Raw genomic sequence first — 144,179 nt, forward strand, 5'->3', positions numbered from 1 at the left:
CTCTAGCGACGGCCAACTTAATTGTTCACGCTGTTCCCCCGCACACCACGTGAGATCATGCACACGCCCCTACATCCATCCCCCCCCACATAGCAACACAGCGCATCACTATACAGCTGACTTGCGACTGTGCAGCCTGGCACGGAAATCTCATTCAATCGGAGATCGAGTTCTGATCCTCGACAGACAACATCCATCAAAGGCGTGTGCGCACCTTAAGACAGATAATTCATAATATAAAACAGATAAGGTAGAATAATTCATGAGATGTGGAGAGATAATTAATTTGTAAACTAATCTCAATGTTCTATTATTTTATGGTTTGGAATTGGCTTTTATGTTAATAAACATTTGACTTCTTATAGTGACATAATGTTTTGGTGTAAAATAGAGGAACATTTGTGTTTTGGCTGTAACTACAGGTTCCAGGATCCCATCAAATGATGGGAATATTAGGAATCCTACATAGCAACTATCAGCCAACCATGCTGGAGAGATGATATATTTAATTGAAAAGGTTTTAGACAGTCCATTTCCAGGTCATGCATTATGTATGAGCAGAGGGAGGAAAGGATGGAACATCCACAGCTAGCTACAAACCAGTTACATCAGTTGATCATCTGCAGCGTGCGGAATTTCAACTTTAACCCTTTCGTTGTCAGAGATACATCCAAAACCCTCCATTGACATTATATTGCCTCGAATTCTCGAATGCAGTGAAAATGTCTATTTTAGTTGTGGATACAGTGGAAAGGGGTCAAGTTTCCTAAGGTCTGTCAATATATATATTTTTTTACATTTCTGGGTTTAGAGGACCTCTGTGACCACCTCAAAAAAAAAAAAGACTGTTGTAATTAATAGTACTATACATCTTTTTTTTTTCAGATCAGATACAGGGAAAAAAATCTGGATTCACCCGGTAATTAGCTTTTCTAAAACAAAATGGGTTATACAAGGGCACTCTGCACTGTGAAACAGGGCCGTTTCTAGCCATTTTGCTGCCCTAGGCAGGACAGCCCACAGCAGTGGCGTAGCAATAGCGGGTGGAGAGGTTGCGACCGTACAGGGGTCCTTGGGCCAGAGGGGCCCCTAGAGGCCCTACCTCAACCACAGTGTTTGCTCTTATCGGTCCTGTGCTGATAATAATCACTTCTATAGATGCTTTGAATAGCGGTAATCATTAACAAGCTGTTCCCCATCCCCTTCTTGCACTTCTGATACTGCGGTTGTCCTTGGCAGGTTTTGGTGTGTCGTATCACTTGTCATGTATAGAGTGCTTGGGGGCCCCAATGTAAAACTTGCACTGTGGGCCATGGCAGCTTAGCTACACCACTAGCCCACACTTCTGTCACTCCACAGAGCTATGTGCAATGCAGTAAGAGTAAACAACGAAGCATGGTGTGTCGCAGCGTGCATTCGCGGACCGACGGGAATCCTGGTGACATACTACCTACCCCGCATGGAGTAGGTCACTGAAGTGTGGCTGGATAGAGTACTGGTTAAGGGCTCTGCCTTTGACATGGGAGACCAGGGTTCGAATCCTGGCTAGGTCAAGTACCTATTCAGTAAGGAGTTCAAGGCAAGACTCCCTAACATTGCAGGGTGGCCTCTTGAGGGCGTCCCAGTGGCTGCAGCTCTTGAGCGCTTTGAGTCCGACAGGAGAAAAGCGCTATACAAATGTTTAGATTATTATTATTAAATGGGGGGCACTATGCATATGACCCTATCGGTGCACTCTGCTGCAGGGTCATATGATGGACATTTTTTGCGCTGTGATGCCAGCCTCAATGTTAAGTATAAGATCACTGCAAAATCGCTTTTTAATTGCTATACAAAGTGAAATCAATTATGCAGCTCTTTTACTACCCAGAAACCACCCAACTTACCCAAAATCCCTTGCAGAACTTCAAAACCGCAAATCGCAATTGCTTATGTAGTCGCTAGCGCTAAAATGCAATCGCTACAAAAAAGCTAGGAATCGCTGTTGAAATCGATTTACAAAATGGTAGCAAAAACATTGATAGATTGCGATTGTGATCAGAGTTCTATAGTGGGTCCCAGGGCTTAATGACAAGACTATATGTATAAATGTAAAGTAATGCAGAAGATGCCAGTGCGATATAAACCTATCATCCACACAGATACTTGTAGAGACAAAAGCAGGGACACCGAGAGCCCAATATGGTGTAGTACGTATTAGTGATGGGGGGAAAATTAGAGTAAGTAGAGTAATACTCACCAACCAGGGTTACCCCTTAGCCAACCATTGTATAGGCAGGTGGGGAGAACAAGCCTTTCCCCACTCAGGATTAAGAAGTCGCTCTCTGTAGGTAGGAAGAATTATGAGAATTTCTGCCCTTCCGCTAAGGGTGGACTGGTACCGTAACAAGGTGAACAGAGGCACCACAAGGATAAAATTAGAGTGACCAGACGTCCCGGATTGCTCGGGACGCGTCCCGGATTCGGGGTCCGCTGTCCCAGGCAGCATGAGGTCCCGGGAAACGTCCCGCTTTTAGCAGCGGGACGTCCCGGCCTCGGGACTCTGGCCACTCTATCCTCATGAACTGGCAGCGGCGTCTATAGACGCCGTGCCAGTTCATTGCCCGCAGCCCCGCTCCAGCCTCCTTATTGTCTTCCGGTGTTCCGACACCGGCAGGCAGAGCAGGGCTACGGCAAGATGGCTGCCGAAGCCCTGTACTGGAGACTATTTGTGTCTCCAGTACAGGGCTTCGGGCGCCATCTTGCCGTAGCCTTGTCAGCGCGGAACTCTGCAGGAGGAGGAAGGTGGTCCCGGGAGCAGCGCGCCAGAGGCCGGAGACTTCTGCCAGGTGAGCAAATGCTTTTTCCAGGTGAAATGTGCTCCCATTACGTTTTTTTTTCTGGTGAAATGTTTGCCTGCATTGCGTTTTATTTCTGGTGAAATGTTTGCCCGCATTGCGTTTTTTTTCTGGTGAAATGTTTGCCCGCATTGTTTTTTTTTCTGGTGAAATGTTTGCCCGCATTGCGTTTTTTTTTTGGTGAAATGTTTGCCCGCATTGCGTTTTTTTTCTGGTGAAATGTTTGCCCACATTTCGTTTTTTTTCTGGTGAAATGTTTGCCCGCATTGTGCTTATTTTCTGGTGAAATATTTGCCCGCATTGCGCATATTTTCTGGTGAAATGTTTGCCCGCATTGCGGTTTTTTTCTGGTGAAATGTTTGCCCGCATTGGGTTCTTTTTCTGATGAAATGTTTGCCCGCATTGCGTTTTTTTTCTGGTGAAATGTTTGCCTGCATTGCATTTATTTTATACTGACATGTTTCCCGCATTGCGTTTATTTCGTACTGACATGTCTGCCCACATTTCGTTTATTTTGTACTGACATGTTTACCCGCATTGTGTTTATTTTGTACTGACATGTTGCCCATTGCGTTTATTTTCTGGTGTCCGGGGTAACTGTTACTGCATTTATTATATAATGGTCATAGATGGCTATGTTTGCTGCTTTGTGGTTACGGTATACTATTAGCATCAAACAGTTTCTGCACACCCATGATGCAAAGTCTCGTTTGACCACATCATGGCGTAAACACTGCTTTCTTATGCCTCGCTCTTACATCATTACTTTAGCTCCGCCCATACAATGTCATGGCCACGCCCATTTTTCGCCGCGGCGCGCAGCCTCCCCCCCCCAGTCTTCGTCACTGTGCTCTCCTCAGTCCCCCCCTCCTTAACCCCCCCGCCCCGTCCCAGGTTGGACCCACAAAAATTTGGTCACTCTAATAAAATGCAATAAAATTTTTAAAACCTGGAAGTGGTGGAGGTGAATCCTCACTGACTCCAATGGACACGACAATAGGAACGTGTTAAGGTATATTAAAACATTTATGTATACACTCCACAAAGGTTGCAACGCGTTTCGCGGGCGTGACCCCGCTTCATCAGGCAGTAAAAAGGAGTATACAGCTAAGGCCGTCCAAGTCTGAGAAGAGCGCCTCTAATCCACACAGATACAGTTATCATTGATGATTGTAATTATCAGTTGTGAACATGGCAGGGGGGGGGGGCAGCAGTGCCAGAGATATTAAATCAAACTTCATGTAATATCGAGGGGAGCAGCAAAGTGGCCAACTAAGGCTATCCAGTTGTTAATGATCATTTACTGCATCTAATGATGAAAGTCCAACTTACAAACTGTAAACTGAACAATCTGTTCCTGATGCCCGAGCAGTTTCTGTGACCCACCTTGTAAGAAGGATGCCAAGCATAGAATCACCCCATCCTATGCAGACACCTGCTCCTGAGCACACACGCTTTATCCAGTGACTGTGTCATTCTGCGTGGTTACTGCACCCTTCAGGGAACGGCTGTAAATATTTCATGCCTTGCACTCACTGTGGTCTGCTGACCGTGTAACTGTACATGTGAATGTTAATGCTCGGTACAGCAATAAAGGGAGCAGCACATACTAATAGCGTAAGAGGCTGCCATGCATTTCCTTGTCTGTCATCCAGGAAGAGGTTTTTTTTTTCTGCTGGACGACAGCACTAAAGATCCCTGCAGTGATTGTGCACTACACATGACATCACCGGCCATAAATATATGATGAAAGATACAACAACCTATTTACTGCTGTACAAGAAAGAAGAATAACTGACCTGCTGGCACTAAACTAGCACAGAAGAGGCCTTGTAGCTATGACAGGCCTCTGTTAAAGAACAACTCCAGGCAATGGTTTTGAATTTTTATTGCTGTTCTGTGCCCTACTTTGTTAGTATTGGAGATACCTCTCAGGCAGGGAACACACTTGTCTTTCAGTTTTCTGTGCCCGTTTTTGGTGCACACATAGCAGAAAACGGAAAACGCTACATTTATGCCACTAATGAAAGTCTATGCGCTGCAGGAAAAAATGCATATAAAAACGCATATGCGTTTTCAAAGCTGCGTTTTTAAAAACGCTGGTTTTGTTGCATATTATGCAGGAATGCTGACAAAACGCACATAATGAAAGTCAATGGGAAAGCAATGGTATGCGGTTTTTATGCGGTTTTTTTATAAGCATTTTATCCCCCCTATATTTTTTTTTTTTACTAAATTTTCGCTTCCTGCTGTCTTCCAAGTGATTTGCATAAATGGAAATATAGAAACACATGGAAATCGCATACAAAACGCATCGCAAACGTGCCAAAAACGCAGTAAAAATGCACACAACATTAACATAAAACATGACATAAAACGCAGCCTTTCATGCTATGTCACATATGATCCCAGCCTTTCTGCATGCGTTTTCTGCACACCAACTGTGTTTCTATGCAGAAAAATTCACGCATTTTTTCACAGCAGCTAATGTAATTGATAGAGAAATCTGACAAAATGCACAGAATCATGATGCAAAATGTCCGGTTTTTGCTGTGTGCGGAAAATGCATTAAAGAGACACTGAAGCGAATACATTTTGCCCTTTTTACATTATTATTCACTTCAGTAGTCTTAGCACAAGTAAACCGTCGCATCCCCGCCGCAAAACGAGGGCTGCAGAGCTCCCAAATCCCTGTGCAAACATCCACGACCAACTTGGTTGTGGATTTTGCTGCGCTGAGAGGCAGAGCTTTCTGCTGTAGCTCTGCCTCTCCTGCCGTCAATCGCCGCACAGATCTCCACCTCTCCCGGCCCCTCTCTGTGAAGGAAGAGTGAGAGGGGTGGGGAGAGGCGGCAATCTGCTGCGATTGACATCAGGAGAGGTAGAGCTGAAGCTCTGCCTCTTTGTGGAAATGCCGGACAGATTGCCCCCCGGGGATGTGGGGGCTCTGCATCCGTCGTTTTGCTGCGGGGATGCAGCGGTTTACTTGTGCTGAGAGCACTGAAGCAAATTATAAGGTAAAAAGGGCAAAATTATTTCGCTTCAGTGTCTCTTTAAATGTGCACTAGCCCATTGATTAACATGAGTTCTCAGTTTTTCTGCTCAGAAAATGCGCATGAAAACAGTCAAGTGTGTTTCCTGCCTAAGGCCTCTTTTACACTAGACTAGGCTGTTTTTGTTGCGTTGTGTTACCTTTTCTGCACGAAGTGTAATGCAACAGCAATTAAAGTCTATGGGTCTAGCACACTTACCCCATTGCGTTGCAACGGAAGAGCACGATTTGCCACTGAGCTGTTGCAGAGTCAACAGCACGTTATAGTCATACTTCCATGGCGACAGAAGTAATGTAAGTCAATGGGTGACGCATACATTTTAAACACGTTGGCAGCAGCATGCACGGAACAACGCAAATACAACAGGGAACCCAGGAATCTGAGTGATGTACTTCCTGTCGAGCAGGGAGTACATCACTGGGCAAGGGGCGGCCATGGGCAGCGAGGGGCAGGTGGGGTGTGTGCAGGGGAGCTGCGCTATACATATGACCCAGTCAGCGCACTCTGCTGCAGGGTCATATGAATAGCAATTTGTGCATTGCAGTGCAAAGCGATGGGGGCGGAGCAGCAAACTGCAAATGCACTGGCCAGGTATAAGACCGGCCTCAAGATAAAACAATTGTAGCATATAATGGGAAAGAGTTGGAATTCCAAATAAGTATTTTTGCTTAACTCGCTTAAGACTTTAGCTTAAAAAGGAACTCCAGTGAAAATAATGTAATAAAAAAGTGCTTACATTTCACAATAATTATATATAAATGATTTAGTCAGTGTTTGCCATTATAAATTCTTTCCTTTCCCTGATTTACATTCTGACATTTATCACATGGTGACATTTTTACTGCTGGCAGGTGATGTCACTGGAAGGAAATGCTGCTTGCTTTTTTGGCATTTGAACACAGCTGTTATTTCCCACAATGCAACAAGGCTCCCACAGTGTGATGTCAGGACCGCAGTGCTGTGAGGCGAGTGACATCACACTATGGGAGGGGTTTCACCACAAAATCAGCCACACGGAGTCACCTAATGATCCGTTTGAGAAAAGGAAAGTATTTCTCATGGGAAAGGGGGTATCAGCTACTGATCGGGATGAAATTCAATTCTTGGTTACAGTTTCTCTTTAATCCACAAAATGTAATATATAGGCATTATCAAACTAATGGCGCCTATACATGGTACATTTTTTTTAGATTAGATATTTTGTTAGACCATTAGACCGAATATAAAGATTTTTCCAACATGTCCGATCGGATTTTTATTGAAAAGACAAGATAATTGTTAGTTTTTCTTCATAGGGAAAAAAAAGGATTATGTTCAACTATCTTTCGATTCACGAAGACGAAAATGGTCCGCACAATGCTCCTAAGATCCTATATTTTATTTGTGGACGTATCCAAAGGTCAACACATATCACCAGCTGACATGTTTCGGACCTACTGGTCCTTATTCATTAGCTATGAATAAGGACCAGTAGGTCCGAAACATGTCAGCTGGTGATATGTGTTGACCTTTGGATACGTCCACAAATAAAATATAGGATCTTAGGAGCATTGTGCGGACCATTTTCGTCTTCAAGTATTTTCTAGGATCAGCTATCCTGGTCTGGCACTGCTCTTTCTGGGGTGAGCGGTCTTCACCACTCTCTTTGATATCTTTCGATTCAATCATTTTGTTCGAATAAATGGGAAAATGGAAAGTTTTTATTGTACCGTGTATGGGCACCATAAGGACTTCCGAGGCCAAATAGACAAAAAAATTTTACCTGTATCATTTTTAAATCCAAGGCGGAGACCCTCCGCTCCGTTCTGCCGCCAATGTTTCTATTTCAATGCCCCCAGGTCGGGTGCCGACCCCACCGCACGGGTCGTGCGCTATTCCACCTCTAAGATGGACGCCGACAGGAGCCGCGGCTGCGCAGTACGCATGGATGCTAGTGCGGCTGCACAGCCTTTAGCCCACCTCCAGCTGCGTACTGGGTGCCGGCATCCTCCTGAGCGTACGTCGGGTGCAGTGATGTGAGCGTGCCCGACGTACGCTCAGGAGGATGCCGGGACCCAGTACACGGCTGGAGGAGGGCTAAAGGCTGCGCAGCCACACTAGCATCAATGCGTACTGCGCAGCCGCGGCTCCTCTCGACGGCCATCTTAGAGGTGGAATAGCGCACGACCCGTGCGGTGGGGTCGGCACCCGACCTGGGGGCATTGAAATAGATACATTGGCGGTGGAACAGAGCAGAGGGCACGCAGGGTCTCCACCTTGGATTTAAAAATGATACAGGTAAAAAAAATGTTTTGTGTATTTGGATTCGGAAGTCCTTTAAGGTGTTGATCTGATGGAATGGTCCCCTTTGGAAGCAGTCCAACATGGGTGTTTCACTTGATCCTGTTTATACAAAAAAAAAAAAAAAAGGATTCATGTATACTCAAGTAAACCTGTAAAGAAAATAAGTGCCCCTGGGGGTACCTTTTTTGGGAGGGGGAAGCCTCTGGATCCTAATGAGGCTTCCCCCATCTGCCTAACTTGTCTTGTTGTGCTTGTTGCAAATAATGTTAGTCATTAGGACAAGATTCTTCAAGCAAGTTGACTGGAGACATCTAATAACTTCAAAGAGATGTTGCTATGCATTCAACATACTACAAAGAGGAAGCAGATGAAGATGAGGGTCCCAGAAAAAGCCCCCAAAACGTCTATCAACATAAAGAAGTACTGTATATTCCGGCGTATAAGGCGACTGGGCGTATAAGACGACCCCCAACTTTGCCAGTTAAAATATAGAGTTTGAAGTATACCCGCCGTATAAGACTACCCCTCTTTTACACCCTGTAAACACCCTCTGCACTTAACATGATACATCCCTGTAAACACCCTCAGCACTTCAAAATGACACATACTGGCCACGGTGTCATCCTTACACATTAGCTATTACACATACCGGTACTGTAGCCATAAGGGAAAGAAAAATCCGTCAAAGTTTCCTGCACAAGCATTAGCATTATGCTAGCAGCTGCTCGCGTGAGAAGCAGAGCAGCTTCCTGATTTTGTGACACATCACTGGTGCGCTCCAACGCAGTTACCGATGACTGGTGCTCTCCAGCGCAATTACGCTAAGTGAGTGCCTCCTCCGGCAATCTACATTGTGAATGCATACGTCACCAGCGTGCGCGTCATCGGTCATGTGATCCCCGAACCAGGAAGCTGCTTTGTTACCCGTGCGAGCAGCTGTTTGCCTTAATGTTAATGGTGCAGGAAGCTTTGGCTAAAGGATTTTTCATTCGCAACCTCCCCCCACTGCTGCAATAGGTAGGCGATCGGTATGTCAATTCCGTATTCCAGCATCCATCAGTTTGGAGTGACACCCGGCATATAAAACAACCTCCAACTTTTCAGAAGATTTTAAGGGGTCAAAAAGTCGTCTTATATGCCAGAATATACGGTACCTTATATACTCGCATATAAGCCTAATTTTTTAGCACAAAAAATGTGCTGAACAGTTACCCCCTCGTCTTATATGTGAGTCAGTGGAACAGAAAGGATGGTGGAGCAGGTTTTGTTACTGGCAGAGGAGCGTAAAGGATTGTGCACTAGTGATCCTGCTCTTGACAGCTGGCTTCCTGCTGTGTCCGGTCGCCCCATCCCCTGCAACATGGTGTGCAGAGTGTGCTGCTCAATACAATCTATGTCCCCAGGCTTGTGGACCGGAGCATGCAAGCAACATGTCAGCAGTGGAATGACCTGTTGCAGGAAGATCGGGGATTCTTCCTGTGTCGCAATTTCTGTGTCTCATATCTATGACACCATCTAATGGTGTCTTGAAACACAGCTATATCATCCTTGGGGCACATCTGGGTATGGGGAGGTGGACTGACTTGTACTGGGGGCATATCTTACTACTGTGGAGGGGGCTATACTTGGGAGGGGGCTTATACGCCAGTCAATCACTTTTTCCTGGTTTCTGAGGGAAAAGTGGGTATCTCGGCTTATACCCGGATCGGCTTATACGTGAATATATACGGCAATTAAACATTTCCACCTCAAACGTTGACTAGGGATGAGCTCCGAGTGCTTGATCCAAGTTTGGTACACAAAATTATTTAGACCTGCATCCCTGGCAGGGTGGTTAACTTGCCCTTGTCACCACCTCTTGCGATCAGAGTAATGGAACACGATTTGGAATGCAATGACCAGAGGTGGCAACAAGGTTAACGCCACCCAGCCGTGGCCAGCACTTGGAAGCTGGCTGTCAGGGAGGCAGGGTTAACACACCCCTTATTAACAACGATTTATCGTCTGCCATTGCATGGGCACTAGAAAGCCATCAATGGACTTGAGTCCAAGAAATTTATAGAATTGTTGCAACATTCTCATAAATTCTGCGTGGGAACTCAGGTCAATTTTCTGTCGGAATACTGTCTGTAGCCCTTGGCAGGTGCTAGTGTTTATAAATGTCTGCTGTCTTTCTGCAATCGATTGAAGCAGTTCTCAGGTTGCACTGTACAGCTGTACCTCCCCCCACCTTCTAGTATAGATGTCAGGACAGCTGTGCTCTTACTGTGAGCGGAGTAAGGAGCTGTCCACATTGCATTTATTTAAGCCGTCACTCCTCGGTCCAGATGTAGCCATTGATCTGGTTGCCATAGAAACTCCGTTTTACAACACATTTCATCTACACTGAAACCATTCAATCTTACAATTTAAGAGGTAAGGAGATGCAGAATCACCATCATTCTGCAAGATGAAAAGGTTGTATAATATAAAGGGCAGGTCACCCAAAATGGAAAATATAAATTTGTTTTACTAGCAGCTCTAGAAACAAACGCTACCTCCTGGAGTTTCAACACAAAACCTCTACAACACACTCAATATTAACACTCAATCTCTCTTCACCTTCTTAAAGTGTACCCGTAGGGAAAAAAGTTCCTCTATAGGATACTCATCTCAGGAGAGGATCCAGAATCCTGTAGAGCCTTCCCGTGCCCTCCTACACCGGTCCCTTCCAGTGCTGGGACCCCCGAAAAATCATTTGTTGATAGCTCATGCATGCGCACTAGCAGACCTGCTCGGCCTTCTTCAGTTAAAAACCAAGCCCGATCGGGTCCTTGCTACTGCAAAAGTAGTAGTGAGCCTGTGAGCTGAATGTGACCCCCCCTTGTCATTTTATGTGGCCTTCAAGAGCTTCCAATGTCCATCATTGTAAGCAGCTAGAGAAAGACAACGCATGGCCTCCCGGGGGAGCACAGTTTGTCAGTTTGAGCCGAGGTGCAGAGCCGGGATAAGGTCCTCCAGCACCCAAGGCTGAGACACCAAAGTGCGCCCCTCCATCCCTCCCACCCCAGCCGTCACACACTGATTGCTGTTAGACTAAGAGGCACCGCAGGGCCCCCAACACCTTAATCTATAGTTAATTGGCTTGGAGTCACTGCCATGTATCCCCTTTTCTTATTTTCCCTTACTTCAAATACAATAGGGGAATGATAGCTGAGTGAGTTGTGCATCCCCTCCTACTCTGCGCCCTGAGGCTGGAGCCTCTCTCGCCTCTGCCTCGGCCCTGCCAGGGTGCAGCAATAACTCATGGGACACCCGCCCTTGGCCGTCAACAAAATTAACATTTGGCTCCCTCCTTGGATCCAAACCCTGCCCGACTTCCCTGATGACTGGTAAGACACACACAACTAAACACCTTCCCCCCTCATCTTCCCACATAGCAGGGTAGCACAGCTGAGCAGTATAATATTTACTTCTTCCTGGCAGTCGCATGCTCTGCATCTCCATACCTCCAGCTCCCGGTCATGCGACATACATCAGAAACCAGAGGTATGCTGCAGTCCCGGAGCAGCGAAATATTAATCCCACTGTTCTACTCTGCAGAGCGGGGAGGAACTAGCCACTCACAGTCACTAAAGTTATGTCACTTTGTTTCTGACTGTTGAATAAATGTTAAATCTTGATTAAAAAAATTGGGCCCACGGCTTAGACTACGTTTTTAGATTTTGGCCCCTTGTGTGAGTTTGATGCCCCTGCTCTACAGGATCCAGAGGTTTTCTCTTCCATTTGGGGGCACTTCAAACCTCACAGATTTGCTTTAAAGAAACACTGAAGCGAATTTTTTTTTAATAATATAATAAACTGGTTGTGCAGTACGGATAATTACTAGAAGATTAATAGCAAAGAAAATATTCTCACATTTTTTTATAACATTGCATCATTCTCTAATATTTGCAGTTTACACACTACTCAACACTCTTTTTACAGAGCCGTCTTGTGAAATATTGACCTGTCCTCTGGAGAGAAAAAGAACATACAATGACTAACAGTTGAGATAACATGTTTCAGAAGCCAGAGCTCTCTGTGACTTTGAAAGTCGTGGAGCTCAATGGCTTTTTTGCATAGAAAACTGGAGTTTCTTAACTCTTCCTGTATTGGAAGCAATATTAGACGTATGTCTCTGCTCCTGATGTTTTATTTCTTAGCTGTACTACACATACAAATCATTTTATCATTTTTTTCGCTTCAGTGTCTCTTTAAGTCTACATTAAACAGAGCATGCCGTATTTACAATAATGAGGCTTCCTCATAATTTGTGTTGGTTCTAACAGAATTTCATAAGAACAGGTTGGAAAATATGGTCATGGATCAGATAAAGTCAAGGCTCAAGCAATGCACTATATTCTATTGGATTTGGTTAAGCACCTAGCACTCTATCTTGTAGGTACTAGAGTTCCAGCCTGGATCTATTCTGCCAGTAAGGTGTGGGTTTTCCCTGGACAGTCCAGTTTTCTCCCACACTCCCCTCCAATAATTCACTAGGTTAATTGGATAACAGCTAAATTGACTCTTGATGTCACAGAAAATGCAGAGGAGAACATTTTGGAATGAATACCTTTAGAACACCTGAGGGATAGCACGCCTGGTACACACATCCAATCTTGATTGGCTAATTTGACCACCTCCATGTAATATGAGGGCCAACAGATTTTAAATACTTTGAACAGAGGTAAGCTCTCATACAACATGGAAGTGGTAAAATTGGGCAATCAAGATTGGATGTGTGTACGCACCTTAATTTGCTAGCGTCCACTCCATGCCGATTGGCGTGAGCGGAGTGGGAGCCCCAGGACCACTCCATGCCAATTGGTGTGAAGTCCTGGGGTGGGGTTTTACAGGAGATGGCGCGCTAATGCGCGCGCATCATCAGTCTCCCGGCGGCGATCTCCGCTAGGAGACTGTTAGACGGCGAAACCGCAATCTATTTACTGTGTACAGCTTGCGATCTACGGCATTGCTGTACTGGGGACAGCCGTGTGACATGGCTGTCCTCCTGGGCGGCAGGGAAGTTATCTGCTGTCATAGGCTGAAGCCTTTGACAGCCGATCGCGCTGATTGGCTGGTGGGGGGAGGGAGAGCTAAATAAATAATAGAAAAAACTAAATGTATTATAAAAACTAACATAAAATATTTGTAAAAAAATAAACAAACATTGTAGCAGCTTTCTGTTGGTGGGCAGAAAAGGGGGGGATCACTTGTGTGCTGATTTGTATGGCGCTGCAGCGAGCCTTTAACGCTGCAGTGGTCTAATTTATAAAAAATGGCCTGGTCACCTGGTCACAAGGGGGGTTTAATACCGTGGTCCTTAAGAGGTTGCTAATGTTGCAATGTACACTTCTTGCAGCATGAATTCCAGATTCCATGCAAATTCCCATTGACTTTCATTGCATACAAACACGAATTTGAATGCAAAAAAAAAAAATCTTAAAAACCGTTCAGTTTTCCACAATAATAAGTGCAAACCCTGCCTAACTCATCATCACCTGCAGGGAGTAGTCAGGGAGGAGATGGGAGGTGCCCCTGCCAGTCACTTCCTGTGAACTGACCCTGACCCTCTCAGCTCCTCCCTGAGTTCCACAGGAGTGTAGTGAGAGGGGTGGGAGGAGTTAGATGGTGACTGGGCAGAGGAAGCAAAAACCAGTCAAATGACAATAGTAGACTTTGTGCACATTATTTATTTATTTTTATTTATTTATTTATTGTATTTATAAAGCACCAACACATTACGCAGCGCTGATTACAGGAAATATATTGGAGTCTAGTACATGGCACAGAAGGATGGAAGGTCACCTTTAAAAAGAAACGTTAGTCAAAGATGACACATTTAAAGTGTATCTGTCGGGCATAAAATCCATTTCTTTATTTTTATCTGGTAAACAAGTAATAAGGATGCTAACCAGGCAATCCAAAAGTTCAAACCACTATTACGTTTCTTGTTGATAAATGATTATTCCCCAGTTTACCTGACTCTTATTTGGTACACACAAAATTTGGTACTCACAAAGGAAGTTGCAGGGCATGCTGGGTTGTCCTTTTTTGCTTCACCACTTTCCCCTCAGACTTAAGTAATGCAGCCTGATTGGCTGAAGCCTCTTTCCCTCCTGTTTTCCCCTCCCACATCTCTGTTCCTCTCTGATTGGCCAATATTTCTCATGCTGAGACAATGTACTTACAAACACTCTATAGTGAAGGGCAAGCAATGCATACACAATCAGGCAGAGGAGAGTAAGGGAGGAGATGACATTAGGATTGGCTTCAAAATAGCCACAGTTAAAATGGGAAATGCCAAGAAGGATTTTCTTTTTTTTTTACTGTAGAAAAATCACTAAAATCAAAGCATGGACAGTGCAATACATATGTTATGTAAGTAGAGCAAGTATTTATCTACTTATATAAGTGTTTTTATTTTCTGAGATAGTATGGCTGACAGCTCCTCTTTAACCTGATAAAAAAATGACTAGAGACAGTCTAATTGGCATGTTTAAATATATACAAGGGCAATATCAAATCTTGGCAAATTAGCTTTTTATCCAGTAGTGTCAGCTGACAACATGTTCTGTTGCTATGCAGGGGGGCAGAGGTATGACTGAGTGACGCATGTATGACATCATGTGATAGGCGGAGGAGCAGCATTTTCAAAGAAGCGTAAGTTGATCCGTTGGGCTGATCGCTTGCGGGTTGGGGGATGCCATGCACACGCTTTATAATGTACTGAGGCAGTTGTTATTGGCTGCCTCACCTAACTTTAATTAAGCAGGTGTATGAGCCTTTAATCCATACCGAGGACAAGAGACATCAACTACATACAGGTAAATGAGATGTTACCATCTATTTAAAAGGGCTTAAAGAGGGACTCCAGTGAAAATAATGTAATAAAAAAGTGCTTCATTTTTACAATAATTATGTATAAATGATTTAGTGTTTGCCCATTGTAAAAGCTTTCCTTTCCCTGATTTACATTCTGACATTTATCACATGGTGACATTTTTACTGCTGGCAGGTGATGTCACTGGAAGTAGCTGCTGCTTGCTTTTTTGGCAGTTGGAAACAGCTGTAAACAGCTGTTTCCGACAATGCAACAAGGTTTACAGACAGGAAACTGCCAGGACCATGGTCCTCTCAGTTTCCTGTGGGTGGGGTCTCACCACAATATCAGCCATACAGAGCCATCTGATGATCCGTTTGAGAAAAGGAATAGATTTCTCATGGGAAAGGGGGTATCAGCTACTGATTGGGATGAAGTTCAATTCTTGGTTACGGTTTCTCTTTAACTTATGGTGAAAGGGAATAAGATATTGTATATCTTATGAAAGCAAGTAGTAGTGGTAAATTAAATTCCATATCTGCATGCAAAATGAACTTGAGTGTTGATTCACAAAGCTTTTCTCTTGAATTATCCCACCTTACTTATGTTTCATTTAAAGTATAGGGAGAGTTAAATCACAGGATAAACAGGTAAGGAGAGCTGATTCATGAGATAAATGGATAAGAGATGAATAACAAGATTAGTCAGATAAGAAGAGATAACTGACGAGTTAAGGCAGATAACGAGAGAAAAATCATCAGGGCCAGTGAACACCAAAAAGCGCTAGTGTAAAGCAAACGCTCAACGAGTGATTCTAGGCATGTGCCTAGCGATTTTCTGATCATGCCTAGCGATTTTTGTAGAGCTTTGGTGTAGCATTTTTTATTTTTTTGTTACAGTAGAACTGTAACTGAACAACTTCTGTAGCAAAAATGCTTAAAAAATCACACTGCTCTAGCGCTTTTCAGAGCGATTTTTCACTTTCTTATACTTAACATTGAGACTGAATTGCCTCAGAAATCAGCAAAAATGAGTGCAGGACCCACACTTGCATTTGGGAAAAAAGCTCATTGCTCTGGTGTGCTCCATCCCACTCTAATACATTAGCCAAGCACTTTTCAAAGCGCAAACATTTTAAAAAGCGCTCAGAGGTGCTCTTGGTGTGCACCAGCCCTTAACGCAGGTGAGGAGAGATTTACATGTTACCGCTTGGAAAACGAATCTAAAAACATAGCCTGACATACCACTGCTGTGCAGACAACACCCAACTATATCTTTCCTTCAAGCCTGGTGTGACAGACCCAACTCTAACTATAAACGCCTGCTTACGTGAACTACAGCAAAGGATGAATGACAACTGGCTGAAACTAAACGCAGACAAAACTGAAGTCCTTCTGATCGGAGGGCAGCACATGACAACCAAACAACTTAACTTGCAGTCTTCACCACTGGGAATAGGAGGCACGGATCTACGCAGCTCTGATCATGTGCGTAGCCTGGGAGTTCTAATTGATGGGGATTTAAACTTCAGAACTCACATCTCTGCTGTGGTGAAATCATCCTATTTTCACCTTAAGAACATCGCAAAAATCAAGCACCTCATCCCCCCAGAAGATCTGCCAACCTTAGTCCATGCCTTCATCACATCGCGACTGGACTACTGTAATGCTCTCTACACTGGCCTTCCAAAAAAGGTCTTGTACCGCGTACAGCTGATACAGAACACTGCTGACAGACTGCTAACCAACCAACCCCGTCACTGCCACATATCGCCAGTCCTGCACTCCCTTCACTGGCTACCTATAGAATGGAGGGTCCTATTCAAGATCGGCCTACTGACATTTAAATCCCTGAATAATCTAGACCCTGGATACATGAAAGATATGTTGCAGCTGCGTAGCATTCCCCGCATTCTCAGATCCACAGGTTCTAATAATCTAGTCATACCCAGAGTCCACTTGGAAACTTTTGGTCCCAGAGCCTCCTGTCATGCTGCCCCTACGTTTTGGAACTCCTTACCTCAACAGATCAGGACAGCTCCATCCCTGGACGTGTTTAAATCCAGACTGAAAACCCACCTGTTCAGTTTGGCATTTGCGAAATATAACTTTTGTTGTGTGAATACTTCATCCTACTACCAATTACTGAATCTGAGAGAGCCTAAGCGCTTTGAGTCCTATGGGAGAAAAGCGCTATAGAAATGTTATTGTATTGTATATTGTATATAAATCTAGAGTTAATAAGTAATATGAGATAAGGCATAAGGTAAGTTTTGTGAATCAAATCCATGGATGCTTTGATTACACTGAAGGGCTTCCACAGCTATAATTACCAGGCACAGGAAGCTGATACCTTCATGCAGTCAGGGAGAAATGTTGACCTTGTGGCTTTTTCTATATTTGGATCGAGGAGCTGTGAAGCTCAAGAGACTCACCTTGACTGACAAATCTTTTTTTCTTCCAAGTCAACCATTTCACTGTGCAACCCTATCAATCTATGGTAAGTATGCTTGATGTGGACCTGCACTCTTGTACAGGACAGAAGTGAAGCAGAGAGAAATGCACCCTGTATGTATTTAGAGAGTTTAGCCTGTCTAATCCCCCTCATCTGTGACTAATCACCACTTTAATTTGCTCTCTCAGCTATGTCAGTTGGCTGCCTCAGCAGAGCAGCTAATTTGTAAAAGCAAGATCTTAACCCTATGTCTGCTTCCATGAAAGCATAAAGTAGACACACTGCAGATGTATTGCAGGATGTGTATCAGCTGTAACAAAGAAATATGTATTCTTCTTTAAAGGTTATTATGCTGTTGCTTCTCTTTTAGAACAGAGAGGACGTTCTGAGTTCAGGTCTGCTTTAAAAGTCTTTTAGTGACACCCGAACTCTCTTCCAAATCTTCTTCTAACATGTATTGCATGTGGCTTTCGGGCTGTGACTGTGCTGGTGCACACATCTCCACAAGCTGAGTGATACACACCAACAGATGAATACACACTGGGTTGCACCACCTCTGGTCTTCATGTAGTTCCAGCTCTGCCCAATTACATACTTTGGGGGACCAGGGGCGTTGCTAGGATCCGCAGAGATCCGGGGCACTTTTGGGCACTCCAGCCTAAAAATGGGTTTGGCCATGCACAGGAATAAAAAAATGCAGCATATCACATAAATAGGCAGTGTTGCTTAAAGAGACTCTGTAACAACAAAAACCTCCCCTGGGGGGTACTCACCTCGGGTGGGGGAAGCCTCCGGATCCTAATGAGGCTTCCCACGCCGTCCTCTGTCCCACAGGGGTCTCGCCGCAGCCCTCCGAACAGCCGGCGACTGTGCCGACTGTCAGTTCAATATTTACCTTTGCTGGCTCCAGCGGGGGCGCTGTGGCGGCTTTCGGCACGGAAATAGACGGAAATACCCGATCTCCGTCGGGTCCGCTCTACTGCGCAGGCGCCGGAAACTTGCGCCTGCGCAGTAGAGCAGACCCGACGGCGATCGGGTATTTCCGCCTACTTCGGCGCCGAGAGGCATCAGAGCGCCTGCGCAGGAGCCAGGAAGGTAAATATTGCGTCACCGCTGCACGGAGGGCTACAGCGAGACCCCTGAGGGACGCAGGACGGCGTGGGAAGCCTCATTAGGATCCTGAGGCTTCCCCCACCCGAGGTGAGTACCCCCCAGGGGCCGTTTTGTCGTTACAGTTCCTCTTTAAACGTAACTAGGCAGAGTTACCTGGCTTCTGTGCTGGCTGGCCTGGCTTGCTGCTGGACATGCTGGCCTGATGCCCGGTTATATGGCAGTCCCTCCCATAGCATTCCCTGACCTTCTAGTGGACCCCCTCCCATGCTCCCACCCCACCACAACTCCCAGTATGCCCCCATAGAAAAACTACAGCTCCCTGCATGCCCATAAAGGCATCCCAGCACCCGATATCTCCACCTAGAGGCACCATAACACCCAGCATACCCCCCATTGATGTGTATTGTGGTGCCATGCTGGGTGCTATGGTGCCTCTATGGGGCATGCTAGGTGCTGTGGTGCCTCTACTCTGCCCGGGGGACATCCGGGGCACCCCAGGATAGATTCAGGGCATGTGCCACTAATCTTTGGGGCTAGTAACGCCCCTGTGGGGGACTCCACCTAATTATGCTGTTTAAGGCATTCTGCCTAATCATGGTGTGAATATTGAGAACCTCAGAGAGTTCGATGCCATGAGGTGCCCTAGTGAACTTCAAGTGACCAATATGAGAGTGTGAGAGCGATAACACCAAATTAAAGAAACCTGTTCCTCATTATTACTTGAAACCTTGTAACACTAACGAGTAACACGACCCCAGGGAGGGAAAAAGTCTAATTGGGCAGAATTTTGACATTCTTCACTTAGGAATGTACCCACTTTTTGTTTGCCAGCGGATTAGACATTAATGGCTGTGTGTTAAGTTATTTAAATGGGACAGCAACTTTACACTGTTATACAATCTGTAGGCTGACACTTTACATTATATCCAAGTATCATATCTTCAGTGTAATAATAAAATACTGTTCAAAAATGCAAATGGTGTAATTTTTGTGTAAGATACTGTAGCTGACAAAGGTATTATCAACTTTTATGCAGAGTTCTGCTGAAATGATTGAAAAGCCTCCTACACACTTGCAGTAAATGTCACCCTTAAAGGAAATGTCCAACCTCCCCTAAAAAATGATATCTACTTACCCGGGGCTTCCTCCGGCCCCTGGCAGCTGATATGTCCTTTGCCACAGCTCCTCTTCCAGCCGGTGGCCCGGCAATCCTTCCAGTCGCGATGGTGACCTCGCCAGACAGGATCTTCTGTGCCTGTATGTGAGCTGCTCCACGTCACGTCCACATGGTCTGGAGAGTACTGCGCAGGTACAGTAGTCCTGCGCAGTACACACCACGTGAGGGGGGTTCAAAAACGGTGCTCGCGCAGGAGATGCCAACCTGGCACGGTCAGCATCTGACCCTGGGCCACCGGCTGGGAGCATAGCTGCAGCATAGGAAATATCGGCTGCCAGGGGCTGGAGGAAGCCCCGGGTAGGTAGATGTCATTATTTTGGGACATTTCCTTTAATGATCCTGGAACTATTGTTAGCAGCACATTTCAGGTAAGAAGTCCACACACACTATTCAGCTAAAGCCGAGTGACATGTACATGTAGTCCCCGGTTAACGAACGAGATAGAGACTGTAAGTCCGTTCTTAATCTGTATATGTTCCAGTGCTGGTCGTAATGGAAAAATCTACGCTTACGGATCATTACGCGTAATTTTACGCTATTACGCATTATGCAATTACGGTTACGGCGTAGGAAATAATCTATGGTTCATCGCTGTAATTACGCGTTAACTTACGCAGTTACGCGTAAGGATACCGTAATGTAGGCGCTTACGCTACGATGTTACGCGTAGTGCCGTAATACCCATTAATGCATACTTTTTTTACGCATACAGACGATATGTACGCAATAGCCATCAATGTGACAGCTATTGCGTACACATAATTCGTATGCGTCAAAACGTACGCTATATACCGAAGGGCGGGAGAAGATACTATTGGTTGCTTAGGATGTTGACTGATTGGCTACTCTTAGAAAAGGGGAGTTTTTACGTTAGTAATTACGCGTAAAATTACGCGTAAGTCTTCGTAAAATTACGCATACCTAGCAATTACGGTAGACAGCGTAATTACGATACCACTTTACTGCTTACGCGTAAATAATTACGCGTAAGACCGTAAGTTACGCGTAGCGCTTACGCGTAAATTTGCATTGAATTACGATGCGTAATTACGCTCATACTTTTTTTCATTGTGGACATTAATAGGTGGTGCACCCATACACCATATAATTTACACTTTATGCCCCCTTGAGGCCGCTCGTCCTTCGTCGTCTCCCCGGTAGCTCCTGTCCCTCGCAATTCGGCCCAAAAGCTCGCCCGTGAACCTAAACCCATGGCCGGGAGTGTTCTGCACCTGCGCAGAATTACTGCTCAAGCGCAAAACACTCCCGGACGCAGAAGCACAACAGGGGAGCATGCGCGGCCGAGCCACGCATGCGCAGTGAAGCATGACTCAGACAAGCTTTCCGGGCCATGCAGCGGAGGACAGGAGCCACGCCCAGGAAGACGCTTTTAAGGAAGCCCGAGGTAAGTATGGAACCTGAGACACTTCTCGTCTCACATTATCATTAACCTGCTCGCCTTAAAGGACAACTGAAGTGAATGGAATATGGAGGCTGTCATATTTAATTCCTTTTAAGCAATACCAATTGCCTGGCAATTTGTCAGGCTGTGCAATATTTACCTCTCCCTGTTCCAACAGGGGGTACTTTTGCTGCTCTCGGCTCGGAAATAGCCGATCTCAGAATCGTCCGCTCTACTGCGCAGGTGCAGGAGACTTCCAAGCTGAGAACCGCTACTGTGTCTACGCTGGAGCCGGGAAGGTAAATATTTACATGCCCGCTGTTCGGACAGGCACAACGAGACCGCCGTGGGACACAGGAGGACGGGGGAAGCCTCAACAGGATCCAGAGGCTTCCCCTCCTGAGGTGAGTACCCCCCAGGGGAATTTTTTAATGATACAGATCCCCTTTAAGAATAAAAACAGGAGGAGGAAGATATGTCACGCTTCCGTGTGGAAGCTGAGAAAGATGAAGTGCTCTGTGTTAAATAGTCAACCACGTCCTGACAATATTGGGGGCTGATAGCACGTGCCTTCTTCTTAACACTGTACTTTGGCCAAGGGCCGCACGAAATCACGACAGCACGACCTCGAACAGACCTGCCAGGTGGCCTGCCTCTGCCTTTTGTTTTGTCCATATTGGGGGGGGGGGGGGGGGAAGAAGTGAAAGGTATGCACTGACTTGACTAATACAATGTGCAGTTACACAGGTGCAGTTAACAGGTATGCACGGAGTGGTATATCACACTGCGGGCACTCATGTAGTTAGGTGGGTGCACTGAACACAACAGGTATGTATATGCAGTGATGGGTATTACAAATGTGCACCTGTCATACACACGTACCGTGAACAGGTACAGTGACTGGTGGTATTACATATCACACTGCGTGCACTCACGTAGGTAGGTGGGTGCACTGAACACAGCAGGTAGGTATATGCAGTGATGGGTATTACAATGTGCACCTGTCACACACAGACAGGTACCGGACAGGCACAGTGACACTGCGTACGCTCACGTAGGTAGGTGGGTGCACTGTGAACAACAGGTAGGTATATGCAGTGATGGGTATTACAATGTGCACCTGGCACGGGGCCAAAGGCCAGCTGCGACTGACTGACAGGGCTGTATATAATGCAAGTGCGCCCCACACACACACACACACACACAAAAAAAATAGATCACAAGATTAGCTCTCAAAAGAGCTGTTGAGGGGTGCTATTTTAGCAATAAGAATCAGCAAGGAGCAAGCTAACAAGCCTCCAAGAGCCTAACTAAGCTTTCCCTATAGGTCTCTGCACAACAGCTCTCCCTTCTCTAATTACTGCAGGCACACGAGTGAGTCCAATGCCTGACGCTGCCTGCCTTTTATATGGGAGGTGGGGCTCCTAAATACATTATATTAGTCAATGAGTTCACTAACGTCAGGAAGTGAAAAAACGAATCGCTCTGCAAAAGCGCTTTACAAAAAAATCACTAACGCACAGGTAAGCGCCAGGAGGCTCACAAAATAGTAAAATACTGGTGTCAGCGATTTATGTGAACAAGGACTAAATACATACAGGGTGCATTTCTGTTTTACTCATTTGCAAGAGTTCTGGTCCACTTTAACTGCTCCTTACTCCTGTGCTTACAATTATGCCTTCTCTGTTAAAATGCACCTTCCTGCAGCCCAAGAGACTGAAATGAGAGGTTTAATATGTATCTATATTTAGTATGTATCTACAGAGAAAACTTGGAATAGGTGAAATGGAGAAGCAGGACGGGGAGGAGGACCAGTATACTGACTCCAGGACAGAAATTGCTCCCCCTCATCTTATAAGACATCAGATGCTCTCTATACAGTATGTATGGGTGAATGTATGGATATGTGTGATAGATACTCTGTTGCAAATCCAGGCCATCCAGCAGTGCTGCAGCCATGCACAGTACATGGTAGTGCCCGGACCCTGCAGACTGTTGGCATGCAGGCTGCCCCCCTGGGACCCCCGTGTCTGATCCTCAATGCAGTGATTCAGCTGATCACATCCCATCTACACACTACAGCAGCAGCATCAGCACCATCAGCAGCAGGGCAACCCACCCGGCAGCCCGCCACCCCCCTCCCCAGATTCCTCCACACTCCGGCAGCCCCTCCCGGACCGGGGAGAGTCAGAGATGGAGATCCCACGAGGTTTCGGGATGCTGACTCGGTGCCAGAAACCCAGCCCGTGTTATCTGCAAGAGGGCGGGGTAACCTAATGCAGCACTGGCAGCCTCTCTCTATCCAGCCCGGCATCCCGCAGCACTGCGCATCTCCCGCTCTGCTGCAGCCATGCACTGGCCAGCAGCGCCATCTAGCGGCCGCCGCTACTACTGCGCTGAAAAGGTGTGACTGGAGAACAAATGGGAGAGGGAAAAAAAAAGTTTATTATACTTCGGTGTGGGGCTGGGTGCTTGTTGCCATGGAAGCCAGAGCCAATCAGCAAGGACGCTGTTATGGTACAGACAACTAAGATGAGAACGAAGTTGTACTGGAATTTTTTTCACATTAGGATTCCAGTGAAATGAGTCATGCTGTTGCTGTTTTTTTTGTTTTGTTTTTTAACTATTTCATGTAAAGTTTACCTGAGACCCTGAAAAAAAAATGATACATACCCATAGCTCCCAACTGTCCCTCTTTTGGAGAGACAGTCCCTCTTTGGGAGCCCTGTACCCGTCCATCTTTCCTCCTCATTTGTCCCTATTTCAGGTCTTTGTCGCTCTTTCTATGTAACTATATATATTTATCTACTAAAAATGTGGTTTGATTGGCTCTAAACTTTATTCCCATCCTTTAAATTGATATATCACTAATTTAAAAATGTTAATGTGAAGGAAAATGAACCAGGATAGAAACAACATATTTTTCTTATGAAATCTTTATGGTATGTGTAACGGAGCGTGAACAACAGTGTGGCAGGGGCGTGGCTTAAAGAGACACTGAAGCGAGAATAAATCTCGCTTCAGTGCTTATATTCAGCAGGGGCATGTGTACCCCTGCTAAAACGCCACTATCCCGCGGCTAAACGGGGGTCCCTTACCTCCCAAATCCCCTCCGTGCAGCGGGGGATCACTACCGCATTGAGGCATGGCCAATGGCCGCAGCCCTGCCTCACGCGCGTCTGTCAGCGCGTATCTCCGCCTCTCCCCCGCCCCTCTCAGTCTTCCTTCGCTGAGAGGGGCGGGGGAGAGGCGGCGATGCGCCGCTGATAGATGGCGCTGAGAGGCAGGGCTGCAACCGTTAGCCCTGCATCAACAGCAGCAAAATCTACGACCAAGTTGGTCATAGATTTTGCAGGGGTGGGTTTGGGGGGTAAGGGACCCCCGTTTAGCAGCGGGATAGCGGCGTTTTAGCAGCAGCACACATGCCCCTGCTGAATATAAGCACTGAAGCGAGATTTATTCTCGCTTCACTGTCTCTTTAAGTGTCCCTCTTTCTCATCTCAAAAAGTTGGGAGGTATGCTTACCTGTGATTTCCTCCAGCCCCCTTCAGGCCCATCTGTCCCTCGCCATCCTCCTTGGCCACCTGGATCCTCCACTAGGCAACCCGGTAATTCATCCAGTCGTGTCCATTCAGCGCTGGCACAATTCGAATGTGCGCGCTCCCCGTCGCGTTCCCGTTGCAGGCACTGTACAATCCCGGCAACGGGAGGGCGAAGGCTCCCAACGTCAGGAGGGTGATGAGGCGTGCAAGCATGACTGAGCTCAACCGAGCATGTGCAGTTAGAGGAGGAAGCCCTAGGTATATATATATATATATATATATATATATATATATATATATTATTTTTTTATATGTCAGACTTTTTTATCTGATGCCTGGTGCACACCATGCAATTTCCCGGCAGATAGACGGGTCAAATTGTTTATTTCCAATCATTTTTCTGATCGATTTTGTATAGAAGGGATTGAAAAATCAATAAAAAAAAATAAAAAAACATAGGAGATCAGATGGGACCTGTCAAAAATAATTGATTGGACCCGTCTATCTGAGGGGAAACTGCATGGTGGGTACCAGGCATTATACATGTTACACGGTATCCATTCACAGCATAGATATGTTTTAAAATCAGGCTTGCCAGTGTAGGTTGCTCTTCATGAATTGCCAGGCAGAGCTGATAAGATTTGGAAGGGGAATGGTTAATCAGGTCATTATTAACCTCTTCAGGACCACAGGTTTACCCCCCCCCCCCCCCCCTTTTCTCCCCACCAACTGAGCTCTCTGCTGGTGGGGTCTGATCGCTCCCCCAGTGTTTATTTTTTTTTTATAAATATTGATTTGTTTTATTTTTGATATTTTATATTTTATGTACTCCCCCCTCCCTCCCCCCGCCAGACAATCCCCGTGATCAGCTGTCATAGGCTTCAGCCTATGACAGCCGATCACTGCCGAGACTCAGGAGGGGACAGCCGTGTCACACGGCTGTCCCCAGTACAGCGCTGCTGTAGATCGCAGCACTGTACATGGTATTTAAACGGCGGTTTCACAGTCTAACAGTCTCCCAGTGGCGATCGCTTCTGGGAGACCGAAGGCAGAGCTCGGCAAGCAGGAGATGCGCGCGCAGCCTGTGAGCGATCCTCTGCAAACTGAAGCGCCAGGACTTTACGCCAATCGGCGTTAGGCGGTCCTGGGGCTGCCACTGCGGCCACGCCCATCGGCGTGACGCGGTCGTAGAAAGGTTAATCATTAGCTTTCTGAATCTGATCAGCCCCCACCAAACAGTGCCCTGTCCCTAAGCAGCAGGTTAGCCACTTTGGGGCTCCCAACTACACACAGAGACTTCATCTATGAGTCTATTTAAACAATACCAGTTGCCTGGCAGTCCTGCTGATCTTCTAGGAGAAGTAGTGTCTGAGACAAAACCCTGGAACAAGCATATGGCTAATCCAGTAAAACTTGAGCCAGGTGAGTCAGAATACCTGATCTGCTGCATGCTTGTTCAGGGTCTTTGGCTACACGTATTAGAGACACTGGATCAGGAGCGCTGACAGGCAACTGGTGTGTTTACAAGGAAATAATTATGGAAGCCTCCATATCCCTCTCACCTCGGGTTTCTTTTAATTACTGCTGGATTTAACATCATTATTACTTAAACTGCACTATAGTAAAGCAACCACAAGATGTCACTGTCTGCAATGTGGGGTGATGATCTCTATGGTATTGTGATTTCCTTTATTCATTCTGTGTTCCCCTCTGTTCTAAGTAATCTGCATTACCTGATGGTTGTGTATGATTTATATCTGCACGATTTCTTCAGTTAAGAGTTCTAACTTGTTATACTGGGCGCCTATCTGCGTGTACCTACCACTCTGCTCTATCAATTACCTTATGTACGATCTGACTGGCCCTGTACAAACTTTTCATTCAGTTTTGTTAAAGAACAAATATGCAGCCAATACAGTGAGAACACCTGGGGGGCGCAATTTTAGTATTTGCCATGGTGCGCTGTCTTGCCTACATACGCCACTGGTAGCCATCAAACCTGAATGAACGAGAGGTTTTGTAAAGAGGAATGGTCCAAAACACCTTCAACCAGAATCCAGACTTTCATTAGAACGTACAGGGAGCGTTTAGAGGCTGTAATTTCTGCAAAAGGAGGATCTACTAAACATTGATTTCATTTATTTTTATGCACCTGCCTAATTTTGTTTAAACAATTATTGCACACTTTCTGTAAATCCAATAAACTTCATTTCACTTCTCAAATATCACTGTGTGTGTCTCCTATCCTATACAATAAAATGCAAGCGTCCATGCATCATCATCTGAATGGTTATGTCACTGGCTTTTTTGTACTGAGCATGTGCGCAGCCAGGGCAGTTAGAACACAGGGCCCAACCTGACAGTTTGCTGTCTGTGGTTCACAGAGGTTCTCATTGCATTGTGGGAAATAACAGCTTTTTCCAACTGCCAAGCAAGCAGCTCCCTGTGTGCATATACTTCAGACAGTGGTGGGGAACGAGCAAGCAGGACGCGTATGTGCGCACAATGCGGGGGGTAGCGGCTAGCGCCCCATTTTTTAACGGGCGGGCCTTTTTACTAGTCTTATATAATAAAATCCCTGTGTCTCTGCGTCGTGCCCCTGTGTGTGTGTGTGTGTGTGTGTGTGTGTGTGTGTGTGTCCCTGCTTCCAGACTTGACAGTTTGCTGTCTGTGAACCTCAATGCATTGTGGGAAATAACATCTTTTTCCAACTGCCACGCAAGCAACATCTCCCTGTGTGCATATACTTTGGACAGTGGTGAGAGACCGGTGAACAGGACGCATCGGTATGCGCGTTGCCGGGGTTTAGCGGCTTTGGCCTAGCGCCCGTTTTTTAATGGACAGGCCTTCTTACTAGTATCATATATTTAACTGACATTTTTTTATCATAACAACCAACGATTTATACAGGAAAATCATGGCAATTAACAAGGTTGCCCAAACTTTTGCATCCCACTGTATACACTTTATATAAAAAATTTACTGCATGCAGGACATTAAAATAATGGGACTCCTTACAACCCATAACGTACACATTACCTCGCCCTGCACAGCTTGGCTTGCATTAGGTCAACAGAACTCAGTTCAAAATAAAGTTTTGTTAAAAGCTTTATACTTTTTATAAAATAGAAAAATGTAAATTGTAATCCCCCCCCCCCCCCCCCCCCCCGCCCGGCACTAGACAGTGAATAGCTCCACAGTCATGTACAGCCAGTAATTACAGAGAAATGACTCTCCTCTCACATGACCAAAGAATGAGTGGTTTAGACCTACTCAGAGGGAGCAATCAACTGTAGGTCAAAAATGGAATCTATGTATGCAGAGCCGGGTTTTCCGTTAGGCACGGTAGGCACGTGCCTACAGGCACCTTATGGGGGACAGGTGCCCCTCCCCCCTCAGGTCACATGTAAGCAGCCCAGGAACTTACAGTCTAATCCCTGCCTCATATCACCGACCTCAGGCACTTACACCCTAATGCTTGTCTCATGTCACTAAGGATGATGTGAGACAGTAAATAGAGTGTAATATTCTAAAGACAGTTAGTGACATAAGGCAGGGATTAGAGTATTTTTACTTGGGGGTGTGGCCTGTGTTTAGGGGTGGAGTTTAGGGCACCAGAACGCCTGTGCCTACAGGTCTCTTAGTTGTAAACCCAGCCCTATTGTACCGTAGGTATATTTTCTTTTTTATTTCTCAAAAGCTCCACTTGGGTTTAAACTTCCTATTAGGGCTGGTGCACACCAAGAGCAATTCTGAGCGCTTTTAAAAACGCCATTGCTTTGAACACCAGCACACCAGAGCGATGTGATTTTCTCCCAAACGCAAATACAGGTCCTGCAGCAATTCTGCTGATTTCTGAGGCGATTCAGCCTCAATGTGAATCGCCTCAGAAATCAGGAAAAGTGGAAAACCGCTCTGAAAAGTGCTAGATCAGAGCGATTGTCCAAGCGCTTTTGTTACAGAAGCTGTTCAGTTACAGCTCGCCTATAACAAAAAATAAAAAACGCTACACCAAAACGCTCCGGAAATCACTAGGCATGATCAAAAAAATCGCAAGGCACATTCCTAGAATCGCCTAGAAAAATCACTTAAAAAGCGCCGAGCGTTTGCGTTTACGCTAGCGCTTTTTGGTGTGCACTGGCCCTTAAATGTATGTAGAAATATCTGTCCGAATCAGGCAGTGTATGTTCCTTCTAAAATGTTAATGCTAAGTGGTGGAGACTAAACTACTGATTATTAGTTCACTACTCTGCGCTAACACTCTTCCACAAATATGTGCAGAGCTAATGGAGAGTATTGATTAAACAACACACTGCCTGTAATCATAAGTCACTTGCTCAGTGAATAATGGATAGAATGATATCTTCATTGCATAGTTTCAGTAAAATCTCTCATGTATAGCCATTAGTAACCCCCCAATTCCCAACTGAGGAAGTAAGTGGAGATACAGCCGAGAAACTCCTGGGACTAGTAAGATTTAGCCTTGTGAAGATAGACTTATGCTATTACTCTTTAAAGAGAATCTGTAAGAGAAAAAAGTGCCCCTATGGGGTACTTACCTCAGGAGGGTAAAGCCTCTGCATCCTTATGAGGCTTCCCCGTCCCTTTTCAGATTTGGGGATCCAGCTCTGTCAGCCCCCGAAAAGAATGGGCTTCAGCGTGCCGCAATATTTACCAAGCCTCGCTCCTGCACAGCCGCAGTACAGGCTTCTTCTAGGGCTCCGACGGAAATAGCTGAGTCCGATCGCATCCACCGATTGTGCAGTAGAGCGGACCTGGTAAATATTGCTGCTTGCTGTTCTGTGGCTGCCAGTGCTGGATCCCGAGTCTGAAGAGGATGGGGAGGCCTTATTAGGATCCTCATTAGGCTTCCCCCTCCCAAGGTAAGTACCTCATAGGGTCACTTTTTTTCCTTATAGAATCTTGAAAGAGAGTATGAAGCCTTAAAAAATATCTCTTTTTACTTGCCAGTCCTCTTCAGCAATAAGATCATAGCTGAAATGCCGCATTCCTGCGGCAGAACAATGTATTTATACCCCGGGGCAAAATTCTACGACTTTCCAGGTTGTGGATTTTGCTGCCCAGGGGAGGCAGAGCTTAGCACTGAAGCTCTTCCACTGCTGGAGTCAATCTCTGCGGATTTCTGCCTCCTCTCCCCCCCCTTCTCAGTGAAAGAAGACCGAGAGGCTTCGGTAGAGGCGGAGATCGGCGGAGATGGACTCTAGCAGAGGCAGAGCTACTACACAAAGCTCTGCCTCTACCAGGAAGCTATCCCTGAAATAAATACATCATTCTGCCACGGATTGCAGCGATTCAGCTCTGACCTTATTGCTGAAGAGGACTGGCAAGTAAAAAGAGATTTTTTTAAGGCTTCAGACTCTCTTTAACCTATTTTGGTTCCTGGACGTAGAAACAACGTCCAGGAACCATGCGCGCTACCGTGGCCGATCGCGCGCGTGCACGCGCGCTCCCGGCCCGCGGTTTGTTAGCCAGACAATCAGTGAATCGGGCTACCGTGCCCGATCACTGATTCCTCTCCCCCGCTGAAAAAGCGACAGCTCCTCTCGGAAGCTGTGCCTTTTCTGGCTGTTCCCTCCCCGATGCGTCACTCTAAGCGTGCGTTACGCTTAGAGTGACGTCATATAAACAAACTCATGGCCGCCATCTTGTGGCCAAAAAGTAATACTACAACTGAAAATAAAAAAAAATGAAGATCAACACACATTTACATTACAAACCTATTGTTTACCTCCCACCCTCCCAAAACTACCCAAATAAAATGTTTACTATAAAAAAAAAAAAAAAAACATTGCAATAAAAAAAAAAATGTAAATATTTACCTAAGGGTCTAAACTTTTTAAATATCAATGTAAAGATGAAATATTTCTATATTTTTTTTATTTTAAACTTGTAAATAGTGATAGATGCAAAACGGAAAAAATGCACCTTTATTTCCAAATAAAATATTGTCGCCATACATTGTGATAGGGACATCATTTTAACGGTGTAATAACCGGGACATATGGGCAAATACAATACGTGAGTTTTAATTATGGAGGCATGTATTGTTTTAAAACTATAATGGCTGAAAACTGAGAAATAATGAATTTTTCCATTTTTTTCTTATTCTTCCTGTTAAAATGCATTTACAGTAAAGTGGCTCTTAGCAAAATGTACCCCCCAAAGAAAGCCTAATTGGTAGCGGAACAAACAAGATATAGATCAGTTCATTGTGATAAGTAGTGATAAAGTTATAGGCTAATGAATGGGAGGTGAACATTTCTCACGTGAAAACGACGGAACCTGAATGGGTTAAAGAACCACTGTTGTAAAAATCTTAAAATTTCAAATATATGTAAACACCTACAAATAAGTGTGTTTCTTCCTGAGTAAAATGAGCCATAAATTACTTCTCTCCTATGTTGCTGTCACTTACAGTAAGTAGTAGAAATCTGATATTAACCACAGGTTTTGGGCTAGTCCATCTCTCCATGAGGATGCTCAGCATGGCCTTTATTCTTTTGTAAAGACACTCCCTGAAAAAGATTTATACCAAGATGCTGGCCAGTCTCCCTGCTCACCGTACACCTTTTTTTGGCAGTTGGACAGAGCAACTGCTATTCACTAAGTTCTTTTGAAAATAAAGAAAACCCTGAGAACCACCCATGAGAAGATGGGCTAGTCCAGAGCCGGGACAAGGTCCTCCAGCACCCAAGGCTGAGATACCAAAGTGTGCCCCTCCATCCCTCCCACCCCAGCCGTCACACACTGATTGCTATTAGACTAAGAGGAGCCCCAGGGCCCCAAACCCCCCAACAACTTAATCTCTAGCTATCTGGCTTGCAGTAAATGGCATGTATCCCATTTTCTTATTTCTCTCTGCTTCAAAGACAATAGAGGAATAATAGCTGTGTGAGTCGTGCACCCCCTCCTACACTGCGCCCTGAGGCTGGAGCCTCTCTCGCCCCGGCCCGGCCCTGGGCTAGTCCAATACCTGTCGGTTCTGTCAGATTTCTTCTACTTACTGTAAGTGACAGCAACATAGGAGAAAAGTAATTTATGGCTCATTGTACTCCAGAAGAAATGTACTTCTTATTTGTATATGTTTACATATATTTTAAATTTTAAGATTTTCGCGATCATGGTCATTTAAAGCAGGATTGTCACCATAAAAATGAAATTTCAACAGCAACTGGTCTGAGTGTATTAAGTGATAAAGATGCATTCAAAACTTTCAAATCTTTTTCTGCTTTTATGGTTTGAAGTTATCTCATACCTTAGGAGCACTGGCCCTTTAATAGCCATTGCCATTCAGCTGCATGCTGGGGGTTCTTTTTATCTATAATATATTCCTCCTCTTCCCTTTATTACCCTGCCTAGCTGCCTTGCTGAAACATGATCCTCTGTTCACTTGTGCTTACAAGCAAGGCTGAGGTGACTCAGCATTGGAGGAGAAAAGAAAAAAAAAGTTAAAGGAAGAAATGACATCAGTATTTAGCCTCAAACTGTGGGCAAAAGACATGGTTCCCACCAGGAACAGAATTCTCTTCATTTACTTTATAAGATTCACTGAAATCAACACGTGGACAGTACAATACATGTGTTATGTAAGTAGATTAAGTATTTATCTACTTATATGTGTGTGTTTTTTTCCTGGAATAGTATGGCTAATCCTACTGCTTTAACTGCTGCAGAACTACAAGATCCAGCATACCTTTTCAGTTTGTATTGAGCACTTGAAATTTCAGAGCAGCTTAAATGCTGTAGTCTCCGCCACACTGTGCCTACGTAGTAGCACAGACCCGCTTGGGCTTCAGTGGAAAAAGCCGAGCCTGATCTGGTCCATGCTACTGTGCATTATCCAGAGGCTTCCCTCTATTGAGTTGAGTACCCTTTTGGGGCATTTTTTCCCCAACAGGTACACTTTAAGGCCCCTTTTATGCATTCCTACTTGCAAGCATGCATTGCGTGACCCTGTTTTGCTGCAGGGTAACACAGCAACAATGCAAGGCAATAGGGCCCAGCACACTTACCGCATCGCGTTGTGCTGTAAGTTCACAATCGGCCAACAGCCTGCCACAAAGTCAACAGTGCATTACCGTGGCAACGCGGCGGAGGCAGAATGCATGTAATGTGCAACGCAGGGATTTTAAATTTGATGGCAGCGGAGCGGTGTGCATGCCCGGAACGACGTGATTACGACAGGGAAACCCAGGAATCCCAGTGATGTGCTTCCTGTTCAGCAGGGAGTACGTCACTGGGCGATTGAAAGTGAAGGGCATGCAGGGGCGGCGCTATGCATATGACCCTGTCGGCGCACTCTGCCACAGGGTTATATAAATGAAGTTTTTTGCGTTGCAATGCAATGGAGGTGGAGCATCGCAACACTATGGCCAGGTGTAAAACCATCATATGTATTTATACTTTGTATATGTTTTTATTCTAATTATAGTGATTGGGGCATTCCCCAATTTTTTATGATACACTTCTTTGTGAGGGTGGAGTCTCGAGCATGTGTTACCAGGTGTGGTGCCACTTTACTTAAAGACCACCCTTGTTCACTTGCACCTATGTTATGATTAAGGACGTGAAACGTCCAAAACATGTCAGCGTGTGGTGTTGGATTTTAGTCTCTATGTGATTGATTCAATAAAGCCGGTTTGATCCTACCGGCATTGTGCGGACCTCACTTTCTACAGCCTTGGATTTTGGGTCGGGGCAGCCCGGTTTCCTGCACTGTCGGCGGTTGGAGGTTGTGAGCGGAGTTCCACATTTACTAGGTGGAAAACCAGCCCAAAGAGCAACTTTGGCCAAAGCATACAAAGAAAAATCTGTTGTACCCATCGGGGTGCTCATTACGAGCTCGAGATCACGGCTAACCCATGATCATGAGTTGATTTTTGCGATCACGAGGTTGAAATCGTCATCCATGATCAGCGATCACGAATGCCGGTTTCGAATGCCCTGTGACTGCATCCGAATTCAACTTGTGATTCCAGACTCCAGCCATAATCATGAGTCGGTTACCCATTAAAAACCTGACGACTTTAATGGTTAATAGTAACCACTTACATGCTAGAAACGCCAAATTTGCAGGATATGCTAAGAAGAACGGTGGGAACGAGAGAAATTGTTTTTCAAAAAGACCTTACAGTTTTTGAAAAAATCGATATTCAAGTTAGAGGGAAAAAGGCGCGATTTAAATGCGGTAAAATGACAGTTACTGTGTTAACATGTATATAAATGTAATTTTTTTTTTTTTTAAATGATGTGGTGTCCCCCCTCCCGAGCCTTTTTAACCCCTTGTTTGCAATGCAGGCTAGGATAGCCAGAATGCAGAGCCCTGGCCATGTGGGGCTTCGCACCCTGACTATACCAGCCCACATGGTCCATGGTATGGGGGGGAGAGGGGCGGCAAAGCCTTCCCCTCCCCCCAGAGCCCTTGTCCAATCCATGGACAAGGGGCTCTTCCCCACCTCTGGTGACCCAGAAGGAGGTGGGGGTCGCCAACTGCCCGGGGGTTCATGATGGCATCTGGGAGTCCCCTTTAGGAAGGGGACCCCCAGATGACCACCCCCCTCCCAGGAGAAATGAGTATACAAAGTACCCCTTACTCATTTCCACAAAGGGTTAAACAAAATAAAAGCATGACAACGGAAAAAGTCCTTTAATAATCTTAATTAACCAGAAATATTTACATGTACCTTTAAAAAAATGTAAATATTTACATGTACCTTTAAAAAATGTTCCCACGTCAATTTCCTCGGAAAAGTCCCATGACAATATCCTCTAATCTTGCGACCTTCTGTGATGTTGATTGAAGATCTCCGCGTAAAACCACCGGCAGGTCCGGCACACACCGCTGCCCCCCGCCGCCAACTCTAGCTATATTCTGTATAGCTAGAGCAAAAGCATCTTTGAATTTTGGCTCCAAGGCTCCCTATTGGTCTGTTAATGACCAATTAATTTTTTTCCTCTAGTTCACACTGTTCTTCTTAACATATTATGCAAATTTGGTGACCGTCTCCCAAGAGGACTTCAGGATAGCAAGGAACTCCCTCTACAAGGAGCTGAGAGCTGCAATAAGGGAGTATGCAGGAAAGATAAGGGAGAACCTCAGCTCAAGGGACCCGCGGGCTGTTTGGAAGGGGCTCAAGACGGTCACAAATTACAGGCCTGCACCTCACAATGTAACGCCAAACTCAGAGCTAGCTGAGGAACTCAGCAGCTTTTACTGCAGGTTCGAAAACCCAACTGACTCGCGGGGGCCCCATGCAACATCTATCCTCCTTCCTGCAAACACAAGCCTTCCCCCTCCAGCAGTGAGTGAGGATGAGGTGTTGCACCACCTGTCCATGCTAAACACCAGAAAAACCTCGGGTCCAGATGGTGTGTCTCCAGCCTGTCTGAAAGCCTGCGCACAGCAGCTGACCTCCATCCTTACTTCTATATACTCCAAGTCCCTAAGGGAAGGCAAGGTCCCGTCATGTTTTAAAAAGTCCACCATTATCCCTGTTCCAAAAAAACAGGGAGCTCGAGACCTAAACAACTTCAGACCAGTGGCCCTTACTTCTGTTGTCATGAAAACTTTTGAGAAAGCGGTCCTAGCCCTTCTTAAGCACTCCACTCTGCACCGCCTGGATCCACTCCAATTTGCGTATAGAGCAAATAGGTCCACGGATGACGCTATCAACATATGCTTGGAGTTTGTTACAGACCACCTGGACAGACCGGACTCGTATGCCAGAGTGCTCCTCTTGGACTTCAGCTCGGCATTCAAAACCATATGCCCACGGATACTGCACGATAACCTTGTGGAGCTTGGTGTCCACCCCACCCTCTGCTGCTGGATCACGGATTTCCTTACGAACAGGTCCCAAACTGTGAAGCTTGGAAACATATCATCCAGCCCAAGAACAACCAACACGGGAGCCCCACAGGGATGTGTTCTGTCACCTTTTCTGTTTTCACTTTATGCCAACAACTGCACATCCAAAGAGAACTCCGTCAAAGTCATCAAATTCACAGATGATACCACAATTGTTGGCCTTGTTAGGAAGAACGATGAACGGGCCTACCTCCAGGAGGTGGAAAGAATCAGCCACTGGTGCAAGGAAAACAAGCTAGTGCTCAACAGCACCAAAACTGTGGAAATGGTCATTGACTTCAGAAGGCGGAGCACTACCTGGGGCCACAGCCAGCGACAGATACAAAATCCAGAGGGTCATCAGAACTGCAGAAAAAATAATTTGGAAGTCCCTTCCCCCTCTGGAGCTCATTCATGAGGCCAGGATGTGTTCCAGAGCAACAAGGATTGCCAACAATCCGTCGCACCCAGGCCATCGCTTCTTCCAACGGCTCCCGTTGGGGCGTAGATTCCGAGCTATCTCCACCAAGACATCAAGGCACAGGAACACTTTTTTCCCCCCACAGCAGTGAGACTCCTGAACTCTGTACGAGCCCCTCGGGGTCCCCCGCCACTCAGGGAAGCACCTACGTAGTCTGACACACCCAATGTTAACATTAGTGTTCTACTTCTCTCTGTGCTGCTCCTCTTGAAATGTCTCTGTATCTGCTGATGAGTTGCTTTACTGTCTTGTTTTTTATGATTACTTTGATTACCCTTTTTCTTTTTTTGCTGTATTACTGCTCTCTTCTACTGCCAGTGTGTCTGTGTAAACAAAGTTCTAAGGTATTCTGTGCTGCTAAAACCAATTCCGGGCAGGACCCAAATCATGCTTGGCGAAATAAATGGATTCTGATTCTGATTCTAACATGTAAGGGGACTTTGCTATTAACCGCTAAAGTCGTTGGGAAATCACAAATTTCGACTCGAAACCGCATTCGAATTGCTATTCCACTTCTATTCATAATCACTACCAATTCGGAAGTGGGAGGAGTCGTGATCGTAATCACTCGAATCCGTGATCAAAGGTATCTAAGCACCACCGCTACCCATGTATAGCCCCACTTCCTGTGTTGTGATGACAATGACAGTTAGCTACTGTGGCATCAGTTGACTTTTGGTGTTATTCATGGCTTGCTTTCCTCTAATGAACACTATCTGATTCAGTGCAATAATCGCTGATAAAATATGACAATTTTGATTGCCAATGCTTTGGCATCTATTTTAGTATTTAATAATAATATAGGCCTGAAGCTATTAGGTTCACTTAAAAGGGCACAATAATGAAAAAAATTAAAAATTAACATACGGTACATGCAGGTAAAGTACGAAAAAGTGCAAAAGTTCATTTCAGTGATTCAACGTAAAAGATGAAACTAATACATGTATATGAAATAGACTCATTACATGCACAGAGAGAGATTTCTGTTTCTAAATGTTTATTGAAAATTTTAAACGAAAGCCACAGACAGCTCTGGCACCCTTTGCACTGATACCGTATAAAGTGCTGCCTGCATGACATCACACTGGATGGCGCTAGATGTGCTGTACAGGTGAAACTCGAAATCCGGCAAATGTTCATTTATTTCAGCAATTCAACTTGACAGGTGAAACTAATATATGAAATTGACTCATTACATACAAAGCGAGATATTTCAAGCCTTTGTTATAATTATGATGATTATATGGCTTACAGCTTATAAAAAAAAAAAATCTAAGACAATTGTGAAATGTTCAATATTCTAGGCTCAAAGTGTCTGATTCTAATCAGCTAAGAATAACAAAAGTTTGCTGTCTTAAAACAGAAAGAATTTGCGATAATTCAGGTTGGAGTGAGCTTGAGATGTCTCCCAGGCATCACTGCTGAATATATGCAAATTAACCATTGTTATCCTTAGAAGCTAAACACACCTCCAGAACCGCTGGAATGCAATGATGTGTCAGCTTGTTAATGTGTACAGAGCCATATTAATCCAACATGCATACAGACTGTTTCGGATTTTTTGATCCTCATCAGTGCATGGCATGGATTAATTTGGCTTTATGCAGTAGGGCTTGTAACACCGAGAGGTACAGACTAACCAGCACGCTCATGGTGAACCAGAACTCATTGGAGTGTATGAGGGGCTACAATGGTCCTAAAAGCCCCCTTACTAAGATGTTAAGAAAAACAAAAGTTTGCTTTCTTAAAACAGAAAGAATTTGTGATAATTCAGGTTGGAGTGAGCTTGAGATGTCTCCCAGGGCATCACTGCTGAAAATATGCAAATTAACCATTGTTATCCTTAGAAGCTAAACACACCTCCAGAACCGCTGGAATGCAATGATGTGTCAGCTTGTTAATTTGTACAGAGCCATATTAATCCAACATGCATACAGACTGTTTCGGATTTTTTGATCCTCATCAGTGCATGGCATGGATTAATTTGGCTTTATGCAGTAGGGCTTGTAACACCGAGAGGTACAGACTAACCAGCACGCTCATGGTGAACCAGAACTCATTGGAGTGTATGAGGGGCTACAATGGTCCTAAAAGCCCCCTTACTAAGATGTTAAGAAAAACAAAAGTTTGCTTTCTTAAAACAGAAAGAATTTGTGATAATTCAGGTTGGAGTGAGCTTGAGATGTCTCCCAGGGCATCACTGCTGAATATATGCAAATTAGCCATTGTTACCCTTAGCAGCTAAACACACCTCCAGCTAATTAATCCAAAACACCTGCAAAGGGTTCCTATTTAATATATATTTCAGCAAACGCAATCAACTGGATTACAGCATTGTGGAAATATCACTTTCTATTTGGAGCTATTGAGCTTGGTTCACACTTTGCTGTGTTTGCTGGTTGTCCAGTGGAGGACTTTTGCTACAATCCAAATAGCTGCATTGCAGCATTGGAGAAGTACTTTGATTGGTTGCAACCTATAATAATACTCTAGCCTGGATATCCAGATTTCTAGACAAGTCATGTGACCTGTAGTACATGTCCAAGATTTAGTGGGTACTCTCCAGGGAGTTCGGGGATTTGGGGTTGTGTGCGGAGGGGTGATCTTATGTACAATTTTATGTGCTACTTAGTGCTATTTTGATTTATGGATAAAGTTTATGATATGTTTGCAACAATTCTAATTGAGTTTGTGATCAATCAGGTCATACTCTTCCACATTTATATCTCACCATTTTTGTTCGTATTTCATATATTAGTTTCCCCTTTTGAGTTGTATCAATGAAATAAATGGACTTTTGCACAATATTGTAGGACCGTTGAAGGACCTAGTTGCGGCCATGTGCCTCGGTCACAGAGAGCAGACGCCAAGATGGAGATGGCTCGGAGCACACCAGATGGAGAGGTGAGGTCTTCCGCTGTGCTTATACTCTGCAGTTGGTGTGGGGATTGCCTAAGATGGGGGGTCGTGGGGATTACCTTAGCTGGGGAAGGGGCCCTTGGATTATGTGGTGGCATGTGGGTTTGACACCTGAGCTGGGTTGAATATGTAATTATTAATTGGCACCTAAGCCATACAGACCACACACACACACACGCACGCACGCACGCACGCACGCACACACACACACACACACACACACACACACTTTTGTATGGTAAATGTACAGATATTCTAATATTAAAGAGAATCTGTACTCTAAAATTCTTACAATAAAAAGCATACCATTCTATTCATTATGTTCTCCTGGGCCCCTCTGCACTGTTTCTGCCACACCCTGCTGCAATCCTGGCTTGTAATTGCCAGTTTTAGGCAGTGTTTACAAACAAAAGACATGGCTGCTAACCAGAGTGTGATGCTGAGGCTGAGAGGAGAGCTTTGAGAGGGTATTTTGAGCTTCTGCCTATCACAAGCAGTGCTGCACATTCCACACATTCCAGCCTCAGCCCCGACAGAGGAAAGAAGATTTATTACAGAGATTGTGCAACTAGAAAAGGCTGCAGTATGCCAGAGCACATTAGAACAGGTATAGGAACTTATAGGATAGAAGAAATAAGGCTCAAAATTTTGTTACAGAGTCTCTTTAAAGTGTAAAGGAGGAATGTAAAATATTGGTATTAAATATCAATATTTTTCTATAGCTAAACTAAACCCTACTCTCACACAGAACCCTCCCCTCCTGATGCCCTGACTCCAAACCCTCATCCTCCACTTTCCCCGCCAGGCAGACACACGCTTCCTGACGACTAACCCTAACATATCCCCCGCCTAACCCTAATGGTCACCCCTGCATAGACACCCTACCTGACACCTAACCCTAACCACCCTCCCGCCTAACCCTAACCTCCCCAGCCCCTGCCCCTGCCACAAGAAAAAAAAATCAAAAACATCATTTTTCAGGAGCTGCCATAGGCACCCATTGAAATAGCAGCATTGAGAGGAAATTTGGGGGCCCGATAAATAGCGGGTGTTCCATTATGTTCACCAGACTGATATTGACAGGGCCGGATTTGTACTTTCCTGCGCCCAAGGCCTGATGTCACCCCCCACCCACACACACACCCAACACCATTCTGTCCAACAGCCCGACTAGCGAGCACTGGTTTGAATGGTCCATTTAAACATTGACATCTTGATTTAAGACAGGGCAAGGAAGGGCAGTAGGGCACATCTTAAAATAACTGAGGAAAGAGTTAAACTGGAGCAGAGACTGCTGCTGATGCTCCTGACAGGTAGAGCCATGCAGCTGATGCCATGTGGAAATAGCATGGCGTGAATGTGACATCGGAGGATGATGTGAAGAAAAAACAGGGCAACCCAAGCCAGCCCAGTGGCCCACCCATGGGGTAGAGCATGCTAAAACTCTGTGTGATTTTACTCATTGTTTAATTGTAAGTGTGCACTCGTACTCATATTACATTTCCCATTCAGTTTTACGCTATGGTAGCCTAAATGTTTTTTGTATCTGAGGTAAGTGAATACATGAGACGTGAGCAAGAGGAAGCGGAGTGAGTTTTGAGAGGCGGGGTAGCCTAGGTGACCCCATTGCGATGTGGACTCATCTAGAAGTCTGTCAGATATAATGAAACAAACCAAAACTGCTCTGGAAATTTGACTGCACCATGCTCCGCCATAGGCAGTACTGTGAGTTACGACTATAGCGGCGCTCAGACAGCAGTTCGGGTGCCATCAAAAGACGGAGCCCAAATTACTTTAAGAACAGTGTAGCCGACAGCCGAATTACGTCTTCCATGGCGGCCTGGAGGGTTGGCTTCACCCTACACCACATTTACCGGTGCCATTTTTGCATATATGCCAAATATAAAGGGTGAGCGCCCACAACTGAAGTGAGAGGAATATGAAGGCTGCCATATTTATTCCCTTTTAAACAATACCAGTTGCCTGGCAGCCCTTCTGAACTATTTGGCTGCAGTCATATCTGAATGACACCAGAAACCAGCATGCAGCTAATCTTGTCAGATCTGACAATAATGTCAGGAACACCTGATCATCTGCAGGCTTGTTCAGGGTCTATGGCTAAAAGTAATAGAGGAAGAGGATCCACAAGGCTGCCAGGTAACTGGTATTGTTTAAAAGAAAATAAATATAGAAGCCTCCACATCACTCTCCCTTCAGTTGTCCTATAAGGTTGCATTTTCAGATGTGGCTCTTGAATCTGCTGTAATGTTATTTGGCGGAAGAATACTGTGTACTATAAGGACTTATGTTATCTATGTGTATACTATTATATATTCTACTTTATTCTGAATTATATAAATCCATTACTATGAATGCTGCGGTATAGGCAGAAGTAACCACTGAATCTGATCGAGGCAGAATTACCCTATGATATGTTTCTGAAGATACTGTTATAGAAACGGATGTGAAATGCTGCCCTCTAGTGTGCATTTAGTACATTTCTACCATTGTTCTGCAGGCTCTTCTGTAAGAAACTGACTTTTAAAGGACAACTGTAGAGAGAAAAATAAGGAGGCTGCCATATGTATTTCCTTCTAAATAATACCAGTTGCCTGGCAGGCCTGACAGTAATGTCAGAATAGCACCAGAAACAAACAGGCAGCTAATCTTGTCAGATCTGACAATAATGTCAGAAGCAGCTGATATGCTGCATGCTTGTTCAGGGTCTATGGCTAAATATATTAGAGGCAGAGGATCAGCAGGACAGCCAGGCAACTGGAATTTTTTTTTAAAGGAAATAAATATGGCAGCCTCCATATCCCCCTCACTTCAGTTGTCCTTTAAAGAGGAACTATTCTGAAAATAATGTAATGAGTAAAATTTCTTATTTGCTAAAATATTATTTAATCAATTATTGCACCATGAATGATTGCACCACCTCAATTATTTGTTTTTAGACGAGGGTCTAAAATACTGATTGCGGTATTTTCCCCACCGAGTATTTTTTTCCGCACAGCCTTTTATGAATCGGCCCCCATATAGCTACTGTATATAGGAACTGTTCCTGATGATGAAACCTGAATAATTAGCATTAACCTTCCTGGCGGTAAGCCCGAGCTGAGCTCGGGCTATTCCGCCGGAAGGCACCGCTCAGGCCCCGCTGGGCCGATTTGCATAATTTTTTTTTTGCTGCACGCAGCTAGCACTTTGCTAGCTGCGTGCAGTGCCCGATCGCCGCCGCTACCCGCCGATCCGCCGCTATCCGTCGCGCTGCAGCCGCCCCCCCAGACCCCGTGCGCTGCCTGGCCAATCAGTGCCAGGCAACTCTATGGGGTGGATAGGAATCCTCTTTGACGTCACGACGTCGATGACGTCGGTGACGTCATCCCGCCCCGTCGCCATGGCGATGGGGGAAGCCCTCCAGGAGATCCCATTCTTTGAACGGGATCTCCTGATCGCCGGCGGCGATCGGAGGGGCTGGGGGATGCCGCTGAGCAGCGGCTATCATGTAGCAAGACTTTGTCTCGCTACATGAAAAAAAAACAAAAATTAAAAAAAAAAAGATTTGCTGCCCCCTGGCGATTTTTTAGCAAACCGCCAGGAGGGTTAAAGTGTGTATCCTGAATAATTTACTATATTCTGCTTTATGTCACTACAGTGCCTCTTTAATCCTTGGCAGAAAATTATTATCTTTATTTCCTTTCTTGTTCTTAAAGAAGTTATTAGCCAAAATATAAAAAAAAAGCTTTACTCACTTGGGGCTTTCTCCAGCCCCTTGCAGCCGAATGACCAACGCCGACCGCTCCGCTCGCCAACCGCACCGGGCTTCCCGCACGGTGCAGAGGACAACCTTGAGGTCGTCCTTACTGCGCCTGCGTAAAGCGCCGCTTTCAATCATGGCCACGTTGTCCGCGGCGTACTGCGCAGGAGAGCAGGTGCAGGGTGCCAGTATGCCGTGGGCAACGTGGCCATGATTGACAGCAGCGCTTCACGCAGGCGCAGTAAGGACGACCTTGGAGTTAGCCTCTGCACCGCGCGGGGAGCACAGGACGGCGGCGGAGAGCGGAGCTGTCAGCGTGGGACAGTCGGCTGCAAGGGGCTAAACAAAAGCCCCAGGTGAGTAAAGCTTTATTTTTTTTATTTTGCATGAAAACTCCTTTAAGATCCCCCCTTAGAAGTATTTTTGATTTTAACTACTAAACCACTGCAAATGAAATGTAATGGTCCTCATTAATCCAGGTCATAGTATATCCAACTAAAAAGTCACATAAAGGGTTGATTCACAAAACATACCTTAGGCCTGGAACCCACTACAAAACGCTATTGCTAATCGCAATCGCTAGCGTTTTGTATGAGCACTTTGTAAGAGATTTCATAAGCGTTTTAGAGAGCGATTTTAAAAAGTGTATCAATTTGCCAGCGGTTGTGTAGCGATTAGCTATTAGCGTTTTAAAGTCTGATTGGTCCTTTCAATTAATTTTAATTTTGTTACAGTGTGCAGTAACTTCAAAACGCTAGCAAAATCGCTCCGTGTAGGTTTTGATGAGCAATTACGCCAGCGATTATGTACTTTACACTAAAGCGCAAATGCTAACAAAATGCTGCATGTCCTGCTTTTGCGATTTTGCTAATTGCAATCGCTTCTGTGGAATTTGCACCATCCATTTACATTGGCAGAGCGTTTAGGGAAATCGCTAGCAATTTATCACGCTCCCTAAATGCTCACAAATTTGCTCTAGTGGGTTCCAGCCCTTATGAATGATCTTTCCTTATCTGTATGATTGCATAAATTATTCTCCTTAAAGGGAACCTGAAGTGAATAAAATTATTTAAAATAAACACATGACGTAGCTGCAAATGAATATTACATACTAACCTCACCGTCAGTTCCTCTCAGAAGCTCGCCATTTTCTTCTTACAGTGATCCTTTTCAGTTTTGACAATATTTTGTCAGAAACTGAACTATACCAGTTGCTGTCAGTTATATATCAGCAGCTGTCAGTTACAACTGAATGTGCAAGGTAATGTCCATGTTTCCCTATGGCTCAAGTGGGTGATATTACAGTTTAACAGTGTCTGACAAGGAAGCTGTTATGGGGTAATGGCCATTTTTAAAATGGAGGACGGAGAATTCCATTGATCACAGTGGACAAATGGGACGCAGGAGAGGAGATTGAGGAGTAGAATACATGGTAAGTATGACCTGTGTATGGTTATTTTGACTTTTTTTTTATTTTCCGATCAGGTTCTCTTTAACTATTTATCCAGTGAATTGTCCTGATCTGTCCCAGAGTGCCCATTCATAGTGCAATTTGTAGTGAACAATCTTATTTTCGATAAGATCAGATTGAAAAAAAATCATATTTCCTCAATTCACAGGATGAAAAAAATCCAAAATTGTAATCATATCTAAACTAGTTACAATTGCATCTATCTATCGATAAAAAATCACCCACCCAAATCGACCACATCTTAAGGTAAAAGTGTTGGGTGTCTTGACACCTTGAAAAAAGACAGACACGGAAGCCCAAATAGTGCAATATGTAATGCAGAAGGATATAGCAATGGGTGTAATAGAAAACTACTCACAAAGGTAGTTTGTGAGTAGTTTTGAGGGGCAACCGACCGCTTGAGGCAGGTGGAGATATTTGACCTGACACCACTGGGGGTGTCCAACCTGAACAGGATATGGTCGCTCTCTTGAAGAAAGCTATGTGGGGCCAGCAGTACCCCTCCATATGGGGCCAGTAGTACCCATCCGAACTGGTACAGTTGGGAAGTGTATAAGCACAATGGGGAGAAGAGACACCCAGGAATATAAACAAATAGGTTAAAAGCACTATAAACTGAAAAAGGGCAGGTGGCTCACCTCAATAACAACAGCCACACTAACAATGCATGCATTACTTAGGTTACGCAAGTTGCGCCATATGCACAACTTGCACTAGGTAACTTATGCAAGTACCAGTAGAGTTGCTGTGCGCATGGCAATTTTATTACAGTTAAATCCACCTCTTTGTCTGTTTATCGCAAGAATTACCTCTTCTTATAGTTGAGCTAAAAAATAATTAAAGAGGTAATTCAATCAACCCCATAGCCTCACCTGGACCCCCTTTTCTGTTGTAGAAGATGTTTGGTTAATGTACGGTGAGTTTTTACTGGCCGATTGATTTTCCGATCATTTTTCCGATCGATTTCCATTCGCTTCAATGAGAAAATCGATTAGAAAAACAATTGAAATCAGATCCGACCTGTCGGAAATTCTCTATTGAGCCATGTATCGGAGGAAAAAACTCATCGTGTATTTCCAGCATTACAAAAAACATCTTCAGCTCTAAGAAGACAGAGGCGATTAAAAAGCATTTTATACAGATAATCCGCTTACTTTAGCCAGCAGTCAAACTGGCAATCATTAATCAGGTGCTAATTGTGTAAGGGCTTTGCTAAAGGTGGTTGCCATGATTAAAACGTCTAGGCAAGCGTGATAAAATAGTATTGTATGCTGATGACAAATGGTATCGAGCTGCCAAGTGAACACAAGACAGACCCACCTTGCTACTGGTGAGGATAGCTGGATAGCTTTAAAAACAAAGCATAACATAACCAGTCTCCTAAATGCTGTTCCAAGATGCTGGAGCCTCTTTTGCCTCACCCTGGTGCTGCACTTAGTTCAGGTATGTGGTCAAATTCAAAAATGTAAACTACTGTACAACCTGTTACTGACCAGATAAATTCAATAGATAAAAACATCAAGTTTACATAGGAAGCCCACCAAACAATAACTTGGCCTGTATGCTACATGTCAAAGAGGGAAGAAACTTGGACGTAGAAATCTTCCTGAAATCTACAGGAAATATGGCCACATTGGTCTGATGAGACCAAGATAAACTTTTTTGGTTCAGATTGTGTCAAGGGTGTGTTGTGTTGGTCAGGTGAGGAGTGCAAAGACAAGTGTGTCTTGCCTACAGTGAAGCATAGTGGTGGGACTGCAATGGTTTGGGGGCTGCATGAGTGCTGCCAACACTGGGGATCTACAGTTCACTGATGGAACCAATGAATGCCAACATGTACTGTGACATACTGAAGCAGAGCCTGATCCCCTCCCTCAGGGCAGTATTCCAACATGATAACAACTCCAAGCACACTTCCAAGACAACCACTGCCTTGCTGAAGAAACTGAGGGTAAAGGTGCTGGACTGGCCAAGCATGTCTCCAGACCTAAACCCTAATGAGCATCTGTGGAACCTCAAATGGAAGGTGGAAGAGAGCAAGCTCTCTAACATACACCAGCTTCGTCATACCGTCATGGTGGAGTGGAAGAGGATTCCAGTGGCAACCTGTGAAGCTCTAGCGAATTCCATGCACAAAGAAAGTTAAAGAACATCTGAGGTGAAAATAAACTGATGAGAAAAACAATTGCATCTATTCTCCTACTCCTAAAGGTGACTATTTTAGATATCCCACAGATGTATTGTATTTTTTACTGTTTCATTGTCTCTGCTCAATGACACCTTCATTTAAGTATGTCAGAGCTAAAATCTATGAATTATTGATCCGTTGTCTCTCTTTCCTGCTCCAGGAAGCCATTTACTGACAGGAAAATATTTTATGGCTGTAATTACTTATCAACGAGGGTTATGCTATAGTCTGACCCAGTCCGACCCGGTCCCGACCCGGATAGAAACTGTCACTTGCATACCTGATGTTTAACTCTTTTAGGCAGAGAAAGAAAAAAAGGAACACAGCCTTGTTATTTGTGTGCTTGACACTGTATATACACATGACTATCTCATCATGTCACATGTCACCTCGGTTGAATATAATGCGCTGGAATATAATGGTGAGCACACAAAATATTGACACTTTGGGTAGAATTTTGACATTCTTCCTGTAGCGCTATACTCATTTTCGTTGTTTTTGTTGCCTGCAGTCTAGACATTAAAGGATACCCCAACTGAAATGTGACATAATGAGATAGACATGTGTATGTACAGTGCCTAGCACACAGATAACTATGCTGTGTTCCTTTTTTTCTTTCTCTGCCTGAAAGAGTTAAATATCAGGTATGTAAGTGGCTGACTCAGTCCTGACTCAGACAGGAAGTGACTACAGTGTGACCCTCACTGATAAGAAATTCCCCTTTTTTACCTCTTTCTTGCTCTCAGAAGCCATTTTCTGCTAGGAAAGTGTTTTATAGTTGGAATTTCTTATCAGTGAGGGTCACACTGTAGTCACTTCCTGTCTGAGTCAGGACTGAGTCAGCCACTTACATACCTGATATTTAACTCTTTCAGGCAGAGAAAGAAAAAAAGGAACACAGCATAGTTATCTGTGTGCTAGGCACTGTACATACACATGTCTATCTCATTATGTCACATTTCAGTTGTGGTATCCTTTAATGGCTGTGTGTTGAGTTATTTTGATGGGACAGCAAATTCACAACGTTATACAAGCTGACTCTGCTGTCTGTATCAAGGGGACTCCCATCTTCCCTTTTGAACATTTTGGCGATAATAATAATAATCCACAAGCGGAATATCTGTAAAAATACTGATATTCCACTATTTAATTTCGATAATCAAGACAGCTCCAACCCTGGACACCTCTAAATTAAAACTAAAAAGTCACCCGTTCAGTCTGGCATTTATGATCACTTAACTTTTTCCCCTGTACACATCACCATGTACTGATCTGAGACAAGCTTATGTGCTTTAGGTCCTACGGGAGAAAAGTGCTTTTCAAATGTTTTGTTGTTGTTGTTGTAGTAAAATATCAGTAATTTTAACCTATATATTACGAAACACTTAACCTAGTTCTCACATGAGCCCTCTCTTTGCCAATGCCTAATCCTAACCGACCCCCCCCCCCCCCCACTGCAAAATTATCCGGTATTTATGCCTAACCTATTCTCATATGATCCCTCCCTCTACTGATGCCTAACACTAACTGTTCCCCCACCAGAAATGCCTAACCTTAACCGACCCGCCAGCCAATACTGAACCCTAAACGATTCTCTCCTTCCAAATGCGTTACCCTAACCAACTCCCCAACCGATGCCTCACCCTAACCAAACCCCAACCACAAAATGCCTCCCACAACCTTAAATATCACCGGTAGTTTGGGTACTGGAGGCACATGGTAAAATAGTGGACGCCGGTGGCCGTCCGCTATATAGAATTTTTGGGGGGTTTTGGGTGACTATTGCGCTCCTCAGACACAACTCCTTGAAACTGTCATAAACTGATTGCCTGGTGCGCTTTTAACAACAGGGGTGTATGCCCTTAACTAATATAGTATAATGCAACAGTATTAGCGCTCAGCAGGTCTCTCCTAAATATTACTAGTCATTCCACTTCGTAATTATACCACACTTACAGTCATACAACATAGTGCAAAAATCCCTTAAAAAATTTCCAGGATACAATATGTTGGCGCTTTATAAATACAACAAATAAATAAATATATAAGTAGCCTAATGTATAAAACAGGATGCAAATAAAATTCTCATAACACTCTCCTAAAACCTATATTTGCAAGCAGTCTGTTTAAGGGTAATAGTCCACTCTCCCTTAGGACCCTTTTCCTAGACTTCAATTTACACTATTGTCTCTCTACAGCACTTTTAACTAACACTCGCAAAAGTCCTAGTTTCCGGGTCCAAAAACCAAATAGTGTCAGTAATGTGGAGAAATTTTCACAGCTGCGTGCTTTATCCTCATATATACAGTATAACTGCTCACCGACTCGAAATGCCAATCACAACAGTTGGCTTTAATCGCATGTGGCCCAGCCTGTCAGATGTCTCCGCTTCTCCTCTGCTTCCGACTGTTTCTCAACCGTGCATGTAAAGGAAAAGGAAACCACATAGTATGTTTGAGGATTAACACCCCACAGTGCACTTCACACCACGCATATGTCGTGACACCAGCACCTCACACAGGGGCTATCCTAATGCAGTCCTAGCCTCTTACCAGATCTTATGGCTGATCCAATCTGACCAGCGTGCTCACTTGTAAGCCAACTATGTTCTCTTTCACAGCATCCGAATTACATCAGGCACCTTAGACTCAAACAGACAGTTCCATAGCGTAATACTGTTTATTCCACTTAAAAAGGTTTAAAAGTTGCACTCACAATTATCCAAGTAAAATGCGCATATAGGTAAAATCCACGTGGTGTAGTGTCTCCTTCCGTGTTTAGGCTCCGCCCAACTAGTTTCGTCAAGGATGACTCATCAGGGGCGCTATATAAACTGTGGCTACAACTAGCAGTTTGTATAGTAGGTGGCCCCCTATTTTATCATGCACCTCTGACATCCAAATTTCCACTTCTAGCCACTAACTGTGCCTATTAGCTACTTTACCAGTACAGGTTGTGTTCTCCTTATGGTCCAAAGGAAATTTCACATTTTAGCGCTCCTCCCATTTATTTGCCAATAATTATATCACTACTTATCACACCTAAATGATCTATATATTGGGGGGGGGGGGGGGTTAACCACAAGTTGGTCTTTCTTTGAGTGGTACTTTGTGCTAAGTATTATTTTATTTTATACACATTTAAACAGTAATAATAATAAAAAAAAATAGGAAAAATCCATTATTTCTCAGTTTTCAGCCACTATAGTTTCAAGGTAAAACTTGTTACTATAGATAAAACCTACAAAACCTACACATTTTATTTGCTCATTTGTCCCGGTTATTACAAAATTTAAATTATAGTGTCCCTAGTACAATATATGGTAACAATATTTAATATGAAATAAAGGTATATTTTTTCTGTTTTGGGTTTGGGTTTTCTCACTGTACTATACCTATAATCACAAGCCCTAAATTGCAAAAGTAACAATATTAGGCCCTCATCATGACATACATATATAAAAAGCGAAGTCCCTAATGTAACAATTTATGTATTCTCTTTAAAAATTCCGTGACTCTTTTTTTATTATTATTATTTTTGCAAGTTTTTTTTTCTTTGTTTTAGCAAGTATGGGATCAGGGTTATGGCCCATACTCACGGGCTACAAATGTCGCCGCAACCACGTGGCGTGCGTGTTGCGGCGACAGGTCATCCGTGAGTATGAGGCGTGCACCCCGAACCATCGCTCGTCGCCGCTGTCGCCAGGCGATTGGCGGCGGTCAATCGCATGGCGACAGTTGCCGCCGCAACTTCGCCGCAACTATCGCTAGTGGTGCTCATCTGAGCTAGGATATCCGAGTTACTCGGATATCCTAGCTCTTTTTTCACTATTCGAGCTCGAATAACGAGCTCGAATAGTATTAACTATCCGGGCTGTGCTATCCGAGCACACTCGGATAGCAAGCAGCTATCCGGAGATATCCTAGCTATCCGAGCTCGGATAGCGTCACGAGCTCGGATAGCGTCACGACAGACGTCACCTCGAGTCCTCACAAGCGAATCAGAGGGCTGCAAGCCCTCTGACTGTAGCCAATCACAGAGGGGGAGCCTGGCCAAGCCCCCCTCTATAAATAGCGGACGCCATCTTGCCTCACTCGTCCTGCTTGCGACTTACTGACTGATTGTACTGAGAGACTGCTCCAGTGCTTTTTGTCTGTGTGCAAGTGCATTGCTATTGTTCTAAACCTAGCGTTTTTACACTCCAACACTTGATCTTCAACTGTATTGCTTTGTATTGTAGATAGATTGTATTTTAGGCAGTTTAGGTTGTGTGATTAGGGACTAGAGAGGGAGAGTCTGTCACTGGTGCTGCTGCTGCAGGCCTGCAGCCAGCAGCTAGGCCCTGTGCCTGTCCTGCTCTGTGCTCTTGCTCTAGTCTCTAGTTACCTCACCTCACCTGTGCTCTCACCTGTCCTTACTGTACTACTTCTGTGTTAGATAGATATTGTACTATTTTATAGTTAGCAAGGCCCAGCTTTACTGATATACCTGTCCTGCTTTATCTGCTCTCTGTAATCTAGTCACACCTGTTGTATTGTTTAGCTAGATTCTTCTATTGTTTAGTTAGTACTGTAGTGTACTCTAGTCTGTGTATAGGTACCGTCCGTCACCGCGTTACCTAGGGTCTTTGTGTGCGCAGTCAGTGCACGTCTGCGCTGTCCGCACCCTCTCGTTAGTTCTACACCCGTCCTATTGTTTATTACTTCTATTGTGTATTTGCTGACTTGTACTGTAGTCTGTGTATAGGGACACCGTCAGTCAGCGTCAGCTAGGGTCTTTGTGTGCGCAGTGCGCACTCTCTCGTTAGCGCTACACCGATCTCTGCTGTAGAGTACACCTGTCCGTCACCTCACACACCCACCACCACCAGTCCCACCCCATTAAAGTACCCCACTTGTCCCACCCGCCTTTACATACATAAGTATTTTTTTTCATTTGTATAATATTAAAAATATACAATGTCTGGCACTGGCAGCCGCGGTCTGGGCAGGGGCAGCAAGGGCATCGCCAAGAGAGGAGGTCGTGGGCGTGGCAGCCGCGCCACCACCACCATGCGCAGTTCTGCGTCTGCACCAGTGGATATTCCACCATTAGCCACTGCCCGTGGACGCCTTGGCCGCCCAACAGCTGGGAGTCACGCTGCAGAGACACAGCAGCAGCAGCAGCAGCGTGTGGCCCAGATGTTCCTCCCACCGCCAGGTCGTAGCCGTCCTATTGAGGAGAAGGACGCAGACGCTGTGGTGGAACTGATAGTGGATGAGCAGGCCACCATTAGCTCTGGAACAGAGTCCTCCACCCCCGCCACCACTCCTGTTCGCAAGAGCAGCAGCAGCCGCCCAGCACTGCCTGGGGAGCAGGAGGAGGAGTGCAGTTCTCCAGCCCCAGCGTGCGACACCAGCACCCTGTCGCTCAGCACCTTCTTTACCCCAAACACAGCGAGGGTATTGAGTGCTGTTGCGGCAGAATTTGAGGAGGAAGAAATGCTGATGGGCACTTTTGGGGATGATGCTTTGGACAGTCAGACAGTGGTGAGTGTCCATCAGCCCATGCATGCAGAAGGGGAGTTTGGGGGATCCCAGCAGGACATGTTTGTGGAGGGATAGGATGATGATGACATTGTGAAGGACAAAGACTGTTTGCCACCAGGTCCTAGGAGTGGGGATGTCATTAGCTCTGAGGAGGAGGAGGAGGATGCGTCTGCGGGCCTTGCTAGAAGGATCAGCATCACAGGCATGGGCAGGATCACAAGTGGGCGTGGTATGCAGGCCACACAGCATGCTGATCAGGAAACGAGTTCTGCCAGTGCTACCACCAGCCGCACCAAGAACCCCCCCCCCCCCCAACCACCACAGGGAGACCAGCGGCAGCAGCACCTTCCAGCCGAAGGGGCAACTTTACCTCCCCAATATGGAATTTTTTCACCCTTCCATATTTGGAGTGCAAGTATGCCACCTGCAACCAGTGCCGCAAGCAGCTCAGCAGAGGGAAGGAGCCCTCTGCGTTTGGCACCACCTCTCTGGTCAACCACCTTGCAGGGAAACACTTTCACGAGCATGAGGAGTTCGTGAAGTTGAAGGAAGCTGGCAGTGGCAGTGGCAGACCCGCCACCACTGCAAAGCCGTCGGCAGCAGGAGTGCGTCAGCAACGCACTGCTCCTCCTCCCTCTGCAACTCCTGCCGCCGACACTGAGGCCTGTTCTGGCAGCCAGTCCTCAGTGGCCTCCTCTGCTCCCTCCTCTGCTTCCCGTGCCAGCAAAAGACCTCACCAGACCCTGCTCAGCGACACCTTCCAGGGGGTGGTCAGGGTTCTGCCTCCCAGCAGCCGTCGCGTGCGTCAGCTGAACGGCTTGCTAGCACGAGCCATGTGCTCCCAACTCCTGCCTTATTCCCTTGTGCAGGAGGGGAGTGACATGCGTGCGCTCCTGATTTGTGCAGCCCCCGATTGGCCAATCCCCAGCCGACATTATTTTGCACGCACGGCTATCCCTGCACTTCACCGCTCTGTGATGGCCAATGTCGGGAGAGGTCTGGAGCACGCGGTGGGTCAACGGGTCCATGTCACCATGGACTCGTGGAGCAGCCGGTTTGGGACAGGCCGCTATCTGTCCTTCACCGCGCATTGGGTCAGCTTGGTGGAAGGGGGTGAGGAGGGGGGAGCAGCATCGGCCGGCACTGCCAGAACAGCAGCAGCACCAACAACGCAGTAGGTGGTGCCACCATGCAGGGTCAGCGGGACAGCAGCAGGTTCCTCTGATCCGCTTCCATCCTCCGCCACACCAGCCCAAACCCCCCGCCTCAGCAGCAGCGTGAAGCCCCGCCACTGCCAAGCGCTGCTGGAATTGGTCAGCCTGGGGAAGACCAAACTGACGGCGAACCACGTCCTGGCCAAACTCCGAGAGCAGGAGAGGGATTGGCTGACCCCCAGAGGCCTCAGAGTCGGAGAGGTGGTGTCCGACAATGGGGCAAACCTGGTCGCTGCCATCAGCAGGGGAGACCTGACCCACATCCCCTGCCTGGCGCACGTCCTGAACCTGGTAGTCCAAAAGTTCCTGCGGACCTACCAGGGGATGGACCGACTCCTTGAGGCGGCAAGGAAGGTTGTGCGTCACTTCCAGCACTCGCCTGCAGCCGTGGCGAGCCTGGAAGAGGTGCAGAAGGAGCTGCACCTGCCACAGCACCGGCTCATGCTTGATGTTCCAACTCGCTGGAACTCCACCCTGGCGATGTTGGAGCGTCTGGTTGAACAGAGGCAGGCTGTCAGCCAGTACGTTGCACGAGCAACAGTTGCCTCCCTCACTGCAACTGGGCGTGCCGCCACCAACCTCCCGTCCATCATCTCCACGGAGGACTGGGGGCACATGCAGCAGGTGTGCTCAGTCCTGGCACCCTTCCTGCAGGCCACCAACATGGTGAGCAGGGACCATGCAATGGTGTGCGAGTGGGTCCCCTTGGTGTGTGTGCTGGACAGGGCCCTGTATGCACTGGTGGAAGAGGGAGCGGCAGCCTTGGACTAGCAGGAGCTGCAGGCAGCTTCACAGGCCACCTCTGAGGAGGAGGGCTCGGAGTTGGTGGAGGTCCCTGACCTTGCTGCTGATGAGGGGGAGCAGCAGAGCGCAGCTGGACTGGTGCGGGGGTGGAGAGAGGATGAGGTGGAGGAGGCAGAGGAGGACAGCAATGTTGGCTCTGGGGCTGCCGATGATGTGCCAACAGACGTGGCCAGACTGTTCCCAATGGCAGCGCACATGCTGAGGTGCCTGCGCAAGGACCCAAGGGTGATCCAGATGAAGCAGAGGGAGGACATCTGGATCTGCATGATGCTGGACCCACGTCTGAAGGGGAAGCTCAGCCAGTTCCTGCCTGCAAGACGAGACCGTGCGCAACAAATGAGGAATTTGCAGCTGTCCCTTGTTGAGCGCTTGGAGGAAGCCTTCCCTCAGACATCCACCCCCACTGTCCAGCCAGCACAGAGGCAGCAGTAGGTGCCTGCATCCACCAGCAGCAAGCGCTCGCGCACCACAGACCTGCTGTCTCTGACCCAAGAGCTCTACATGAGTGTAGAGCTGCCAAGGACTAGAGAGGAGGTGCCTGCAGCAGCATTCTTCTCCAGTCACAGGCAGCGCTTGACCCGCATGGTGGCTGACTGCATGGGGTCCTTCAGCGGGCTTGACAGCGTGGCCCCTGTTGATCCCATGGAGTACTGGGTCAAGCACCTGCCGATCTGGAGCGAGCTTGCGCAGTACGCCCTGGAAGTGCTCTCCTGCCCCCTTCCAGCGTACTGTCAGAGCGTTGCTTCAGTGCAGCCGGTGGAGTCGTCACTGAGAAGCGATCTCGTCTGTCTCACAAGTCTGTGGACAGACTGACGTTTCTCAAAATGAACCAGGCTTGGGTGGAAGGCGAATTCATGGCCCCTGTTGTCGGCGAGAGGGGTACATGAAGTGACGACTGGCACACACACATACACCTGCTGCTGCTGCTGCTGTTATATTTCATCCTGCTGTCTGTGTCTCCACTGCCAGGGAACACATTACAAGGTGCTGCTGCCCAAGCGCCACAAGCTATTACGCTCAACAATAGCTGCAATAATTAAAAAAAAAATTGTAATTATTTTAGAGGTGTCCGGGTTGAAAACTGTGCTGTCCCAATTGTGTATTGGACACAATGTGGGCTTCACGACCGCTGTCTGGAACCTCATGCTGTGTATTTACGGCCCTGGGACCACCGCTAGGACCCAGGGCCTACTATGTCTCGCTGCCTGCCCTCCTGCCTGCTGCCAAATTCCAGTCTGCCACACACACTTATCCTCCTCACGCTGCCTGCTGTTATATTTCCTCCTGCTGTCTGTGTGTTTCCACTGCCAGGGAACACATTACAAGGTGCTGCTGCCCAAGCGCCACCAGCTATTACGCTCAAAAATAGCTGCATTAATTTGAAAAAAAAAATTTAAATTATTTTAGAGGTGTCCGGGTTGAAAACTGTGCTGTCCCAATTGTGTATTGGACACAATGTGGGCTTCACGACCGCTGTCTGGAACCTCATGCTGTTCATTTACGGCCCTGGAACCACCGCTAGGACCCAGGGCCTACTATGTCTCGCTGCCTGCCCTCCTGCCTGCTGCCAAATGCCAGTCTGCCACACACACTTATCCTGCCTGCTGTTATATTTCCTCCTGCTGTCTGTGTCTCCTCTCCGCTGCCAGGGAACACATTACAAGGTGCTGCTGCCCAAGCGCCACCAGCTATTACGCTCAACAATAGCTGCAATAATTAAAAAAAAAAATTGTAATTATTTTAGAGGTGTCCGGGTTGAAAACTGTGCTGTCCCAATTGTGTATTGGACACAATGTGGGCTTCATGACCGCTGTCTGGAACCTCATGATGTTCATTTATGGCCCTGGTACCACCGCTAGGTACCAGGGCCTATTATGTCAGTCACATCACACTGCCTGACACACATTACTCCTCCTCCTGTAGCTGCATTGAGCTTCTGCTGTCTGTGTGCTGCTACCACTGCCAGGGAGAACAGAAGAAGAACTATTTTCTACTGCCACCTGCCCACCCACTCTCCTACCGAGTACCGACCGACTATTACCACACACTACAAATAGCTGCAAGCCTGCAACTACTACTTCCTCCTCCTGCTGATGTCTGTGTTTTACCACCGCCAGGGTACACAGAAAAAGGCGCTGTGGCTTGCAATGTGCCACTACCTACCTATTATGCCATCAACACAAATATAACTATGGTGTTATTACAATAAAATATTTCCACAAATGAAGTAAAAAAGATATTACAAAAGAAAGGAAAACCAAGACACATAATATAATGATAGAGAAGAAGAGGAAGAAGAAGAAGAAGATGAAGAAGAAGAAGATATAGAAGAAGAAGATATAGAAGAAGATAAAGAAGATGAAGAAGATATAGAAGAAGAAGAAGAAGATATAGAAGATGAAGAAGATATAGAAGAAGATATAGAAGAAGAAGATATAGAAGAAGAAGATATAGAAGAAGATGAAGAAGAAGAAGATATAGAAGAAGATGAAGAAGATATAGAAGAAGAAGATATAGAAGAAGAAGATGAAGATGAAGAAGAAGATATAGAAGAAGAAGAAGATATAGAAGAAGAAGATATAGAAGAAGAAGAAGAAGATATAGAAGAAGAAGATATAGAAGAAGAAGAAGAAGAAGATATAGAAGAAGAAGATATAGAAGAAGAAGAAGAAGAAGAAGAAGAAGATATAGAAGAAGAAGATATAGAAGAAGAAGAAGATATAGAAGAAGAAGAAGAAGAAGAAGAAGAAGAAGATATAGAATAAGAAGAAGATATAGAAGAAGAAGAAGAAGATATAGAATAAGAAGAAGATAAAGAAGAAGAAGTAGAAGATATAGAAGAAGAAAATATAGAAAAAGAAGATATAGAAGAAGAAGATATAGAAGAAGAAGAAGATATAGAAGAAGAAGAAGAAGAAGAATATATAGAAGAAGAAGAATATATAGAAGAAGAAGAAGATATAGAAGAAGAAGATATAGAAGAAGAAGAAGAAGAAGATATAGAATAAGAAGAAGATATAGAAGAAGAAGATATAGAAGAAGAAGATATAGAAGAAGAAGATGAAGACGACGTAAATGAAGACTTCCAACAACCATTTTGGACAAACCTTCTCATGCAAACACTTTTCATGAAGTTAATTTACCTTTTTTGAGACCTTTTTTATAACTACTACATCACCACATAATCACTTGATGTTTTTCTTCATAAAAAGGTGGTTTCATGCATCATTGACCTCCTATACAAGTTTTACAAGCTATTTAAGGCCAGCTCGAATATTTTACTCGAATACAGACTCGGATAGTGACGTCTGATATCCGAGGTCGAATCGGATATTCGATTACATCGGATATCCGACTTCGAGTGAATTCGGATAGTTTACTATCCGAATTCGACCAAACTCGAATAGGATAATGAGGTATCCGAGCAACACTGACTGTCGCTAGTCCGCGTGTGTATGCGGACTAGCAACAGCAACACAATAGATAATCTACGGCGCTTCCAGCGAGGGGGTGGAACGTCGGCGACAGCTTCCGTCGCTTCAGTAATCCCTCTTCCGCATGTGTACGCGGAGGGACCTGGCGAGGAGCTGTTGCCGAACCTGCCGCGCACACACTCCTGTGTGCTAGCGACAGGACAAAAAGTAGCCCGTGGGTATGGGCCATAAGGGACAAAGAGTTAATGGCCTTTTTATTTATTTATTTAGTTGTGGCACAATTTAAAGTTTGGCCACTAGATGGCACTAGCTTGGAATGCATAAGTATTTCAATTCCAAGCAAAACGAACCGAAAAGGTTTTTCTTTGTTTCATATTTTTCTATGAATGATCAGTGCCGTTTGTTGCAGCACTGAGCATATGTGATTTATGCACTTTGATTGGTGATTTGTGTTCCCACTCCCCAATCTGTAAACTAGCTGCCGAGTATAGGGACAAACAAGGGCGTGCCCGAACACGCACACCTGAGTGCACGGCCTATAGATGGCAGAAGACGCAAATCTACACCCCTTTAGATGAAGTCCTGCATAACTAGTTAACATGTTACTGTGGCACCTCCAGGACCCAAGTTACCTGATTCGGTCTTGGTGTATCGCCTGCTCCGTTGCAAGATATTTGTCTACAATAGAAGGACCCAGCAGGTCAAACACTCTGGAAGTAGTGTCAACTTCACAGAGACTCATAATGGAAGAGTGCAATTCATGACTCAGCAGAACTCCAGATTTGCAAACAAAAATTATTGTGTATTGTGGAATCATATTAGTGAGTGAAACTCGCCCATAGTTTTTCTTGAGTTCAAGAACATGTTAACACAGCTGTGGGCTTGCATTTTATGTTACCAGCTTATTATCGAGTGTCAGGCAGCATGTTATCGAAAAAAGGCGCATGGAAATGTGGGCGCCTAGTAATGCCAATAGTAAATAATCACTCAGAATCCTTTCCCCCTGACAAATAACTCTAACCCTCCCGCACAAACTTCCTACCTGGCACCTAACCCTAAACCTCCTCACACAACCTTCCCACCTGTGGCCTAACCCTAAACCGCCTCCTGCATAAGCTTCCTACCTGGCACCTAACCCTAAACCGCCTCCTGCATAAGCTTCCTACCTGGCACCTAACCCTAAACCGCCTCCTGCATAAGCTTCCTACCTGACACCTAACCCTAAACTTGTCTCCCCCATGCACAACCTCCCTACCTGATGCCTAATCCTAACCCCCCTGCCCACAAAACCTTCCAACCCGATGCCTATTCCTAAACCTGCCTCCCCCATGCACAACCTTCCAACCTGATGCCTAAACCCCCCCCCCCCCCGCACAACCTTCCAACCTTATGCCTGACCTTGACCCCCAACTCTCCTACTTGATGCCTAACCCTAAACCCCCTCCTGCATAACCTTCCTACCTGCCGCCTAACCCTAAACCCGCCTCCCCATGCATAACCTTCCTACCTGATGCCTAACCCTAACCCCCCCCCCCTCCGCACAACCTTCTGACCGAATGTTAACCCTGCCCCCCCCCCCCCCCCCGCTCCAACATTCCTACCTGATGCCTAACCTTAAACCTCCCCCCCCCCCCCTCCACACAACCTTCCTACCTGATGCGTAACTTTAAACCCTCCTAACACAACCTTTCTACCTGATGGCTAATCGTATCCCCCCCACACACAACCTTCCTACCTGACACCTAACCCTATCCTTCCCCCGCACAAATGTCCTAACAGACACCTAACCCTAACCCTCCCCTAACCCTCACTCCCCCGTTGTCAATAGCCGCCAACCCTGCTGCTGCAAGAAAAAAACCTTAATTTCTCAGGTGCCTCCATAGGCGCCTATTGAAATATCGGTATCAGGGGTAATTTGGGCTTCAGTGCCAAATAAATAGTGGGCGCTTTATCAACTCCTGCTACCTCAATGCCGATATTTCAATAGGTGCTTATTATGGAGCCCAAACTTCTGGCGCTAGCAGGCGCCCAAATCCTTGCTTCGCATGCCCGATACACCAGGCTGATATTAGTGGGGCAGAGAGGTGGCAAGGGTTTCCTTAAACAATTCTCTTTCTTTCAGATTCTAGCAGACACATTTGTGTTCACACACTAAACAGGTTACAAGTGTCTCCCCCTCCTGCTGTATCAATCATTTTGAATAGCATGTGCCCCCAAACACAGTTCAATTAACGAGGTAATACAATTATCAGACAACAGAAGATCAAATGGATAGATGGCCGCAACATTCAAGTCATTTTTCCTTTTCTCCGCTGAGCCATGTTTTCACTCAAATTGATGTCCTTTTAATAGTCCACCCCTCTTTTCCTGGTGGTGGTGAGCAATACCATTGTGCCATTAGATAGCCCCTAATGTCTTTAAGTTCCCAGGCCAGATTATTAAGTTATCCTTATCCTAAATCTGAATGCAGTAATATTTTCCTGCTGTTTTATTTTACGGTTCAGCATTCTCCTCTCCTATTGGATGCCAGGATTGTCCTCGATGCCTCTAAGGCAACAATACATAGATCAGCTCATTCTGCGACGGTCCCTCTTCCAGTGCCGCCATCCTCACATTCTGGGGCAGCCATGAATCTGTTATAATCGTATACAGCTTCTGGGGATAAAGGATGTTGAGCAGGATGAAAACGCAGGTACCAGAGCGCGGCTGGGGAGAACAGGTAATGTAATATTATTATTATTATTATCATTTCCTAAGAGAAAAAGTTGTATATTGTTTGTTTTTTAGATCTTTTAAATTCAATCAATTTTCTATGTTGTTTGCCAAACCAAAGCTATCCACCATACACTATATGCAGTTTAGACATTATTGTGTTATTTTGATGGGACAGCAACTTTTCACTCTTAGTTACTACTGACTGCTTAATATTGTATCCAAGTATCATATATTCAATGTTATCCTATGAAGAGACATAATACAATATGTGTCTCTTGTACTCTGTGTGTCCCTACTAGCACTATGTGTGTCTGTAGTATATGTGTGTCCCTGCCACTATGTGTGTTTCTGGTACTATGTGTGTCTTTTGTACTATGTGTGTCTCTACCACTTTGTGTGTCTCTACCACTATGTGTGTTTCCAGTACTATGTGGGTCTGTAGTATATGTGTGCCTTTACCACTATGTGTGTCTCTAGTATTATGTGTGTTTCTAGTACTATGTGTGTCTCTTCCACTACTCTCTAGTATTATGTGTGTTTCTAGTACTATGTGTGTCTCTAGTACTATGTGTGTCTCTTCCATTATGTGTGTCTCTAGCAGTATATGTGTATCTTCTACTATGTGTGTCTCTTCCACTATGTACGTATCTGGTACTATATGTGTCTCTTCCACCAAGTATGATTCTGGTACTATGTATGGCTCTTCTACTTTGTGTGTCTCTAAAACGTGTGTATCTTCTACTACAGTGTGTGTGTCTCTAGTATGTGTGCGGTATCTCCTACTACAGTATGTGTCACTCTAGTAGTATGTGTCTCTTTCATTATTTGTCTCTTTAGTACTATGTTTAATAGCCGACTCTCTATTTTTTAGGTCGACATAGATGATACAGAATTACTTGTTGAAGAGGATGAGGAAGACAAGAAGGTTACCAGCAATGTGTTCTGGGCTGGCTCTAACTTGATCAATGCCATCCTCGGTACAGGGATGATTGGTAAGGCTGCAAAACCTGGTAATGTTCTGACGTGTTTATATGTGTTATCTTGCAGCAGCCAGCCATCAACAATCATACAGAAGACATGCTATAGTCAGCCACATAGGCCACATATGGAGGAGGTGGTTATAAATGGAATAAGGAGGATGTAAATAGGAAGCGACAGATAGAAAAAGGAAGCTGCTGCCCATGGGAGCAGTACATGAAGAGGAGGGGCTACTGTACGTGGATGTTACACATGGAAAAGGGGCTGCATATAGAATAGGAGGGAAGCTGCTACACATGTAAATAGTAGTTGTTATATATGGATACTCGTAAGGATGTAGGTGCCCAATTGTATCAGAAGAGCCCATATCCTATTCACCTTGCTGCAAAGCACTGTGTATTGACCCGAGGAAGCGGGCTAGTACCTGTGAAACGCGTTGTCTATTTTGTGTTTTGGATAAATACTTTTCCAGTACTACTGGTGTTTTTGTCATCAGGAGAGGTAAGAGAATATCTCTCATCCTTGTTTTAACTATTAGAAATTTGTTTATATTTTTACACTTGGGTGTCTCCATCCTTATGAGTAGCCACATAACCTTCTTTGGAGGTAGCGTTTTTTTTTCCCTAAAAACTACAAACCCAGGAGAGCGACCATCCAGCTTCCGGCAGAACCTGGTAAACCGAGCGGGGGCAGTTAATTTCCTGCTAGCTTATACAGTGGTTGTAGGGATTGGCAACCAACTCTTGTGAGTATAGTGGTATACAGTGGCGTAGCTAACAAGCTCTGGGCCCCAGTGCAAGTCTTACATTGCCCCCCCCCCCCCCCCAAGCACTCTATGCATAACAATTAATACAGTGCACCAAAACTTGCCAAGGACAACCACAATGTCAGAGGCCTAAGGGTCCTGTGCGTTTGCAACCTCTGCACCCCCTTTTGCTACGCCGCTGGCTGTATATACTAATAACTCCCCATTTATTAACAATACTACACCGTTGGGCTCCTGGTCTCTCTGTTTACCTAGGTATTCTTGAGTACAAGGTCACTACAAGAAAAAGAGAAAACACCAAGAGCCCAATATAGTGTAGTATGTACTGGTAATGTATAATTGGAAGAGTAATAATATTAATTTAATACTCACAAACCAGGGTTACCAATTAGGCAACCACTGTCAAAGCAGGTGGGGAGATTATCCTGACCCCACTCAGGATTAAAAAGTAGATCTCTGCAGTAGAAGAAGGAAGGATACAACCCTCCACCAAGGGTGGACTTGATGTAGATAATAGGATAACAGAGGCGCCAACAGGATAAAAAACACTAAAAGAACTTAAAAACCCATCTTGGTAATAGAGGAGGTAGTGGTGGACTCACCTCCTCCAAACAGAACACACGACTGTGGATTTTCAGTCAATACAATTTTATTGGATACTCCAAATAAAGTGCAGCGCGTTTCACGGGGTACAAACCTGCTTCATCAGGCAATAACAGATAGGAGTAAACAACATCTGCCAGTATCATCAACGCTGAGCGCCTCTGTGAACAGGGTTTTTAACTTCTTATACTGTTTGTTATCCTGTTGTCGCCTCTGTTATCCTATTATCTAAGGTCACTACAAGGATCGCCAAAACCCTCCTATTTGTTATATGTGGAATAGAGTAAAAGCATAAATCTGGGCCTTGATAACAGAGCATTTAACATAATGATCATGGCTGGAAAAATATGACCCATTAGTGCACATAAAGCAGTGGCCCTCTACTATTGCTGCAAGGCGGGAGAAATCTTTGTGCGCAGTTACCAGTTAAGGGACAATTCAGGCAGACCTCTGCAGAGCAGTGCAGCAAATGATTCCCCAACCACCCAAAATCGGTGGCCAACAAATACTTTTGTATTCACACGTGGCTATGCAATAGGACTAACAAGCAAAAACATTAAATAATACCTGCTTCCACAATGGGGTAGAGGGTACAGCTATTTCCCAAAGGCTTGAATGCTGGTGGAATTTGGCACAACTGTGGTTACAGGTTGTTGTACTAGGCTCATGTAGCATTCCCATTCAAGTCTATTTCAGTGCTTCAGCAGCAGAACATCTGTTAGGTGGTGCATGCAGTATGTGTGAACTATGATTGACCCATTACCCCTACTGGTAAAAGGTTAAAGGTACACATACATCTAGCGATTGACCAAGAGAAAGAGCTCTCTGATCGAATCTGATTGGAAAATCTGTTGGCCACCATAAGCCATAGGCAGATTTCTAGTTGATTTCAGTATGAAATCTTGAAGTAATTGGCCTTATCACGCCGTCTCCAGACCCCTCCACCCCTAAAGTTATACTTTATTTGCTGCCTGCACTGCTGCTATCCTCATACTTGCATTTGAGCCCCCACTTGGTTTCCGGCCTTATAGCACGTGGAGCGCACCCCACGTGCTCTATGCCAGTAGTCACATGGGGGCCAGAATACAGAAGTACAATGGACACAGCATGACAGGTAAAGTATAACTGCACGGGGCGGGCACAAAACATTTGGGGGAGGGGTGCAGCAGCTGGGGGTTTCCATCGCATTCGTTGCTCACCATTACCCTCGCACACCCGATCGAGCATGTTGGCACAAGGTTTTACAGCATGTCCAATCGATACATGCAACCAATTTTGGCCTGAAATTGGTTGCATGGTCGCTCATGGCAGCATTATGGAATCAGATGACCGATGGGCCCCCCAAGTTGAGTAACCTGTAGGCACCATAACCAATGTACAATCACCAATCCAACCACTGATTCAACCACCTGCTTGAACATTCTAACTGGGATATGTGAGGGGTAAGGGAATTGGTGATTGTTTAGCGGATAACAACTGTGGAACCACCCCAATACACTGCCACCAAATTATTTGCATGAACTAGGCCTAGGATCAGGCTTGTGATCTACAGACACTCATGCACCTGAAATTATAGATAATTTTTAAAAAATGACGTTCCGTTAGTAATTTACAATTTCTACCATTACGTATGCACATGCAAGTGTAGGAGGAGTCCTAGTAATGGTAACTTAAGGCCCATTCACACCTAAAAAGCGCAAATTGGTAGCGCTTAGTGATGTCATTTTGCTCAGGTGATTTTACCGTGATTTAGGACAATTCGGGAAAAGGTTAGCCAACCATGGAATAATCTTACCTGAGATTCTTGCCGATTAGCTCATTTGGGTTGGTCGGCTAAAGAGCTTTTGTCCCACTCAAACCGGAGACCAGATTCCTCCATAGGATGTACTGGAACATATGGAATTAGATATATTTCCACTCCTCACAAATGCCACATACTGCTATAGGCGGCCTTTACAGACTGTCTTCCTTTACAGACTGATAGAATCTGGTCCCCAGTTAACAAAAGCTCTTCAGCCAGCCAACCCTTATGTGCTAATCAGTGAGATTTTCAGGTGAGATTATTCCATGGTTGGCTAACCTTTTTCTGAAATTTTTCATTCTATTGCATGTGCGCTCCCCCCTCCCCTCCCCCCTGTCCTTTACAGATATATTTACCACCCAGAGTGGCCTTAAAGGAGTGGCACCAGCTAACACACTCTGCCTATACCCTACACCTGTATTGCCAAGATGGCTCCCTCTGTCGAGTACAGAGGTCAAACAACCTTTTCTTCTTAAATACATACAGGGTGCATTTCTCTGTTTTTCCTCTGTCCTGTGCAAGAGTTCAGGTCCACTTTAAGTTATTTTAAAATAATTATTTGTGCTAGAAATTAACACTTTCAAATAGCTGACATTTTGTCCCTTATTCAATTCACTTTTTTCTCCTATGTTTTCTCCTAGGTGATATTTCCCCACCTTATCAATATAATGCCTTTTGAACCACAAGCTAGCAAGAAAATACTGCAAATAATCATGAATATTGAATTCTGACTTTGTACTGAATGAGAAAAGTTGTTATAATTTCAAAATTTCACATTATTTTGAGCTGACCTCTTGGATCCCTCATGAGTATTTAAAAAATAATAAATATAAGTAAGATATATATTTTCCTGTTATCTTTTTGTCATTAGGACTGCCATACTCTATGAAACTGGCTGGCTTACCTCTTGGACTTCTCCTTTTGTTTGGTGTAGCCTACATCACAGGTAAGTGACCCCTTTCTCCTTCCCATGCTTTCTCTTGTCCCTTCCAAACTCAACCTTCTCTTCCATTTTCACACTAACTTTGTTTCCTCATTCTTTCCATACTTACCCTACCTTCTCTTCCTTATCACTTCCATAGTCACCCTACCTTCCCCTACACATCTATTCCATACTCACCCTACCTTCTCTTCCTCATCCCCTCCATACTCACCCTACCTTCTCCTCCACATTCATTCTAGACAAGGTAGGGTACCTTGTCCTCCACATCCATCTCATACTCACCCTACCTTGTCTTCCACATCCATCTCATACTCACCCTACCTTGTCTTCCACATCCATCTCATACTCACCCTACCTTGTCCTTCACATCCATCTCATACTCACCCTGCCTTGTCTTCCACATCCATCTCATACTCACCCTACCTTGTCCTCCACATCCATCTCATACTCACCCTACCTTGTCTTCCACATCCATCTCATACTCACCCTACCTTGTCCTCCACAGCCATCTCATACTCACCCTGCCTTGTCCTCCACTTCCATCTCATACTCACCCTACCTTGTCCTCCACATCCATCTCATACTCACCCTACCTTGTCCTCCACAGCCATCTCATACTCACCCTGCCTTGTCCTCCACATCCATCTCATACTCACCCTGCCTTGTCCTCCACATCCATCTCATACTCACCCTGCCTTGTCCTCCACATCCATCTCATACTCACCCTACCTTTTCTTCCTTATCCCTTCTATACTCACCCTGCCTTGTTCTCCTCATCTCTTGCATGCTCATCCTGTCTTCTCCTTCTTATAATTTCTCATCTTTTGCTTCCTCATCATCATTTCCATGTTCACTTTCATTCTACTCTTCCTTTAATTTTCTCTCATTCTTATCTCCACCATCCTTTTCATCCTTATTATCATACCCATCCTTAGCTTGCCCCTCATCCTCATTCCAATCCTCACAGTCCTATATTATGATGAACATTCTTCTCATTCTATGTGTGACAGAGACTCTAGTTGTTGGTTAATTAGCAAACTGCCAGCTGGTACAGTCACATATACTCTGCCAAAGTCTCTTTTGTCTATTGCCCATCGTAACACCAATGTATATAATACAGGGCACGGTGGTTGGACACAGTGGATCATACACCAGATCCACTATGACCATCCATGTGAGGCTGCAATGTTGTGTGAGGCCGTCCGTATTCATCATATTCCTTCTCATCGTTCCAATCCTCACTCATCTTAATCTTCCTCATCATCATCCCGCCCCTCTTCCTAATTCACCCAGTCTGTGTTCATTTTTATTGTTGATTTTAGTTAGATAATAGATATTAAATTAAATGCATTCTGATATCCAGATGTGTGGTGTATGATCTATTGTGAGTAGGGATGGTCGGAAATGCAGACTACCGATTCTGTGGATTTCCGAGTTCCGAGGAGCCGTTTTTGGGAGGGAGGGAGCAATTTTTTTGCATTCTCTTGTTGGCCAATTACTTCAGTGTTGACTCTGCATTGGTCTTATTCTTCTGCGTTTTGTGATTAGGCTATAAATACTGAGTTGCGGTAATGCGGTATTTCCGCAGAAATCCAATTTCCGATCAGCAATGCAGAGGTTTCAATTCGGTGGATTCTGAATGAGTATCCCTAATTGTGACTTTGATACCAAACCTGCTCAAACACTAATTTCACCTCCTACCCCATGCCTAACCCTAACCTTCTCAATCTATGCCCTATGCCTGACCTTAACCATAACTCTTCCCTAAATCCTACCACTTAAATGATTCATAACTTAAATAATACTCTCTCCTAAACCTAATATTCCTTGACCTTTGTAACTTCCTATATAAGTCATATTCTCCCAATTGTATTTAGATTTTATTTTATCTGTTACCACATTTTTTATCCCATCCTTTTATTTTGCTTCTTCTTCTCTTTCTTATACTCAGTCCTGCTTTCCCTGCTTCCCATGTATGCCCTTCCTCTACTTCTTCTCATCCACATCCTCATACATTTTCCTCTTGCTTTTTCTTCTCTTCCTACTTCTCCTTCTCCTATTCATCTCCATTTAAGTCCTCCATCTACTTCTCATCCACATCCTCACCCCGTCTTTATATTTTTTCTCTCTTGCTTCTTCTCCGTTTTCCAATTCTTCTGCTTCCATTCCTTCCCATTTATATCCTCCATCTTCTCATCCACATCCTCATCCCATCGTCATAGTTTTTCTCTCGCATCTTCTTTTTTCCATTCTCCTGCTTCCATTCCTTCCCATTTATGTCCTCCTTTTTTATATTGTTTTAATTATATTACTTTTACTACTTTTTCTCGTCCACCTCCTCATCATATCTTCATAGTTCATATTTTTTCTCTTGTTTTTTCTTCTTTTCCCCCTCATCTTTCTCATTCTTTTCCATTTATGTCCTCCTCTTACTCCTTCTCATCTTCATCCTCCTATCTTCATATTTGTTCTCTTGCTTCTTCTCTTTCCCTACACTTTCCTCCTTCTCTTCATCCTCCTTCCCATCCGTATCATCTTCCTTCTCCTGATCTTTCTATATCTGTGCTCCTCCTCTGCATGCTCCTTCATCACATAAATAGACCCCAATTTAGCATTTCCTGGTAGTTTTATTCTAAGCCTCCATGCTCTTCTGCGTTGTCATCTGTACATTAGCATGGATACACGAGAGCCTCCTGGTTATCTCTCAGCTGTTTTGCTTCGGGGTGAATTTGCTCTCTGCCGTACCAAATAAACATTTTTCAAATAAACCATCTTAGATAAATGAGTTAGTGGAACATATCCAGAGGTTTTTTTTTCATTTCTGCAAACCCTCAGGGTGGGGGTGAGGATGTAGAATCCGTGTTCCTGAAAAAGACTTGTGACATTGTTGAAAGGGTTTTAATTAATGGCTGTTCATTCTCAAGGCAAAAGGTCCATAATCAAAGTTGTTTCACACTTTCCATGTTGGCATTGTAGCCTGAGCTTTCTTTCCAATATAAAAGGAAACGTATAGTGTTTTTTTTTTTTTGCTTCAAAATCAATATATAATATAAAAAATAAAACTATTTAAAGGGAACAATAGATGAACAAGAAAAAGTTGTTATACATACCTGGGGCTTCCTCCAGCCCCATACGCTCTGATCGATCCCACGCTGCCGTCCTCCGCTGCCCGCAGCTATGAGAACCGGGACCCCGCTCTGCCATCAGTCGGAGCCAGTCTGAGCGTAAGGGAAGTGCGCTGTTTGCGTATCTCTGCAGCAGCTGCTGGAGAGATACGTAGAGGGCGCACTTCTCCTGCGTAGCTGGCTCCGATGACGTCAGTGACGGGTTCGCGTAGATGCGGGCAGCGCAGGACGGCGGCGTGGGATCGATCAGAGCGTATGGGGCTGGAGGAAGCCCCAGGTATGTATAACATCATTTTCATGTCCCCATCTCTGGTTGCCTTTAAAGTGTACCTGAGGCGGTATGTGACATGATGAGATAAACATGTGTATGTATAGTGCAAAACATATTAATAACCAGGCTGGTTTACTTGTTCTATTTTGCTGCCTGAAACAGTTAATTTCTAGACATGGAAGTGACAGCTTCTGTCTTGACAATAGCTTATCGGAAATATAGTAAACATTACTGATAAGCAAATTACAGTGGGATGCAAAAGTTTGGGCAACCGTGTTAATCGTCATGATTTTCCTGTATAAATCGTTGGTTGTTACGATAAAAAATGTCAGTTAAATATATCATATAGCAGACACACAAAGTGATATTTGAGAAGTGAAATGAAGTTTATTGGATATACAGAAAGTGCACAATAATTGTATAAACACAATTAGTCTGGGGGCAGCACCAGTCACAAACAGGAAGTGAAGAGAGTGCCTGGCTAACCTATACTGGGGGCACCTATACCTGGCTACCTACCTTTACTGAGGGTGTTTTATGGGGGGGATCACTGCAGCTATTGTGTGTGGTGCAAATTGCCAGGTGCTGTGCGATCATTCCAATTCGGGGGAGGGGGGGAGCACATCCTCACAAGTTTGCCTCAGTCAGCAAAAAGTCTAGATCCAGCCCTTTCCATACATATCCAGCAGAAGTGCAGAATGTGGTGTCCATGGCACCATCCTCTTCTCCTGCTGAAGCCTGAGGGTGCCTACATGCATACAATATTTATTGGCCAATAAATGACCAACTTTACCACCTCTCTGTAGCATGTGGGCCAACAGATTTTGAAGGCTATGAACAGATTGTGTAGCTGTAGGTAACTTCTCATACTATGTAGAGGTGGTAAAATTGTCCAAACATTGGCCAATCAAAATTGGATGTGTGTGCCAAGTTTGAAACATAAGCCTGGTACACACTTTCAATTATAATTGGCCAATCACGGACCGATTTTATCGCCTCGATGTAGTATGAGGGTAAACAGATATTCAATACTATGAGCAGATTGTGTCGTAAATCCTCATACTACATGGAGGTGGTAAGATTGGTCAGTGATTGGCCAATCATAGTTAAAGTTGATACCAGGCTTTAGGGTCAACAGATTTTGAATAATATGGACAGATAGTGTAGATAAACTGTCATACTGCATGGAGGTGGTTAAATTGGTCAGTGATTGGGCAATCAAAATTGAAGGTGTGTACCAGGCTTTAATGTGAATATACACATCCAATTTTGATTGACCAATCACTGGCCAATTTTACCACCCCCATGCAGTATGGGAGCCAACAGGTTCTGAATACTATGAGCAGATTGTGTGGGTAAGCTCTCATACTACAGTGGTAAAATTGTCCAATCAAAACTGTGTGTATATTTCCTTTAGAGAAGCTGAAATAGTCTCCAGACTATTCAGCCCCAAATCCATCCATTGCATTAAACAACCAATAGAGAGAAACCATGAGGCTGTAAAGGGTACCAGACAAATACAGTCAAAACTTGCATGCTATTTATGCAAAACCGTATCTCTGGAGCTGCTGATCACGGCGACATGCAGTTTTCACTCAGGGCAAAATCTGACAATATGATGCCTGGAGCCCTCTACAAAACGCTATCGCTAATCGCAATCGCTAGCGTTTTGTATGAGCAGTTTGTAAGCGATTTCATGAGCGACTTTGGTAGCGATTTTAAAAAGTGTAATCAATTTGCTAGCAGTTGTGTAGCGATTAGCGTTTTTAATTGTGATTGGTCCTTTCAATTAATTTTAATTTTGTTACAGTGTGCAGTAATGTAAAAACACAGCAAAATTGCTCTGTGTAGGTTTTGACGAGCGATTACACCCGCATTTATTTACTTTACATTGCAGAAACGCTAACGCTGAAAAATGCTGCGTGCCCTGCGTTTGCGTATTTTGGTAATCGCAACAGCTCCAGTGGAATTTGGCCCATCCATTAACATTAGCTGAGCGTTCAGGGAAATCGCTAGTGGTTTGAATCGCTCCCTAAATGCTCAGAACATCGGTCCAGTGGGTTCCAGCCCTAATTTATATTTTGAAACACTCAGTTTTTGCTTCTCAGATTCGTAACAGGTTTGCTTGAAATGTGATGTATAGTCTATTGCTGTTTCTGTTCTATTTGGGTAACATGTGTCCTGGGTTTTCTTCCATAGATTATTCTATGATCCTGCTAATTAAATGTGGAGCAATGTCCGGGACCAGCTCCTACCAGTCTCTGGTCAGCAGGACGTTTGGGTACCCCGGATACCTGATTCTGTCAGCACTGCAGTTTTTATACCCTTTTGCAGGTATGAGCATTTTATATGTGGCCTTTGTTAACCAATTTGACACATGTATCTTTCCTTCCTTAGATAGCAACCACTCCTTTTTATGTACAGCTCCTCTCGCTGCATAGCAACCCCCTACCTTATACAGCTTCCCCTTCCATGTGCAGCTCTCATTTCCATGTCTTGCCGCTCCCCTCTGTCATGTTTTGCTCCCCATGTGTAGTTTCTCTATTCCACTTTCTACCTTCATCAATGCAGTAACCCCCCCGCATACATTACCTGCTTCGCCGGCGCGACTGCCCCCGGTCACCACTGCTCCGTCTCCGCGCTGGTCTCCGAGTCCGGCATGCTTCACTTCTTCCTGCCCGGCAGGAAGTTTAAACAGTAGAGCGCCCTCTACTGTTTAAACTTCCTGCCGGCCAGAAAGAAGTGAAGACCCGGAGACCAGCGCGGAGACAGAGCAGCGGTGACCGGGGGTAGTTGCGCCCGCGGAGCAGGTAATGTATGCGGGCTCTATTGCGTCGGTCGTCGGGCACTCGAACGCCGCTAGCGACGTGCTCCCTACCCGCGGCCGATCGACGGTAATTTTCCGCACGGAGCGATCAACGGGATGGGACGGGATAGATCAAAATTCGGCGTGTAGCAGGAACGATGTGACGGCAGATTCGATCCCAGTGATCGAATCTGCTGTCCATCTGGCGGGAATCGGCCTAGTGTATGGCAAGCTTTAGTCACATTCTCTAGGCACTGTATTAATGTAGCACACATTTTAAACTTGCATATGACTGGTGTACAAGTTATTGTCACTGTCGCTCTTGCGTTTCAGAGATAAATACAAGAAGAAAAGCTTAGAGGATAATTAGGCCCTAACTGGTTCAATGGCATGGGCCCCTGTGCGGCTGCACAGCCTGCGCGGTCCTATGTCCGCCTCTGATTTAAGCACTCAGATTACTAAGGTACTAAATGTATAGATATGTACAGTATATATATACTGTATATATGCATAGTATAGATCTATGCCTGGAGAGGGGCCTTAAAGAGACTCCGTAACAAAAATTGCATCCTGTTTTTTATCATCCTACAAGTTCCAAAAGCTATTCTAATGTGTTCTGGCTAACTGCAGCACTCTATACTATCACTGTCTCTGTAATAAATCAATGTATCTTTCCCCTGTCAGACTTGTCGGCCTGTGTCTGGAAGGCTGCCAAGTTCTTCAGTGTTGTGGTTCTGCTATGAACTCCCCCTTCCAGGCCCCTCTATGCACACTGTCTGTGTGTTATTTAGATTAGAGCAGCTTCTCTCTTATCTTTTACAAGCTGGATAAATCGTCCTCTGAGCTGGCTGGGCTTTCACATACTGAGGAATTACAAACAAGGCCAAAGCTGTTTGCAGGAAGAAAAGAGCAGCCTGAAACTTCAGTGCATGGAGGAAAGAAACACACAAATGATCTCTTGAGATTCAAAAGGAATGCTGTATACAGCCTGCTTGTGTATGGATGTATTTTCTATGTGTGGACATACTGTACATCAACCTACTTCCTGTTTTGGTAGCCATTTTGTTTGTTTACAAACAAACTTTTTAAAACTGTTTTTAACCATTTTTAATGCGGCGAGGAGCGGCGAAATTGTGACAGAGGGTAATAGGAGATGTCCCCTAACGCACTGGTATGTTTACTTTTGAGCGATTTTAACAATACAGATTCTCTTTAACAAAAGTTCCCAAGATGATGGAGGGCTTAGCACTTCCTGGTCTTCCTTGCGTGCTCCCAGCTCTGGCCTATATACATCAGTCCAGAATGAGTGAGCTGTATCTGCCACTATAACCAGATGCCTTTTATCTTTCAGCAATGGTCAGCTACAACATAATAACTGGAGACATCTTGCCAAAAATATTTCAGAGGATACCCGGGGGTGAGTTTCTTTACAGAGAGCACTTTTGAGCAAAAAGTATTTACTACAGTTGTTCCTCTAGCTACAATACTTTCTAGGTAACACAACTCTGGCTGGGTGCACACATAGCAGAAACGCTAGCGTTGCGGAAAACGCTGTGTTTTTGCCGTTAATGGAAGTCTATGGGCAACAGGAAAAAAACGCATATGCGTTTTCTATGCATTTTCAAACCTGTGTTTTTAAAAACACTGGTTGTGTTGCGTAATATTCATGAACGCATCAAAAAAGCACATAGTGAAAGTCAATGGGAACGCAATGGTATGCGTTTTTCATGCGTTTTTATATGCTTTTTTTCCCCAAAATATTTTTTTGCTGTATTTTCACTTCCTGTTGTCTTCCTAGTGATTTGCATAAATGGAAATATAAAAACACATGGAAAACGCATACACAACGCATATGCGTTTTGTAGATGTGAACTGCAAACGCATTAAACGCAAGCAAATTGCATGAAAAATGCATCACAAACGCACCAAAAACACAGTAAAATGCACAAAAAATACACACAACATTAACATAAAACATGACATAAAACGCAGCCTTTCACGTTATGTTATGTGTGCACCCAGCCTCAAACAACTCCGGGATATGTTAAAGTAAACCTGTTATATTAACCTCCCCAGCGTTCAATTTCCCCAGGATTTCTGTGCAAACAGTGATAAAATTTATTTTTAAAACTTTTTTTTTCCTGTAACTTGCCAAAATGTGTCAAGCAAGGGTCTAGTATACAGTGCAGTGGAGTATTGATGTGTATGCATGTTTATACTGTTCACAGCATGTTTTTTTGAACGGACATTTCTGTCCATAACGCTGGGGAGGTTAAAAGAAAAGAAAAAAAAGATACTTACCTTGGTACTTACCTTGATCCAGAGGCTTCCCACGTATTGTTTGAAACAGATGATCCAATGCTGGGACACTTGGAAGTTTGCAGAAGCAGGATATCTTGCACCCGCACATTAGCACGGAGGCTCGTGGGAAAAAAAACTAACATAAGCAGCTCCTGTGCACACGGCGCCCTGATCCTGATGAGTGCAGCCTCGCTCATTCAAGGACGGGAGAGTAGCAGGGCACACTGCTCAATAAGCCCTTGTGGGTAGGGTTCAGGGAAGGGGCATAGCAATAGCCATAGCAGACATAGCAGCCGCTATGGGGCGCAGGAGCAGAGGGGGCCCAGATTGTACTTGGTGTTTGATGTATGCACTAATTACCTTCTTGTGTTCAGTGCCCATGGACTATGTAGAGTGTAGATTGCACGAGAATGTAAATTGCAGAATCAATTCATACCCATAGGGTAGGGGCAGGTGACATTGCTCAAGAGTGCCTACATCTGAGGGCCCCATAAAAAAATGTTGCTAGGGGGCCCCATAATCTCTAGCTATGCCACTGGTTCAGGGGGTTCCAGCGTTAGATAAGTGGAGGTGGGGAGGATGGAGGAAGCCTTTGGATTAATCAGAGGCTTCACTCTACCGAGGTATCTAAATGGGGCACTTTTTTTCCTTTCAGGCACATCTTATTCAAAGATCACTAGACCTTAAAATTGCACAGTTCACTCTGCAAAATGGTTGTCAGCAGAGGCAATTAATTTATCCTTATGTACAGGGCCAGTTCTAGACTTTTTGCCACCTGAAGCAATACATTGTGAGAACGCCCTAAACCCAGGCACTGGCACTATGCTGACCTCCCTATGCTACCTCCAAGACAGTATCTTCTCCATACTGGCATGCAGCATCCCAGCTCTAATCCCCAGGATGTCGGGTATGTGCTCCACTGTCTGGGCACCACATCACTCACGCGCTCTCAGCAGATTAGCGATGGGATCACCAGCCACACTGAAGTCCCGCTTCCTCTCTGACTACAACAGCGCCTCATGTGAACTGGCAGCACATAACAGGTCAAATGAGGGGCCGCTGTAACCATGGATAAGGGATGCTGCATGGGCAGATGGAGATTCCATCACTGGAACGATAAGAGCAGGTGAGTGAAGTGCCACTAGCAGGGGGAGTACAAGGAGGGGGACATTAAGGGTGGGGAACTTTCTCTTACTGCCCTCTAATAGTTGCCGACCTGAAGCAAATGATTCCCATTGCTTCATAGAAGAACCGCCCCTGCTTACATAGGTTGTATTTGACAAACATTTAGAAATGTTTGGATTCAGCGGTGAGTGACAGACATGTTATTTTAGTTTTTAAAACTTGTTCTCCAGGTTTAAAATTGTTATGTGCCATCAGCGCTAGGATTTTGTGCAGTGTCACCTGATATCAATATTATACTTGGGAGAGCTAAAGTTGATATCTTGCCTAGGACAACGTTCCACTTAAAGTGGTCTGAAACTCTGACATAACATTCAATAAACATTTCCTACTTTTTTTTACTCACACAGTTAGCATATTTGCATTTGTACACAAGTAATATTGTCTGTCTACAAATTGCAAGTTTCTAAAGTGCAGTTTATCTTGCCCTGAAAGCTGCCATTGCATTTTAATCTAGCTGCTTTTTATTATATATTAAAATCTTCTAGTGAGCTGTTCTGAACTGTGTGCATGCCTGAAGCAGAGAGAGCTTCTCAAAGAGTGTTTTCAGTTGTTTACACACAAATGTAACAACATTTGAATGTAAACAAAAATACTGTTATCTCCAGTCTGGATGTGGATTTCAAGCTGAATAGCCCCTCCACGGCAGGACAATGTGCTGTGTTCAACTGTTTCAGTGATGTTCTGCTACAATTTCTTTCTAGGATAGTAGTTTTTTAAGGTGGGACTGAAGAGAGAGGTATATGAAGGCTGCCATGTTTATTTCCTTTTAAGCAATACCAGTTGCCTGGCAGCCCTGCTGATCCTCTGCCTCTAATACTATTAGCCACAGCCCCTGAACAAGCATGCAGCAGATCAGGTGTTTCTGACTTTAAAGTCAGATCTGACAAGACTAGCTGCATGCTTGTTTCTGTTGTAATTCAGATACTACTGCAGAGAAATAGATCAGCAGGGCTGCCAGGCAACTGGTATTGTTTAAAAGGAAATAAATATGGCAGCCTCCGTATACCTCTTACTTCAGTTCCCCTTTAAAAGCTGAAAGGAATCTTTAAGAGCAAAGTAGAAATGCTGACTTTCAGATCACTTTAATCCATCTCTGGCTAGACCACTCTCTTCAACACTGCTGCTTTGTGCACTGCACTCTCTATATGATATTTCAATATATATCCATTGCTACAAGGAGCCACTTGCTGGTGAATGCTGGAAACATGTACATAGATGGCAAAGCGCAGAGCCACCAACAGGTAACACTGAGTCCTGCAGGTTCTCTGACATTTATACAAGGTTACATATTGTAAATCAGGTGCCCGATGAGTCACTCTAAATAAAAAAAAAAACTAGTAGGGCATAGCTTTGATCCGGAAGGACGTCAGCGTGGCTTAGGCCCGGTTCACACTTGCGTTAAGAGGCAAACGGATCTGTGAGAACGGATTTGATCACCAGTCGATTGGATCCGTTTTCACTCTGTTAGCCTTCAGATGCTTCTGATCCACCCCCCAGGCCCTCATTAGCAAAGTGGAATTTGCTGGCTAGTGCATGGGAGAGAGCCCATTAACACTCTATTTGAGTTTCATGCCAGTTGTAGGTAAGTAAAAGATTTGAATTGTAAAAACATTACTATGGTTTTATGTTATGTTTATATTATTATTGAGGGGTGAGGTGGAAGATAGCGCCACTAATAAAGATGCTTCCCTGTAGAGGACTCTATTTTCACGGTGGAATGAATGTGAATGCTTTGGTTTATTGGTAGTCACTGGATGTTTCATTGGGATTAAATTGACCTTTTGTGTGCCATTTGTCGTTATTTCTACATATTGTATGTTGATTTGTCACTATGTTATTTGACAAAAACACTATACAGTGATTCTGATACTTTAGAAGACATCATTATTGTTTTACGGAAATTAAAGGGTTAATAAAGTCCCCAAATATCAGTTTAATTTACCTGGGGCTTCTTGCAGCCCCCTGGAGTCATCCTGTGCCTGCGCTGTTCTGCCACAACCTGCGCTTGTGCAGCGGCGACCCCGACAAAACTGGCTGGTTGCAGCCAATGTAAGGCTACTGCGCACACGCACACCCTGATCACGCTCCCCATGCTGGGATTGCTCTGCGCATGCGCAGTAGTGATTGCTGTGTACTGCACATGCGCAGAAGGCTCCCGGCAGCGGGAACATGGAGATGAGGCGTGTGGCTGACCAGCTTTGCTGAGGCCACCTATGCCCAGTGGAGGGACTTGGAAAGATGGCGTGGGCACAAGACAACTCCAGGGTTCTGCAATAAGCTCCAGGTAAGTTAAACTCATTTTTTTAAAATCTGCTTTGGATTTCTTTTAAAGTTGTCACAGTTCTATTTCTGTGTCTTTTGCTAGTGTCTCCAAACAACATACTTGCTGACCGTCGTTTCGCCATCTTGGGGACAACTGCAGTGGTGACGCTTCCGATAGCACTGTATCGGAACATGCAGAGACTCGGAAAGGTAAAAGCTATAACTAATAAATAAGACTGAGGCCTGGTGCACACCAAAAACCGCTAGCAGATCCGCAAAATGCTAGCAGATTTTGAAACGCTTTTTCTTCTTTTTCTGTAGCGTTTCAGCTAGCGTTTTGCGGTTTTGTGTAGCGGTTTTGGTGTAGTAGATTTCATATATTGTTACAGTAAAGCTGTTACTGAACAGCTACTGTAACTAAAAACGCCTGGCAAACCGCTCTGAAGTGCCGTTTTTCAGAGCGGTTTGCGGTTTTCCTATACTTAACATTGAGGCAGAAACGCATCCGCAATCCAAATCCTGCAGCAGCCCGGGAGTATGCGTTTCTGCAAAACGCCTCCCGCTCTGGTGTGCACCAGCCCATTGAAATACATTACCCAAGCGGATCCGCACCCGCAAGCAGATCGCAAACCGCAGCGGAAACGCTCCGGTGTGCACTAGGCCTGAGAGAATATTGATGATGATTGCTTATCATATTTGTATTAGCAGCTACACTAGGGGAAAATGCCCGGGCAGTTTTCGTTGATGGGGCGGAGCTTAGCTTCTGTGCTGCACAGAAGCTAAGCTCCACCCCATCAGGGTAACTGCCTGGGCTTTGGTAAGAAGAACAAAGTTCTGATCCTGTGGAACTGGTAAAGAAACACCAAGCCTTTTCAGTGTTGCTGAGTAGATTTTTAGTCTGGAGGTTCACTTTAACCACTTTACCCCCACGCGTACGGATTTCTCCGCCCCTTTTTTCCCTCCTAAAAAACCAGGGACGGAGAAATCCGTACCTTCCGCGCTACCGCCGCTGTCCGCGCTCCCGCCGCTCGTGCACGCGCACCCGCCGCTCGTGCACGCCGCCGCCCGCTCGCCCGGAGATCAATGAACGGGAAAATCCATTCCCGTTCGTTGATCTAAGCCCCCGCAATGATCTGCTGCTTCTTTCAGAAACAGCGAGATCATTGTGATTTGGCCAGCCTCCTACTGCTTCCTGTAAGCGTCCTTCCGGACGCTTACAGGTCGCATGTAAACAAACACTCTGTGGCCATCTTGTGGCCAAATAGTAAACTACACTCTAAAAGCATTTTACATATACAAACATTACATTTACACAATAAATTAGCTCCCACACTCCCCAATTTTCATTTTTTTTTTTTGTAATTAAAAAAAAAAAAAAATACAATAAAAAAAAAAAACATAAATAGTTACCTTAGGGACTGAACTTTTTAAATATTTATGTCAAGAGGGTATAACACTGTTACTTTATAAACTGCGGGCTTGTAATTAGGGATGGATGCAAAACTGAAAAAAATGCACCTTTATTTCCAAATAAAATATTGTCGCCAAACATTGTGATAGGGGCATAATTTAAATGGTTTTATAACCGGGACAAATGGGTTAATACATTTCATGGGTTTTAATTACAGTAGCATGCTTTATTTAAAAACTATAATGGCCGAAAACTGAAAAATAATAATTTTTCCCACATTTTTTCCTATTTCCCCATTAAAACACATTTAGAATAAAATAATTCTTGGCATAATGTCCCACCTAAAGAAAGCCTAATTGGTGGCGAAAAAAACAAGATATAGTTCATTTCATTGGGATAAGTAATAATAAAGTTATAGACGAATGAATGGAAGGCGCGCTGAAAGGTGAAAATTGCTCTGGTGGTCAGGGGGTAAAACCCCTCAGTGGTGAAGTGGTTAACATCTCCATATACACATGAAAGGAAATCTTACATCAAATAACAGCATCTCATGGATAACAAGAATAACTTGGTACATCAGTGCGTCATAATAAATAAAACTGTGAGCAGTCAATGTTGTTCAAACGCAGATCTGAGTGGCATCAATCCACTGATAAATGAGGCAATCAATGTACATTCATTAATTTTGTTTCAGTAATACAAAGTTAGCAATGAACAACTCCCAATATTGACAGTATGCCACATTTGTGGTTCAGGCCAAAAGTATCCAGACACACCTCTTACATGGTGGTACTTCCTAATGCTCCCGCCAGGGGCGTAACTACAGGGGAGCAGCCCAAGGGGCCCAGAGTTGTAAGGGGTCCTTCCTTCAGATCAGGTGTTTTTGCGGCTACACTTGTTATGGGTTTGATGATTATGATGCCCACACTTGTTTTATGACCCTTGCAAGATGGGATACCGAGGCTGTGAGGGTCAGAGGTGCTCATCACGAGCTTGTGATCACGAGCCATTTTTTGCGATCATGAGGTCGTAATCGGCATTAGTGATTGGCTATCAATCATGAATGCCGTTGCACTCATGATTGCACTCATTACCCGACTCGTGATCACGAGTTACTTGTGATCACTAGTCAGCAATGGTGATTCCAAACCCGTCGAATTTAGCGGTTTATAGAAAAACCCCCCTTACATGCTAGAAACACCAAATGTGCCAGATATGTTAAGAAGAACAGTGGGAACAAGATTTTTTTTTTCAAAAAGACCTTGTCGTTTTTGAGAAAATCGATATTACATTTCCGACTCGTGATCCGTGATGACACGCGGTTATTCGACTCAAAACCGCACTCGAGTCTGATATCGCTTTGTACTCATGATTGTGATCATGAGCCAATTTGTAAGTGGGCGGAGTCGAATTCATGATCACTCGAATTCGTGGTTGGGGGTATCCGAGCACCACTGGTGAGGGTCACCAGGGGTAGGCAAGGGAAATGGTGTGAACATTGGGGGGCCACATTAAAGTTTTGCGGGGCGGCCCCATGATTTGTAGTTATGCCCCTGGATCCCGCTACTAATCCCAGATTTTATAGATTTATGGGACATGTTTCTATGTGCGTAGATACAGTAAGCTTTCTATATGGGAGGGCATTGTCAGTTTGTTTCATCCATTCCGTTCTGGTAGGAGTATTTGGATGTGACCATTTCAGTGCGATTTCCTGTTTGGCAGGAGGCACTAACTTTTTTAACCACTTCTGGACATTAGTGATTGAAATCTATGTCCTGTTTGGGACCTGTTATCCCTGCTATGGTGTACATTTCAATTACCGTGCCACACGCTACCGCTGATCGCACCACTCTCCCACTGCTGCTGTCCTGCAGAGAGCGGCAGGTTTGTTTGGAGTGACATCAGTAGGCCCCATTTTTGTACCAGCAGTCTCTGGTCTTTAAAGAGACTCTGTAACAAAATGTTCAGCCTTATTTCTTCTATCCTATAAGTTCCTATACCTGTTCTAATGTGCTCTGTCTAACTGCAGCCTTTCCTAGTTCCACAGTAGCTGTATTATCTCTGTTATATAATCTAATCTTCTTTCCTCTGACGGCTTTGTCGGGCTCAGGCACTCAGGCAGGAATGTGCTGCTCTGCTTGTGATAGGATAGAAGTTATACACACCCTCTCCACGCCCCCTGCAGGCTCTGTGTGAGTCACAGACTGAGCTCCTCTCAGCCTATCACAAGCTTGTTAGCAGCCATGCCTTTTGTTTGTAAACACTGCCTAAAACTGGCAATTACAAGCCAGGATTGCAGCAGGGAGTGGCAGAAACAGCACAGAGGGGCCCAGGAGAACATAATGAATAGAATGGTATGCTTTTTATTGTAAGAATTTTTAGAGTACAGATTCTTAAGGGGCCAGAGAATGCTGGTACTCAAGTGGTTAACAGTAACAGCCTCTTTGTTTATCCTCCCCCGTCCATGTTCCTCCTCTATAATGCTACCTATTACAGTAACCTGTGGTAGTCTTTCTTATTAAAGTTTCCACAATTATAGTTCTCCCCTATAATAGGGCTGCCCCAGCCCCACTATCAGGCCTGAAACTCACTAGGAGAGCTTTTCTGAGCGCTTTGTGATCTGAAAAGCTCTTGCTAATGTAATGCTATGGGTGTGATCCCACTTGAGGGATGTGATTTTATAAATATCCCCCACAGCATTGCATTAGCAAGAGCTTTTCAAATCGCTAGCGCTGCTAATGGGTTTGAGGCTTGAAGTCTGGAACCCACTACAAATCGCAAATCGCTATTGCAATCACTAGCGTTTTTAATTCGCATTTTTAAGCAATTTTCATGAGCATTTTCTGGCGATTTTGGTAGCCATTTTAAAAAGAGTGAGCTTTTTGCCTGCGATTCTGATAGTGATTTGCGATTAATGATTTTAATTCTGATTGGTCCTTTAAAATTATTATCATTTTTTTTTTACAGTTTGCAGTCATTTAAAATCGCACACAAATATGTGTTGTGATTCATCAGCGCTCCAATACTTTACGCAAACGTTCCCAAAATGCTGCATGTTCTGCAATTGAGATTTTGCTACTCACAATCGCTACTGTGGAATTGTTACCTTTATTTACATTGGCAGAGCGTTTAGGGAAATCGCTAGCAATTTAAAGCTCTCCCTAAGCCCCTATTCTGTTTTTCATTACTGCGATCCTTATTATACTAGCTCCCAATTTAGCCCTTCTTTTTATAGATGAGCCAAAGAGGAAACAGGAAATTTGGATGTGCAACAAGAGGTGGAAGTTTGGGCGCCGCTATAGGTGCCCGTTGAAATATTTGCATTAAAGCGGAATGAAACTCAGCATTTCTTCTTTGCTCTAAAAGATTATTTACAGCATATACTGTAATATACTAACACAATTTCTGAAGGTTGAAATCTGAAAAAATATATATTTTCTGCAAGTATGCCTATTTTTTCCATATAAAATGCCTATAAAATAAAATAATTCTTGAAAACAAATATTACCCAAAGAAAGCCTAGATTATCCTGAAAAAATTATGTGTATCACTTTGATGGCGTAAGTAATAAAGAAGTTATTGCTGTATCAATAGTGTCAGCTGGAAGCCCAAATTGTCAGGAATCTTAAAGGGTACCAGAGATGAAAAATGAAAAAAGATTTTATACATACCTGGAGCTTCCTCCGGCCCCATCCGCCTGGATCGCTCCTACGCCGGCGTCCTCCGCTACCCACAGCTACGAGAACCGGGTCCTGTCACTGATGTCATCAGAGCCAGCCTACGCAGGAGAAGTGCGCCCTCTACGAATCTCTCCAGTGGCTGCTGGAGAGATACGCAAACAGCGCACTTCTCTTATGCTAGACTGGCTCCGACTGACGGAAGTGCGGGGAGCCGGTTCTCGTAGCTGCAGCCAGCGGAGGACGGCAGCGTGGGAGCGATCCAGGCGGATGGGGCTAGAGGAAGCCCCAGGTATGTATAAAGATTTTTCATTTCTTACCTCTGAGTCACTTTAAGGGGGAAAACCTAGGAATGCAAAGTGGTTAAATAACCAAACCATATTTTATTTTTTTGAAGGTGTCCCTGGTGTCCACAATGCTGACAAGTATCGTCCTCTTGATAGTCATAATTCGGGCATCGTCCTTGATTACGACAATGTAAGTGATTTGTAATGAAAGTGTAAGTGTTGTAGATCCAGACTGTTTTCAGTAAAGTATGAAAGTGGTCACCGTGCACTTGTTGGCATTCCAGGCATTTCTGCTTTAACTGTTTAATGCTGTTTAATGAGCATTGCCATGCATTAGAAAGAGCCACACCCACCACAGCCAGGGTTGTCTCCTCGTCCCTTTAAATACTTACACATCTAAGTTATACAGGTTCTGGGGCTACTCACACATAATCAGTGCCTAAACTGCATCTATCTAGCCACAAGGCATGTATAATTCATATGTGTAGGTATTTAAAGGGATGAGGTGGCAACCCTGACCACAGTGCTGTGGATACCTCATCTTGAAGTGAAATGCCATACATTTAACCTCCCTGGCGGTAAGCCCGAGCTGAGCTCGGGCTATGCCGCGCAGGGGGAGATCTCAGCCCCTGGTGGGGCGATTTTCTTGCTGTAAAGTGCTGTGCGCGCAGCCAGCACTTTGCTAGCCGCGCGTACAGCTTGATCGCCGCCGCTCTGTGGCGATCGGCCGCACGCAGCGGCTGAAGAGGGCCCCCCGCCAGAGCCCTGCGCTGCCCGGATCAATGAGTTCCGGGCAGCGCTATGGGCTGGATCGGGTGTGCCTGACGTCAGGACGTCGGCTGACGTCCATGACGTCATCCCGATCGTCGCCATGGCGACAGGAGAAGCCAAACAGGGGAACGCGTTATATACGCGTTCCCCTGTTTGCTATAGATGCCGGCGACGATCGCACTAGAGGGACACATGCGCCCTCTAGTGGTGTTTCATGTAGCTACCACTCTGGTAGCTTTACATGAAACAAAAAAAATTTTTTTTTTAAAAAAAAGGATTTTTGCCAATTTGGAAAAAAAAAATTAACCGCCAGGGAGGTTAAGTGGACGTTTAAATGTATTTGATTCGTTTTGTGGTTTGCCGAATTCATGTTTGTTCATCTTAGGGCCCGTACACACTACTGCACTTTTATAATCGCATGCATTTTTTAATCACAAGGTCTTTTGAAAAATCATGAAAATCGTGAAGGCCTGTACACACTGGTGCAATGCAATTTTTCTATTTGCATGAAGGATTAGTGATTTTAAAAATGTGGCGCAAGCGCAGCAGTGTGTACAAGCCGTAATGTTTTTCATTGGTGTCGTATTTCTTCTGTGTTTTTATGCATTTTGGGATTTAAAAAAAAAAAATGTAATTTGTATGGACGGAAAAAAAATCACAAAACAAACAAAATGACATAAAAATGCGCATACAAAACATCCTGTCTGCCACCAAGAAGTGCAATTCATGTGCAATTTAAGTCAAAATCAGAATAATTTATTTTGCCAAGCATGAGTGGGTCCTGGCCAGAATTGGGTTTGGCACAATTCATAGCTCAATGTAGAGATAGACAGATAGATACACAACATGCAATTGACAGAACAGAAGCAAAGAAGACAACTTGATAAACAGCAGTCATCATACAAACACTTCCAAATATGTTGCAGAGAATCTAAACAGTTTGTCATTGGGGCCTGTTGGCTGGGTGAACGAAAGAGAAACAATTCCCTGGTTAAATGCAGCTGAACGGCAGCGGTTGTAACACCATGCATGTCAGCCACACATGTCAGCCACACATGTCAGCGTGTTACCCAGTGGCAGACAACCACGGCATGCTGCATTTAAACTCGGCTGCGGCATCACTCAGATGTGACTCTATGGTGGGGGGGGTCGCCTATCCAGCGCTAGTACCGAGCACTAGAATATGCCCAGTCAGGGCAAGTGAGGAGCTGACAGGTGGTGAATTCACCGCCGCCTGTCTGCTGCCCATCTGAATGAAGCCTAAGTGTGTATGGGTGCGTACATTCAATTTTTGACTGGCCACTGATTGGATCATTTTACCACTTCCATGAACTATAAGAGCCTACCTAAACAATCTGTTTTGTAGTATTCAAAAATAAACGTGCCCATTAACAGTACAATTCCCAGGCCAATTGATCGTTTTGCTATGATAATTGATCACAAATTATCGGTCGTACCGATTAAAGTCCTGGTGGCCAATTTGATCAGATTAATGAAAACTATCCATTTTTCAGATTGATCTCATAGATCGGATTGGCTAGCAGGATTTCGACCTTTAACCCTCTGGGGGATAATCCCGAGCTGAGCTCGGGGTAAGCCGCCACAGAGGTTTTCTCAGGCCCTGGTGGGCCGATTTGCATAATTTTTTTTTTGTTGCACGCAGCTAGCACTTTGCTAGCTGCGTGTATATACCGATCGCCGCCGCTCCGCGCTGATTCGCCGCTACTCGCCGTGCCGTGCCGCTCCCCCCCCCAAGACCCCCTGCGCAGCCTGGCCAATCAGTGCCAGGCAGCGCTGAGGGGTGGATCGAGACTCCCTCTGACGTCACGACGTCGTTGACGTCGATGATGTCATCCCGATCGTCGCCATGGCGACGGGGGAAGCCAAACAGGAAATCCCGTTCTGAACGGGATTTCCTGTTTGCTTTGTATGCCGGAGGCGATCGGAGGGGGTGGGGGGATGCCGCTGCACAGCGGCTATCATGTAGCGAGCCCTGGGCTCGCTACATGATTTAAAAAATAAAAAAATTTAAAAAATAGTGCTGCGCCACCTCCTGGGCGATATAATTGTATCCCCCAGGAGGTTAATGGGCAGGACCGATCGTTTCTAATTGATTACTGCAGAGACGAACGATCTGCCGTTGAATTGTACTGTTAATGGGCAGCTTTAAGCAAGGCCCTTTTTTAGCTTACAGAGTCTTCCAAGTCAAACCATCAAGTTGGTTTCAAAACGTAGCTTAGCTAGCTTTAGTTTTTAATAGGCGGAATAAATGATAGCACAATTATATACCTGGGGCTTCCTCCAGCCTCTAGAAGTGCTACTGTGCCTGGGCTGAACGCACGCGTGAGCAGTGCTAGTGTTCGCTCGCGTATGCACAGAAGCCTCCAACGGAGGGGACCCTAGAAGAGTAGCTGAAGGAAGAACTGAGGTAAAGGACACAGAGGCTTTCAGGGACTTCTTGACCCATGCAAATAAATCTTCTATCATTTATTTTGCCTCATGTATCCTTTAAAACCAGCGCTGGATTTACCATAAGGTACTGTAGGCACATGCCTACAGGTGCCTAATGATGACTAGGCGGCTCACGCCCCTCCCCAAGCATCTCCCTCCCTCCCTCCTTCCCTAGGCAGAGTCCTGATGAGAGGTTACTCACCCTGCTCTCAGCATTCCACTGATGAGATCTCCCTACAGTCAGGCAGGGGCACCTCTAGCTACATAATACTGAGTACTTCTGGCTACCTTATACTAAGGGGCATCTGTAGCTACCTATGACGGGCAAGGGAAGCAAGGGAAAAGTGACAGCTGAGCCAGCCAGCACACTTACAGTGGGGTACGGTGGGGGTTTGTAGGTGCATGGAGGGCAAAATCTAAGATGCCAGGACATCCGTGCCTATAGGCTCCTGTGAGGTAAATCCGGGCCTGTTTAAAACTCATATGTTACAAAAGCATATACAAATAACTATTAATTTAGTAAGTTAAAAATTAACAAGAGTAAATCAAATCTCAATGTTTTCCTTGAAATGATGCAACTTTGTATGACTCCGGCATGCAAGAATGTGCATGTGGGCAGAAAGTTCTGGATCTACAGAGAAATTTGTGAGATAAAGGATAGGAGTTTTTTTGTTGCCATGGAAACCTAAGACGTGTGATTTTATGTATAAACAGAACAATTTCAGGGCCAAAACAAAACAAAAATTCCAAGGACGTCTCTGCAGTGCATACTGAGCGTGAGGAGAGAATAATGGAGCTTGTGCTTTTTCATGGGCAGCGCAGCAGTTAAAACAAACCTGAAGTGAGAGGGAAATTGAGGCTAAAACATTTATATCCTTTTAAACAATACAGATTGCCTGGCTGTCCTGCTGAACATCTGCCACTAATACTCTTAGCCATAGACCCTGAACAAGCATGCAGCAGATCAGATGTTTCTGACTGAAGTCAGACTGCATTAGCTACATGCCTGTTTTCGGATCTGTGATTCAGACACTACTGCTGCCAAATAGATCAGCAGGGCTGCCAGGCAACTGGTATTGTTTAAAAGGAAATAAATATAGTAGCCTCCATATGTCTCTCAGTTCAAGTGTCTTTTAAGGTCGATTTTACAGCTATTTTTTGCATTACAAAACAAAAAAATTACCAACACCTGCAACAGGGTCATATGCATAGCACCGCCCCCCACTCAGTGATGTACTGTCTGCTGGGCAGGAAGTACATCACCGGGATTCACGTCGGTCCACGCATGCGCACTGTGACGCACCGCGCTCCGTCATTTGCACTACGTGCGTCGCCCATGGACTATAGATATTAACAAAGAAATGTTTTTTTCTTTAAAAGTTATTATGATGTTGCTTATCGTTTAGAGCAGAGAAGAAGTTCTGAGTTTAGATCCACATTAAAATTGCATAAAGTATTGTGCTAAATCCGGTGTTTATCAGTTATCTGAATATAAAGTGCTGCTGTTCTGTTGTGTTAGCTAGAGTGTCCACCAGAGGGCAACCTCAGCTAAGTTTTTATTGTAACAAGTAACTGCATTCTGAAAGTCATACACAGCATATAAGTGTTACCAACCCCATGGAAAATGATTAAACATGGTGTTAGCTGATCGGGTAGAGGTCAATTGGTGGAAATAAAACAAACAGATGTAACAATGATACCTTTCAATCGCTGATTAAACATTATTGACTTCATGGGAAGCATTAGATTTGCCGAAGAGTAGTTGAACTGACCAGCAATCGGTCGGACTTGTTTGGTTCCGCATTATGGCTATCCCAGCCTGCATGGGAGACAAGGGGTTAAAGAGGCTCGGGAGGGGGGATCCCACGTCATTTTTAAAAAAAAATTCCCACACTCTGAACATAGAAAAAAAAAGTTTAAAAAAATAAGAGAATGTTGCGGTTGAATAGCGATCCCTGGCCAAAGGGCGGCAACTTCGGAGGGGTTTCCAGGGGGTCCGTGCGCACTGCGTACAGACCCCCTGGAAACCCCGTCATGAAATCCATTGCTCTTTCTTTTGATGTATGTAAATTGACACTACCGTTAGGTTTGCTACATTATCTGTCATTTATAGCATTTTCATGTACACTTTTTTCCTATTGAAACTTTCAAATCGATTTTCTCAAAAACTTTGTTTATAACTTATAGTTTTTCCTCTTGTTCCCACTGTTCTACTTAACATACCCTGCAAATTTGGTGCTTCTATCATGTAAGGGTGCTTTGCTATTAACCGCTAGTCAGTCAGCGGGCGGATTCCGACTTGTGATTACGGCTGTAAGCCGTGATTACGGGTCGAATGCAAATTAAATTATGGATGAATTCGAAATCGATTACGTTTTCCGGCACGTGATCACTCAAACTGACTCGGAATCACGGGTTACCCGGAATTCCGAGGTCGTGATCAGCATCCCTGCTTGTGAGGAATTGGAAATATGCAGTAGCTTTCAGTCTGAGTGAAGGTGAGGTGTTAACAGGGATAGCAGGTGCCAGGGCCGGATTTACCATAAGGTACTGTAGGCACGTGCCAGTTCGCAGCTCCATTCAGTTGAATGGAATAACAGATCACTAGTTGCCACCGGGGCTGCTCAAATACGATCCGGATGAAATTCGGATAGTAGCTATCTGGATTTCTCCCAGCAAACCTTTGCGGGCTGGGCGGGAGGTTTAATCTTACCTATCATGACGTCTTCTTTGCCTGCCTCTCGGCGCCTCCCACGATGCGGTCCAATCTGGCGTCACGTCACTATACACTCCCTCCTTTAACCCGGAAGGAGAAAGTGTTTTTAGTCACGTGACGCCGGATTGGAGCGCATCGTGGGAGGCGCCGAGGGACGGACGAAGAAGACATCATGATAGGTAAGATCCGGATCGGATTTGAGCAGCCCTGGTCGCCACCATTACTTCTCAGAAGAAAAAGTTGAAGTAAGCAGCCCACTGACTTACAATGAGGCCGCAATTGGCTACTTAATGGGGTTTGTAAACATTCTGTTCCACTGTAGCCTATGGTGTCCAGTACAATGAAATTGGTGAACGCTATTTGACAATTTAGCGATCGCCACTTATAAATAGTGCGATAGTTACTTCTTTCCAATATTTAAGGTAAACATGAAGTAAGATGAATATGGAGGCTGCCATATTTATGTCCTTTTAAATAATTGCCTGGCACCCTGATGATCTTTCATGCATCAGTAGTATCTGAATCACACACCTGAAACAAGCATGCAGCTAATGGAGTTCAACTCAAAGGACTTCCAAGCTCAACAATCTTTGATTACTAACCTGGGGCTTCTTTCAGCCCCTAGCAACTGTTTCAGTCTCTCCCCACAGCCCCGGTCCTCCTCTGTGCCCCGCTGGCCACCCATAATGATCGGCGACCTGCTGGCAGATCGTCTCCTCTGCGCGTCCACGTCATCTGGAGCATACTGCAACTGTGCAGTAGTTGTACACAGGTGCAGTACGCGCCAAATGACGCTAACCGGCGCAGAAGAGATGACCCACAGGCGAGTCGCCGATCATTATGGGCTGCCAGTGGGACACCGGCAGGGGTGTCACTAGAAGTCATTGGGCCCCCCTGAAAAACATTGGATGAGAAGGGGTAGAGAAGCTGGGGTAAAGCAGCACTGTACACAAGGCCCTGCTGCACACTGAATAGGGACTGTCTACCAAACTTTGTCTACAAAAGTCTGTATGATTCGTTATCAGTGGCTGAGCAGATGCAGTCGTTAGAACAATTGGGCAGAGAGCAGAAAGTTTTTTTTCTTTCCGTGCCCCTAGTTGTCAGTCTCTCAGGACAGGGAAAAGAAACTTCACCTGACATGATGATGCCCCTTTGCTGCTTCTGGGTGTCCTTGCGGCTGCATCCCTTGCAGGGTCTATTGTTACGCTCCTAGACACCGAGAAGGATCGGGGCTGTGGCAAGGGACATAGATTGTTGCCCCTCGCTACGGAAGTCCTTTAAAAAGGCACTGTAGTAACATATAGTAGAGTGCAGTATATCATGCAGGAAACCCTCTTTTACAGTAATGTTCCCGGTTTCAGCATCAGAACACTTGCTATATCTATATATTAGGCTTACTCTCTCAAAAACTCTTTGACCTGGAACTAAATCTCTTTAACCCCCTGTCGACTGATCCACGCCAATTAGCGTGAACGTGGCAGCAGCCCCAGAACTGCTCAACGCCAATTAGCGTGAAGTCCTGGGGGCCGGGGCGGGGTTTTGCAGGAGATCATGTGCGTTAATGCGCACGCATCTCAGCTTGAATGACGGATCAGTCTCCCAGTGGCGATCGCCGTCTATTTACACTGTACACTGCTGCGATCTACGAACACGACTGTCCCCCTGGGAGGCACAGAAGCCATCGGCTGTCATAGGCTGAAGCCTATGACAGCCAATTGCTGTGATTGGCTGGCGGGGGGGGGGGGGGGGGAGGGAGGGATAAAAATAATAAAAAAGGGGAAATTCATTTAAAAAATATTGACAAATAAAAAAATAAAATAAATAAACAAACATCCTAGCAGGATCTGTTGGTGGGCAGAAAAGAGGGGAGGGGGGATCACTTCTGTGCTAGGTTGTATGGCCCTGCAGTGAGGCCTTAAAGCTGCAATGGCCTTAATTGTAAAAAATAGCCTGGTCACTAGGAGGGTGTAAGCCTGCGGTCATCTGTACTTTGTGATGAAAAGTGCTCACAAAATCGCTTATCCACGTGCTTTTTAAAGCGCTTAGCGATTTTCCTATACCTTTCATGGAAGCGCAAACGTTCTGAAAATGATGTAGGACCCACGTTTGTGATTGGAAAGAAAATTGATCGCTCATGTGAGAACACTTTCAACATTTAAATTCATTAAAATGCTGTTTTAAAAACTCTAGCGCTTAAAAAAAAGCACTCATAGTGTAAACAAGCTTTAATGCTGGGAATACACCACGGGTCGTTTCTGAGCTGATTAGATAGATAATTTCCCACATGTCCGATCACCGTTCGATCGTTTGGCAAAACGATCGGGCACCGAATCGAGCACCAGAAACGACGCGCATATTCCCAGCATAATAGACTGCTACCTGTCTTAACCTTTATTATTGAGGCGAGCAGACAAGCAGATTATTTTCCAAACTCTCTATATACTTTAATGCATGAAACTGATGCCTATGCATACAAATACACACAACACCCGCTATTCTAATGCGGGCATTGAGAATAAATGTCACCCTCCTGTCCAGAGATGAGAGTGCAGTCCCGGCGGTCAGCTGACATCATAGCTCAGTAAACAAATGGATGCGAAAGCAAATAGTTCACTCACTGTGGGAAAGTGTCCCTGTGAGTGGAGGCTTGGGAATAACAGACAAGAATGTTTGGTCTGTGTGGGCTGAGAGTGGAAAATGTAAGGACAAGAATGATAAGATGTAATTGTCTTGTGGGTTGGTTTCTGTAATAATTTCCATAAAGTCCTCTAATAAAACTAGTAAAAAGAAAAGAAGACCTGTCAGTAGGAGCAAAGGCCTAAATAAACGTGCAGGGGCCTTATAATATGGTTTCATGTCTAAAGGTGGCCACACATTTGAAGAATTCTCTGCCATATGATAGCCAGAGAGGGATCTATCGTAAGCTTGGTACATACGTTCAATCATGATTGGCCAATCACTGGCCAATTTTACCACTTCCACGTAGTATGAGGCCCCTTTGACACTGGCGTGTTGTGTTATTCTGTTTTCCCGCAGGGTAACGCTACCCCAGTGAAAGTCTATGGGGCACTAACAGCATGCAGTCATAGTAGAATGAGGAGAGAGAAGAGCGAGGTGAAGAGGTCATCATTGGGGAAAAGCAGCTTGTTGTGCTGTGTGAGGAGTCTGACAGTGAGTGAGGAGGGGGAGGCGCGAGAGCAGCAGTGTTTCATTTGACTTGCACAGCAGAGATAGGAGGAGGTGGCGTTGCTGTCCTGATTGAGGAGGAATGGAAGACGGCCAACTGGCTAAGGGTGAGCAGTTTGTGTGCCACAGACTCGCAGTCAGCCAGTGTGCTATTGTGCTGAGCTGCAGTATGTCATGTGAGAACATTAAATAAAGAGTATCCTCACAAGTTTGCCTCAGGCAGCACAAAGTCTTGCACTAGCCCTGGTTGTGGCCAGCATGCGCAGTGACGTGCGGCAAAGCGGAAGTCATGTAAGTCTATGGCAACGCATATTTTTTAAATTGTGTAGTGCTAATGTTGCGACGTGCATGCGTGGAAGCTTATTTTTTCCATACACTTCAGCGCAATTCTTATTTTGGCCACAGGAAGTGAGCGCTGGAGAGCCTCACTTCCTGCTTGGCCTGCAGCCAGAAGAGAGATCACCACGCATTGCTATGGTAATCCCGAGGACTATTTTTACCATTGCAGTGCGACGCATGCATTCACATCGCACTGGTCCTTACTATTCTCATTAGTTTTTCTTCATATTAACATTTTGCAATTAAGAAATATATCAATTTAAAGGATGGGAATAAAGTTTGGAGCCAATTTAACACATTTTTCATTAGAGAAATACATGTATCTACATTGACCTGTACAGCAGTGCTGAAAGAGGGACAAATGGGGAAGAAAGAGGGACAGAGGGATTGGGTTCCTAAAGAGGGACTGTCCCTTCAAATGAGGGACAGTTGGGAGCTATGCCCCTAACTATGAAAAATAGCGCTGGGCAGCAGCAAGCAATGCAGATCAGTGCAACTGCAAGCAGTACAGGAGAGCAGTGCTGAACTAGTTAGCATTAGTCTTGCTGTGTTATTTTGTTTTAATTTAGGTTTAGACATTCTTCTGCTCCTGTTCTTTCCTAGCATGTTCTGCTGTGTATCTTCTTGTTTTGGCACAATGTAATATTATCAATGTTGTTGTTAATGTTTCAGACCAAACACTGAGCATGCCTGGGTTTTTGCAAAGTGGAATGCAGTACAAGCAATTGGAGTGATGTCTTTTGGTAAGTATCCGTTTTAAAACGTTAAAGCTCAGCTAAACCTTAAACAGAACAAGACAAATTCTAGCAGCAATCAGGATGATAAATTATTATAAACAGAGCATAGAAACAAAGTGGCAGAGAGAAGAGCTTCTTATTGAGTCAAATGTTCTTGGAACAACGGTACAGTCTGCTTACTGTCCTCTCTAGGTTCAGCTGCTGTTTTGGTCATCAGCTGTTACCATGTGATAACCAGGAAGATGTCAGCCTACATTTCCCTGCACTACTGTATTATAGTAAAAGAGAAACAATGTGAGAGATGTTAGTGTGGATGGTTATGGCCTGATTGATCACAAACAATTAGTATTATAGTAAAACCTGAGAACAAGTTTAAGCACTAAGGACTAGCAAGAACCTAATCTATGTAATATATATATTATACTAAAGGTGGCCTTATATATCCAGTGGCGTAGCTAAGGAGCTGAGGGCCCCGATGCAAGTTTTACATTGGGGCCCCCCAGGCACTGTATACATAACAATTGATATGGCGCACCAAAACCTGCCAAGGACAACCACAGTGTCAGAGGTGCAAGAAGGGGACAGGGAACAGTTTGTTAATGATTACCACTATTCAAAGCATCTGTAGAAGTGATTATTATGAGCACAGGACCAATAGAGAGCTAATACTGTATTTGAGGGAGGGCCCTTCGGGCCTCTCTGGCCCAAGGGCCCCAATGTGGTCGATACCTCTGCACCCCCTATTGCTACGTCCCTGAATATATCAGGTTACTTGGTGGCTGATTGGCCATCCGATTCGATTATTGTAATTGAATTGGATGAAAATTGGAGCTGCCAAGAGCATGCCCGATCAATGGTGGGACCAATTTTGGTCGCATGTATCAATCGAACATGCTGCAAGATGTAGGCTGACTTACTGGATCGGGTGCACGGCGGCAACAGCGTGCGATATTGGGGTGAGCGTCAACCGCAATGGGACCCCGACTCTGTTCTCCCTATTGTAAAATGGATTAAACCCCCAATCCCCCTCCCCCCTCCCCGTGGCTGATGCAGTGGACTTTACCTGTCCGTCGCAGGACCTGGGCTTCGAACGGATACACGCGCCCCATGTGGTTGCTGGTGTACTTTTACACTTAATCAGTTTCTTTTAGCTATAACTGAAAGGACAACTGATTTTCAAAGTAATGCCCATATTTTCCTATGGCACAGTTCCCACTATACGCGTTTTCACTGAAATCTTTTTACAATGCATTGTTATGGAGGGAAAAAAACGCAACACATTAAAGAGGAACTCCAGTGAAAATAATGTAATAAAAAAAGTGTTTCATTTTTACAATAATTATGTATAAATTATTTAGTCAGTGTTTGCCCATTGCAAAATATTTTAAATCCCTGATTTACGTTCTGACATGTATTACATGGTGACATTTTTACTGTTGGCAAGTGATGTAGCTGCTGCTTGCTGTTTTGGCAGTTGGAAACAGCTGTAAACAGCTATTTCCCACAATGCAACAGGGTTCACAGACAGGAAACTGCCAAGAGTACGTACTCAGAATTTCTTTGTGGGAGGGGTTTCACCACAATTTCAGCCATACAGCGCCCCCTGATGGTCTGTTTGAGAAAAGGAATAGATTTCTCATGTAAAAGGGGGTATCAGCTACTGATTGGGATAAAGTTCAATTCTTGGTCGGAGTTTCTCTTTAAGCGTAAAAGGGCCCTTAGTGTTTTAAATAGTGGAAGGCATTCTCTATCATCAAAAATGAGGCCAGAAGAGGGAAAGGTTTATCACCTGCTCTAATTAGATGAAAGGACATTGCCCAGATCTCAATTTGGAGAGTGTTGTTAATCATATTTAGCTTTTTATTTATTTATTATCTTTTGGCAAACGAATAATGATAAAAAAAAAAGTGTGATCATCATTTTAGATTTTTGAGTATTTTTTGAGGAATTTTTGATATTTTTTTCTACATCTGTTATGCTGTATAAATAACCTGTGATCTGTCCATAGTATTTATGTGCCACCACGCCTGTTTCCTGATTTATGGCTCCTTGGAGAGAGCGACAGTGAGCAGCTGGTCTCGTATCACACACGTATCGATGATTATCTCCCTGATCATCAGCCTCCAGTACTCCATCTTTGGATACGTGTCTTTTACAGGATTCACCCAAGGTAATACACTTACAGTTATTTATTCACAGGCAAATAATTGTTTCTTCTTAATAAATGTGTGTTTACTTACCTTTGTTAAATTATAGCGAATGTTGGAAATGACAAGCATTAATGCATAACAAGGGGGAAACGTTTTTTGTTTTTTTTTGCCAATGGTCTTATCCCCTAATCTTCTGGCCTCTCTTTTATCTGTGGACTCTGTATTGTTATTGCTGTCCAACTAATAATATTAATTGTAACTGCTGTATTGTCATGGCATCGTGAAGCTGAAATCCCAATGTCAAGCAGCAGCTAAAGCAATTACAATTCTGGGATGCATAAGATAGGAGATAAAATCACAGAATGCTAGTATACTAATCCCTCTGTATAAATCACTTGTAAGACATATGGGATACAGTTTTGGGCACCACACTATAGGAAGGACATTGACATTCTAGAACAGTGGTCCTCAAACTAAGGCCCGCGGGCCGAATGCGGCCCCCCTAGGCTTTTTCACTGGCCCCCAAACACAATGTATAACTTATAGATGCCGCCCACTGAACCTTTAAATATCGGGGGCCCACATATAGAATAGCAGTGCTGGCAGTCACCACCCATCCACATACTGTAGAAGCCAGTGAGCAGTCATTCGCTGGCTTCCAGTAAAATGGCTTGTAAGTACTGTTACATGCAGGGAAAGGGTGGAGGGGGGGGCGTGTTACATGGAAGGAAGGGGGGGGGGTTATGTAATCCCATTATGCTAAAATCAGGTCAGACCATGGTGAGAGTGTCTTCCACCTTTTCCAGCTGTGCATAATACACATAATACTGGCTGCATGGCCTATCACCATAATTTACCCCCAAGGACAAAAATAAAACGCAGAAGATTTGAATGGAATAAAATGGCCAAGCAGCCCTTAAAATAACAAATCAAACAGATAATAACAACAGAAATGAATACTGCTGACCTGATTGAGACTAACATAACAGCAAGGTACTCAGCCTTGGCCCCCAGCTGCCAACACCGACACAGAGACAACTGAGACCTGAACACACGCGGTCCTACCAGACGAAAATGTAAACCATCAGAGGAAGCCACACCAAAGGTCCCCAACATTTCACTGTTCTCCAACCTCCAAAGGCACTCCCTAAAGGTCACCCCACTGCGATGACAAAAACCATCATCAACGCAGGCAAACCAAAACACCATGTGAACACTGGGGCAACCAATGTGCCCAAGCAGTTCCAAACGACTGAAAATTAGGGGATGGGTGGGAGTTCTTCCCTCAGTGAGAACTCTTGCACAATGCTCCTCCTCTTTCTGCCTAACCTCACGCCACTTTCTACACAAGATCCACCCTTAACCAATCCAAACTTCCCAAAATACAAATCTGCGCTCCTAGCATAAACTAATGACCTCAGCTATTCCCAGGATAAACAGGGATGCCTGGCACCCAGGGCCGGTTCTAGACTTTTTGCTGCCTGAGGCAGACTTGTAAAGATGCACCCCCCCCCTTCCCCCCCAACACCACCACCATTTGGAATGATCACACAGCAACCAACAATTGCTTTATTCATTCTGCTTTATTTAATGTTCTCAGTCAGCAAGGGAGCATATGCAACAACTTGAGACATGGCATGCGGCAGCTCAACACAATATCACACTAGCTGGCTGTGAGTCTGTGACAAACAAACTGCTCACCCTCAGCCAGTTGGTCATTCCCCATTCCTCTCCAGTCAGGACAGCAGTGCCAGCTCCTCCCTTCTGCTGTGCAAGTCAAATGAAACACTGCTGATCTCCTCCCTCTCCCCTCCTCACTAACTGTCAGACTCCTCACACAGCACAACAAGCTGCTATTCCCCACTGATCACCTTGCTCACTCTCCTCTCAATTCTCCTCCTACTCTGGCTGCATGCTGTTAGTGTAAACACAGTACAAAAATGTTGCCCATGTAATCTCTGCGCCTGATGCAAATGTTTCACCTTGCTTCATGAGAGAACCAGCCCTGCTGGCACTTCTGGGTGTCAAAGCCCCATTATGCTGGCCTTACTTTATCCCTTCAGGCTCTCCATGCCAGTTCTTTCTTTTTTGAGTGTGTACAGCACAGCTATATTAGGAGAAATGCCACACTGAACTGCAGGTTCATCTGCGAAGCAGGGAAAGTTGGATAACCAGCCAAGTAACTCAGCTCAGTAAGCATACTCCAGTGGCCATAGTAACATGCTGAGTACACAGCGCTCAGTCTTTGCATAGCACAAGGTCATGCTGTGTGTTTGCTGACTGTGCTTGTTCTGTGCCATGCAAATATCCCAGGAATATTACTGCATGAAAGGTTTAGCAGATGCAGCTCTATAAAGGTTATTTAATGGAGGCACACCTGAGACCTGAGCCAGCCCAAGGCAAATGCAAACAGTTGCTGTGGGACACATGGCATCAGAGCCGGACTGAGGCAGAGGCTGGAGAGGCTCCAGCCTCAGGGCGCAGTGTAAGAGGGGGGCGCACAATTCATTCAGCTGTCATTCTTAATTGTGTTTGAAGCAGAAAGAAATAAGAAAATGGGATACATAGCAGTGACTGCAAGCCAGATAACTAGATATTAAGGTGTTGGGGAGGTTGTGGGCCCTGTGGCCCTCTTAGTGTAATAGCAATCCGTGTGTGACAGCTGAGGTGGGAGGGATGGAGGGGCACACTTTGGTGTCTCAGCCTTGGGTGCTGGAGGACCATGTCCCAGCTCTGCATGGCATAGCAGCATCCAACTGTGTTCATTGTTCTATCAAAGTTTTTCTGGGGGGACCTATGATTTGTAGTTAAGCCGCTGTACCCCGCTGCATCTTCCAAGAAGGTCTACATGATCTGCTTCTTAATGCAGAAAGTTGCACTGCAATAGCATAGCTCCTAACTGTCCCTCTTTTGGAGGGACAGTCCCTTTTTGGAAGCCCTGTCCCTTTGTCCCTCTTTCAGGACTTTGTCCCTCGTTATATATGTAAATATATACATTTCTCTACTAAAAATGTGTTTGACTTTAAACTTTATTCCTATCCTTTAAATTGGTATATTACTAATTTTAAAATGTTAATATGAAGGAAAATGAACCAGGGTAAAAAGGAACAGTGTGGTTTGAATTATAAAATAACTTATGAAATCTTTAGGGTATGCATAACTAGGGGTGTGGCAGGGGCATGATTAGGGGTGTGGCAGGGGCGTGGCTTAAGTGTCCCTCTTTATCATCTCAAAAAATTGGGAAATATGTAATAGTCAGTGTATAGGATGTTCAGAGTGCATCCGGTGCAATGCGTTCAAACCGATAGCAGTATCCCAATGCATCACAGTGCATGCAGCGCATTACCGCATAAAATGTGCGTGGCATTGAGGCATCAATTTCATTGCCTGCATGCTTTCCTGTTTGCAATGCAAAGCTCACATAATGGGCTTGATTCACTAAACCGTGATAGCTCAAATATCACACCTTATCAAAGATATCACACTTTATCAAAGTTAACACGCCTTATCAGAGTAGCATAACGAGCACTACGAACCCGCAGGGGCTCAGGGCAGGACGAGTGCCATTGCCAATTAGCAGGCATAAGTTCGTAACGCTTGTTATGCTACTCTGATAAGGCGTGTTAACTTTGATAAGGTGTGATATCTTTGATAAGGTGTAATATCTTTTCATAAGGTGTGATCTTTGATAAGGTTTGATATTTGAGTTATCACGGTTTAGTGAATCTAGCCCATTTGTACAGTGTGGCTTTTTTTGTTGTTGTTCCGTTGCGTTCCTCTTTTACAGAGAACTTTGGGTTGAAAAAAGACATACGTCCATTGAGTTCAACCAGAACTTCCAGCAGCTTCCCCTACATGTATTATAGAAAGGTAAGGGGAGCGGTTTTAATTGGAAGGGCTGCTGTTAAAAGTAACAGCTAGGTCATACATGTCATACTCTGGCCCGCGACCAAATCTGGCCTTCAAAGCCATCAAATTTGCAACACACCCCCCCCCCCCCAAGTGGTTTCCCCTTTTTGCATTATGTTTGGCCCACTCTAGACCACCTGGGAAGCTATAATGAAGGTGAAGCCCTATATCACCAGGGAAGCCATATGGGAGAGAGAGGGGGAGAGCACTAGAAACCAGGAACTGTATACGGGAGTAGAGATAGCTCGAACCTCCGATTTTTGGTTCGCAAACCTCGAATGCGAACTTCCGCAAAAGTTCAATTTTCGTGAACTTTCGCGAACCGCAATAGACTTCAATGGGGAGGCGAACTTTGAAAACTACAAACATCTATGCTGGCCACAAAAGTGATGGAAAAGATGTTTCAAGGGGTCGGTCTAACACCTGGAGGGCGGCATGGCGGAGTGGGATACATGCCAAAAGTCCCGGGGAAAAATCTGGATTTGACGAGCACCAGCATTTTAAGGGCAGAAATCACATTGCATGCTAAATTGGAGGCCTAAAGTGCTTTAAAATATCTTGCATGTGTATACATAAATCAGGGAGTGTAATTAGTGTACTGCTTCACACTGACACACCCCAAAAAAAAATTCAGGAATCCGCCTGGAGTCCTGGACCCTGTTGGTGGTGGTGGAGAAGGCAGTCAAGCGGCCTGCAGGCAGAGATGCTGTGTGGGGACTGACTTAGTCTTGGGGCAGGCAGACATGGCGTGCAGGCAGAGATGCTGTGTGTGGGGACTGACTTAGTCTTCGGGCAGGCCTGACCGTGCTTTGCAGACCACGTGATCAGATGGACCCTTGACCCAATGCTGTGTGCCAGAGATGACACCACTTGCCTGTACAGTTTGGGTATCAGCTTTTTTGAGAAATAATTGCGGCCTGGTATCTTCCACTGCGGTGTGTGGCTTTGCTTTTGTGTGCTGCTTTTCCTCAGGTGGTCATCCCATTGCATTGTAGTTATCCCTACACGGGTCTTGGTCTTTCCACGGCTCAATTTTTAGTGGCAGAGAGCACAGATGGCATTGCTCTCATCTGAGGCAGACACACAAAAAATTTCCACACCGCTGAGCCCCGGGGTGATGGCACTTTGGTGGTGGCGGCCGACTGAGTGCTAAGTGGCAAAAAATTCAAAAAAGGTCCGCACACTCCAGTGTGGTTCAATCCACGTTTATTCCATACAGCGTGACATTATGCCATACAGCACCAACGAGTCATTTCGGGGCCACGGAAGGTCTCCTTTGTCAAGGTAACAAGCAGAATGGTAACAAATGACTCATTGGTGCTAAATGGCATAATGTCGCGCTGTATGAAATAAATGTGGATTAAACCACATTGGAATGTGCGGACCTTTTTTGAATTTTTTGACATTGTATAGTTTCGGTCCTGCACCCCCACTAATGGTGTGCGACTCTTTGTATGCATATGAGTGTTAAGTGGGGTGCCAGAATCAGAGCAGGAGGAGGAAGATATGTCACGGTTCTGTGCGGAAGTTGAGGAAAATGAGGTGTTCTGTGTTAAATAGTCAACTACGTCCTGACAATCTTGGGGGTTGATGGCACACACCTTCTGAACACTGTACTTTGGTCCAGGGCCACACAAAATCACGACAGCTCGACCTCGAACAGACCTGCCGGGTGGACTGCCTCTGCCTGTTTTGCCCATATTGGGGGGGGGATGAAGTGAAAGGTATGCACTGACTTGACTAATACAATGTGCAGTCACACAGGTGCAGTGAACAAGTATGCAGTGATTGGTATTACAATTGTCAGCTGTCTCACACACACACAGGTACCGTGAACAGGTGCAGTGACTGGTAAATAACACTGTGTGCGCTCAAGTAGGTAGGTGCACTGAACAGGTAGGTATGCAGTGATTGGTATTACAAATGTTCAGCTGTCACACACACAGGTACTGTGAACAGGTGCAGTGATTGGTAAATAACACTGCATGTGCTCACGTAGGTAGGTGCACTGAACAGGTAGGTATGCAGTGATTGGTATTACAAATGTGCAGCTGTCACTCACACAGGTACCGTGAACAGGTGCAGTGACTGGTGGTATATAACACTGCGTGCGCTCACGCCTGGCAGTGGCACAGCAGGAATTACCAAGGGGCCAAGGGCCAGCTGCGACTGACTGACAGGGCTGTATATGCAACACAAGTGTCTGTGGAACACACGCAAACACACACACACAAAAAATAGATCACAAGAACAACATTAGTTCTCAAAAGAGCTGTTGCTTTTTAGCAATAAGTATGAGCAAGGAGCAAGCTAACAAGCCTAACTAGAGCCTAACTAAGATTTCCCTATGTCTACAGCAGGTTCTCTCCCTTCTCTAATTACTGCAGCCACACGAGTGAGTGAAAAGGCTGACGCTGCCTGCCTTTTATAGGGGGGGCGCTCCAGGAGGGAGTGTAGCCTGATTGGCTACCCTGTGTCTGCTGTCTGTGAAGTAGAGGGTCAAAGTTGACCTTAATGATGTAGTATAGGGGGCGGGTTGAACTTGCATATAGTTCGCGGTTCACCGCGAACGCGAGCCACCGAAGTTCGCGGGAATCGGTTTGCGTTCGAACCATTCGGGCCATCTCTAAAGAGGGTGGTCACTAGACACCAGGGAACTGTATTGGGCAGGGAGGGGTGCAACTAGACTTCAAGGGACTGTATAGTAGAGGGATGGCCACTAAACACCAGGGAACAGTATAGGGGAGAGAGGACCACTAAACACCAAGGAACTGTATAACAGAGAGAGGAGGCATTAGACACCAGGGAGCTGTATAGGGGATGGAGGACCACTAGCCACTAGGGAACTGTATAGGGGAGGGGGGGGGCAATAGAAACCAGGAAACTTTATAAGGGAGGGAGATGGCTAATAGACATAGAGGTTGACCCACGACTTGGTCCCAATTTTTCAATATCGGACCACTTTGTATTTTGAATTTGACAGCCTTGGGCTAGGTGATAGCACACTGGAGGATGGGGACAGTTGCTGTAGATTTCACAGACATGCTGAGGGAAAAGAGACCTGGAAAGTAAAGAAAAAAAGGGAATTACTGGGAGTAGCCCTCCTGGGAAGGTAAGTATATGCTTTTCTCCCTACAGGATAATTCCTCTTGAAGTCAGAGTGATAGTTAAGCTGATGTTTCACATGCATATCTGAAAATCTTTCCGAGAATGGTTAGGATGTCCAGCGGATCTTCCAGAGCCCCTTGAAACTGGCCCGCTGTTTAATTGTGAGTGACACACTATCCCTTCAGAGTCACTTTATTCCCAGTGTTGAAAAATATTGTCTCTTTTCATGGAAAGCATCAGAATAATCTCTCCTCTTTTCCACGGAAACTTCTATCGTATTTTTGCTGATCTGACATTTCCACTGTGAATTTGCTGTGCAAGAAGGACACTGAGATCATCGGTATAAACATTGCTGTGGCTTTCCATTTTAATTTTCAACTCTTTAGTCTAAATGAGTGGAAAATGACTTGGGAAGGTAGTCATAAGCAGAACTGCTCTTAAAGTGGACTTCAACTCTTGCACAGGACAGAAAGAAAACATAGAGAAATGCAACTGTATGTATTTAGAGAGCTTAGCCTGTCTAATTCCCATTCATCTGTAGCTAATCACAAGTGTAAATTGATCTCTCAGCTGTACAGAGATGGATTAAGATGTAACGGGGCCCTAGGCAAGGTAGGGCCCCCTTGTGGTCCTTTTGGTAAGCTGAAGTGGCGAGAGGTCAGAGAAGGTAGCAGGTGGGCCCCTTGGCACCCACTAGGCCCCAGGCACCTGCCTAGGTTGCCTGGTGTATGATCCTGCTCTGCAGCTGTGTCAGCACAGCTATTTGGTCGTCAAAGGGGACTCCGATCCACCCCACAGCGCTGCCTGGCACTGATTGGCCAGGCAGCGCACGGGGTCTGGGGAGGAGCGGCTGCGGCGCGGCGGATCTGCGGCTATTGGCGGCGATCGCATTGCACACGCAGCTAGCAAAGGGCTAGCTGCGTGTAGCAAAAAAAAAGTTATGCAAATCGGCCCAGCGGGGCCTGAGTGGTGCCTTCCGGCGGCATAGCCCGAGCTCAGCTCGGGCTTACCCCAGGAAGGTTAAACAAGGTGTGTATGAGGATCTGCAGATATCATAGGCTATGAATGCATTTTGCAGGAACAGATCTTTGGCAGGAACAGATCTTTTGCAGACACTGATCTTTTGAATGTGTACAGCATCTGTGTGTGCAGCATCTTGCAAAGATTTCTGTCTGATGGGGAGTTCAGCTCCATAGAATAGACTGTGTAGGTATGGCTCTCATACTACATGGAAGGGGGTAAAATTGGTCTGTGATCTTTCATTTTCCAAAGACTATGGTCTGATGTGTGTATGAGCCTTAAAGCGGACCCAAACCAAACATTTTTTTAATTAAAAATATTTAGTTGCACCACTCTGACACATACAAAGCTAAATAAACACTCCTTCAAACCTGTGTTCATTTCAGTGCATGCTTTTCACCCTTTCCTTTTCATAACTTGGGTTATACTGGGGGCAGCCATTAGCAATTCCTCCATTGCCAGGCACCATCTACTCCACCAGTTTGCCGGAAAAATCCCGGCAATTTGAAAGGAAGGCAGGGGTTCCTCCAATAAATGTCAAATATTTTATATTTGTCATCATGCAGCTGAAACAAGGCTGCTATTTATTATTACAATTTAGAAAATAGATTTTATTTCTGAAATCTTGTATTTTTAATTTGGGTCCACTTTAAGCATCACTGGGAGGACAGGGTTACATTCAATATACAGCAATAAATAGATATAAGAAGTGTTTCTGATGCTGAAACCAGGAAAAAGATGGTAAAAGTGGGTATCCTGAATAATTGACTGCATTCTGCTATATACTGTATGTCACTACAGTGCCTCTACCAGAATAGCACACATTGTTAAATTGTAGGTTTTGTATGGTACTTTGATATTATTCATATAAACATGACAATATAATGGTGTTTATTAATAACTCTCTACAGGAGATCTATTTGAAAACTACTGTAAGGATGATAATCTGGCTACTGTCGGAAGATTTTGCTTTGCAATAACAATCATACTGACCTACCCTATGGAGTGTTTTGTGGCCAGAGAGGTGAGTTTACATACAGTATTTATGACACATTATTAATAATTTTTATTTATAGAACACTAACATCTTCCATAGCGCTGTACATAGTACTAAACAAATATTGGGGAGCACAGATACATGAGAAGTTCAAAACTGTATAATCAGGACATTCAGAAATATAAATACATACTGTACATAATTGATGTGCTGATTGAGGCATCACCAATACTGGTACATGTTCATTGGATAACTTAGTGCAGAATAAAGGGACCCTAAACTGAGAAGGATGTGGATTTTTCCTTTTAAAATAATACCAGTTGCCTGACTCTCCTGCTGAAGTCAGACTGAATTAGGTGCATGCTGGTTTCAGGTCTGTGATTCAGCCACTACTGCAGCCAAAGAGATCAGCAGGACTGCCAAGCAACTGGTATTCTCCAAAAGGAAATATCCATATCCCTCTCAGTTAAGGTTCCCTTAAACACTTGGAGGAGGACCCTGCTCTTGCGAGCTTATAATCTAGAGAGTAGTGGGGTGGAGACACAGGAGTTAGAGGATGAGGCAGGGAGCCTCCAATGCTACACTCATCAAATTAAAGGCTGATCTGAAAAGGTGTGTTTTGAAAGTACATTTGAAGGTTTCCAGGATTGGAGCATGATGGACAGGCCGTGGGAGAGAGTTCCAAAGGAAATATGATGCTCGTGAGAAGTCCTGGATGTGGTTGTGAAAGGAAGTGACCAAGCTACAGGACAAGAGGGTCTCCTGGAAGGAGAAATGATTTTGGTTGGGAAGCAGAATGTGGGATGCAAATATGTGAGCACTCGGGGGTGCTTTGGAGTGCTGAAGCACCAACTAAAATTGTCCAAGCACCCTGTTAGCAGAGATGGGCCGAACGGTTCGCCGGCGAACGGTTCCACGCGAACTTCAGTGGTTCGCGTTCGCGTCCTGCTGGCGAACCTTTGCGGAAGTTCGGTTCGCCCCATAATGCACCTTGAGGGTCAACTTTGACCCTCTACATTACAGTCAGCAGGCCCAGTGTAGCCAATTAGGCTACACTAGCCCCTGGAGCCCCACCCCCCCTTATATAAGGCAGGCAGCGGCGGCCATCACTCGTGTGCTGCCTGCGTTAGTGAGAGTAGGGCGAGCTGCTGCAGACTGTCTCTCAGGGAAAGATTAGTTAGGCTTAACTTGTTCCTGGCTGGCTGCATACCTGTTCTGTGAACCCACCACTGCATACCTGTACTGTGAACCCACCACTGCATACCTGTTCAGTGAACCTGCCACTGCATACCTGTGCTGTGAACCCACCACTGCATACCTGTTCTGTGAACCCACCACTGCATACCTGTGCTGTGAACCCATCACTGCATACCTGTTCAGTGAACCTGCCACTGCATACCTGTGCTGTGAACCCATCACTGCATACCTGTTCAGTGAACCTGCCACTGCATACCTGTGCTGTGAACCCACCACTGCATACCTGTTCTGTGAACCCACCACTGCATACCTGTTCTGTGAACCCACCACTGCATACCTGTTCTGTGAACCCACCACTGCATACCTGTTGTGTTCAGTGAACCCGCCACTGCATACCTGTTGTGTTCAGTGAACCTGCCACTGCATACCTGTTCTGTGAACCCGCCACTGTATACCTGTTCTGTTCAGTGAACCCGCCACTGTATACCTGTTCAGTGAACCCGCCACTGCATACCTGTTGTGTTCAGTGAACCCGCCACTGTATACCTGTACTGTTCAGTGAACCCGCCACTGCATACCTGTTCAGTGAACCCGCCACTGCATACCTGTTGTGTTCAGTGAACCCGCCACTGCATACCTGTTGTGTTCAGTGAACCCGCCACTGCATACCTGTTGTGTTCAGTGAACCTGCCACTGTATACCTGTACTGTTCAGTGAACCCGCCACTGCATACCTGTTCTGTTCAGTGAACCTGCCACTGTATACCTGTACTGTTCAGTGAACCCGCCACTGCATACCTGTTGTGTTCAGTGAACCCACCATTGCTGAATTTTTTAGGCCGCTGTTAGCTGTAATAATTTTTAATGGTGCGTGTACATGACTGCCTAATTTTTTTGGCTGCACTGCGGGCAGCTGCAACAACAAAAGAAAAGGCATGTACATGCGCCCATTCCCCTTCATGATCATTACCTTGCCGTGGTGAAGGGGCTTGCGTATCACAATGAAGCAATGACCGGCGCCTAGATGAGTGTCTCGGGGGGCACACAAAAGATAATAAGGTCGTTGCTTCATTGTGGTCAGACCAAATTTGATCAGCTGGACAGTCACTGTTCTGTCATTCAGCTACATCAGCCAGGCGACCATATGGGCTGTAAAGCCACCAAAACCTGCACTCTCGCCATGGTGCGCACCAGTCCAGCACGGCCATCACTACACAAACAGCTGTTTGCGGTGCGTTACACGGTGAGTTTGGTGTGTCAGTGTGAAGCAGTACCTTAATTACACTACCTGATTGATGTATACACATGCAAGATGTTTTAAAGCACTTTAGGCCTGTCATTTAGCATTCAATGTGATTTCTGCCCTTAAAACGCTGCTTTGCGTCAAATCCAGATTTTTCCCCGGGACTTTGGCATGTATCCCACTCCGCCATGCCCCCCTCCAGGTGTTAGACCCCTTGAAACATCTTTTCCATCAGTTTTGTGGCCAGCATAATTATTTTTTTTTCAAAGTTCGCATCCCCATTGAAGTCTATTGCGGTTCGCGAACTTTAACGCGAACCGAACGTTACGCGAAAGTTCGCGAACCCGGTTTGCGAACCTAAAATCGGAGGTTCGGCACATCTCTACCTGTTAGCACCCCCTAAAAAAACAGGTGCTGATTTGTAATTTTTTTTAGCTTTTCTGCTTAAATGTATGTTGCTGCTTTAAATTTTTGCCCATCCCCACTGGCAGTGAGTCTGGCACTCACTCAATGCTCAGCCCGCTCCTCCCCGAGTCCCCAGGCTCTGGTTTCCTTGCTGCTGGTGAGACGCGTCATTGAATATCTATTCTCTTGATTGCGGTCAAACATTCCTCATGGTCCATAGTTGATGTTTGTATACAGTGTGCCTCTGAGGAAGCGGCTTTTTGCTGTGAAACACGTATCATGCAGTCTTTTATGTGATTTGGAATCCTGAAATTGTGTCCATACGCTTTGTCCGTAACTCTGAGATATTTTGATTGAAGAATGAACAGAGAATTTGTTCATATAAAACTTTGTGCAGATTTATCTAGCCATATGATTGGTTTCTGCTTTTAGGGTCTAAATGCTTGTAAAAAAAATTATCTGGCATTGTATTACTACCTGTATTGTGTTGTGTATCTTATTGCTTTTTTATTTCCTGTATTGTTGTATCTATTGTCTATTACCTGTATTGTGCTGTCGGTCACCCCTGTTATCATTGTCTGTATGCCTGTGTATTGTACAGCGCTGCGTAATATGTTGACGCTATATAAATCAAATAAATAATAATAATAACGGAACAGCACAATTTTTGCCATAGTGTCCCTTTAAGCAACCACCAAGTCAAATTCCTTGTAAGTGCAAACTTTTTTGGCTAAATTAAATGTTTCTGATTTTGACTTAGTCTTTTTGATTAGGACACAGAGTTTATAATCATAGTATAGCTGTAATTAATCAGTTGCATTACTCCACACTGAGCAGTAGATGGTGCTGCTGTTCCAAATCTTCCGATAGCCCCCAATGCAATTATTGACACAATGACTATTTCTGTTCTCTGCAGGTGATTTCCAATGTCTTCTTTGGCGGAAACCTTTCCACTGTCCTTCATTTCACAGTGACCTTGTTAGTTGTGTCTTTCACCACAGTTATATCTTTACTGTCCGACTGCCTGGGAATGGTGCTGGAGCTTAATGTAAGTGGATTAAAACAAGTTAAAGAGACTCTGTAACAAAATGTTCAGCCTTATTTCTTCTATCCTATAAGTTCCTATACCTGTTCTAATGTGGCCTGGATTACTGCAGCCTTTTCTAGTTGCACTGTCTATGTAATATATTGAATCTTCTTTTCTTTGTCAATCTTTGTCGACCCAGGGAGGAATGCACTGTCTCTGCTGTGATAGGGAAAAGTTATGCACACCCCCTGCATGCCCCTCCAGGCAATGTGTTTGTGCTTTGTTTATTTCTCACAGACAGGTCTCTGCTCTCAGTTTCAGCTTGTGATGCAGTTTGTGAGGCTGAAGGTGGAGAAAGCTGCTGCCCGTCACATGCTGATAAATATATATATATATATATATATATATATTTATATATATATATATATATATATATACACACAGTGGGTTGCAAAAGTATTCGGCCCCCTCGAACTTTTCCACATTTGTCACATTACTGCCACAAACATGCATCAATTTTATTGGAATTCCACGTGAAAGACTAATACAAAGTGGTGTACATGTGAGAAGTGGAACGAAAATCATACATAATTCCAAACATTTTTTTACAAATAAATAACTGCAAAGTGGTGTGTGCATAATTATTCGGCCCCTTTGATCTGAGTGCAGTCAGTTGCCTATAGACATTGCCTGATGAATGCTAATGACTAAATAGAGTGCACCTGTGTGTAATCTAATGTCAGTGCAAATACAGCTGCTCTGTGAGGGCCTCAGAGAGGTTGTCTAAGAGAATATTGGGAGCAACAACACTGAAGTCCAAAGAACACACAAGACAGGTCAGGGATCAAGTTATTGAGAAATTTAAAGCAGGCTTAGGCTACAAAAAAGATTTTCAAAGCCTTGAACATCCCAAGGAGCACTGTTCAAGCGATCATTCAGAAATGGAAGGAGTATGGCACAACTGTAAACCTACCAAGACAAGGCCATCCACCTAAACTCACAGGCCAAACAAGGAGAGCTCTGATCAGAAATGCAGTCAAGAGGCCCATGGTGACCCTGGACAAGCTGCAGAGATCTACAGCTCAGGTGGGAGATTCTGTCCATAGGACAACTATTAGTCATGCACTGTACAAAGTTGGCCTTTATGAAATAGTGGCAAGAAGAAAGCCATTGTTAACAGAAAAGCATAAGAAGTCCCGTTTGCAGTTTGCCACAAGCCATGTGGGGGACACAGCAAACATGTGGAAGAAGGTGCTCTGGTCAGATGAGACCAAAATGGAACTTTTTGGGCAAAATGCTATGTGTGGCAGAAAACTAACACTGCACATCACTTTGAACACACCATCCCCACTGTCAAATATGGTGGTGGCAGCATCATGCTGGGGGGGGGGGGGGGGGGGGCATCTCTTCAGCAGGGACAGGGAAGCTGGTCAGAGTTGATGGGAAGATGGATCACTGGCGAACTGAGGGGGCTATTCCGGGTGTCTGGAACCTCCCCCCTGCACTGAGCTGTGTATTCAGCCAGGGAAGCCCGCATAATATAAACAACCTCATTCTCCCTCCCTTCTTACTTCTGGTGCTTCCCTCCAGCTAATAGAATGAGAGAGGCAGCCCAGCTTCCCTCACAAGAAGATGCAGCCTGCAGTGAGAGAATGTTGATTATGGAGTCCTGGACTCTCCACAGCACAGAAGTGTCAGACATGATGAAATTAGAGTGCAGGCAAGCTGGTAAATATGCACAGCATGATGCAGAGCTTGCCTGGACTCAGGGTCCGTGGGCAAACATCTGTCTGGTCTCTCCCCATTGTTATAATGACTGCATGTGTGGGTAAGGTGTTTAACAAGCTGAAAAGTTTTTGACAGTCCCTATACTCCAGGAGGGCTTCTTTCTGACTTGTGTGAGAGACTGACAGGGACAGGAGTCCGATTACAGGCAAGTAGCCTGTCTGATGTGGGACTGCAATACAGATAAGTTCTCTGCTCCATCTCAGGCTATTCTCAATTTCTCCACTCCTCTCTCTGGGCGAGTGCACGCCAAAATGACAATAGCAATCGCTAGCAATTTGTGAGTGTGATTTTGTGAAGTGATTTTCAGAGCGATTTTTGAATGAATTGCTCAAAAACATGCTACATGCAGTATACCTGCGATTTTGAAAAAATCACAACGCTGCTTTGGGAACACCCACATATGGTAACATTAGTCAAGCGCTTTTCAAATCACTGTTGATTTGAAAAACGCTCAGAAGCACTCTTGGTGTGCACCAGCCTCCTTCATTCACCTTTGTTTCCCTCTTCCCCTAGAGCTGGCTGTGTGTTCTTGTCATACAGGAAAGCTAAATAAAAGTGCAATCCTGGTGAGGCAAAATATTATTATTTAGTATTTATATAGCGCCGCCATCTTCCGCAGATGCATATATCCCTGCATCATATGGGTATCGCTTGCGCTATGTGACACTATGTAGCATATTCCACTGAATTGTCCAAACTAAGTCTATCTCCTGTTCCTCTCTTGGGGAGTTGTTCCAGCGCTGTACCCCTTTCACATTTGCTGCTACCAGAAGCCCTCAGAAACACTCGTGTCCTTGAGTACTTCCAAAGATAGGCAGCTCCGTAATATGCCAGCGCACTTTTGTGTATGGGCAGTATGGAGCCACCTGTATTCGGAAGCACTCGGGGACATAAGTGCTTCCGGACCTTTCAGGAACCCCCCCCCCCTTAAAAATCCTGCGTTTGCCCCTGTGGATGAAGCCAAATACAGGGCAAACTTGGAAGAAAACCTCTTGGAGGCTGCAAAAGACTTGAGACTGGGGCGGAGGTTCACTTTCCAGCAGGACAATGACCCTAAACATAAAGTCAGGGCAACAATGGAATGGTTTAAAACAAAACATATATATGTGTTATAATGGCCCTGTCAAAGTCCAGATCTAAATCCAATCGAGAATCTGTGGCAAGATCTGAAAACTGCTGTTCACAAACGCTGTCCATCTAATCTGACTGAGCTGGAGCTGTTTTGCAAGGAAGAATGGGCAAGGATTTCAGTCTCTAGATGTGCAAAGCTGGTAGAGACATACTCTAAAAGACTGGCAGCTGTAATTGCAGCAAAAGGTGGTTCTACAAAGTATTGACTCAGGGGGGGCCGAATAATTACGCACACCCCACTATGCAGTTATTTATTTGTAAAAAATGTTTGGAATGATGTATGATTTTCGTTCCACTTCTCATGTGTACACCACTTTGTGTTGGTCTTTCACGTGGAATTCCAATAAAATTGATTCATGTTTGTGGCAGTAATGTGACAAAATGTGGAAAAACTTCAAGGGGGCCGAATACTTTTGCAACCCACTGTATATATATGTATATATATATATATATATATATATATATATATATATATATATATATATATATATATATATATATATATATACAGTATATATATACATACAAACATCACTTCCTGGTTAGCGCCCATGTGTTTTGTTTGTATACACTGCCTAAAACTGGCGATTAAACGACTGGATCGTGGCGAGGAGCGGCGGAAATGGCAAAGAGGGATCCAGGAGTTCACAGTGACTCGATTTGTATGTTTTTTTATTGTACAAATCGGACAGTACAGATTCTCTTTAATGCTTTGAGTTAACTGAACTAGTATGGCCTAATTTACTAAGGCATTTCCATTGATCCCCAAGGATCCCTAGTGGACTGTGGTGTAGGGATTACCATAGCAGCCCTAGCGGTTGCTATGGGGCCTGTAGCCCTGAGGGGCCCTATGTGAGTGATAAAGGTGTTAGAAGTGGGCCTAATGGAGTCCCCTATCAGGCCTCATGAGATGCAGTATTGGGATACAAAGGTTCGCAAAAAGCCACTAGCCAGCTGACGTCAGGTCAGAGGTCATGCTGGGATTATAAGATAAACATTTTCTGTGCCAAACCCAGGCCACATTGAACTACCATCTCTAGTTAGGATTTGCCACCCTCTTCTGGGTCATATCAGATCACAGTGGGTTCTGCTTCGAGGTACACAAATTAGTGGTTGTGTAATTGCAGTGGCATCATCATCCAGCTGTGCCCTGAACATTTTTTGTTCTGCCATGGTCTGCAAAAAAAACACATTTTCTACAATAACGGCAATAAGGTAGCAGGAAAAAAGGGCCCCGGCTGAGGGTGGACGAAAAGGGCACCACCCTAAACTCTAATCCAATTATCATTAATATGGTGAAAAAAGGGCGCCGCGTTTAATATCGTTAGCAACATTAGAACATTACAGTTTTTGAAGTATGTTATTATTTTATAATCTTGCAACGTTATAGTTTTTGTCATATTATTTTGTTTGTATGTACAGATTTTATGTTATCAAAGATATTATCGTTTCTATGTGTAAAAGGGTGTTTCTGCAGAGTGGGTGGTTAGTGTTAGGCACCATCAGGGGGGGTGGTGGTTAGGCACCACCAGGGGGGGTGGTAAGGGTTAGGCACCACCAGGGGGGATGGTTAGGGTTAGGCACCACCAGGGGGTGTTCAGGGTTAGGCAACACCTGGAGGGATGGTTACAGTGCTGGGCCGAAATTACGCATGAGCGTAATTACGCATCGTAATTCAATGTAAATTTACGCGTAAGCGTTACGCGTAACTTACGGTCTTACGCGTAATTATTTACGCGTAAGACTGTAAGTGGTATCGTAATTACACTGTCTACCGTAATTGCTAGGCATGCGTAATTTTACGAACACTTACGCGTAATTTTACGCGTAATTACTAACGTAAAATCTCCCATTTTCTAAGAGTAGCCAATCAGTCAACATCCTAAGCAACCAATAGTATCTTCTCCCGCCCTTCAGTATAAGCATACGTTTTGACGCATACGAATGATATGTACGCAATAACTGTCACATTGATGGCTATTGCGTACATATCGTCCGCATGCGTCCAAAAATACGCATTAATGGTCATTACGGCACTACGCGTAACATCGTAGTGTAAGCGCCTTCATTACGGTATCCTTACGCGTAATTGCGTAAGTTTACGCGTAATTACAGTGATGTACCGTAGATAATTTCCTACGCCGTAACCGTAATTGCGTAATGCGTAATAGCGTAAAATTACGCGTAATGATCCGTAAGCGTAGATTTTTCCATTACGAGCAGCACTGGATGGTTAGGGTTAGGCACCACCAGAGGGTGTTCAGGGTTAGGCACCACCAGGGAAGTGGTTAGTTTTAGGCACCAACAGGGAAGGGTTCTGTGTGAGAATAGGGTTGGGTTAAGCTGTATTGTTGAATTGCGTAACTATTTTTAACGTTAATATATTTTCGTTATTATTTCCCGTCTGTTTTTACAACGGTATTTATTGTTAACCAAGTTTGACAATCGTTATCAGATTTCGTTATCCACCGGCACCATTTCGTTATCCAGCCGGGCTCTTTTTTTCACGGCGCCCTTTTTTCATGCACGCAATTAATAGGGTAAGGATAGGATAAGACATGCCTGACTAAATCAAAATCATGGGGGAAGGGGAAGGGAGAGAGAGTAATTTTGCCACTAGAGTTTATATCACTTAGCTCCAGCATCACAGCAGAGACTTTTCGCCCATATGGTGTATGTGTGAGAATGTGGTTGTATGAACGATTTATCGTTAGACCTAAAAATGACTATTAAGAACCTCACTGCGCTATGGAGCAGTTGTATGGTTAATCTTCAGTCCATTCAGAAAGGACCAAAGCTTTCCCTGCATCATGCAACTGTCATCCCTCCCAACCGTCCCTATTTGGCCGGGACTGTCCTGGATTAGGAGGTAGCCCAACTTTTGTGGGGTTTATGCAGAGTATGTGCGAGCGGAAGCAGTTCATCTCTCACTTGTGTCTCTCACAGTGTGTCCAGCAATGTGCATCCTCCTGCCCAGTGGCGTAGCTAAGAAGCTGTGGGCTTCAGTGCAAGTTTAGCATTGCCCCCCCCCCCCCCCCCCCAAGCATGCTATAGATAACAATTTATACAACACACCAAAGCCAATCAAGGACAACCACAGTGTCAGAGGTGCAATACGGGGATGGAAAACTGTGTGTTAATGATCACTACTGTTGAAATCAACTAGGGCCCCCCTAGTCCAAGGCCCCCTGATGCGGTTGCTACCTCTACACACCCCTATTGCTACGCCACTGCTCCTGCCACTGCTCACCTCTCCCTCTAGTGCTCAATATCTCCATCTCCTCATGTCACATGTAATCATGCAACGCAGGAGGAGAAGCCAACACATGAGGGAGAGGTGATCGGTGGCAGGAGGTCGTACATGATGGACTCTGGTGGAGCAGGTGAGAGATACACTGCTTCCGCTCGCACATACTCTGCATTATATGCTGGAGGGGCACAGGATGAGGGCCACCAGACCACCAGGGATGTTTTTATTGGGGAGTGAGGGGGGAAACCGCCGGCTCCAAAAGTTGGGAGATATGCAATTGGCAGCTAAAAACAAAATCACTTCTGGGATCTCAGGATCAGATGATGCAGAGTATGAAAGGTAAGCTATGAAAGGATCACCTAGGACTAGTAGAAGAATTTGGAGAAAAAAAAATGAGCTTAGGTCTGTAACTAGGACTAGTAAAACAATTTTTGCAGATTGTGTTTTATAATTCTGTGTGTGTGTTTCTAAGTAAATATTGAATTGAGGGTGCCGCCATGCTGCTCACTTTGCAAATCCTACTGGGTTTTTGAACAAGGCATCCTAACACTGTGTTCGCCTGGAAGCACCCTCTGTATCGCTGACATTTTAATCAAGCTGACTTTATTTTCTTTGCAGGGAGTTCTCAGCGCGACGCCTCTTGTCTTCATCATTCCCACAGCCTGCCATTTGAAGTTGTCCTCGGATCGCTGGCACCACCCCAATAATTTCATGTCTTGCTTTATTTTGCTACTAGGAGTAATAATAATGCCTGTAGGCTTCATCATGGCCGTCTTTTATCCTCAAGAATGTAGTCATGGCGATGACATGTTTTACTGCCTTACAAATTCTACACCTCTTAGTACTCTGTCATCCTATTCTTACCAAAATAATTCCTCAGGAATAAAGTAAGAATAGTTGTCTGGTAAACAAGAGTCTTCTTTGTGGAAGAACTTTCACTCACACTCATCAGTCACTGCATCAGGTGTCTGTTTATGTGCACAGGGGTGTACAATCAGCGGCCCAGCCTCCTCCCCCCCCAGCAAAACTATAGTGACACTCCACGCAGGGAGTGTATTTTCCAAGTCCATGCTGCATCTGGGCTCCTCCTCCTCCCAGGCGCCGCTCACTCTATGCTGCCACCCTGAGGCTCCACCTCCTAATCACATGACATGCTGCATGGACCTCAGGATGTAAGCATACAGGGCTTGGATGCCAGGAAGAGGTAGAGTCCCGATACAGCCTCTTGCTCTTACTCTGCACAAGAAGGGGGGGGGGGGGGGGGAGTGGGCCCCTGTAGCCCCCACCCTCCTTCTTGCTGGAGTAGTGGGGCTATAATTACACCTGAATAGCAAAGTTAGTAAACAGTACAACTAATGAGGAAAACTCTCAAACCAATTTTGCTGATTAGTCTACATTTTTCAAATTTGAAAACCTTTTGTGTAGCTCTGCTTGCCTGTAGCTGTGACATTCTCCATGAGGACATAAGATCTTCAGTGCTTGGCATGTTTCCTGTTAACAGGCAGAGGTCTTTCAGCTCCTCACAACCTACTTTCTGTGACTTCAAGGTGTAATTATAGGTTAGCAACCCCTGCAACAGCAAGGGGGGACCCAGAGCTCTAGGGGACCCCACACTACTAACTCCCCTCCCTCTGACACAAGATCCATTCTCCTTACTGGGTGTTTTTGTGACCACACTTTATTGGGGTGTGTAGATCATGATCGCCACACTTGCTAAATGACCCTTGCAAGATGGACCACCAAGGCTGTGATGGTTACCAAGAAGAAGAAAGGCAATGGCTGTGAACACTGAGGGCCCTGTTAAAGTTTTGCTGCAGGGTCCCGCGATTTGTAATTATGCCCCTGGCTACAAGACTGCTACCTCACCTACAAGACACATGATTACTGGGAATGCTGATAAATGTAGTCTGGTGACTTCCACTTTTGGTGTCATATGGTCATGCTTGATCGACCGGTCTACCAGTTGAAATCGATAAGATGTGGAAGTGAGCTATCGTGAGCATAGGTTGCTGAGCCCATTTGGCCTATGAAATGGATTTTATGCCCAACACTTTGCTTCTATGAACTACTATGCATTTAGCACGGTTCTTTGCTGGAAAGTCAGCATTCAAGATAAATATAAGTAATACCGTATATTCCGGCGTATAGAACGACTGGGCGTATAAGACGATCCCCCACCTTTTCCAGTTAAAATATAGAGTTTGGGATATACTCGCCGTATAAGACTACCCCTCTTCCAACGCACACCAAATTAAAATAAAAAAAATCATGTACTGGTGCTGTGTATGAACAGATACTGGTGCTGTACTGTATGTGTTACCCAGTATATAACAGTATATAGTCAATTGACTTGTTGCATTGGTCAACTCTCCTTAAGTAGACTGGTCAGCTCTCCTTGTCTACCTGTTTATCAGAGCGGTATGGAAGAATAGATTGCGTCCCCTTAGCAGGGAGATCTGAGAGGCGGTAACAGGATAGGGTGTATCACCCGGCATCAATGACACCCGGCGTATAAGACGACCCCCAACTTTTCAGAAGATTTTCAAGGGTTAAAAAGTAGTCTTATACGCAGGAATATACAGTATATTAAATTATGAGCATTTAGGGTGTGGCCACAATATCTGTTATTGTGGCTGCACTCCCCGTCATGTTTGAGCACAGCTTTTCTGCGTCTGTGCGAATAAAGCTGCGCCTGCACACTACACCAGAGCCAATCGGAGAGTGTGGATGTGAACTTCAAGAGGGTCCTGGGCAGTGTTGGTAGTCTCAAGGAGGACAAGGGGAGCTTCTAAAGAATCCAGAGGCTCCCCTCATCATAGGTAAGTATCTCATTTCTTCTATCAGGTTTGCCTCTGGTTTGCTTCAGCAACATTTTTAGATCATTACCATCTAAAGCATACATAAAATTTAGTTCTGTACTGCTAAACAAACACAGCAAAAAATGGGATAATTAAAATTAATTTCTAGAGGAGTAGAATCGTTTTTTCAGGAGATATAGTTGTTATTTGTACTGTACGAGGTGATAGCAGGGCTCGATTTCTGGAAAGGCCATGAGGCCCGGGCCTTGGGCAACAGCTGGCCAAGGGGCGGCTGGACATGGAGGAGATATTGCTGCATTTGGAAGAGGAGGCTGCAAATGGAATACAAAGGTTGTAAATAAGGAGGAACATATGGAAATAGGGAGCTGCTGCCCAAGGGATCTGATGGAACTAAAGGAGGCTGCTGTACATGAAGGTTAGACATGGAAGAGGGGGCTGCACAAGGAGTAGGAAGGGGAAGCTATATATGGAAGGGAGGCAAGAAAGTTGGCCTAGGGGTGGAAAAAGTATAAATCCAGTCTTGGGTATTAGTTAGTATTTTGAGTTGTAGAAAGTTAGAGTGAGATGCATATACATTCTCTGAACATCATACCGTGGGCTGGTTGGAGGTGTGAGAAGAATGAATACAAAAAAATAAATATATCCTAGAAAGAGATAAAATGTCTTGTGTAACAGTAATAGTGGAGTAAGGTGCTACTGAGCAGGAATGAGGAAACTGCCATTTGTCACAGGTACTTATTTAAGAAAAGCTTTAGTGTCAAGTATATAAAAATGCTGCTGGTATGAGGAAATGGTTGTGAGTGAGGGAAATTCAACAGAAATTACATTCAAGAGGCCCTGTAGTGACATATAGTGGAATGCAGTAAATTATTCAGGATAGCCACTTTTATGTTACATATCCTGGTTTCAGCATCAGAAATACTCCCTATATGTTGCTGTATATTGGTATGTAGCTCTGCCCTCCCACTGAGGCTTAGCCTAGGCCAGAGATCTGAAAACGTGGCTCTCCAGCTGTTAAGGAACTACAAGTCCCACAATGCATTGCAGGAATCTGACAGCCACAGTCATGATTCATAAAGGCAAATGCATTGTGGGACTTGTAGTTCCTTAACAGCTGGAGAGCCAAGTTTGCAGATCACTGGCTTAGGCTGCTTATTATGCAAAATCTCCTGTTCCCCTCCAGCATTCTGGGAAACCAGGTATATTTTACTACAGGCCCTCCTTCATAAGTCTGTTGCGTTATACAGTAGAGTAGGGGTGTAACTAGACTTAATAGGACTCCCCTGCAAAAATTATAGCCTGGTGCCCCCTTGGTCCCTGAACCCCATGCGAGTCACATGATAGGGAGCCAGCGAATGGCAGCAAAGAGTGTTCTGCGCAGTTGCAATCTCTGGAAGCAGGAAACAATTACACACGCTCCTGCACACGGTTTTAGTGAGTGATGGGGAGGTTATTTTGCTAAGTGGCTGGACTTGCGGTTGGGGAGAGAGAGGAGGAGGGGCCCCCAAAGCCTCTGCCCCCCCCCCCCCCCCCCTGCAATGGCCGGGGTCCCAGGGGGGATTGCTATGCCTATGCAATAGAGGTAGAGTTAACCTTATTAAGGGCACCGTGCCAGATTAATAGAGCAAATGATTGCATAGGGCTGTATCCTTCTAGCAATTAAATGTTATATATATATATATATATATATATATATATATATATATATATATATATATATATATATATATATATATACAGTCACTATTCTGGTTCTTTATTGCTTTCCATCATTGACTGTTCCATCATTGACTGCTTAACCACTTAAGGACCACAGGCTTTAAGAGTCTGGTATTGTATAGGAGGGAAAGTGAGTGTGGGGGGTGGGTCTCCCGATGATCCTCTCCGCCGACCTGGTGACCCTCGGTCCTTTGTGTCTGTCACTGGTGGTAGTGCAAGCATACCAGACCAGGATGGACGAGCAGAGGATTGATTTAATGGTGGCGTAGTAAAAATGTGTAAGAATCTCTTGGGCTATGCCAAACTTCCTCAATTGGCGGAGGAAGAAAAGTCTCTGCTGCGTTTTCCGCTGGGTGGTGGTGGTGTTGGTCTTCCAGCTAAGATTGCTGGAGATGGTAGTGCCCAGGAGACTGATGCAGAGTACTTTAGCCACCTCAGTGCAGTCAATGTAGATTGGTGGAAGGGTGGGAGCAGACTTCCTGAAGTCAATGATCAGCTCTGTAGTTTTGGCAGTGTTGAGCTCCAGCCTGTTCTCCTTACACCAGTGGCATATTCTCTCAGTCTGCTGACAGTACTCCTGTTAGTTATCGTTGGTGATCAGGCTGACTATGGTGGTGTTGTCGGCAAACTTGATGACTGTGACAGAGTCTGCTGTGGATCTGCAGTTATTCGTATAAAGTGAGAACAGCAATAGAGACAGGATGCAGCTTGGGGTGCACCTACGCTGGTAGCCAATTCTCTTTAGTAGATATCCCCCAGCTTAACAACTTGGGACCTACTGGTATCTGGCATCAGCTGGCATTATGCCCCTGTAGGTAGAACTTAAGGTCACAACAATAAAGTCAATGTAGGACATGGGCACAGGGAAATTCCAGGCTGCACTGACCGGCATTATATAGGAAGTGCAACAGGAAGAGGAAAGAACAGTGGCGCTCTCTGAATAGACCTATAATAATAAGCAAGGCTTGGCCAGGCATCATATTTATCCAGTTTTTTTACAAGTAAAACATTATTTCCTACCTGGAAGAGTTAATAGTGTTTCCATGAATTTTACATTCTGTATTGTAAATTCCTAATGACTCATCAGCCCAATCCCTAGATGATTTTTTAAATCGTGTTGAAATTATTTTTGTTGTGTTAGGCGAATTACCCATGCATGCTTTGGAAGCTCTATATTGTTATGGCCTTCCTGTTTCAGGAACAGCATTTTTTCACAAGCTTATCAAAGTAACTGGAAAGAGGCGGGTCCAGGTAATCTGTAGACCAAGAAGACACAAGGGAGACAAAAATACCTGGAACCAATAAGTGCAATATGCAAAAACACCAGAATACAATATATCAAGGCAATCACTTGCACTTTTCTGGATTCATATAGCCACCACCCCTCAAACACAGATTGTTTGGGGGTATAGCTATGCACAATCTTTACCTTTAATTGTACACAAATAACTATGCTGTGTTCCTTTTTTTCTTTCTCTGTCTGAAAGAGTTAAATATCAGGTATGTAAGTGGCTGACTCAGTCCTGATTCAGACAGGAAGTGACTGCAGTGTGACCCTCACTGATAATAAATTCCAACTATAAAACACTTTCCTAGCAGAAAATGGCTTCTGAGAGCAAAAAAAGGTAAAAAGGGGGAATTTCTTATCAGTGAGGGTCACACTGTAGTCACTTCCTGTCTGAGTCAGGACTGAGTCAGCCACTTACATACCTGATAGTTAACTCTTTCGGGCAGAGAAAGAAAAAAAGAACACAGCACAGCTATTTGTGTGCTAGGCACTGTACATACACATGTCTATCTCAATGTCACATTTCAGTTCGGGTATCCTTTAAGTCAAATGAAAACAGATGTCCAGATCAACCAACCAGGTTGCTGAATAGAACAATGATTCTGAACATTTTCTCTGGGTTGATGCCACAGTCTTCCCTGTGTCTGTTTTGACAAACTCACCCCAAAGTGTAGTACATATTGTGGCGCCAACAAGTGAGGTGGGCACTGGCTGGTGGCAATAGTTAAATTATTTGTAATATAAAATTAACAATATTCTATTATAGACTAACCTGGCGCTTCACAATAACCCTCCCTTATACTGTCTATAGCTAACCTCCCTCCCAATGCCTAACACTAACCTATGGTACTATTACCTAATGCACTAGCCCCCCTCCACCCCCCAAATGACCACAATTATTATCTGCTATGATATTCTAAGCACTAGCCGTTCATCTACAAATAGGCAATCGGCTAGTGTAAGTCATCCCCACATAGTAGCCGTTCGACTTCTACTTTAACTGATCGGCTGCTAGTATCCTCATCGGGTGTGGAACTCACCGACTCGGCACCCAAATACCTTCCAAGAGGAACTTAAACGAAAAGGGCAAAGAAATGAAACAATACATTGCAAAGTAGAAAAGTAAAAAAATAGAAGAGGGATCAAGAAATTATTGATATTCGCCTTGTAATTTGTTAATATTGTTTGATCCACAATCAGCCTGCAGGTCATCATCTTTACTACTGGCAGACATCATAAAACACAGACAGCACCAACTGCCATTATCTACAATCACACCTGCTAACAATGCAATAGGTAGTGGTGTAGTGATAAGCTAAACTTTGTTTTTTTTTATATAGATATGCGCAGAGCAAGATACTGGTTGCTTGGCAGTTGGAAAAAGCCAGTTTTTCCCGCAATGCAACAAGGCTCACAGACAGGAAACTGTCAGGAACCAAGGTCCTGACATTACACAGTAGGAGGGGTTTTACCACAATATCAGCCATACAGACCCCCTCCCCTCCCCCCCCCCCCCCCCCCCTGATGATCTATTCAAGAAAACGTAATGGGAAAAGGGGTATCAGCTACTGATTGGGATGAAGTTCAATCCTTGGTTACAGTTCCTTCTTAATCTACATTGCTGTCTATTAGATGCATGCCGATCCTGGCATCCAAATAACCTGATTTGCTAAAGAGGACTATTTAGTTATGACCACCTCCTTCTGGCCTGTCATTAGAAGCACTGAGAAGTCATCTGAAGAGGGCGGCTGGAAGAGCTTGCTGGTGGAATGCTGCAGTGTGGAATGTGTCCTTACTCAGATCAGGCACCTGCACAAGTTGGAATGTAATAACCTTAGTTTAAAGGACAGCAGGGAAATGATTACCTCTTAAAAGTCGTATTAACCACTTGGCAGCAGCACAGTACAGCTGAGACTCCACTGAAATCAATGAGACAGATCATTACTATTTGTACCTGTATTACTATTATTTATATATTGTGAAATTTAGCTCAATAGAGAGCAGGGATCAAGGCTTACAAAACATCATTGGTTACAAAAGATTGAGGCAATATTTAAAGAGGAACTGTAGTGAAAATAATAAACGAACAAATGATATCCGTGCGCAGTCCCACATACACTCAATACACTCGATTCAAATGCTGCAGATCTCAATTGATGCTCAGTACCAATTATAAAGGGTTAAAACAATGTCTATAATGACCGGCGCAATAAAGTCTCTCAATCTGTTCACAAACTCTTCTGAATCCACCACCACACCGCTTGTGAGATCACTCATCAGCTCCTTAGATCAAATAAAATGATCATATGCGCTCAGTCAAATAAGCCAACAGCCCGTCTGGTCATAAATGGGCTCTTCTCTATCACCTCTTCATATCCTCATATGCAGGGTAAAAAACATAAAAACGCTCCACATAGCGTAATACAATTCCAGTAAAATGTATTTTGCTTAAATCAATGTATCACACTCACGTGTAAACCATGTATGTCTATGACAGGCGTACAGGTAAGCGCAGGTTAGGAAAGATAGCGGGCCACGTTAGTCCGTTCACTTTACGCAACACCGCCGTCCTGCTGGCATCCGCGTACTTCCGCAATCCCTTGCCCGATCAGCCTTCTAGCAGGGCAACAGGCAGGGAGATGTGTGTATGGAAAAAACACACACATCTCCCTGCCCGCTGCCCTGCTAGAAAATAATCTAATAAATAAAAATTCATCATTTTTTTGCAGTATTCACTTACAGATTATTTAATCAGTGTTTGCCCATTGTAAAATCTTTCCTCTACCTGATTTTCTTTGTGAAATGTATCACTGTTGGTAACTTCTTTAGTTCTGCCAGGTGATCTCTGACTGCAGAATGTCCATTTACTGAGAATTCTGTGCACAGAGGAAGATAGTACTTGTTTAGTAGTTGGAAAAAGCCATTATTTCCCACAATGCAATGAGGGTCACAGACAGCAAACTGTCAGGACCGTGATCATGACATCACACTGTGGGAGGGGATTAGGAATTATTATTATTATTATTTATTGTATTTATAAAGCGCCAACATATTACGCTTTACGAAATTCCGTAACCGTTACATTCTGGCGGTATTTCGCGAAATTCCGCGGAATTCCGCGTTCCGGCGGTACAATTTCAGTAATCTCATTTGAAACCTTGTTTTTTAAACATCGTAGGCCATGGGACCTAGTGGCTTTTCCACCGGTCACTGATCCATGGCTCGTTCATTTTTATGAACATTAGTATGTCCACATTGTCTATGGACAGATGGGTCTGTTGGTCGGTGACAACCCCACCTGCAGCGCTAAATACTCGCTCAGAAAGAACACTGGCGGCGGGGCATGCGAGAACATTCAGTGCATACTGAGCGAGTTCAGGTCAGGTATCCAGTTGTTTTGTCCAATACTCCATGGGGTCATCATTACTCTCCATATTGTCTGGAGCACTGGCCGACCCCAAGTAATCATTCACCATATGGGCCAGCTGCTGGTGCTGACCACTTTCTTCGCTGGTGGTGCTGCTGCTAGAAGGAGTATCTGGCATTGGCTGGAAAAATTCCTTCAACATACTAAGCAGGTTCACAGATTGGCTATTGGTGCTGCTGCTGGGAGTGGGACCACCAGACCTTTGCTGAGTATGATGAGGCTTGGTAGCTTGGGCCGGGGATACAGGTGCAGGAATCGCATCTTCTACCCAACGAAGAAGGACATCCCGGATCTGGTTCATCCTGTCGTTTGCTTGGGAGGGGGGTATGAACTGTTGCATTTTCCCCTTGCACCAGGGATCTAAGATGGTGGCCACCCACATGTCGAGCTTTGATTTCAATGTTTTAATCTGGGGGTCCTTACGGAGGCACTGGAGCATATGCGCAGCCATAGGGAAGATATATCTGTCATTCATCACCTCTTCTTGGCTGTCAGAACTGTCGTCGTGCTCCAGCTCCACATCATCAGAATCAGAATCCCACCCCTGGACAATGGGCTCTTCCGCTTCCACAAGCTCTGCCTCCTCATCCCGGACTTGGACATGCTCACTCACTCCCCCACTGTTCAGTAGGGCTTCCTCCCCCTGTTTGAGCAGTTTGTCAAGAGCCTTGTCCAGCATGAAAACAAGAGGGAGCACTTCTGATATGCTGCAGTGCTCCTCACTGACCACTTTTGTTGCCTGCTCAAACGGCTCCAACACTTTGCACACCTGTCCAATCAGCTGCCACTGGTCCCCAGTAATGTAGTCCAGTGGCCCTGTTCAGGTGGAAGATGTCTCAGACAGTTATAGCCTGACCGCCATGCGCTGCTCCCACAACCTCTCCAGCATGTGGAGGGTGGAGTTCCACCGCGTCGGACCATCAGAAATAAGCCTGTGCTGCCGCAGGTTATGGTGGCGCTGCAGCAGTTTCAAGGCCGCGGTGGCGGTTGCGGAGCGACGGATGTGGGCTGATCATGCTGAGGCCACAGCGTCCTTCAACCCCTCAAAAGTCCGTAAAAACTTCTGGACTACAAGGTTGAAGACGTGGGCCAGCCAAGGTGAGTGGGTATAGCCACCTTCTGAAATGGCGGCCAGCATGTTGGCACCATTATCAGACACCACCACACCTGTGTCCAGTTTTCAGGGGTCAGCCACTGCCGAATCTGATCGTGTAAGGCTGCAAGGATTAGAGATCCGGTTTGCCTGTTCTCGTCCATGGATTCGAGTTTCAGCACTGCTTGGCACCGATTCAATGGTTCTGCAGACCAGTGTAGGAGCGGGACCACTTGCTGGGAGGCTCAGCAACGGCAGACTGGCCTTGGACAGAACAGGTAGCAGAGGGAAGTGGAACAGGCCTCCCCTTCAACCCACATGGCAGCACCACCAGCTGAGATGCCCCAGTTCTTGCACCCTCCTCAGCACCACCATGGAGGGTGACCCAATGGGCGGTAAAACTTAGATACTTTCCCTGCCCATGCCTGCTGCTCCAGCTATCCATAGTGAAGTGCACCTTGCCACCGACAGCGTGATCCATAGACCGGGCCGACACACTCCACAATGTGCTGGGGAAGGGAAGGGATACCATTCAGTGGCGTACCTACTGGGGATGCAACCCCATCGGCTGCAGGGGGGCCCGGGGCCGCTCTGGGGCCCACCAGCCGTGTGCGGGGGAAGCACGGTCCCTCGATTGTGGGACCCCCCAGCCAGGTGTGGAACTGGCCGCGGCGTCTAGTAGACGCCGGGCCACTTCATTGCCCGCAGCCCCGCAGTCTCCCGGGAGGCAGAGCAGAGCTACAGCAAGATGGCTGCCGAAGCCCTGCACTGGAGACTATTTATGTCTCCAGTACAGGGCTTCGGGAGCCATCTTTCCATAGCCCTGCACTCTGCCTGTCAGCACAGGAGATGTGCTGCAGAAGGTTCGTCGGGGAGCTGCGAGCCAGATGCCGGAAGAGGAGACTTCTGTCAGGTGAGTGAATTGGTTTTATTTTCACAGGTGAAATTGTTTGGTTTTTTTTGGTAACTGCTGCCCACATTGCTATTTTCTGGTGACTGCTGCCCACATGGCGATTTTCTGGGGTCTGCTGCCCACATTGCGATTTTCTGATGCCTGCTGCCCATATTGCGATTTTCTGGTGTCTGCTGTCCACATTGCAATTTTCTGGTGTCTGCTGGCCACATTACGATTTTCTGGTGCCTGCTGCCCACATTGCGATTTTCTGGTGCCTGCTGCCCACATTGTGATTTTCTGGTAACTGCTGCCCACATTGCAATTTTCTGGTGCTTTCTACCCACATTGGATTTTCTGGTGTCTGCTGCCCACATTGCAGTTTTCTGGTAACTGCTGCCCACATTGTGATTTTCTGGTGAATGGTGCCCACATTGCTATTGTATGGTGTCTGCTGCCCACATTGCGATTTTCTGGTGTCTGCTGCCCACATTGCGATTTTCTGGTCACTGCTGCCCACTTGCAATTTTCTGGTGACTGCTGCCCACATTGCGATTTTCTGGTAACTGCTGCCCACATTACGATTTTCTGGTGACTGCTGCCCACTTTACGATTATTTTCTGGTGACTGCTGCCCACATTGCGATTTTCTGGTAACTGCTGCCCACATTACGATTTTCTGGTGACTGCTGCCCACTTTACGATTATTTTCTGGTGATTGCTGCCCACATTACGATTATTTTCTGATGCCTGCTGCCCACATTATGATTATTTTATGTTGACTGCTGCCCACTTTACGATTATTTTATGGGGAAATGCTGCTCACTTTATGATTATTTTATAGGGAAATGCTGCCCGATTTATGATTAATTTCTGATGAATTGCTGCCCAATTTATGATTAATTTCTGGTGAAATGCTGCCCACTTTACAATTATTTTATGGTTAAATACTGCCCATTTTACGATTAATTTCTGGTAACACATTGCTGCATTAGGATTATTTTATAGTGAAACGCTGCCCCATTACGATTATTTGGCACCTATGGGGGGGGGGCCCATACTCATTTTCGCAGGGGGGCCCAGTGATTTATAGTTACGCCTCTGATACCATTCCTGGCAAAATAATGGCGGCTGGGGATCCACCATTGTGGAGCAACACTGTTCATCAGTCTGCTGAAGGGGGCACAGTCCACAAACTGGTAGGGCAGCAGCTGTTGGCCCAACAGCCTTGCCAGGAGCGCATTATTTTTCACGGATCACTATTAGGGAGCATCCGCTTTCTCTGCAACATTTCTGGCACAGAGGCCTGATGCTGGAACACTGGTGATTCAGAGGAAACCAACAAGGGTGATGACGAGGTGCTTTCCCAGGTCTGGAGCCCTCTTCCAGCCGGGCATGCAGAGGGATTTGAAGTGTAATGGGACTGAGGGACTGAAGTGTAAAGAACCGATATTGCGAAAAAAAATAAAAATAAAAGAAAGCAGTTAAAATCTGACAGAACCAACAGGTTTTGAGCCAGTCCATTTCTTCATGGGGGATTCTGAGGGTTTTCTTTGTTTTCAACAGCATTTCCTGAATAGCAGTTTAACTGCCAAAATAGATACCAGCCAGCCTTCCTACTCATTATTTTGTCAGTTAGACTTTGCAACTGCTGTTCAGGAAATGCTGTTGAAAACAAAGCAAACCCTGAGAATCCCCCATGAGGAGATGGACTGGCCCAAAACTTGTCAGTTCTTTCAGATTTTAACTGCCTACTTTATTCGCGGTAGTGGTTCTTTAAGGGCTCATTCCTGCTGGATGTGCTTGTGTGAAGCATTGGAACCCTATAGGTATAAAAACCCCTTCCCTTTACCAGCAAATGGTTAAAAGTATAAATCACCTAACACCTTGAAAAGAACTTTAATATACAAATCAAACCCTTTTGAGCTGTCCAAATAGTATTCCTCTGGGGTCTTGGGTAATTCTTAGATTGCACCTGTCACGAGGGGAAGAAGAGGATTTATACTTACCTGGGGCTCCTTCCTGCCCCCTGTAATCCATCAGCTCCCTTGGTCTCCCCCCAGCCCCTTCTGTTTTGCTGCTGTCAGCCTCGGTAAAGTTCGAGACTCAGCTCAGTCAGGACTCCTGTGTATGCACGGCCCCTGCTGCAACTCCTCGATTGCACTCCTGTGGCAGGAAGCATTGTTCGATCACATGACTTATCTAACTGCGCAGGTGTAAAAAACACTCCCCCCACGAAGCGCATGGCCAAGGTCACACATGCACAGTAGTCTGTGACTACCGAGGCTGACAGCGGCAGAATGGAGAGGATCGGAAAGAAACTAAGGGAGCTGATGGACTAGAAGAGGCCCCAGGCAAGTATAAATCCTCTTATTACCCCCCCCCCCTCTTCCCCCATGTCTTTATCTGAAGATCCCCCACCTAACAATGGGTTGCTACACTCTGCTACTACACTGAAGCTTCAGCAAAAAGAGTTCTTATTGGTATAATTCAATAGGTCAATGGGGAGCCTTAGTGGGGGTTTCAAAGATGTTTTGCCAGGGCTCCACCTTCAGATAAGTCAGGGATGAGCAGAAACTACGCCAGTGCGAATTTACGCATCGTAGTTCGCATCTACGCATCGTAGTTCTTAGGTGAAGTTTCAAAAGTACGCTTACGAATTTAGGCGTAGCTTATGCCCACTATGCGTAGTTAACAAGTGTATTGCGTAGAGAACTACGAATGCGTTACTCGCGTCTACTTTTCCGCGTGCAACTGTATGCTTACAAATGTACGCATTGGAAAGGCGAATGTACGCATAGAAAAGTTCCCGGTATAAGCATTTAAAAAGCAATTAATATGTAAAATTTTCTGCATACGGGCATAAGCATCCGCATAAACTACGCTTCACACTACGCGTAATTGCGTATTTTAACGCGTAGTCTACGAAATGCATACGAAACGAAGATTTGCTTTTGAAGCTGTAGTTTGACGAAGCATAATTGCGTAAAACTACGCGTAGTTCCAGCGTAGCGAAGTTGGCTGACTACGACCATCCCTGAGATAAGTGTAGTCGGAAGGGTGCTATGATAGGTACTGTTCAAAAGAATTCAGTTATTTTGATGTATAAATATATTTTTATTTTTTTAGGAAATTTGTTTTTCAAAGGTGTTAGGTTTTCTTTTTTTTTTCTTTTGAACTATTTTCAGAAAAGTGAAAAGAGTAACAATCTACCCCTATACTTAAACCCCATGAGAGATTGGATATCTGGGAACCCCTTATTAAAGGGGGCACCCACATTCCAACATATATCAGCATATCTACCCCTCCATGTCCTCAATTTCTGACAATGGTGTTTGGTATCAAGAATCACGCGGGTTGGAATTGTTCAAGCAGTGAAGCCCCATGCTTGCTGGATCAGCTGGATCAGCAGTAGGGCATCCGGGGCCGCTAAGGATCTGTCATGCTGGACCCTTAGGCCACTTCCCTACTTGAGCACATTAGTAAATGCAGTGGCCGTGCGTTCCTATGCATATTTTGCCAGTGTGGTTGTGATTCCGATTCAGCATAATGAATGGGAATCGCAATACGCTTGCGTATTTTCATTGAAAACCATACGCTGGAGACATCAGACAGTGCAGTCTATGCACTTTTGATATCCCTGCAGATCACAGATCGTGAATACGAATGTGGTGAAGCGGCCTTACGTGTAATGCAGTGTCTACAACTCTACATACGTAGCTTTACAGTAGTGCACTTTTCTCCAGAAAAAGTTTCAGAAAATATAGAATGAATACACATTGGTCCAGGTTAGCATTAATCAAGGTCCTGTGCAGAAGTGAATTGCTAGTTTCAACTTATGACCACTTCCTATTTACATAAAACTGGACTGCTTTCTCCATTTTATTATTAATATGCAGTTTAAATAGCGCTGACAATTTCAGCAGTGTTTTCAAAAGTACACTGAATGCTAATTATACCAATTATTGTTTTTTAAGAGAATTGCATATGGACTCAGGTGCCCATACATCACTCAATTTTGTGAGCCAATTGACTGACCAATTCGATAATTTTATAGAATGGGTGGAAAATCTGTGCTGCAATGCGGCTGTCTGCTCGATTTTTGATCAATTTTGGGGACTAAATGGCTTTATATGATCGAACGGGAATGCTGGTAAAATCTCGGTCGCAAGGGCTCGATCAGGTGCGTGGTGGCAATGACATTCAATATTGCGACGACCAACATACACGATGCACCCCCAAGCCAGTGTCCTCCCAAGTGTATCTGCGTCCCCCAAGCCTGTATACAGTGTATACAGGCTCACCTCTTCACAGGACTGACTCCTGGCTCCTCCAGTGTCCACCATCACTGAGAGGGCCACGGTACCATGTGACTCAGCACACGCTATGACATCACACATGTGGCAGTGCGACAGGGTATAGGCGCTCGCGGTGACGGCGGACACCGGAGGAGGCTGGGGGTCTCACCAACGGAAATTTGAACCTTTATGGGCATGGGGAAGACACATAAATTTAAAGGACATCTGAGGTGAAATTAAACTAATGAAATAAACAATTGTATCTATCCTCCTTCTCCTAAAAACTACGTTTTAAGATATTCCACAGTTTTATTTTATATTTAAATCTACTTTGTAAGTTTTTACTGTTTTATTGATTTTGCTCAATGACACATAAATTAATGTTCAGCGCTGCGTAATATGTTGGCGCTTTATAAATACAATAAATAAATAAGTATGCCAGAGCAAAAATCTATGAACTATTGAACCTTTTTATCTCTTTCCTGCTCTCAGAAGCCATTTTCTGCTAGGAAAGTGTTTTATAATTGTAATTTCTTCTCAGTGAGGGTCACACTGTAGTCTGACCCAGTCCTGACTCAGACTGGAACTGCCACTTACATACCTGAAGTTTAACTCTTTCAGGCAGAGAAAGAAAAAAAAGGAACACAGCCTAGTTATTTGTGTGCTAGGCACTGTACATACACATGTCCATCTCATCATGTCATATGTCACCTCCGGTATCCTTTATTGGCTGGCGGAGACAGCGTCGCTAGGCCGATTTATGGCCTAGCCATTTCATCATGATGGGAACTAGCGGAAATTGGTGTGCAGTGTATGGGCAGACAATAGATCCCTCTCTGATCAGATTCGATCAAAGAGAGAACTATCTCATGGCTGATCTGCCCATACATCTAGTAATGTATGGGTAGCTTTAGCTGTTTATTGACATTGTCGGGTGCTTTATCCAACATGGTTCTTGCTTTCAAACCATTCGTATAAAAGATGAAGGTGACACAGGAGGTCCAATAAGAGAAGACACAGCTTGCTTCCTCCTCCAGAGTCAGTGTATTTTTATTCTACCTAATTAACACCTGCATATATTATTGGACACACCTCACATTACCTCCCCTTGGAACCACATCTAAACAGAAGGCGGTAACTGCCCTGCTGCAGGGAATAGACTTTTCTTTTTAATTAACAGCTTGGGAAATCAGTGCAATGATTTCCACCTGATGGTTATTCATCAGTAGTAATAAAAATATTACATACGCTGTTTGTATCCAGTAGAAGGAGGTTTCCTATATACAGTATTCAGCACATCAGGCTGGACAATGATTAAGAACAGTTGTAATTACAAACACTATGAAATTGTTGTTTTAACATTAGCTGTTAAATATTTAAATATTCAGCAAAGTGTTTATCTGCTCGATTGTCTAAAGGTGCCATACATCAGGCGACTTAGCGGCCGATCGACTATCCAATCTGATTATTATAATTGAATGTAAAATGGTACTGCCAAGTGCATGCCCGACCAACAAAACGACCAATTTCAGGATGGAAATTGGTTGCATTGTCGATTGCAAGATGTCGGGCTGAAGTTGGTTGTTCGGGTGTGCGGTGGTACGGCGGCCGATTTTGGAACAAGTGACGAAATGCCAAAACCCCCGCCGCTGCGCCGCAATGTGTAAATGTGCCCCTCCATGTGTGTCCATTTATACATTACCAGTCCTGTAGCAGCCTCTGCTCGGTGTCTGTTCATCTCTCCGGGTTCCACATAAACGTTAGGGTGTACGTGTGTATGCGGCTGTTAGAGGCTGCAGCAGGACAGGTAATGTATAAATGCACACACTGGGGGGGGGTTACACATTTATACTTTAGGGGGGTAGCAGCGGTGTGTACGCAGCGGGCTCAGCCAATTCCCTGAAGATTTCATGCCGAAATCGGATGGGAATTGCCCTGTAGTATATGGGCAGCTTGGACAAAGAGACACATTTATCTCTAATCAGATTTGATTAGAGATAAATTTGTCTCTTTGGCCTCAATTCACTAAGCTTATCTCCTGTCTTTAATAACGTTTCTAGAGTTATCACCATGGTGATGAGGCATGTCGTATTCAGGAAACATTTTACCTCAGGCAAACCTAAAGTTAACTCTTCTGTCTTTAAGTTAACTCTTCAATCCTTAAAATAACTCCAGAGTTAAAGACAGGCTGTTTATTAACTGTGTGTGAAAATAACTACAGAGGAGGTAACTTAACTACAGAGGAGGTAAATTAACTACAGAGGAGGTAACTTAAGGAATGAAGAGATAAAATAACTCTCTAAGGCCTGGTGCACACCAAAACCCGCTAGCAGATCCGCAAAATGGTAGCAGATTTTGAAACGCTTTTTCTTATTTTTCTGTAGCGTTTCAGCTAGCGTTTTGCGGTTTTCTGTAGCGGTTTTGGTGTAGTAGATTTCATATATTGTTACAGTAAAGCTGTTACTGAACAGCTTCTGTAACAAAAACACTGGCAAAACCGCTCTGAACAGGCGTTTTTCAGAGCGGTTTGCGTTTTTCCTATACTTAACATTGAGGCAGAAACGCATCCGAAATCCAACAAATGCCTCACCCCGGGAGGATTCGTTTCTGCAAAACGCCTCCCACTCTGGTGTGCACCACCCCATTGAGATACATTGACCAAGCGGGTCCGCAGCCGCAAGCGGCTGCAGAAACGCTGAAAAAGCCGCTTGGTGTGCACCAGCCCTCACTGTGTGGAGGTAAGTTTTCTCTTGTCTTATTATCTCCAGCATGATCTTAGTGTTTGTCGAATCTGCCCATAATCGTCAAGTCTATGGCTACCTTAAAGGTGCCCATACACTCGTCAGATTGGCAGCAGATAGATAAGAAATGCATCTGATGATCTATCTGATGCGTTTTTAGAACATTTTTTACCAGGATAGAATTCCAATAGATTTCAGTTTGAAATCTATTGAAATTCGATCTGATGGCATTTTTTTGCCATTAGATTTCCATTAAGGCCAATGCAAACTGATAAGCAATCTCATCAGATCGACCTAAATTTTCCACCCTGCAAGTTCGATGGAAATCCATCGAAATCGATCAAAATCGGCCGTCGATCGGTCGATTGGCCAACCGATTTGCAATCGATTGATCGATCGATCGGGATCGATCGGTCGGCCAGAAAATCGGCTGAGTGTATGGGCTGCTTAACTCTTTTGGATGTAGTCAGACCTCTACAAATGTAGTCAGACCTCTACAAGTGTTTACTTAATAGCTTAGGGCTTGTGTACACAGCCCTTTGACATCTTTTAATTCAGGTTCATTTTGATTTTAGGTCATGTTACAGCTACCCTAGTAACTAGAAAACCAGGGTTATGTGAGATCAAACTCAATTCAAAGTGATCCTGAGCTGAAGACAATCTTGTTAACTGATAGCCAACTGAAGTCAAAGGTCTGTGTTCCCTAGCCCTAAAGGTGCCCATTAACGATACAATTTTAGCACATAATCAACCTTTTGACCCGATAATTGGGATCCTAAGGAATCCATCGGAAAGAATCAATTAACCCATTACACATCGAATCGATCTGAAAAATAAATTGATTGAATAATCAATCATTTGTTTTCGAAGGCCACCATCAACACTATCCAATCTGAACAATCCAAAGGTTTGCTAAATTGTATTGTTAATGGACACTTTTAGACTCAATTAGGTTCTTGCTTGGCAAAAAAGATACCCAGATGATAGAATGAACTGGCACGCCTTGCCTCGCATTGTATTTATCCAATATATCTTTTGATTAGAGCTAAAAGCTACAAAAAAATATAATTAGAAGCATATGTAATTAATATGTGTAATGTAATTGTATGTAAATAGAAGCATATGAAATATAACAAATAAACACTTAAGTTTTTCAGCGCTCTATTTTCTGCAGAAAATAATATTGCTCTTAAAAAACATGTGAAGTTATGTGCACACACGAACCCCCCAGAAAAAGAAAAGGCAAAATTAAAGTTATCCTACATTCCCTTTATAGGGCAAAGTCACACCCGATTTACTTCTGGACTGGAGGGCCCTGGAGAACATACATGATTCAGAAAACTTGATGTGAATTAATTAAAATACAGTGGGATGCAAATGTTTGGGCAACCTTGTTAATCGTCATGATTTTCCTGTATAAATCGTTGTTTGTTACGATAAAAAGTGTTAGTTAAATATATCATATAGGAGACACACACAGTGATATTTGAGAAGTGAAATTAAGTTTATTGGGTTTACAGAAAGTGTGCAATAATTGTTTAAACAAAATTAGGCAGGGGCATAAATTTGGGCACCACAAAAAAGAAATGAAATCAATATATAGTAGATCCATCTTTTGCAGAAATTACAGCCTCTAAACACTCCCTGTAGGTTCCAATGAGAGCCTAGATTCTGGTTGAATGTATTTTGGACCATTCCTCTTTACAAAACATATCTAGTTCATTCAGGCTTGATGGCTACCAAGCATGGACAGCTCTCTTTAACTCACACCACATATTTTCAATTACATTTAGGTCTGGGGACTGAGATTGCCATTCCAGAATGTTGTACTTGTTCCTCTGCATGAATGCCTTAGCGGATTTTGAGCAGTGTTAATGGTCGTTGTCTTGTTGAAAGATCCAGCCCTGGCACAGTTTCAGCTTTGTCACTGATTCCTGGACATTGGTCTCCAGAATCAGCTGATACTGAGTGGAATCCATGCATTCCTCAACTTGACAAGATTCCCAGTCCCTGCACTGGCCACCCAGCCCCACAGCATGATGGAACCAGCACTATATTTTACTGTAGGTAGCAGGTATTTTTCTTGGAATGCTGTGTTCTTTTTACTCCATGCATAACGCCCCTTGTTATGCCCAAATAACTCAATTTTAGTTTCATCAGTCCACAGCATCTTATTCCAAAATGAAGCTGGCTTGTCCAAATGTGCTTTAGCATACCTCAAGTGGCTCTGTTTGTGCTGTGGACGGAGAACAGTCTTCCTCTGCATCACTCTTGCATACAGCATCTCCTTGTGTAAAGTGCGCCAAATGGTTGAACGATGCACAGTGACTCCATTTGCAGCAAGATGATGTTGTAGGTCTTTGGTGCTGGTCTGTGGGTTGACTCTGACTGTTCTCACCATTCGTCGCTTCTGTCTATTCGAGATTTCTCTTGGTCTGCAACTTCGAGCCTTAACTTGAACTGATCCTGTGGTCTTCCATTTCCTCACTATGTTCCTAACTGTGGAAACAGACAGCTGAAATCTCTGAGACAGCTTTCTGTATCCTTACCCTAAACCATGATGGTGAACAATATTTGTCTTCAGGTCATTTGAGAGTTGTTTTGAGACCTCATGTTGCTACTCTTTAGAGAAAATTAAAAGAGGAGGGAAACTCACAATGGACCCCCTTAAATACTCTTTCTCATAATTGGATTCTCATGTGTATGTAGGTCAGGGGTCACTGAGCTTACCAAGCCAATTTGAGTTCCAATAATTAGTTCTAAAGGTTTTGGAATCAATAAAATGACAACAGTGCCCAAATGTATGCACCTGCCTAATTTTATTTAAACAATGATTGCACACTTTCTGTAAATCCAATAAACTTAATTTCACTTCTCAAATATCACTGTGTGTCTCTCCTATATGATATAATTAACTGACATTTTTTATCATAACAACCAACCAGAGGCGTCCGAGCCATTAGGCAGCTATAAATTTTCGCCTAAGGCGACAGGAAGAGGCAAGGGCGCTTCTGCACTGAGTAGTGAGAGAAGAAATGCCTCTCAGCTGACTCAGGTGTCAGTTTACACGGCAGCAGCAGCGGGGCTGACTGGACTTCAGCTCAATGATTCAAAGAACCACAGTAATGAATGAGTCAGTGAGAGAAGGCACTCATCCTAGTCAGGGATCCGAGGAGTACAGCATCATCAGCTCCTGAGTCCGACTCCTGAGAATTCAGTCCCTCTCTCTCTGCTACTGGTAACTGCCTGGATGTAGAGACTGTGTAGCAGCCAGGCATTGACTTCCCCCCAGGCCGCCTTTCATTCAATGATTTAAGGTGGCCATACACTGGTCGATGTGCCATTAGATCGACCAGCTGACAGATCCCTATCTGATCGAATCTGATCAGATAGGGATCGTATGGCTGCCTTTACTGCAAACAGATTGTGAATCGATTTCAGCCTGAAACCGATCACAATCTGTTCAGCTGCTCCTGCCGCCTGTCCCCCCCCCCCCCCCCCCCCGTATACATTACCTGAGGCTGGCTCCCGGGCGTCTTCTCCGCACTGCACCGCACCGCTGTTCTTGCTCCATCCCGGCGCTTCCTGTGTTACTCCGTGACCAGGAAGTTCAAATAGAGCGCCCTCTATTTCAACTTCCTGGTCACCGGAGTGACACAGGAAGTATAAGCGTACACTGGGACATGCGGAAATGCGGTGCAGCGAGGAGAAGAGGACCCCGGAGCCAGCTTCAGGTAATGTATACATGCTCGGATCGGGCCCGAATCGTACGCCGCAAGCGACGCGCTCCTACCGCCGGGCGATCGAGGGTAATTTCCCGCACGGCGCGATCGACGGTCCGATCCGATTTCGGGAGGGAATCGGATCGGCGGGTGCGTTTAGCGCAAGCGATTGGCAGCAGATCCGATCCCAGGATCGGATCTGCTGTCGAAACGGCCGTGAATCGAGCCAGTGTATGGCCTGCTTTAGGGTTGGTCCTGTGTCTGCTGTATTCAGGTTTGTTGATGTAAGGCAATGTAAAATACTAGGCTAGCTGATAAAAGTGCAATTAGAGGGCAGGCTAGCTGGTAAATATACACAGCATGATGTAGAACTTGTCTGGAGGGTCAGTGGGAAAAAAAACTGTCTGGTCTCTCCCCATTGTTATAATGACTGCATGTGCAGATAAGGTCTTAAACAGGTTGAAAAGTTTTGACAGTCCCTAAACTCCAGGAGGGCTGCTTGCTGACTTGTGTAAGAGATTGGCAGGGACAGCAGTCCTATTACCAGCAACTAGTCTCTGTGTAATGTGGGACTGCAATACAGATAAACTGCTCCATCCCAGGCTATTCTCAGTCTCACTCCACTCCTCCTATCTCTGTATGTGTATAGTGTATGTCTACTGTGTGCTGTGTATAGTGTGCTCTGTGTGTGTGTGTGTGTGTGTGTGTGTGTGTGTGTGTGTGTGTGTGTGTGTGTGTACTGTGTGTGTACTGTGTGTGTGTGTGTTTGTGTGTGTGTGTATGTTGTGTGCAGTGTGTGTACTGTGTGTGTGTGTGTGTGTGTGTGTGTGTGTGTGTGTGTGTGTGTGTGTGTGTGTGTGTGTGTGTGTGTAGTGTGTGTACTGTGCTGTGCGTGTCTAAAGTGTGTGTGTGTGTGTGTGTGTGTACTGTGTATAGTGTGTATGTTGTGTGCAGTGTGTGTAGTGTGTGTGTGTGTATGTTGTGTGCAGTGTGTGTACTGTGTGTGTGTGTGTGTATAGTGTGTGTACTGTGCTATAGTGTGTATGTTGTGTGCAGTGTGTGTACTGTGTGTGTGTGTGTACACTGTGTGTGTGTGTGTGTGTGTGTGTGTATAGTGTGTGTGTGTGTGTGGTGTGTGTGAGTGCATGCCGCAATAAGTACATTTTCTGGTGAAACGCTGCTGCATTATGATTTTCGGGGGTCTTGGGGGTGGGGTATGGGACTGGGGGCAATCACGGGGGGGGGGGGGGGGGGGTGCCACAGGATTTCTCGCCTGGAGTGACAAAATGGCTAGAGACGCCCCTGCAACCAACGATTTATACAGGAAAATCTTGACGATTAACAAGGTTGTCCAAACTTTCGCATCCCACTGTAACTACAGTAGAATCCCTGTATAGTGAACTCCAAGGAACCAAGCCAAGTAGTTAACTATATCAGGAGTTTACTGACAAAATAGTGGGCCCAGCACTGCCTGCTATTATATCAGGCACCTCTGACACCCAAATTACTACTTGTAGATGCTAATTGCTAGTGATGTTCATAATCAGCTAGTTATGATCACTAAAAATGCCGAGTACATTTTCGCAATTATAAAAAAACAGCAAAAGTCTATTAACTAGAGATATGTGCTTTTTCTATTTTTGCAATTACGCCTATACAGAATTACAAATTGTTAATTCAATTGATTTTGTATAATCCTTCGTAATTACGCATGAAAGCAGGTGTAATTTACACGTAATTTTGTGCTGACTTTGGCAGTGAATAGTTAAGCCCCCCATACATGCTATTGCTACCAATTGCTACATATGTTATGAAGAATAGTGGGTACTAGTAAAAAAAAAAAATTTCAAAAAGACCTTGTAGTTTTTGAGAAAATCGATTTTAAAAATGTAAAGAAAAATGGTTTTTAAACTCAGGAAAATGATAGTTTAAAAACTATTTTTCTTTGTATTGTTACGCATAAATTAATGCATAATTACGAATGCTTACAATTACATACGAAATGAATTACGCTTTCCCCAAAATTTTGCATTACGAATATGATGCATAATTGCAAATTACGCATAGGCGTAATTTCTGCTCATCACTACTAATTGCAGCTGTTACCATAGGTACATATGGCTGCACTGGATTGATTAGGGTTAGCCTGGGAAGGTCAGTTAGGGTTAGGAATATATTGGGGAAGTCTGTTAGGGTTAGGCATTGGTTGGGGGATTAGTTGGGGGTAATTTGGAACTTGGTTAGGGCTAGGCATCAGAGGGAAGAGTTTATCAGGGTTAGGCATCGCTTTAGGGGATTGTTAGGGTTAGGCATGGGTTGGGGGGTTGGTTAGGGTTATACATCGGTTGGAAAAGTTGGTTAGGGTTAGGCATTTGTTGGTTAGGTGTTAGATTTAGGCATCAGTTGGGTGGATTGTTAGGGTTAGGCATCAGTTGGGTGGATTGGTTAGGGTTAGGCATCAGTTGGGTGGATTGGTTAGGGTTAGGCATCAGTTGGGTGGATTGGTTAGGGTTAGACATCAGTTGGGGGGTTGGTTAGGGTTAGGCATCAGATGAGGGGTTAGTTAGGGTTAGGCATCGATTGGGGGATCTGTTAGGGTTAGGCATGAATAGAGGGAGGGTTCAAGTGAGAATGGGCTCAGGTTTGGTGAAAATGACCGATATTTTAAATTTGGAATTCCATAGTTTAATATTAGTCATTTTACTCATATTCTACTAACGACTATTCATGCCACCCAAATTACTGCAGCACCCATTTTACATCTATGCGGCTGAATACTCTACACATTTGAAAAATGGGAATTTAGAGCACTGAATAATCACACTGAAAGTCCACCTGAACCGAGTAAAATTATTTAAAAATAAACACGACATACCTGAACATTACATACTTATCTCCCCGTCAGTTCCTTTTAAAAGCTCACCAATTTCTTCTTTTTTTTCTAACTGCTTCCTTCCAGCTCTGACTAGGTCTTTTCAGACTTGCCTCTGAGGAAGCTGAAAAAAACTCTATCAGATTCTGTCAGATATAACTGAAAGGACAACTGATGTGCAAGGTAATGTCCATGTTTCCCTGTGGCTAAAGCGATATTACTGGTTAACTGCTGAGTGCTGGCCTGGAAGCTGTTATGGGGTAATGGCCATTTTTTTAAATTAAGCACGGAAAATTCCACTGATCACAGTGAACAAACAGGATGCAGTAGAGGAGAAAGAGATTGATAAGCAGACTACGCAGGAGGTAAGTATGACGTATGTTTATTTTCACTTTCATTGTTCATTTCAGGTTTGCTTAAAGTCAGACATGCAGCAGTTATAAGTAACGAGAGATGGATAATGTTGTCACGGCTTTGCTTCATATCTGAGTATTTGGGCTCAGTTTCAGCGTAATGATTCTGACTGCTGTGCTGCATTGTATTGCTAGCATGGAAAAACACAGTCACCTAATACAAAGAAGCTTTCAGTACAGATACGTTTCCTGTGTTCTTTGCCAAGTTCATAAGAGAGAGGGGGACATCCAGGTGTCATACGGTCTGACTACAAAAGACACGTAGGGGTCTAAGTGACAAAACAACACTTAAAGGACCACTATAGGAAAAAAAACGCCATAAAAATCTGACAGAACTAACAGGTTTTGGACTAGCCCATCACCTCATGGGGTATTCTCATGGTTTTCTTTGTTTTCAAAAGCATTCATTGAATGGCAATTGGTAAGTCTAACTGCCAAAATAGATGCCAGCCTCCCTACTCACTTGCAAACTATTTTGGCAGTTAGACGCAGTGTCGGACTGGGAGGTGGAAAAACTGTGGAAATCCACCTGCTGGCCAAGCAGCAGTAACCCTGTGTTATCACTCCCAATAGAAACCTGCAGCAAGTCTTCACTGTAAGCAGCAACACCTGATTACTGCTGCTTGGCCAGCAAGTGGATTTCCTCAGCTTTTCCAGCTCCCAGTCCGACGTACCAACTGCCGTTCAAGACGTACCAACTGCCGTTCAAGAAATGCTTTTGAAAACAAAGAAAACTCTGAGAAACCCCCATGAACAGGTGGACTAGTCCAAAACCTGTTGGTTGGTTTAGCAGCTTACTTTTTTCGCATCAGGTGCCTAAGTAATCAGCGGGGCGCCCGCTTGCCGCTAATTAACATTGGGGTCTATGAGATGCCTGCCAGTAGTAGCACCTAAAAGGCCTGATACAACCAGCAGGCAAGAATACTCATAATCAGGGCCGGGTCTGGACTTGAGAGGAAGCATCCCCCCTCCCCCCACCCCAATTTGGAATGATCAAACAGCACCAAACAATTGACTCTGCTTCATTTAATGTTCTACCAAGACATGCTGCAGCTCAACACAATAGCACACTGGCTGGCAGCGAGTCTGTGACAAACAAACTGCTCACCCTTAGCCAGCGTACTCTGGCTGCATGCTGTTACTGTAAACTGTAATCTCCGCGCCTGATTCAAATGTTTCACCTTGCTTCATGAGAGAACTGGCCCTGCTCATAATACTTTTGATAGTACTTTTTCATCTACTTTTTGGTACTTTTTCAATTACAAAGTGCTGGGAAATTATGGAAGTTGAAAAATTATCTCCTAGGAAAAAATGAAGGAGAAAAAATTAATTGCACATGGACCCAGGTGTTATTTCTGCTCACTTTGGAACACACAACAAACAAACGTTCCTCAGTGATGCACCTGCCAGCAGTAAAAATGTCACCACCTGTGATACATTTCAGAATGTAAATCAGGGAGAGGAAAGATTTTACAATGGGCAAACACTACCTTAAAATGTATAAATGAATGTTGTAAAATATAAGTATTGTTATTCATTAAGTTTGATTCATTAAAGTTCCTAACGTTAATTGCCATTATATAGATCTCTCGCAAGGCCTAATGCAGGAGCAGCCAATACATTTTCTGTGGCAATTTTACTGGTACTAATGCCAGGGAACTAGCATTCGTTATGCAATTAGCACAACTTGTGTTACCTGGGTAACGCGCATTGCTGTGGTAACCCTCAGTATGCTGCTTGCATAAATATTTTAACTCTATTTTTCTGTCGTACGTGTGTATTCTGCATTGTGTTAAATAATGAAATGATTTTCTTTGTATTCCCTAAACCTTGTGTAATCATGTGAAAGTGATATTTTTGATGAATTGCTGAAGAAATGGTTTTAAGACACGGCCCAAGTATGTTATCCTTAGACATGACTAACCCTTTTAGGCAGTGTGGCCAACGTTACGTTTAGGTTTCTCATTATTGGTCCCATAGTGCATCTGGAGTGTTGATACTGGAATTCCACCCATATCATTACAAACGCACAGAACTCTTTTATTTTCCAGTGAAACTAGCTGGACATTCAAGAGCTCAGAAGCGGCTAATTTATTTGTTTCTGGTTCTTTTGTTCTTGTTGATAAAGGCGATGAAAAGCGTTGATTGTGGCAGCAGTGAGGATCAGTGGGTGGAAGGAAGCGGAAACCCAGCTGATTGTTTCCTGGTCGATATGGGGGACACTGATAACAGCACGTGGTGTCGCTTCTCACACACACCATTCATGGCTGCAGGCAGAGAATCACCAGTGAGGGGTTTCAATTCAGACCATGTATCAAGGTGTATTTATGACTGTAAAGACCTGCAAGAGGTGGAGATGAACAGATTTATGTAAAATTGTAGGAACAGTTTCCAGAATTGTTTGCATGTTTCTTCCACTTCCTCTATGCGGGGTGAATAGAGCATACTAGCTAAAATAAGTGAAGCAAATATACCCCTTTTGGTTCCTTTTCCATGCGAGGCTGAAGCTGCTCCTGTGTACTAGCCGGGCGGGGCACCTACTGGCCCTTGCATGGGTGTTGGAAAGCCGCCCCCCACCATGGAGTCGCATCTGAGCATGGTTACAGCCAGACACGACAAGTCCCTTTTTTTGTCGCCCAGTAAATCTACCACAATAACATGTTGACCTGATGCTTTTTTACTTTTTGCCATCACCAGCCAGTCAAATCAAACATCTAATAAAGGTGCTCTCTGTTGCTCCTCCCTCCTTGCCACCTGCATTGTTCGGATTCTGAAGGAAAACAAGGCCTCTAGATTTTGAAACCTGACTGTTGATTAAAAAAAAATGAATAAAAGGGCAATTTTAGTTTTGGCTAGAGTAGAAATTATTTAATAAACAAGGGCTTAAGGCCGCGTTCACATTACAAACGCGGACGGGCACGTAGGCGGAATGCAACGCGTACGAACGCACGCCATCCACGTTTGTATGCGTTGCGTGGCTGATCCCATCACTGAAAAGTGAATGGGACAGCCACGCGTTTTGGCAAAAAATGCGTGCAGCATGCGTTCCCGGACCGCACAGGAATGCATGCAGTGTGAACATCAGACAGTGCACTCTATGCACTGTCTGATGTCGTGCGTGTCGGCCACCTGCGCGCGTTTCCGAAACGCGGCTGGAAACGCGTGCAGTGTGAACGGGGCCTAAAGCTAATCTGAAGCCATTCTGAAAAAAAACAAAAAAACAAAAACCAGATACTCACCTAAGAAGAGGAAATGCTCTGGGTCCTATAGAGCCTTCCCATTCCTCCTATGGTGCCACATTCCAGCCCTGGATCCCCCGTTAGCAGTCCACTGTGGAAAGCTATGGCAATCTTTGGGATCCCGAGTGTTACCAAAGACTGGCTGCCTCATACTGTGCATGTGTGCGAGATTGCGTTACTCACATTTTTTTTGCTGCACCATTCCCCCTTCCCAAGCTGGCTTCCTGACCACCAAAGCAGAGATGGATTAACATGTAATGAATCCCTAGGCAAGGTAGTAGATTTGAGGCCCCCCTGTGGTGCTTTTGGTACGCTGAAGTGGACAGAGGTCAAAGAAGGTGGAAGGTGGGCCTTGACACCCACTAGGCCCCAAATACCTGCTTAGGTTACCTGGTGGATGATCCTGCTCTGCCCCCAGATTTCCCACCAAATTTATTGTGGTCCCAGAGGCACCTACAGTGTGGCGACTCAACTGTCCAGTATTGGGGGAGGGGCAGCAACTATATCATGGTCCTGGGGGAATTGCCCAGGTTGCCCCTATGGTAGCACTGGCCCTGCACTTACCTGCAGCCACACTGTTGATTAGTGAGTGGAGTCTACCTGTAAATTAGAACTGAAATATTTCAATAAGTGCTTCCAGCACTGTGGGAAACCACGGCAACATTTCTATTTTGCTTTAATAACATTGCTGTCAACGAAACCATCTCTTCAACATAACGCCCTGCTGTAGACTCAGCACAGCTGATGCAAAAGCCTAATGTACACCAGCGAATTAGCAAATAAAGTTGTAGAGCCTTTGACGTCGGGCCTTCCATAGAAGACACCGAGGCGGCTGCCTTACTGGATTACTTTAGATAAACTACAATAATAGCATTTGCCGGAAACAGAACAGGACAAAAGTCACCAAGAGCCCGGGGCAAGATATTACCGCTCTTTGAAATGTAATTTTCAGGGATGCTGGCAAGATGGAATAATAGCCTGGGATGAATGTGGAGGATCCATTGATCTCTTTCACAGCTGTGAATGATTCGGTAATCATAGTTTATGCTGGGATAGTCGCTCCTCTCTACAGTAAACATATCACATTACATGGCAGTCTATAGACCTGAACCAACGGTAAACACACATAATCTCCGGTTATATTTTATTGTCAGCTACATCAATACCCCAAAACCAAGGTAACTCCCTAGCAGACGTCTCCTTTATGTGGTTTGTGAGTAGAGAGATGAGCGAAATTGCTAAATAAATTAAAGTCAATAAGAGTAAGTTAGTTACAGGAATTTGTGGTCAATTTATTTGAGGTTTGTGGAATTTTCCAAAACAAGCAACATGTTTAACCACTTACGGATTTCAGCTACGCATATCTACGCCCGTGTAAACTTCACTTGCGGATCAGGGGCGTAGATATGCGCATCTGATTCTGCTTGTCGCTGCATGTGATCACGCGTGCGCCTGTGCATGTTCTCATCGCTATCCCACCGGTCAGTGATTGGTGAATGGGAGCATGTGTTCCTAAAGCCGATTAATTACATGGAAGCTGGCAACAAGTGAAAGTATAAAACACATGCACAGCACTTCCTGTGTATTGTTCATAGTAAACAAGAAAAACTTGTGGGGGACATCTAGTGGTCTAGACCAGTATTTCTCAACATTTTATTGTTATGTATCCCCTTTTAAAACCTTGTACTTGCCAAGTACCCCCTAACATAGTAAACATTCTCACAAGTACCC

At 44.8% G+C, this 144,179-nt stretch overlaps 1 protein-coding gene across 1 annotated transcript; it reads left to right on the forward strand.

The window, feature by feature from the left end:
* Positions 1–27,427: 27,427 nt before the first annotated feature.
* Positions 27,428–114,817, forward strand: SLC38A11 (solute carrier family 38 member 11). The gene is made up of 13 exons (XM_068247386.1): positions 27,428–27,491; positions 38,867–38,957; positions 60,958–61,078; positions 65,106–65,180; positions 70,773–70,907; positions 72,731–72,796; positions 77,231–77,337; positions 82,613–82,692; positions 92,638–92,708; positions 94,711–94,872; positions 103,801–103,913; positions 107,647–107,778; positions 114,545–114,817. Exons 2-13 carry the CDS (start codon positions 38,925–38,927, stop codon positions 114,815–114,817), a joined length of 1,368 nt encoding a protein of 455 aa, XP_068103487.1. The 5' UTR covers positions 27,428–27,491; positions 38,867–38,924.
* The last annotated feature ends 29,362 nt before the right edge of the window (positions 114,818–144,179 follow it).

The sequence above is a fragment of the Hyperolius riggenbachi genome, chromosome 7 (assembly GCF_040937935.1).
Source record: "Hyperolius riggenbachi isolate aHypRig1 chromosome 7, aHypRig1.pri, whole genome shotgun sequence".
Taxonomy (NCBI): domain Eukaryota; kingdom Metazoa; phylum Chordata; class Amphibia; order Anura; family Hyperoliidae; genus Hyperolius; species Hyperolius riggenbachi.

Bases quoted from the DNA above. Each gene is read 5' to 3' on its own strand.
- SLC38A11 (XM_068247386.1), top strand. From the start codon at position 38,925: ATGGAGATGGCTCGGAGCACACCAGATGGAGAG. The intron at 38,958-60,957 runs GTGAGGTCTTCC...TCTATTTTTTAG, and splicing joins GGAGCACACCAGATGGAGAG to GTCGACATAGATGATACAGA. The intron at 72,797-77,230 runs GTGAGTTTCTTT...GTCTTTTGCTAG, and splicing joins ATTTCAGAGGATACCCGGGG to TGTCTCCAAACAACATACTT.